The sequence below is a fragment of the Drosophila obscura genome, unplaced genomic scaffold (assembly GCF_018151105.1).
Source record: "Drosophila obscura isolate BZ-5 IFL unplaced genomic scaffold, ASM1815110v1 contig_24, whole genome shotgun sequence".
Taxonomy (NCBI): Eukaryota; Metazoa; Arthropoda; class Insecta; order Diptera; family Drosophilidae; genus Drosophila; species Drosophila obscura.
This window is the reverse complement of record NW_024542811.1, coordinates 1,607-145,785: the sequence shown is the minus strand read 5'-3', so window position 1 is coordinate 145,785 and position 144,179 is coordinate 1,607. Positions and strand designations below refer to the sequence as shown.

The 144,179-nt window shown below is 42.7% G+C and overlaps 5 protein-coding genes, 1 long non-coding RNA gene and 1 pseudogene across 11 annotated transcripts; 5 read left to right on the top strand and 2 right to left on the bottom strand.

Moving 5' to 3' along the window:
* The first annotated feature begins 12,553 nt into the window (after positions 1 to 12,553).
* On the top strand, positions 12,554 to 14,942 carry LOC121404578. The gene is made up of 2 exons (XM_041594239.1): positions 12,554 to 12,955; positions 13,080 to 14,942. The coding sequence occupies exons 1-2, from the start codon at positions 12,554 to 12,556 to the stop codon at positions 14,940 to 14,942; spliced, it is 2,265 nt and encodes a 754-aa protein (XP_041450173.1).
* A 236-nt stretch (positions 14,943 to 15,178) lies between these two features.
* LOC121404577 lies at positions 15,179 to 16,342 on the top strand. The gene has a single exon (XM_041594238.1). It carries the CDS (start codon positions 15,179 to 15,181, stop codon positions 16,340 to 16,342), a length of 1,164 nt encoding a protein of 387 aa, XP_041450172.1.
* Positions 16,343 to 36,347: 20,005 nt separating this feature from the next.
* LOC121404576 lies at positions 36,348 to 37,850 on the bottom strand (annotated as a pseudogene).
* Positions 37,851 to 38,168: 318 nt separating this feature from the next.
* LOC121404575 lies at positions 38,169 to 39,634 on the top strand. The gene is made up of 2 exons (XM_041594237.1): positions 38,169 to 38,266; positions 39,262 to 39,634. Exons 1-2 carry the CDS (start codon positions 38,169 to 38,171, stop codon positions 39,632 to 39,634), a joined length of 471 nt encoding a protein of 156 aa, XP_041450171.1.
* A 21,776-nt stretch (positions 39,635 to 61,410) lies between these two features.
* Positions 61,411 to 132,405, top strand: LOC111077067. 5 transcript variants are annotated; one of them, XM_041594233.1, is made up of 8 exons: positions 61,414 to 61,540; positions 61,905 to 62,263; positions 82,414 to 83,420; positions 83,513 to 83,838; positions 108,681 to 108,812; positions 108,889 to 109,076; positions 130,280 to 130,466; positions 131,945 to 132,405. In XM_041594233.1, exons 2-8 carry the CDS (start codon positions 61,953 to 61,955, stop codon positions 132,134 to 132,136), a joined length of 2,343 nt encoding a protein of 780 aa, XP_041450167.1. In that variant the 5' UTR covers positions 61,414 to 61,540; positions 61,905 to 61,952; the 3' UTR covers positions 132,137 to 132,405. The 5 variants fall into 5 exon arrangements, with proteins under 5 accessions (XP_041450168.1, XP_041450167.1, XP_041450164.1 ...); XM_041594230.1 differs by having other exon boundaries at positions 82,414 to 83,424; positions 83,484 to 83,838; XM_041594231.1 differs by having other exon boundaries at positions 61,414 to 61,714; positions 82,414 to 83,424; positions 83,484 to 83,838.
* Positions 61,853 to 63,132, bottom strand: LOC111080788. 2 transcript variants are annotated; one of them, XR_002608533.2, is made up of 3 exons: positions 63,027 to 63,132; positions 62,336 to 62,434; positions 61,853 to 62,252 (listed from the first exon to the last, which is right to left on the bottom strand). It is a non-coding gene; the product is annotated as an uncharacterized LOC111080788 (long non-coding RNA). The 2 variants fall into 2 exon arrangements; XR_005968079.1 differs by lacking the exon at positions 63,027 to 63,132 and having other exon boundaries at positions 62,336 to 63,008.
* On the top strand, positions 93,822 to 95,967 carry LOC111077068 (protein O-glucosyltransferase 2-like). The gene is made up of 4 exons (XM_022371201.2): positions 93,822 to 94,063; positions 94,117 to 95,029; positions 95,080 to 95,506; positions 95,566 to 95,967. The coding sequence occupies exons 1-3, from the start codon at positions 93,840 to 93,842 to the stop codon at positions 95,488 to 95,490; spliced, it is 1,548 nt and encodes a 515-aa protein (XP_022226893.2). The 5' UTR covers positions 93,822 to 93,839; the 3' UTR covers positions 95,491 to 95,506; positions 95,566 to 95,967.
* Positions 132,406 to 144,179: the final 11,774 nt, after the last annotated feature.

Here is a 144,179-nt window from a genome sequence, read left to right as displayed (position 1 = left end):
TGGAGAGCGTGCGAGATGTACAAGCAATTCAGGAGCACAATCTAAGCAAGCTTGTGCCATTTGCTACACGAGTCAGCAATCTCGCAGCGTTCCTACGGTCAACCACGGACGGAGTCCAGCACTTGAGTAATCCTACCCTGATGGTGGAGTTGATTGCTAAGTTGCCCCTGAGCAAAAGGTTGGACTGGGCTAGGTATGCTGCAGCAATAGGATCGTACCCAACGGTCTTGCACTTGAGCGAGTGGCTTAATGATCTCGCTAAACTGGTGTGTACGATCACGGATGCCGGGAGCAAGGATCCCAAACGGCGGGTACTGCATGCTAGCACAAGTCACATGGATCAGCAACGGCACAGCGACCGCACCAAGTGTTGCCCAATATGTGAAGAGGAGCACATGATCCAAGACTGCAAGGATTTCATCCATGCTTCTCCAGCATCCCGAGTTGAGTTGGTGAGGGAGCATCGGGTCTGTTTCTCGTGCCTGGAAAGTGGACATATGGTCAGGTTCTGCAAAAGGGATAAGAAATGCACTGTCTACGGATGCCAGAGAAGGCATCATTACCTACTGCACGACGGATTGGACAATCCCAGACGGCCACTACAGTCATACAGTCATACAGTTACCAACAAGGTAATCGCAAGCGATCACTGCATAACGGCGGTGATCAACGGAGGGATGACCCACAACATCGCAGCCATCAGATCCGACCCCGAGGAGGTCCCTAGACGAAAGGCAGGTGCCAAAGGACGGCCCTGAAGTCGCACACCGGAACCTAAGCTGTGTCGATTCGGACGGAGGTCATCTACTCTTCCGCATCTTGCCCGTGACTCTGTACGGGGAAAACAAGCAAGTGGTCACCTACGCCCTGTTCGACGAAGGCTCGTCCGTAACAATGATGGATGACGAGCTCGCGCATAGCCTAGACCTGACGGGCAAGAGTCGACAGCTTAACATTCAATGGTTTGGCGGGAAGTCCTCGAGCGAGAACGCGAAGATGGTGAGCTTGCAGATTAGCGGAACTGGGAAGCCGAAACGCCATGGGCTAAGGAATGTGTACGCGGTCTCGGATTTGAATCTACCGATGCAAAGCCTGCGTCGAGAAGATGTCAAAATCGGTGGCACTCGAAGACGACATGATGTGCGTCCTCCACTATGCCAGGAGTGAGCCGCTTTACTGTCCTGCGTGGCGTCGAACATCTCCTTCCTCTCCCGAGAGGAATTTGCCCGGCTATGACCAGCGCTGCTTCGTCCGAGATGGTCCGGAACGAGCACGCGATCCTAATGGCGCAAGTCTCCGGCTGAGACTTTGTATGCCCTGGAACCCAGACTCGTTTCCTACGTCAGCACCCTGTCACTAAAATAGCTGTAAGCTATTTAGGAGATAGCCTGGGATGCTGAAGTTTTTCCGGGCCTCTAACGTTCGGCCCCAGTCGGCCGAGTTGAAAGCGTTCCTAATATACAGTGTCACCACCAGACAGTAGGACTTGGTCCCTTTCCACCTGGTACCTGCGGATGTCTCCTTCGCCAACGACCCTCGAGATGGCGTACAGCGTTGATCATCCCTTCCTGAAGCCGTATTGGGCCGGGGAAAGCCTGCAGCTTCGATGGCTGCACTCATCCTCGTTGCGATCACCCTCTCGAAGACCTTCCCAATTGTGTCCAGGAGGCAGATGGGCCTGTAGGAGAAGGCCTCTCCTCCAGCAGTAGCACCCGTTGCCTTTTCCACCTCTCGGGGAACGTGCCCTCCTGTAGGCACTGGTCGAAAAGGCCAGCAGCTCTAGCGCCAGCTTCAGCACTCTGTTGGGGATCGCATCGGGGCCCGGTGCCTTCTTTTGCTTGAGGTGTCTGCCAGCCTGACGTACCTCGTCTTCCGTGACCTCGGAGATCTCGGCTATGCCAACCTCGGGCCGTGGGAAGCTCGCGACCTGGTGTCCTCGCGGGAACAGGGCGCTGACTATCCCCTCCAGTGCTACGTAGTCGTTGTCGTTGAAGTAGCCTTCTGCCGCGGTCTCCTCGCTCGCGATCTCCTCGCTCCACCAGAACACCGGGACATGGTGCTTCTGGAATGACCGCCTCTGGAGCATGCTTTGGTCGCATGCACCTTCCACTGCGGCGGCAAGTCTGTTCGCCCTCTCGTTGGCTCCGTCCGTCTCGATTGCCGTAAAGCTCTAAAGTGCGTCTGCAATGGGCTGCGTCCTCAGGGTGTCCTGGCGGTACGCTTTCCTCTGCCGGGGTGGTGTCCCTCGCCCTCGCCTAGGCATGCATACGGAACACTCTATAGAATGAGTGAACGGCAGTGATGGTACTGTTTCTGATACTGATTTTATTCAACAAACTTAAATTCTATTTATAGGTAACAAAAGGTACAGAAAGTGCTGAGTCTAGTAAGAATATGGTAAAAGGGAATTGGAATTAATATTCAATTAATTTGGATTTAATATGATATTGTATTATTGGGCAATTGTGATAGTCAGCAATTGCACCAGTGTTATTGTCCTCTGAAGAGCGATGGCATCGCTGTCAGAAATTGCTGCAGATGCGGTTATTGTTGACTCAGCTACAATGCTTTGTCGTTTGTTATTATGTCTCCCGTTACATGGGTCGACCTGACTTATTCGATAAGTGTACATTATGTAATATATATGCATAAATATGTGACTGAACATATCATACGTCTGTGGCAAGAATTGAAAGCGAGGTGCAATTTTTGCAGCACAACACAATTTATATATGTTTTTTTGTATGTCTTCGGCTCTAGCTTTCAAATTTTTGCACAAATACCTCAGGCTCTGCGTTTGGATCTTTAACTCAAGCTGGCACTTTCCTCTTGCAGTCCGTGGTATCACAAGGGCCATTCGTCTTCAGGGTTGCAGCAACGGTGTCTGATGGGAAGGCAACAGGTAACCAGCAGGGTAGCAGCAACGGTGAATCAGCAGGTATGGCGGCAGGGTAGCAGACACGATCAGCAACAAGCAGGTGAGGGTATTGCGCGGCCGACACGATGGTTTTGGCAGGCTTTAGATTAGATACTAGTTATTGATTATAATTAGCTGTATGTTGTATTTTTAGTTACACAATTTATGCTAACTGTATCACTGTCACTTTATTTGTTGCCTTTTAATTCTTTATCGCCACCCGGGGGCGCCATGAAAAATTCGAATAGCTTTTATACCCGTACTCAAAAACGAGTTAAGGGGTATATTGTACTTGTGGTAAAAGTGGATGTGTGTAACGCAGCGAAGGAAACGTTTCCGATCCCATAAAGTATATATATTCTTCATCAGCATCAATAGCCGAGTCGATATAGCCATGTCTGTCTGTCTCGATGAGCGCCTAGATCTCAGAGACTATAACAGCTAGAGAAACCAAATTTGGTTTCCAGACTCATGTGATACATACGCCCCCTTTCGCCCCCACAAAGGACGAAAATATGTGGCAGGTACAATTTTAAATATACGATAAAACTAAAAACGCAGTAACGTAGATAACTCCTAGCGGAGGAGATGTAGAATATGAATGGTACATCTATAATCTAAATGTTAGATGTAAAATATACATTGTAGATGTAGATAACAGATGTAGAAAAAAAAATTTAAAATGCACAATTTAAATTCTAAAAAATCATGCTCAAAAATGTCAACCGTCAACGACTTCAGACGTATTTTTGTATCGCTCCGCCGTGAAAATCAATTAATCGCGATTAATCATAAATTAATTCGCGAAAAAGCGCTCGGTGTAGGCATGGGTACTAGTGATAGTGCTGCCCATGAATACCATCCAATCGTGTAATAAAGATTAATAGAAATAATAGAAAAGAACAAATGTCAACGTTTAAGAGCACCAGCTCGGTAAAGAGCACAAGCACTGTAACCAAAGCCAAAATGAGCCAAGCCCGGTGATTTGAGCGTAGAGGCGTCTCAGGGTGTCCACCAGAGAGTCCCAAGATAAGTTCCCAAAGATAAAAGGCGTTAAGGTCCGGGTTCTTCTAATATATATTTCGGGGGTGTGTTCTGTCTGTGTATATGTATATGCGCGAGCAAAAACGTCCGTTTTGCGTTGAAGCGAATTGCGAATTGAAGCTCGATCGGTTGTACTCCAGCTGCCGAGGGCTGTCGGCGGCGAGAGCGGGAGCGTGATCGTGAGCGTGGGCGGGAGCGGGAGCGCAAGCGTGGTGAATATGCGCTCGAGAGCGCGTCACCGGGGGAAAAAAGCTCCTAAGCGTGAGAGCGAGGGCAACAGCTTGCGTAGCTGGATTGCTAACAGTGGTGTGGCTGGAATGCCCACAGAGCTGTTGCCCCGCCAGCGCCGCCCTCACTCTAAACATTCTCCCCCCCCTTGCAGGATTGCAAAGACTCTATATGCTCCGATCTGGAAGCAAGGAGGTTGCTGCTGGATTCGGAATTCCTATGCCGGGGCGGCTCATAGGAAGACGAGGGCGCACATCGACGCTGTCCGCTGAAGATGAAGGCGGCGGTGCCGCAGAGGAGCCAGATGGGCGCCGAGACTCGGGAAAGTGGAGTAACGTGTGGTGGCTCCGGTTACACACCTTACACCGATCACCGCTTCGGCAATCGTGGCCGGAGTGTCGGTGAGCCAGGCAATTGGTGCAGTAGCTGAAGTGGAGGACAGCTTGGAGCCTCCTTTCGGAATCCAGGCGGAGAAAGCGGCGGCATTTCCGTAGAGGATGGGTTTCAGAGCAGACTCGGCATTGGTAGGACTTAGTACCTCGGGAACGTCTGCTCTCCACGGTGCGATCGAAACGGGATCGAGCAGCCATGTCTGTATGTGGAAGGCTAGGGCGAAATGAAAAAGTCGAAAAGGCATTAGAAGTGAGCTTGGAACGGATTACGGGCACATTTGGGACATTGGAAGCTTCTCTGGAAATTTGACAAGAAAAGGATGCGACTTGATGGCTCGCCGTATCGGACACGGGACCAGTGAGCACCCATCCGAAAATGGTTTCTTGGCCGAGAAGAGAGCCACATATGTTGGGATGTAAGCCGCTCAGCATGACCGATGGTAGGATATCGGCTCCAATCAGGACATCGATTGGTGAGCTCTCGAAGAATGTAGGATCCGACAATGGAAGACTCGGCAGATCTTTCAATAAACTTGGCGAGATAGGATGCAACGGAAGATTCTTTGCCAATTCCGGGATAACATAGGCCGAAGCGTTTAATCGTAAACCCGGCCTTGTTGGGGAGCGAATGGAAACTTGACAGAGCTTATCGGAATGAGCGGATACTGTCTGATTGAGGCTGGAGATCTGTGTCTGAATACGTTGGAATGGCAATTGAATCGTGTTGAAAAGGCGTTCCGTAATGAACGTTGCCTCGGAGCCCGAGTCGATCAGAGCGCGGGCGCGGAAATTTTTCCCAAGGTGGCAAATATTAATAATTGCCGTGCCTAGAAGGACAGAGCTTGTGCCGGATGCGAAATACGTCTGAACGTTAGGATGAGGTTCGGAAGAACTTGAATTTTCTGCGGAAGGTACTGGTCGATTGACGTCTGGCCAAGCTGTCGAATTGGGTACGGATGTGGAATTGGGTACGGATGTGGAATGTGACTCGCTGGAAGCTGGATTGCCACGATGCAGAAGCGTGTGGTGTCGTCCTCCACAAGTGTTGCAATTGTGGGAGCTTGAGCAGTCGCGAAGCTGATGGCCTCTTGCGAAGCAATTTAAGCAGAGCTGCTTTTGCTTTATGCAGTTGGAGCGGATATCCACGGTCATTTGTAGGAAATTAGGACATAGTCGGATTGGGTGATTCTCCTTGGAACAGAGATCACACGTGCTCTTGCTCGGATTCACGTGGCTTTGGAACGAGTGCGCTGTCCTTGGAACAGGACTGCCTTGGGAACGGAACGGATTGGACTGTCTTTGGGAGGATGGCGGATTCTGATTGCCTTTGCCTGGTGCCGGATTCGGAGCGCCTTGGGAAGTGGAGGGGTCGTTCTCGATAGCCTCTAGCGTTAGGTATCGCTGAGTCAGGAAAGAGTCGATTTCCTTCCAGGGCGGCACCTCCTTTTTGTCCGTTACGGACGCTTCCCATAACGCCCGGCTTAACTTTGGCAATTTGGAAGCGCAGATGGTCACTAGGAGACTATCCCAATTGTCGGTACAGACGTTGGAGACAGCTAGTGCATTTAAGACCCCCTGCATAGTACTTTGTAGATCCTTCAAAGCCCGACTGCACTCGGAAGTTACGCGGGGCAAGAAGAGGAGGATGTTTATCTGGTTGGTAACCAGAAGCCGATTATTTTCATATCGGCTGCGGAGAGCCGACCATGCGGACTCGAAACCGTCATTAGTGAGGGGGGATTTCTCTACGATGGCCTTCGGATCGCCCCGGGTCTTCTCGGTGAGGTAATACAGCCTCTCTACCGGAGACAATCTAGGATTGTTGATCACGACCGCAGTGAACAGATCCCGGAATGTGGGACACCGGACGTAGTCCCCTGTGAATGCCTCAATATTGACGGGAGGCAGTCGACAGCCGCCCTGTTGGACTGGCTGTGAAGGAGGAAGAACTGTGGATGTGGCCAGTTGGGCATTGAGGTCACTGAGGCACTGCTCAAATACCCCATAGCATTCACCGTATGTGTCACGGATGTCCGCTTGGATTTCTGGCTCCTCGTCAGTCATCACTGCGGAGCAGGCCTTATATTCGGCCTCGACGTCCGTCCACATGCTGAGGATTTGGCCTCGACGGACCTCGGACAAAGAGGCGGATGGGGCGGCGGTGATGCGCTCTGCCAGGTGCGACAGTCGGCCAATAGCGGCAGCCAATTTGGTCCGAGCGACTGAGGTGGCGGATTGAGCCATTGTGATGCAGTGGCGGGAGCTGACGGGGCTGCTAACGAAGGAGCCCTTCGGATCTTGTTTGGTCACAGCTGGAACCTTAAGAGTGACAGGAGACGGGAACAGAACCGATTTGGTCCTTGCCGCAGGGCTGCTACTGGCTGCTCTCGGAGTGAGGGGTGCCTTGATTCTCTTGGTAGGCGTAGTTCCGGAGGCGGACGAGGTGCGTAGCCGGTTGGAAGAGGTCGCAGGCAGAAGCTGGTTGCCGTCCTTGTGACCTGTTGGCATATTCCGAACTCACACACGCACAGAAAATCGGATTTGGAAGTCCTGGAGGGACAGAAGACTGATCTGAGTGGAATTCCAACAGAAAGACGCCAGGAAACAAATATAACCCACTTATGGAAGGCTGTCAGGAAAAAGGCCTCGAGCTTGTTGGAAAACAATAGTCGGGTCGACTCGGATTGTTTGAGATCACGGTGAAGTGAAATTTCTCAAACAATGAGTGACTTATATTGCGCTGAGCCGAGGAGAGGACCGGTTGCACTGATTTTGGCAATATTTTGCAAATATTGTTAGTGCGGGCTCCTCCGTTTACCTCTTTGACGCAGTCGTGATCAGAACTGGGTTATTTGCGGATGGACGGCGGACGGAATGGCATTTATATCCTCGATAGGTGATTGGAATGGGCGATAGTTTGCTCTTGATGTCGGTTTGGATCGACAAAGTGCAGATAAACCTAGTCGCCGTAAGCGTTACCGGAAGCTACAGTCAAGAATATGACTGCGGAGTGGGCGCTGGAGAACTATCGGGAGAAATACCGAAGGAAAACAGAAAATATCGGAAAAAGGAGGACGAAACGGTTTAAATAAGAAATCGTGGATCGTTTAATATATTTCTTGTAGTGTCGGTGTGTTTGTTTGGAAATTCTATTTTTATTTTTTATAAATTTATTTTCGGTCGAACGCAAGACTCGGTTACGATACCGATATTTTTGGATTGCGCCACCTCTGATGCACGGAACAAAAAAAACAACAACAAAGGACCGAAACACCAATTTGCCAATTGGCAGTGGAAATTGCCAAATAATTACTATAAGTGCGCCGTGCCTTGGTCGCGAGTAATTTATTTGGAAAGTGGAGGATGTTGGAGTTGGGGTAGCGATCGTGAAAAGTGGCTAGAGTGCACGAATTGTACGGAATCGCGAATTTTATATTAAAATTGGCACTTGCGCGGAGTATGTATGTAGTGTATGGAGCGCGGTATTTTTCTACGGGGAGTGGTATTTTTATGGTATGGAATTATGTATGTTATATAGTTGGGAGCCAACTATGCAAGTAAATGTAATAAATAAATAAATAAAATAAATAATAAATTTAATTAAGAAAACACAGGTAGCTGGATGGATACTTTTAATGCTGCTGTAATGTGTATATGTTGGTATGTGTGTGTGTTCACTGGCACTTGGAGTGTGCCAGTGTATATTGTATTAGGGTAGGGCGCGGATGGAATGCTCTTGGAGACCTGTATATCAATGTAGGTGTGTGGGAATTCACTTGCACTTGGCTCGTGCCAATGTATATATTATTGGGGTAGGCCGCGAATGGAACGCACTGAAGAAATATTAGTGTATGTGTGTGTGAATTCACTTGCACTTGGAGCGTGCCATGGTATATTTGATTGGGGTGGGTCGTGCTGGAATGCACCTGTTGAGACACGGATGTAGATGTGTGTGTATGTACGCAAGCCGCTCTTATGGGCTTGAATGTGCGTACATACATATGCGCGGAATGCACTTATTTTGGTTTTAATTTTTTTTTTTTTATTTAATTTGTCCGCAAATCATGGACAGACACAAGTAATCGGAAAAAACTACCGTATCACTGGTAGTTGAAGGGGAATGACGGGAGAACGGCAGGAATCGCCGATAATATGGCGGTGTCGAAAAAAGAAGAGACACGGATAACGGAGATGGCGAGAGTACATATATAAGACTATATATATGTACTTCGGTCGCGGCACTTTGAACTCGCGGAATTTTCTCTGGACCACAAACCGCTAAATGGAGGCGGTTTATGGTAAAGAAGGCAAGCGTACTTATCTTGTGATTCCCTGGTGCGGTGAAGGCGATGCCGTGCTCGAAGGCTGGAGAAGCTTTTGGGGAAGCAGTAGTATCCGGCTCGAAGGACCAATGATTTGAGCGTAGAGGCGTCTCAGGGTGTCCACCAGAGAGTCCCAAGATAAGTTCCCAAAGATAAAAGGCGTTAAGGTCCGGGTTCTTCTAATATATATTTCGGGGGTGTGTTCTGTCTGTGTATATGTATATGCGCGAGCAAAAACGTCCGTTTTGCGTTGAAGCGAATTGCGAATTGAAGCTCGATCGGTTGTACTCCAGCTGCCGAGGGCTGTCGGCGGCGAGAGCGGGAGCGTGATCGTGAGCGTGGGCGGGAGCGGGAGCGCAAGCGTGGTGAATATGCGCTCGAGAGCGCGTCACCGGGGGAAAAAAGCTCCTAAGCGTGAGAGCGAGGGCAACAGCTTGCGTAGCTGGATTGCTAACAGTGGTGTGGCTGGAATGCCCACAGAGCTGTTGCCCCGCCAGCGCCGCCCTCACTCTAAACACCCGGCAACAACAACAAGACGAGCGTCGGCTCTCGCGGGCAAAAAACAACGCGTACTTCTTTATACGCTCGCCAAAAGCAGCAGTACCAACAAAAACTGCATCACTGCAAGTGAACGAGGAGAGAGCACGCTCTCTCTCCCCTGCATTGCAAAGTGGGTCATGGAGTGCTCAGTGCCCATCCCCCGACTCGTACTGCCTAACCAGCGATTTGCTAATATCGACAACAACTAGTACAATGCCCTCGCTCAAAACTGTGTCTTCGACCACAACAACGACAACAACCACAACAACAACCACTGCAATTGCTCAGCGCCCGATACTGTCGACCCACTGCGACAAGCCCCGCCTCTCCCAACCAATAAGTTCAAAAAATGCTAACGGAGCGTTAATTCAGACTGGGCTCGATCGCTATGTGCAACTCAAAAGAAAATTGAGCCCACAAAATGTGAAGAACAACAATGCAGCTAAAATAACTAAAAAAAAAACCGAGAACACTGTGCCACAGAAGGCACTAGCAAACAATCGATTTTGCGATACTAAGTGTCCCAAATGAAGATGAGATCGCCCAAACACCCAAGGCCAAAAAATTAAGACCGCCACCTATTTATGTTCGACAGGCAAATTGTGCTGAACTGGTCAAAAAAATAGCTGATACAATTTGCGTAAACACATTCTATGTCACGCCCATAAAAAGGGGTAACATAAATGAAACAAAAATACAAGTCAATGACGAACAAAACTATCGATCAGTTGCGAAATACCTCGAAAATGAAAAAATGAATTACTACACCTACCAACTTAAAAGTAGCAAAGGATTACAAGTGGTGTCGCGGAACGGATTAACTCTAACGATCGATAGTATTCGCATCTAGTATTTTTGAAGAGATTAGGTATTTGGGTGACCTGCGGTCACATTAAAGTTAAGAAGTCAAGCCATGTTTCCCGCTTCGGTTTATTCCGATTGACGAGACCAAGAGAGTAGGAGGAAAGACTGCGGTATGTGATAACTAAATAGTTGAGGTTAGACCTAAGCCAATGTATTTCACCCCTACAGAATAAAACACACCACACATCATATGGTGCACACGCACATATCATTTACGCTACGAGATCTGGTATTCTTGTTTCGGTGTCGATATATTGAAGTGTTGAAGGCAAATCCTACGCGGTCATCGTCGGTCGGCGTCATTTCTTTTATTCGCACTTCCATCGCACTCCTTTATTTGCGTGCTTCTTGTGATCGCACATTGGCATGTCGACCACACACTCGCCCCGGCGCAGCCCTCGAATTGGAAAGAGCGGGGCTACCGCAGCTACGACGACCACAGCCGCATCAACTGACAGCCGGATCGACATCGTGAGTACGGCTGGTGGATCCAAGCAGCGGCCACAGACTCCTAAGGAGAGTGGGACACAAGGAAGGAATCCGAGTGGTGCTGTACAGCCTGACGGATCAGGCCAGAGCACAAATCCCACCAACGTCCAAGTTGCTGCGCTGACGCAGAGGATCGCCATCTTGGAGAAGGAGCTGGAAAAGGCAAGGGCAAGTAAAGTGCAAGAGGCAGCCGCAAGGAAACCCGTTGGAAACGGAGTTAGCGGTTCTGGAGTGAGCGGTGCGGCGAATACACCGCCATGTTTGAGTGAAGAGCGGCAGATACTGAGTGCAAATCTACCGCAATGTTCGAGTGAGAATCTGATGCCCGATTTATCCGAGAGAGTGACGCCATCTTTAGATGCACAGTTGCCGTTCCAATTGAGTGGAAGTTTGCCGCCACAATTGAGTGGAAATTTGGCAATAGGGCGACAGTCACACTGAGCGCAAACTGTACAACGATGAGCTACTCCACGCCATATTGTGTTACGGCCACGGTGCTGCCAGAACAAAGTTACGTGCAGGCACTACGGGAGCCACAACACAACTTTATGATGCCCACAAATTCGCTTGGGTCATATGGAGCAGCATATGTCAAATGGATGGACGCCGCGTCGATTGCCTGATCTTCCTGAGTTTGAAGGTCAGCCAGAGGAATGGCCTATATTCCAATGCGCGTTCATGGAGACAACGGCAGCGTATCACTGTACAGCGCTGGAGAACAACCAAAGGCTAGTGAAGGCTCTGAAGGGTGAAGCGCGAGAGTCAGTTAAATCGCTGCTCATACACCCGAACAACGTTGCAGCTGTGATGGAGCAGCTGAAATTTCGATATGGACGTCCGGAGCAACTGATACGTAGCCAGCTGGAGAGCGTGCGAGATGTACAAGCAATTCAGGAGCACAATCTAAGCAAGCTTGTGCCATTTGCTACACGAGTCAGCAATCTCGCAGCGTTCCTACGGTCAACCACGGACGGAGTCCAGCACTTGAGTAATCCTACCCTGATGGTGGAGTTGATTGCTAAGTTGCCCCTGAGCAAAAGGTTGGACTGGGCTAGGTATGCTGCAGCAATAGGATCGTACCCAACGGTCTTGCACTTGAGCGAGTGGCTGAATGATCTCGCTAAACTGGTGTGTACGATCACGGATGCCGGGAGCAAGGATCCCAAACGGCGGGTACTGCATGCTAGCACAAGTCACATGGATCAGCAACGGCACAGCGACCGCACCAAGTGTTGCCCAATATGTGAAGAGGAGCACATGATCCAAGACTGCAAGGATTTCATCCATGCTTCTCCAGCATCCCGAGTTGAGTTGGTGAGGGAGCATCGGGTCTGTTTCTCGTGCCTGGAAAGTGGACATATGGTCAGGTTCTGCAAAAGGGATAAGAAATGCACTGTCTACGGATGCCAGAGAAGGCATCATTACCTACTGCACGACGGATTGGACAATCCCAGACGGCCACTACAGTCATACAGTCATACAGTTACCAACAAGGTAATCGCAAGCGATCACTGCATAACGGCGGTGATCAACGGAGGGATGACCCACAACATCGCAGCCATCAGATCCGACCCCGAGGAGGTCCCTAAGACGAAAGGCAGGTGCCAAAGGACGGCCCTGAAGTCGCACACCGGAACCTAAGCTGTGTCGATTCGGACGGAGGTCATCTACTCTTCCGCATCTTGCCCGTGACTCTGTACGGGGAAAACAAGCAAGTGGTCACCTACGCCCTGTTCGACGAAGGCTCGTCCGTAACAATGATGGATGACGAGCTCGCGCATAGCCTAGACCTGAAGGGCAAGAGTCGACAGCTTAACATTCAATGGTTTGGCGGGAAGTCCTCGAGCGAGAACGCGAAGATGGTGAGCTTGCAGATTAGCGGAACTGGGAAGCCGAAACGCCATGGGCTAAGGAATGTGTACGCGGTCTCGGATTTGAATCTACCGATGCAAAGCCTGCGTCGAGAAGATGTCAAAACGACGAGGACCAGTGCACGTTTGCCAATCAAGCCTTACTGTAACGCAGTGCCGAAGATCCTGATTGGATTGGATCATGCGCACTTGGGAATACCTATGCAAAGTAGGAGCTTTGGAGCAGGAGGACCATATGCAGCTGCCACCAAGCTCGGATGGGTAGTGTTTGGTCCGGTGAAACGTCAAGTAGGTTCACCAAACTCGAAATCGTGTCTCTTAGCATTCCCACATGATAGTTTTCTGGAAAAGATGGTCAGCGACTACTTCGAAATAGAGAATTTCGGGGTGAAGCCAGCGCCGCCCGTCGCAGCTAGCGGTGATGAAGATTCTACAGGAGACGACCAAACGAACGGGTCAACGATTCCAAACTGGTCTGCTATGGAAGGAGGACGACACGAGTTTGCCAAACAGCTACAACATGGCACTCAAGAGACTGGTCAAAATCGAGAGGAAAATGCGGCGTGATGCGAACTTCGCGCAGGCATACAATGGAATCATGGATGACTACGTCAAGAAGGGATACGCACGACGGCTAGAGCAGCAGGAAGTCACTTCAGTCAACAGTGACAAGGTCTGGTACCTGCCGCACTTCGGGGTCGAGAACCCAAACAAGCCCGGGAAGATTCGTCTGGTGTTTGATGCGGCCGCCAACGTTGGTGGAGTGTCCCTGAATTCAGCTCTGCTTAAAGGTCCACAGCAGTACAAATCGCTCCCAGCCGTGCTCTTCCACTTTCGGGAAGGAGCAGTGGGAGTATGCGCAGACATCAAGGAGATGTTTCATCAGGTGTTGATACAGCCACAGGACAGATGTGCCCAGAGATTCCTGTGGAGGAACGGAGACGACCGGCGGGTTCCAGACTTGTACGAGATGGAGGTGATGACGTTCGGAGCCGCATGTTCGCCGTGCTCAGCGCACTACGTCAAAACCCTGAATGCCTCAGGGTACCTCCACACAGATCCCCGCGCGGTGCTGGCCACCAATGAGTACCACTATGTGGACGACTACGTGGATAGCTTTGCAGACCAGAAAGAAGCTATCGCTGTATCAACACGGGTAAGAGAAATTCATGCTAACGCTGGTTTCGATTTGTGCCGGTTCTCTTCCAGTTCGGAAAGTGTGGTCAAGGCTTTGAACCCACAAGGATCCAATATGAATGTCGAATGGGCCGAAGCTGAGGAGAAGATACTGGGCATGTTCTGGCAGCCGGCTGCAGATGACTTCAAATTCAGCGTCAAGTACCATCGGGTGGCCAGCAGCGTTATGACCGGGGAACGTGTCCCCACCAAAAGGGAGTTCCTAAGCCTCGTCATGTCTACCTTTGACCCGATTGGATTCTTGAGCTGCTACCTGGTGACCGCCAAAGTTCTGATGAGAGAGATTTGGCGGAGAGGAGTGGACTGGGACGAGCCGCTGCCAGCAGAATTGGCCACAGCGTTTGAGATCTGGCGGCTAGACATGAACTACGTGAGAGGATTCCGATGTCCGCGCCACTACTTTGGCGTCGGATGCGTGCGGGATCTGCAGTTGCACGTCTTCGTGGACTCAAGCCTATCGGCGTTCGCTGCGGTGGCTTACTGGAGAGCCACATATGATGACGGCAATGTGCCGTCATGTGCCCCGATGAAGACCATGTCGATACCACGACTGGAACTTCAAGCAGCCGTACTGGGAACGAGACTGATGGACACCGTAAAAAGGGAGCACGGTGTATCGATCAGCAGCTGCGTACTCTGGACCGACTCCAAAACGGTTCTGCACTGGATAAGCAGCACCCACCGGCGCTACAAGCAGTTCGTTGGAAACCGGGTTGCGGAGATCTTGGAGTCCACAGAAGCACCCCAATGGAGATGGATACCGTCTGCCGAAAACGTGGCAGACGATGCGACGCGGCCGCAAATCCACGTGGATCTGGATCAAGGATCACGTTGGCTAAGTGGGCCTCCCTTTCTACGGGAACCTGAGGACGAGTGGCCGAAATCTTCTTCGGGTGATGGTGGCTACCCGCGAACCGCGGATGAAGAAGAGACGCCATGTGAGTTTGCGCTGGTTATAGCAAACTCCTTTATATCTTTCCAGAGGTTCTCAAGCTACAACCGATTGGTCAGGGCCACTGCCTGGGTACTCCGGTTTATCCGACGGTGTCGCGGACACCGTGAGAAGAGTACGGGCTAACTGCGGCTGATTGCGCCGAGGCAGAGCGCACGCTGATCCGGCTGGCGCAAAGTGAGGCGTTCGCTGAGGAGACGCAACGGAAGACTGTCACAAAGGACAGCCAATTACGAGGGCTGTCGCCATACGTCGACGAAGACGGAGTCATACGTGCGTGTGGAAGGATCGATGCGGCCGCGTGCACGCCATATAGTGCGCGGCGCCCAATCATACTGTCGCACAAACACGCACAGGCAGAGATGATCGTCGGTCATTACCACGATAAGATGCGGCATCAAAACCTGGATGCGACCATATGCGAGATCCGGAAGAGGTTCTGGATAACCAACTTGCGGAGGTTACTACGGAGGGTGGTAACCAATTGCCACATCTGCAAACTGCGAAGAGCACGACCCAGACAGCCAAGGATGGGTCCCTTGCCAGAGGACCGGCTCGAGGCCAATGGATGGCCATTTAAGTATACCGGCCTGGACTATTTGGGGCCGCTGATGGTGACGATTGGACGTCGAACGGAGAAGAGGTGGGTCGCACTGTTCACCTGCCTAACTACAAGGGCCATCCACTTGGAAATGGCACATGATTTGTCGACAGATTCGTGCATCATCGCGATGAGGAACTTCATGTGCCGCCGTGCACCTGTGGTCAGGATGAGAAGCGACAACGGAAAGAACTTCGTCGGTGCTGACAGAGAGGCCAGGAAATTCAACGAAGTCTTCGAACCGGAGAAGATCCAGGGCGAACTGTCGTCCAGAGGAGTCGAATGGATCTTCAACTGTCCGGAAAACCTAGCTGAGGGAGGCGTCTGGGAGAGAATGGTGCAGTGTGTGAAGAAGGTGCTGGCGCATACTGTGAAGGAGGTGGCGCCTAAGGAGCATGTGCTGGCAAGCTTCCTGATTGAGGCGGAAAACATCGTCAACTCGCGTCCGCTCACACACTTGCCAGTCACGGTTGATCAGGAAGCCCCATTGACACCGAACGACCTGCTGAAAGCAGCAGCCGGCGTACCGGACCTTCCAGGAGACGAGGGTCAGTCGCCTAAGAAGTTCGCCACAAGGAAACAGTGGCGGATTGCCCGGATGATGAGAGATCGGTTCTGGAAACGCTGGGTACATGAGTACCTACCAAAGCTTGTACGCAGGGAGAAGTGGTGCGAGCACGTCGAGCCAATGCGTCGTGGAGATCTCGTGTACGTATGCGATCCTGCCATACCAAGGAGAGAATGGAGGCGAGGCATCGTTGAGGAGGTGTATGCTGGAGTGGACGGAGTACCACGACGAGCGGCCGTGCGCGTGGCCAGCGACGATCGATCCAAGCTTATGATGCGTCCCGTCTCCAAGTTATCTGTACTGGATGTGGTGAATGCAGCTGCTTCACGGGGGTCGGGATGTCGCGGAACGGATTAGCTCTAACGATCGATAGTATTCGCATCTAGTATTTTTGAAGAGATTAGGTATGCGGTCACATTAAAGTTAAGAAGTCAAGCCATGTTTCCCGCTTCGGTTTATTCCGATTGACGAGACCAAGAGAGTAGGAGGAAAGACTGCGGTATGTGATAACTAAATAGTTGAGGTTAGACCTAAGCCAATGTATTTCACCCCTACAGAATAAAACACACCACACATCATATGGTGCATACGCACATATCATTTACGCTACGAGATCTGGTATTCTTGTTTCGGTGTCGATATATTGAAGTGTTGAAGGCAAATCCTACGCGGTCATCGTCGGTCGGCGTCAAGTGGTTATCAATGGAATCGAATGATAAGGGATTCGAAGTCAAAATGGCTATGAACATAAGAAATAGAAATAAAATTCCCTAGCCAATGTTCAAAGTAGAACTGACACCTGAAAGTATGCATATAAGTAAAAATTAAGTTCACCCAATATACAAGCTTCAATATCTACTGCACCGTAGGATCACCGTTGAGGAACCACACAAACGAAATGGACCTGTCCAATGCATAAATTGCCAGGAATATGGACATACGAAAACCTATTGCACTCTACGGGCATTCTGCGTTGCCTGTGTTGATGTTAATCTCACTGAGGCCTGCCCCGTAAATAAGGAGGACCCATCTGCCAAAAAATGTAGCAACTGTGGGGAAACCATACTGCAAACTATAGAGGTTGTCCTGTCTATAAAGAATTGAAAACTCGCCTAAACCAACAAATAACTGCAGCTCGAAACCCGGTCGTCCGACAAAACTTAACATATATACCATCAACTACGACTCCAAGAGTTTCTTTTGTTCAGGCGTTAAGTTACAACAACGGGTCGTACGCCTCAGTCTCTAAGCCTACACTTCAACCAACCACAGCTGAAATAATGCAGCATCAGGCATCAACTCAGATCTCAGAAATCTCTGCCCAACATACCTCTGCTAATCAATCCCAATTGCCTACTGGTATTGAGTCAATGCGGGTAACTATAACTAACACAATGGTAGCAATACAACAAACGATGCAGGAGCTTATGCGCAACCAAAATCTCCTCCTCGAGCTCCTAATCAAACAGAAATCTGTCTAAATGGCCTGTCTAAATATATGTTTCTGGAATGCAAATGGCATTTCGCAGCACAAATGCGAGCTCTTACAGTTCCTCGCTCAACACGACATTGACGCCATGCTCATATCAGAGACTCACCTAACAAACTATTTTCACCTCGATGGCTATAACTTCTATGCGACGAATCATCCCGATTTAAAGGCACATGGAGGTACTGGCGTTATCCATTGCCTTCATTTGCTACACCTTATCTACAGGCAACAGCAATTCATAGTGAAATTCAGAGCGGCTACCTAAACCTAGCCGCAGTATACTGCCCACCCCGCTTCTGCATTTCCGAAACAGAATTTGTAACATTCTTCGACCTACTAGGTGACCGATTTATAGCAGCTGGTGACTACAATGACAAGCACACCCATTGGGGATCTAGACTTACCAACCCGAAAGGAAGACAACTATATAACGCTATAATAACCCCACGAAACAAGCTAGACTTTATATCTCCGGGCAAGCCCACATATTGGCCCACAGATCCAAACAAGCAACCCGACTTGATTGATTTTGCAGTTACACGAAGGGTGCTGCAAGCTCAGATTAATGTAGATCACTTAACATCATCGGATCATCGGATCTATCATCGGATCACTCGCCCATTCTACTTCAGATTTACGACCATCCACAGCATCGGAACGCCCACACTTTCTAACTTCTGGCAAAACAGATTGGGTAAAATACAGGAAGTACATAAGCTCTCATATTGATAGCTGCCCAAACATTAATTGTATAGATGACATTGATAGGTCAGTCGAAGCATTGGTATCCTCAATGTCACTGGCAGCAAAACACTCAACATCAATATTAGCATCTAATAAACTTTCAAACAGCAGTCGTATTTCTAGGCACATTGAAGTGCTGCTACGCGATTAAAGAAGGCTTCGCCGAGATTGGCAAGCACACAGACCACCTTCTTCGATAGTGCGGCTAAAAATAGCCAAGTCTTCAAACCCCACCACCAACAAATAACTTTGGTGGGAGCCACAACAATCCCGGAGCTACTCCGCCTATCATATTCCAATCAGGAGAAGTCACAAGGGTCATTAACCCGTTAAGCGCCGAGTGTCTTTAAAAACAGAAATGTTGAAATCGATTGTTTTTATATATTAATAGGAACATAATGAACACAAAAATAGAATATCATTAAAATAAAATGAATTAAGTTTTTAAAATTTTATTTTTTATTCGGGTACAATGGCAAAATATGGGAGCCATACCGTCATGTGATAAATAACACTACTCAACAAAATTGAACTTTTTATTTAGGCTGTGAACCAAAATTACTTTTTCTGATAGATGTCGGGATTTAAAACTTGTTGTAGTAATTTATTTTTTTGTATGGTGTCATTTTTTTTAAAGAATTTTTAAAATCTGGTATTTTTTTCATGGTTTTTTTCAGAGGTAGTGCTTCTATTTTTCACATAACTTAAGTATCTTATATCTGTTGCACTTCTGAAAAGCTGACAAATGCAGCTATAAATCGGGCCCAGACACTTTTTATCTGCAGCTTAATGCCTGAAAGATATTAAGCTTTCAAAGTCAAATTGAATCATTTTTTGCGGTTTTTTTTTCTTCGAAATTTTGACTTTTAAATTTCGGAAAAAGTCGAAAAAAAATAATTCTCCTCCAACATTTTTAGTTTTAGATAGACGCATTAATTAGGCGTCGTTTAAGGTATTGTTAATTAAAATATATGGATAAACGGTCAACTGGCAGCCGCTTGACCGAAACGACTCAAAACTAATTTTACCTGAAAAATACCGTTGCTGGTCCAATGCCAAAGGAACACGTTCAGGTACGCAAAAAAATTAGGAAATTTGAATTTGAAAGCTTAATATTTCAGGCGTTAAGCTGCAGATATAAAAGTTCTGGGTCCGATTTATGGTTGCATTTGCCAGTTTTTCAGAACTTAAAAGTTCTATGCAACCAAATATAAGATACTTAAGTTATGTGAAAACTAGGCTACGCGAAAATCCTCCAGCTTAACCCTCCCAGAGGGTGCCAGTCGGGCAATGGGCACTGCATTATCCCGGATCGGGTAATGCATTGCCGCTTGCTCTGTCCGAGGAAATGCAGTGTCTAGCTAAGGCCAGGTCCAGGTCTTCCCGATATAAAATTAGGGGGAACTGAACCATGGCCAAGGCTGGAGGTGCCTGGCGGTCAGGTATAAAACGCTAGGGGGTGGTCCCCCCGATAAATATTAACCACATGGACCGGAGCAAGGATCGAACAGGGACTGGGATGTCAGTCCAAACGTCGGTGGAAAGCGTGACTGCTACCACCGGCGGGCACGGGGAGGAGCAATCCTCTCTGCGTGTCGCCAGCGGTCACAACTCTATTATGGCGGGAGCAGGTCATATTAGTTTCAAAGCTACTGCCACCAAAACGCCTCTCTGCAAGCTGAGCCGCACGGGTGCCGTGGTCGAAACAGACTCGGACCTGGAGAGCGTGCTCAGCGTAAGCAGAACGGAGGAAGAGAGCCTTCTCCGCTCAGCTCCCTGCGTAGGGAAGGGCCGAAGAGTTCTAGGGAGGGGATGAAGGCTAAGGCCCAATACAAGGCGGCGCTCAAGATCCGAAGCCGGCTCCAAGGCAGAGAAGATATCTCCCAAGAGGAGAAGTCCAAGCTAGCCTGGGCCGAGCAGAAGGTAGAGGAGGGCCGCCTACACTTTGCACAAATGCCGCAAATGAAAGCGACGAAGGGGGAATTTGCCAACAAGGTGGAGGAGATTCTCGCCACCAAAAGGCAACGCTCGACCGAGAGCGTCAGTAAGGACACTCCGGCGAGCAAGCGGCAACGCGGGCCCAAAGGGGTGGGACCTCCACCCAAAACGGCAAAGAAGCCCAAATCCAAGGCGAAGGTCAATGAGGTGACCAAACGACACCTGATCGTGGCACTCATTGACCGGAGCGATGAGAATGGCAAGATGACGGAGGCGCGGTGGAAGATGGTGCACGCGCAGCTCGTAAAGTCGCTGTTCGGAAGAATGGAGGAGGACCCAACAGCCCCCGTTCGATGGTGCTGGGTGGCTTAACGGGGTCCCCACACTCAAGTGGCTGATGCAAACGGTCTGCCAAATGGAGGCGATGTGGGAGGGGGCCAGACTGGAGGTTGTGGACAGGGAGCTAATCCCGTCCATACCAAAGGCGAAGGTACTCTTCCCCATCGCAATCCAAGGAAGGGGACCGTGCGCTGAGGCTGCTACAGCGGCAGAACCCAGACGTGCCAACGGCTGACTGGAAAATCTTGCATGCTGGTAGCCTATTACCCAATGAGGGGGGCCAGCACATGATCCTCCAGATCAATAAGGAGGCAGAGGACATCCTCTACCCGAAATTCGGGAAGATGGCATAGGGCGTAGGCTAGACACTGCCTACGTCTCAAAAAGCGCCACCCCGAAGATAAGGACGCGCACACCCTGCAGGCAGGCGAGGTGGAGAAGGACCTAGGTCTGGAGTCCATCGTGGAGGCCGCCCAGGATCTTGCGCTGGACGACTCTGATGCCGCAAGGGACGAGGACGGTGACCTGACTATAATAGTCAACCCGTCGTGTGCAGTTGAGCCAGCCTCATATGACATTGAGAGTGCTGCAGCTCAACTTGCATAAAAGCAAGGTCGCGTCTGCGGAGCTCCTCATTGCCTTGGAGCAAGGGCCCGGCGACATAGCTTTGGTCCAGGAGCCATGGCTTGCCCCCGGCAATGCTGTGGCCGTCCTGCTACATGGCACACGACAGACCAGCTCCACCGGAGGAGCTAAGGAGTCTGGTGGCGGAAGCCAGTCCGAAAGACCAGCAACTTCTAGTTGGTACGGACGCCAATGCCCACCATAGCGTGTGGGGAAGCCCTGATATCAACGAAAGAGGAGCACACCTTCGTAGGTCGTCTAACGTACTAGATCTAACACTCGTAATGGGAACAGTACTTTGGTATCTGGCTGGAGAGTCCTTGAAAGACCATCCTTCTCAGACCACAAGTACATTCAGTTTAAGTGCGAATTTAAACACTCTCCGAAGATAACTGTCTATAGAAACCCCCTGGAACACAAACTGGGAAAAGTTTAAAAAGTCAGTTACTTCGAAGCTCGCGACTCGTCCGGGCACAGTGAAATCCCGGAAGACATAGAAACGTCCCTAGAGACCCTCTCCAAGGAGCTACTGGATGCGTCCCACGCAGCATGCCCACCCTCGAGAACGAAAAAGAGAACCAGACCACTCTGGTGGAACCGGAGCCTATCGCTTCAAAGAAACAACCTCAAAGAATTCTTCAAAATCGCCAAACTGGCGAAAGACGAGATAATCAATGAGGAATACAAGACCCTATCAGGGAATACAAGAAGGAAATACGCAAGGCACAAAGAAACTCGTGGAGGAACTTCTGTTCCAATATCGACAAAGTCCCAGAAACGGCCAGACTCCGGAAGTTGCTATCAAAGCAACCTACCATACAGAGTCAGATCAAACGAAACGATGGGCAGTGGACTGAGGGCAGTGAAGAAGCCCTAACAGCACTAATGGAAGCTCACTTCCCAGGATGCACCGAGGTTGCTGACGCTACAACGCATCAGGACCTAGCAGCTGAGGAACAACATCCCCCCAACGGGTCTCATATCGTCTAGGAGAATCCACTGGGCCATAGACTCCTTTGCGGGTACAAAAGCACCTGGACGAGACGGTATATTTCCAGCCATGCTACAGGCGACCAAAGACCTGATCACCCTATGGCTTACGCAATATACTCAGCTTGCCTGAGCACGGGCTATATCCCTATTCAATGGAGGAACTCGAGGATTGTCTTCCTTCCAAAGGCAGGAAAGTGCAGTCATATGAGCCCCAATGACTATAGACCGATAAGCCTCACCTCTTTTCTACTCAAAACTCTAAAAAAGCTGCTGGATCTACACATCAGAAACGATGTGGGTGGGCGGATGTCAACCAACCAGCATGCCTATACCAAAGGGAAATCGGTAGAGACGGCACTGCATTCGCTAGTAGCCACCATCGAAAATGCCCTCCAAAATAAGAAGTATGCTCTAGGAGTGTTCGTAGACATATCCGGAGCATTCAACAACGTGAATACGAGCGCGATAATGGACCGCCTAGAAGCGATCAACACACGTCCCGCGATCAACCTCTGGATAAAGAACCTTCTAAGTTGTAGACGGGTGTACTCAGAGTGGGGCACCGCTTCCATGGTGAAAGGGGCACACAGAGGCACACCTCAGGGTGGGGTCCTGTCGCCCCTCCTATGGAATCTGGTGGTCGACGACCTAATAAAAAGATTCGAGAGGAGAGACCCAAAAATAACAGCTTATGCGGACGAGTATGCCCATCGAGCCTCAGCTCAATAATGGAATCAACACTCAGGGAGATATGTGAGTGGGCGAGAAAAGTAGGACTCAGTATCAACGCGGACAAGACGGACCTCATCCTCTTCACCAAGAGGTACAAGGTACCGGCATGAATCCCCCCGAAAATCGACAGAACCAGGCTTACCCCAAAAACACAAGTCAAATACCTCGGCATAGTACTGGCTGGATAGCTGACATGGAGACCCAATTTATTAGAAAGGTGAAGAAGGCCACAATTGCGCTATATGCATCCAAGAAGATGCTTAGCAGCACATGGGGCCTATCACCTACACTAATGCACTGGATCTACATTTCGGTAGTGCGACCGACTCTGCTGTATGGAGTCTTAGTGTGGTGGCAGGCTACAGAAAAGAAAACCTACAACAAGCTAATGGATAGAACTCAGCGGCAGGCACTGCTCTGCATCACTGGGGCGCTGAGGTCAACCCCAACAAAAGCACTCGAATCAATACTCGGAATTGACCCCCCGGACATCCACGCTCAACTGACTGCAGGTAAGGCAGCACAACGCCTAGTCGCATCAGGCAATATGTCGCTGCAAGGATTCGGGCACAGTTCAATAGGCCGAGACATGATCACTTTATCTGACTACATGATCCCCCGAACTTGCCTGGACGTCAAAACAGCGATACACATGGGACCCGACGACTGGAAAGAAAGTTGGGATCAGAATGAACACCTAAACATATACACGGATGGATCCAAGATGGAGGAAGGAGTAGGTGCGGGCATATACTGTACAGACCCTGAAATAAGGCTGTCCTATAAGCGACCAATGCAGCATATTCCAGGCAGAAGTCTTTGCCATACGGAAAGCGGCGGAGGTTGCTCGATGTACGGAACGCCCACATAATGTGGTCAACCTGTTCGTGGACAGCCAGGCGGCGATAAAAAAAAATTCCAAAAATTTCCTGGCAAGCAGGGAGGCATTAGATTTCCTAAGCACGACAAAGTCAGTGCGGATATATTGGGTTCCCAGCCACCAGGGCATCGAAGGCAACGAGACAGCAGACGTGATGGCTAAGGAAGGCGTCGGGCTGGCGAACGACAGGACTGAGAACGTGCCTGTCTCCCTCAGAACGCTTCAAAGCGATCTAGAGAGGCGGGCACACATACAGGCCAGTAGCAGGTGGAGGAGAACCACCACGAGCAAGATCGCGAAAACCATGTGCAAGGAGAGCAATGGTAAACTCAGCCACTACCTACTGCACCTACCACGGAAGGACTGTAGGACGCTAATGGGTATACTCACAGGTCATTGCCTGGCTGCAGCACATGCAGTCAAACTAGGCATCACAAACAGTGGCAAGTGCAGGAAATGTGATGAGTCTGGGGCTATCGAAACCCTGGAACATCTAATCTGCCAATGCCCGGCCCTCTCAAGGGCAAGAAACAAACATCTTGGCAGCCCGGTACTGGCATCGCTGGAAGATGCATCCAAGAGGACGCCAGCGGAACTCCTTGCCTTTGCAAAACTCTCTTCGATCCTCACGGATTTCGAAACCGCGTAAAAACACTCAGAAGGTCCATACGCACCAATCCGGACAACTAAGGGCCATATTGGCCTATGCGTGGCCCCGTGAGGGCCGTCCGGGACAACCTAACCTAACCTATGTGAAAACTAGAAGCACTACCTCTGAAAAAAATATTCAAAAAATAAAAAAATTTTAAGTGATAAATAAATAAACCGTATAAACTCTGAGATACGAAATGCATTTTTCTTGATGTCGCCCAGGCTTTGGTTAGATGGCATAATGCACAAAATCAATATATTACTTCCACAGAACATCTATTGAATATTTGAGTTATACCTACAGCAATGAAGTTTCGCAGTACGATGCATATATTTGCTCTCTGAATATCATCCAATTGAAGCTGTTGTACCCCAAGGCAGCGTAGTTGGACCGACACTGTATTTCATCTTCACAGCAGATCTACCGACAATATGCCTAACAACTTCGACATTTGCTGATGGTACTGCCATACTAAGTCGCTCCAATTGGCCAACAAGAGCAACAGAGCACTTATCATATCATCTCGTGGCTTTAGAAAATGGTTAGCAGACTGGCGCATACACGTAAATGAGCAAAAGTGCAAGAATGTCACCTTTACGTTAAACAGACAAACTTGCCCTCCATTATGTCTGAACAATATCAACATTCCACAAACCACCGAAGTAACATAACTTGGTGTTCATCTGGATAGAAGGCTTACTTGGCGTAAACACATCTAAGCGAAGAGAAATCTACTTAAATTTAAAGCTAGTAATCTACATTGGCTAATAAACACCCGTTCACCACTAAAACTGGAGTACAAAGTACTTTTGTACAATGCAGTTCTCAAACCCATCTGGACATACGGCTTCGAGCTATGGGGAAATTCTTGAGTTAGTAATTTAGAAATAATCCAGAGAGCTCAATCGAAGATACTGAGAACTATCACTGGGGCACCATGGTACATACGGAATGAAAATATCCATAAAGACGTAAATGTAGGATCAGTTATAGATGAAATTGCCAAAGTGAAAGCAAAGTACCACTTACTTGTAAGTCTCTAATAGGGAAGATTCGATAAATAAAAGCCCTTAATAATAATAATAAAAAAAAAAAAATATGTATATACTGACTGAGTACGGGTATAAGTAGAGTCGCGTCCCCAGAAGCGACTTACACGTTCCTTCTCGTTCTAACTAAAAAAGACAGAAAAAACTGTTGGTGGCGTTTAAAGATTTATTAAAAGCCGGGACGCTCGATCGAATTCCAATTTTACGATTATATTCTAGTACTTCATACAATTCGTTCTAAGCCTAGCTAACCTGTGGTGGCAAAGCGGAGCGAATTCGCGTTGAGCGAAAGAGCGAGCTTTTATTGCGCTCCCGCCTTGCCCTAACCTACTTACACTAAACAATTCAAACTAATCTTAACATAAAACATTTACTACGACGATGACATGACGAAACAGTTGACTATTTCTGTTGCTCCGAACGATGTCATTTGGAAACATGAATTGAATTTGCGAATGGAATTCAGGAAGATTTTTGAATCTAGAACCGTGCCGATGAGCAAGCTGTTCAATGGTTCCGGTGGTGTCTCAATTTCAAGTAGTTGCACTTTTCCCGATGCGCAGCCCATACCATTTAACCATACATAAACATGTTTGAGCGCATGACAAAGGGACATTCCTTGTCCATAGCACCAATTAACACTTTCTGATGTGCAGAATTTTCAATATCTGGCTCGTATGCGAATGTCAGACGAAGGAACGAAGCGAATGTAAATGCCATAAAGTATATATATTCTTGATCAGCATCAATAGCCGAGTCGATAGAGCCATGTCTGTCTGTCCGTCTGTCCGTCTGACCGTCTGACCGTCTGTCCGTCTGTCCGTCTGACCGTCTGTCCGTCCGTCTTGTTTGACGCCTGGATCTCAGAGACTATAAGAGCTAGGGCAACCAAATTTGGTTTCCAGACTCATGTGATATCACACTGCTACAAGTGTATTTCACCCCGCCCCCTTCCGCCCCCACAAAAGACGAAAATCTGTGGCAGGCACAATTTTAAAGATACGATAAAACTAAAAAAGCATTATCGTAGAGAATGACCATATCTACCAGACTGCCGAATCTAAATCAGATCGGATCAGAATTATAGCCAGAATGAAGAAATTAGTTTTCAGTTGCTTCCCCTGCCCCATCCTGCCAACGACCACGCAACTCATTTTCCTTCTCGCTCGCACACTCTGCCGCGTTCAGTGCACGAGCAACCCCTAGCGGAGGAGATGTAGAATATGAATAGTACATCTATAATCTACATGTTAGATGTAGAATATACATAATATATGTAGATGTAGATAACAGATGTAGCAAAAAAAAGTAAAATGTACTTTTTTTTTTTTTAATTCTAAAATTCTAAAAAATCATATGCTCAAAAATGTATATACTGACTGAGTACGGGTATAAGTAGAGTCGCGTCCCCAGAAGCGATTCGCACGTTCCTTCTCGTTTTCGTTGTGTCAAGCAGATGATTTTGCGAAAACATTGCTATTCTCCGAAGTACCCGAATATTATACGTGGAATAATTCGTCAAAAGTTTCTCAAAGGCGAAGACGCGGAAAAGCCGTTCATGGTCAGCCAGTATTGTTTCACTCAGATGCAATAGGACGAATTTATACAGTTCATCCTAACAATCAAGAGTGTTATTATTTGCGATTGTTGCTAATAAATGTTCGTGGACCAACATCATTTGAATCTTTGCGAACTGTTTTTTTTTTTTTTTTATTATTACGGGATTTTATTTATCGAATCTTCCCTATTAGAGACTTACGACAAGTATACAAATCTTAGCCTAATATATTAATTTAATTAGTTACACTTAATTACTTAGAGTACGTCCCTAGCTAAGTATTATTGCTGGGTGGGAAGGTCTCTTCGCCGGAGTCGTGTATGGTGGCTAGTGTGCCAAGTTAAGACTGCGCAAGTCTATTAGGATGGGCTTGAAGCTTGGCCTGGTACTTTGCTTTCACTTGGGCAATTTCATCTTTAACTGATCCTACATTTAAGTCTTTATGGATATTTTCATTCCGTATGTACCATGGTGCCCCAGTGATAGTTCTTAGTATCTTCGATTGAGCGCTCTGGATTATTTCTAAATTACTAACGCAAGCATTTCCCCATAGCTCGGAGCCGTATGTCCAGATGGGTTTGAGAACTGCATTGTACAAAAGTACTTTGTACTCCAGTTTTAGTGGTGAACGGGTGTTTATTAGCCAATGTAGATTACTAGCTTTAAATTTAAGTAGATTTCTCTTCGCTTCGATGTGCTTACGCCAAGTAAGCCTTCTATCCAGATGAACACCAAGGTATGTTACTTCGGTGGTTTGTGGAATGTTGATATTGTTCAGACATAATGGAGGGCAAGTTTGTCTGTTTAACGTGAAGGTGACATGCTTGCACTTTTGCTCATTTACATATATCCTCCAGTCTGCTAGCCATTTTTCTAAGGCCACGAGATGAGATGATAAGTGATCCGTGGCCCTTCTTGGGCACTTGGAGCGACTTAATATGGCAATATCATCAGCAAATGTCGAAGTTGTTGTTAGGCTGTTTGTCGGTAGATCTGCTGTGAATATGATATACAGTGTCGGTCCAAGCACGCTGCCTTGCGGTACACCAGCTTCAATTGGATGATATTCAGAGAGGAAATCTTTGCATCGTACTGCGAAACTTCTTTGCTGTAGGTATGACTCCATTATTCCATGGATGTTCTGTGGAAGTAATATTTTGATTTTGTGGATTAAGCCATCTAACCAAACGCGGTGGAAAGCCTGTGCGACATCCAGAAAAACAGCGGAGCAATACTCCCGTCTTTCAAATGCATTTCGTATCTCAGAGGTTATACGGTTTACTTGTTCAATGGTTCCGTGTTTTTCGCGAAATCCAAATTGGTGAGTCGGGATGGCACCGTTGATGTGTAGGTGTTGTTTGATACGATTCAGGAGCAGCTTTTCAAATATCTTTGATAGGCAAGGCAGTAGGCTGATAGGTCTATATGATGATGGCTTGGACTTGTCTTTTCCGGCTTTATGGATCATTGTGATGACTGATTTCCTCCATTCTTGAGGATAATAGCCCCATTTCATCATGCTGTTGAATATCATAGTAAGGAAATACACTGCACCGCTCGGCAATTCTATGATCATTTTAGGAGAGATGAAATCGTGGCCCGGAGCTTTCTTTTGCTTTGAGATTTGGTCTTTAATGACCCTTGTGACTTCTCCTGATTGGAATATGATAGGCGGAGTAGCTTCGGGATTGTTGGTTGGTGGGAGCACAAAGCTATTCGTTGCTGGGTGTGGTTTGAAGACGTTTTCTAGATGGACGGCAAATGTATTTGCCTTCTCTTTGTTGCTGCGAGCCCACTCTCCTGTTTGTGTACGCAAAGGTGATTCACTCTCGATTGGTGGGCATACGCCTGATTTTGCTTTCCACAGTGGGAATCGTTTGCTAGTTGGGGAGAGTTGCTCCATATAGGATATTTGAGCTCGGTTTTTTTTCATCTTCTAGGGCTCTGCGTAGTAGGTGGTTGGCTATTTTTAGCCGCTCTTTCGATGCAGGTGATCTGTGTGCTTGCCACTCTCGGCGAAGCCTTCTTTTATCGCGTAGCAGCACTTCAATGTGCCTAGAAATACGACTGGAAAGTTTGGAAAGTTTATTAGATGCTAATATTGGTGTTGAGTGTTTTGCCGCCAGTGACATTGAGGAAACCAAAGCTTCGACTGACCTATCAATGTCATCTTTACAATTAATGTTTGGGCAGCTATCAATATGAGAGCTTATGTACTTCCTGTATTTTAGCCAATCTGTTTTGCTAGAAGTTAGAAAGTGTGGGCGTTCCGAAAGCTGTGGATGGTCGTAAAGGTGAAGTAGAATGGGCGAGTGATCCGATGATAGATCTGTTAAGTGATCTACATTAATCTGAGCTTGCAGCACCCTTCGTGTAACTGCAAAATCAATCAAGTCGGGTTGCTTGTTTGGATCTGTGGGCCAATATGTGGGCTTGCCCGGAGATATAAAGTCTAGCTTGTTTCGTGGGGTTATTATAGCGTTATATAGTTGTCTTCCTTTCGGGTTGGTAAGTCTAGATCCCCAATGGGTGTGCTTGTCATTGTAGTCACCAGCTGCTATAAATCGGTCACCTAGTAGGTCGAAGAATGTTACAAATTCTGTTTCGGAAATGCAGAAGCGGGGTGGGCAGTATACTGCGGCTAGGTTTAGGTAGCCGCTCTGAATTTCGATATGAATTGCTGTTGCCTGTAGATAAGGTGTAGCAAATGAAGGCAATGGATAATGCCTAATGCGATTCTTGATCAGAACGCCAGTACCACCATGTGCCTTACCATCGGGATGATTTGTCGCATAGAAGTTATAGCCATCGAGGTGAAAATAGTTTTTATTTGTTAGGTGAGTCTCTGATATGAGCATGGCGTCAATATCGTGTTGAGCGAGGAACTGTAAGAGCTCGCATTTGTTCTGCGAAATGCCATTTGCATTCCAGAAACATATATTTAAACAGGACATTTAAACAGATTTCTGTTTGATTAGGAGCTCCAGGAGGAGATTTTGGTTGCGCATAAGCTCCTGCATCGTTTGTTGTATTGCTACCATTGTGTTAGTTATAATTACCAGCATTGACTCAATTCCACTAGGCAATTGGGATGGATTAGCAGGGGTATGTTGGGCAGAGACTTCTGGGATCTGATTTGATGCCTGATGCTGCATTATTCCAGCTGTGGTTGGTTGAAGTGTAGGCTTAGAGACTGAGGCGTACGACCCGTTGTTGTAACTTAACGCCTGAACAAAAGAAACTCTTGGAGTCGTAGTTGATGGTATATATGATAAGTTTTGTCGGACGACCGGGTTTCGAGCTGCAGTTATTTGTTGGTTTAGGCGATTTTTCAATTCTTTATAGACAGGACAACCTCTATAGTTGGCAGTATGGTTTCCCCCACAGCTGCTGTATTTTTTGGCAGATGGGTCCTCCTTATTTACGGGGCAGGCCTCAATGAGATGAACATCACCACAGGCAACGCAGACTGCCCGTAGAGTGCAATAGGTTTTCGTGTGTCCATATTCCTGGCAATTTGTGCATTGGACAGGTCCATTTCGTTTGTGTGGTTCCTCAACGGTGATCCTACGGTGCAGTAGGTATTGAAGCTTGTATATTGGGCGAACTTAATTTTTACTTATATGCATACTTGCAGGTGTCAGTTCTACTTTGAACATTGGCTGGGGAATTTTATTTCTATTTATTATGTTCATAGCCATTTTGACTTCGAAGCCCTTATCGTTAAGTCCATCTATTATCTCATTGATTGGGACTGTTGGTTCGATTCCTTTGATAACCACTTGTAATCCTTTGCTACTTTTAAGTTGGTAGGTGTAGTAATTCATTTTTTTCATTTTCGAGGTATTTCGCAACTGATCGATAGTTTTGTTCGTCATTGACTTGTATTTTTGTTTCATTTATATTACCCCTTTTTATGTACGTGACATAGAATGTGTTTGCGCCAATTGTATCAGTTATTTTTTTGACCAGTTCAGCACAATTTGCCTGTCGAACATAAATAGGTGGCGGTGTTAATTTTTTGGCCTTGGGTGTTTGGGTGATCTCATCTTCATTTGGGACACTTAGTATCGCAAACCTATTGTTTGCTAGTGCCTTATGTGGCACAGTGTTCTCGGTTATTTTAGTTATTTTAGCTGCATTGTTGTTCTTCACATTTTGTGGGCTCAATTTTCTTTTGATTTGCACATAGCGATCGAGCCCAGTCTGAATTAACGCTCCGTTAGCATTTTTTGAACTTATTGGTTGGGAGAGTTGGGGCTTGTCGCAGTGGGTCGACAGTATCGGGCGCTGAGCAATTTCAGTGGTTGTTGTTGTTGTCGTTGTTGTGGTCGAAGACACAGTTTTGAGCGAGGGCATTGTACTAGTTGTTGTCGATATTAGCAAATCGCTGGTTAGGCAGTACGAGTCGGGGGATGGGCAATGAGCACTCCATGACCCACTTTGCAATGCAGGGGAGAGAGAGCGTGCTCTCTCCTCGTTCACTTGCAGTGATGCAGTTTTTGTTGGTACTGCTGCCTTTGGCGAGCGTATAGAGAAGTACGCGTTGTTTTTTGCTTGCGAGAGCCGACGCTCGTCTTGTTGTTGTTGCCGGGCTTGGCTCATTTTGGCTTTGGTTACAGTGCTTGTGCTCTTTTCCGAGCTGGTGCTCTTAAACGTTGACATTTATTCTTTTCTATTAATCTTTATTACTCGATTGGATGGTATTCGAGCGCTTTTTCGCGAATTAATTTATGATTAATCGCGATTAATAAATTTAATTGATTTTCACCGCGGAGCGATTCAAAAATACGTCTGTAGTCGTTGACGGTTGACGGGTGACTGTTGATGAAGAATTATGTGGGACGTATCGCGAAGCATGCGAACGATTGAATATGCTTGAGAATGACATGCATTGGGATCTTACACTTGAAGATGCAGCATTGTCATCAAGTTCGGACACTTTTCGCAATTATTATAGCCACATGCAGTCCAGCAAAGCCAATTGAATTGTGGCAAAAACATCAAAATCATTTGTCAGAGGAGTTTTTACATCGATTGCGCCGTCAAACATTGACTATACGCCGGAAATTTACAACGAAGCATTAATTGCTATGGAAGACCTTTGCTTGATGATGGCAAGCAAAGCAATAGCTCAATTAGGTATGACTGCGCCTAATCGTGATATACACGATTACACGATCTTTTCAACAAAGAACTGGAGCGTGAACAGCAGTATGATCGTGCCGACCTTAGTGCGTTTGTGCAAAACAATGAGCCGCGGTTAAATATCAACCAAAGAACGGTTTATGACCATCGAAGAACAACATGGTGGACTGTTCTTTTTCGATGCAGCTGGAGGTACCGGAAAAACGTTTGTCATTTCGATTAGTTTGGCTACCATTCGAGCACAAGGCAGAATTGCATTGGCTTTGGCTTCGTCTGGCATCGTCTGCCACATCATTGGATGGTGGTCGCACGGCGCACTCTGCCCTTAAGTTTCCCTTGAATATGAAGGCTGACGATAAGCCTACATGCAATATTTCAAAAATATCTGCAATGGCGAGAGTGCTGCAGCAATGCTCTCTTGTTGTATGGGATGAGTGTACTATGGCCAACAAGAAGTCACTGGAAGCACTTAGTCGTACGTTGAAAGATATTCGTGGAGATAATCGATTGTTTGGTGGTGCATTGATATTGTTAGCAGGTAATTTCAGACAAACATTGCATGTAGTCAAACTAGGAACTTCTGCTGATGAAATTAATGCGTGTTTGAAAACATCTAATTTGTGGCGCTCTGTGAAAACACTTAGATTGACTACAAATGTACGTGTTCAATTGCAAAACGATGATTCAGCAGATTTGTTTTCCAGACAACTGTTAGACATTGGTAATGGCATACTTCCCGTTGACAATTCTGGCTTCATAACGCTTCAAATAATTTTTGATTCAGAGCGTGTTTCCAAATATTGTAAAAAAATATAGAAACCATGACTGGTTGAGGGAAAGAGCAATTTTGGCCGGAACAAATAAAGATGTCAATGAGATCAACGCATCTATTTTGAATACCATCCCAGGAGAATTGGTTGCGTATAGGTCGGTTGATACAATTATCAATCAAGATGATGTTGTAAATTATCCAGTCGAATTTCTAAATTCATTGGACTTACCTGGATTCCCGCCATACTATTTATAAGTAAAAGTTGGAGCCACCATAATTATGCTGCGGAATCTTAATCCACCACGACTTTGCAATGGTACAAGACTTGCTGTGAAAAAAGTTTTGACTAATTTACTTGAAGCAACTATTTTAACTGGGAAATTTTGTGGTGAACACATTTTAATTCCGAGAATTCCGATGATTCCGACTGACATGCCATTTGATTTCAGACGACTTCAATTTCCGATTCGTCTTGCTTTTGCTATGACTATTAATAAATCACAAGGACAGTCGTTGCAAATTTGTGGTTTAAATTTGGAGCATCCGGTATTTTCACATGGTCAACTGTACGTAGCGTGCTCACGAGTAGGCAAACCTTCGGCATTAATTATTCATTGTACCGACGGCAAAACAAAGAATATTGTTTATCACAAAGCATTGCAATAAATAAAATATGTCATTACATCAAAATTATCATTTTTTAATTTCGATGAATTCCTAAACATTAAATTCATTTAGTAAGCAGCGAAGCGCGCGGGTCTGCTAGTAAAATATATAAAAATAAAGCATGTTATCTCTGCTCATATCTCCTAAACTAATATTATCTTGAAAATTAGATTCGCTAAAGCTCTGGAAAATGATCTACTAGATGTGGACATTTATTTTATTCAAAGCGTTCATTAAATATTTTTTAATTTTGCCACCTCGATTCGGCTCCCCATTGTAAATATAAACAAATAACAACATTAAATTTTAAAGATTAAAACCAAAATCGACCTATTCAGGGGCAGATCAACCTTCAACCGGGCCCTGGGCAACCGTCAATCTGGGGCCCTCCATATTTTCTCGCCAGCTCCCTTCTTATTTTATACCCGTACTCAAAAAAGAGTTAAGGGGTATTTTAGATTTGTGGTAAAAGTGGATGTGTGTAACGCAGAGAAGGAAACGTTTCCGACCCCATAAAGTATATATATTCTTGATCAACATCAATAGCCGAGTCGATATAGCCATGTCTGTCTGTCCGTCCGTCTTGTTGAGCGCCTGGATCTCAGAGACTATAAGAGTTAGGGTAACCAAATTTGGTTTCCAGACTCATGTGATATCACACTGCTACAAGTGTATTTCAAAATTTCGCCCCGCCCCCTTCCGCCACCACAAAGGACGAAAATCTGTGGCAGGCACAATTTTAGAGATACGATAAAACTAAAAAAGCAGTATCGTAGAGAATGCCCATATATCATATTGCCGAATCTGAATCTAATCTAATCTAATTTATTAGATTATGTCAAATAAGAAACTGACAGCTAAATCTAAGTACTACTTGATCTCAAAAAAACTAAAATCGCGATATTACTTTACGACCTATGCGCAGACCTACTCAATATACGAAAAAAAATTTCATGAAAATCGGTCGAGCCGTTTGGGAGGATATATATAGATATTAGGATATTATTTGTATGGGACAAAAAAAAAACGTGATAAGCGTTCCCCAGAATCAGAACTTAAAAAGATTTCTTAGAATCTTTCACCAAGAAACTATGTATCTAAAATTAATTCCTAAATCCCGCTGAGAAGCATTAATATTTCAGGCTGCAGTATTTTTTTTTATTATTTTAAGGAATTTAAGGTATTAACAAAAAAGTAAAACATTTTCCGATCATTTTGAGCTCAATTCGGATGAATCTTTTCACAAAAAATTTTTTGTATATTTTTTTGTTGTAATTAACCAAATTTTTTTTTTTTATTTACGAAAGCAGCCGAAATGTTAAGGGCTAGGGCTAATTTGAAATAAGAACACTTTTCATCTTTGAAAGCCAAGTACTAAGTGTAGCCCAAAATGATCGGAACCGTTTCTTCCTCGTCCCCATCTCTACTACTACGACTGAAGTCGTTGTAGGGGGCACCCATCCTGTTAGCATGGGTGCCTATTAGCCAATGTCCTGTGAGGGAGCGTATGACTGAGCTGCACCTTTTTCTGCTGAGCTTGCAGAGCTCAGTGGTGCGCTTCTTTGTGATACTAGGCCATGTTAGCCGAGTTATGCGACATTGCGGTACAGTTTGTCACCTATTGTCTGCTAGTAGTTTGAAGTGCTCTTTTATAATGTGCTTACAAGTGGCCATGTGCATACGAATGTCCTCCTTGTCTTGGAGAAGGGGGATTGTAGTTCCAGTTCTGGCCAGCTCATTTGCTATGCAGTTGCCTTCAATGTCCTGGTGGCCAGGGACCCATTTTAGGCTGATAACAAACTGATGATCCATCTCATGGAGAGATTTGCGACAGTTTGCAACGGTAGCCGAGCTCGATGTTATCGCATTTAGCGATTTGATCGCAGCTTGGTTGTCACTATAGATGTTTAAATGAGATCCCGTAGTGGCAATTTCACAAAGCCACCCCAAAGCTTCGTTGATCGCTATGACTTCCGCTTGGAAGACACTGCAGTGATCTGGAAGCCTGAAAGAGTGTCTTTCCCTCCGACCTTATTGTCCAGTTTTGAACCATCTGTGAAGATTTGTATGGCTCCGACTGGGCCAGTTGGTCCCTCGAGCCAGTTGTCTCTGTGGGGGATAATTATTTCAAAAGAAGTATGTATGTACTCCCTCGGAACACAGTAGTCCGTTTTTGTTGGGACAATCACGTTTCCGTTTAGGATAGATGCGTGACCAGTGTGATGTGACACCCATTGGTCGGAGTCTCTCAGACGAATTGCTGCCTGCTCCCTGCCTGCAAGGTCTAGGCTCTGGAGGCATAGGATGGCATTTAGTGCATCGTTTGGTGGGGTGCGTAGGGCTCCACTGATGCATAGGGCGGCAGTTAGTTTTACTTTGCCCAGTTGTTTAGTGATGGTCTTTTTTGATAGGGCAGGCCACCACACTGCGACGCCGTAGAGTAGCATTGGCCTAACTATTGCTAGGTATATCCATTGGACTATGCTTGGGTTCATGCCCCATTTCAAGCAAATTGCCTTTTTGCAAGTGTAGAGGGCTATCGTGGCCTTCTTCACTCTGTCTTTGATATTCAGGTTTAAATACAGCTTCTTGTCAATTACCAACCCTAAGTATCTGGCATTGTCGCTGAAGGAGAGCCTGCATCCGTTTAGTATTGGGGGGTTGAGAGGAGGAACTTTGTATTTGGTTGTAAACAATACAAGTTCCGTTTTCGAGGGATTGACCCCAGACCTCGTGACTTTGTCCATTCAGACAGTCGCGTGAGCTTTGCAGTCATTAGATCGCAAAGTGTTTGAGGGAATTTTCCCGAGAAGATGATGGCAACATCGTCCGCATATGCCAACACTTTGCACTTTGAGCCGGAATGACCTGGTCGGGACCAGGTGATTTGAAGGAACTAAAGCTATTTATTGCCCAGCTGATGTTCCTTTTGGGTGAGGATGTGCGCCATCGATGTTGCCGGGCCATCAGTGGGGGGGTCTGCCGGCTCGATGGTTGTGCACCCTGGAAAATGTGTCTAGAGTAGAATATGTAGGGATTCCTCACTAGAGTTGGTCCACGTACCATCCATTCTTTTGAGGTATCCCACCGAGGGGGCTGTTTTTGAGACGATCTTACGGAGCCTCGCGGCCTCCGACGTCTCCTCAATGTCAGAGCAAAATTTTTGCCAAGAGGCTCTTTTTGCTCTCCTAGTTTCCCTCTTATATAGGGCTAGCTTACTCTTATAGTTTGCCCAGTGTTCCTCCTCGTTGTAGCTTTTGGCTCTATTGAAAAGAGTCCTGCAGCTTTTACGTAGGATATCTATTTGTTCTGACCACCAGGGGGGTTTCTTTTTCCCCCTAGGTTTGGTTGAGGGGCATGCTGCCGTGAAGGAATTTTTGCATGCTTCCGTGAAATTGTCCACTAGACGATTAAGATCATCTTGAGTGTCCGGGCATTTTGGTGCTAAAGGGAGAAGTAGTTCTTCCATTTTTTAACTATATATATCCCAGTTGGCTTTCCTGGGGTTTATGTAGTCAGTGGGTTTAGGGTTTTCGAGAGATAGGACTGTCTCAATATAACTATGATCAGAGAAGGAGTGGTCCTCTAGACTTTCCAACTCTTAATTATGTCTGACAGACACTAAAGTGAGGTCGATAACCTCCTGCCGGTTTTTTATAATGGAGGTGGGTTCGTTCCTGATTACAAATAACCAGATTCGAGTTGAGGATGAAGCTGAAAAGTGACTCACCCCTTACATTTGTGTCCGAGCTCCTCCATTGAGTGTGGTGAGCGTTGGCGTCGCAGCCTATTATGAGGCCTGTATTAGACCTCTCGCTGTCGCTGGCTAGCTTGCGAACGAGGTCACTTGGAGGATCGATTTCCTCGTGGGCCATGTAGGACGACACCAGTCTTAGGTGTGTCCCCTGCATCTCTAGGCTAGCCCCCGTGTTGTCGCCGTTGCTAAAATTGTGGAGCAGAAAGATGTTTAGGTGTCTTTTTGCAAGTATGCAGGTACGATTTTTACCTTCCGTTTGGGCTACATTAAGCTTTTAGTCCTTTGTCGCTAATCCACAGACCTTACCTCCTACCACCCAAGGCTCCTGGATTAGGACTACGTCGACTCCGCTTGAAACCAAGTAGAGTATAAGATCAGCAGATGCTGCTTTACAGTGGTGGGGATTGATCTGCAGAAGTCTTAGAGACATCGTTATGATCAATCTCCACCACTGTCGTGTCGGCGTCCGAGTTGTCGGTGACCTGCCCGTCCTCGCAACACATAGCCTCGAACTCCTTCATGAGGGTCGAGTCCGTTAGGTAGCCATCCTGTTCCGGCCCCAGCTCATCATGGGTGCTTCGATCTCCGAGGCCACCTCCTGTTCGACTGGCTTGTCGACAGGACGGGCCTCGGGTCTCGCTGCGTCCGACTTGTACACCTTGATGGTGACCGAGCTGAAGCCGAAGTTTAGCTCACTTTTAGCGGCCTCGATCGGGGCCAGCGAATCGTTGTTGAGGATGACCACCACTTGGTTTGTGGGGCCTTGCGTCGCCTCAACGTTCACGACCTTCCAGTCTTCGGTAGGAAGGTGTGGGTTGCATCGCTGCAACATCTTGAGGATGCGCTCCGGCTCCTTTATTGAGGTGGGCACTCAGATTCTGGCCCTCGGTCTATTGGGCACTTCGCTCCAGTCTACCGCGACGAGCTTCGATCCTGGGTAGACCTCTCCGACTTGCGCTACCGCTGCTTTGTACAGCTGTACGGAGCGCTCGTCTTCGCAGGCTACGATCTTCGTGTTGCCCTGGAACCCATGTCCTTACAGGTTGGGGGTGGTCCAAGGTCCTTTTCCAGCAGCTCGAAGCAGCGGTCGGCCAATGCCGCTTCCACCCACTTCCACTGGTTCCTTGGAATCCTTCCATCTGCACTGCCTCTATCCAGGACACCAAAAAGTGTCCTTTCTTTGGCAATCTGTGCGAAGGATATATTTGCCAGGACCCTTGAGCGTTTTGCCGTAGGTCCTGGCGGCTCCTGGGAGCGTTGCCTTTTAGGCTGAGGAACTGAAGTCGGGGAGCACCGCCGTGGCCCACTCCACCTTCTTCAACCAGTCGGCCGACGGGCTGGTCTCCGTGCTTGCGTTCTGCCGACGGAGTATGTGACCTGCACTCCTCTTTTCGGCATAGGTATATTTGGCTTGGGCACTGGTCGACGGCAAATCGTCTCCCTCCACTTTACCAGAAGGTAGCACTTGTAGCATTGTGATATCACATGAGTCTGGAAACCAGTTGGTTGCCCTAACTCTTATAGTCTCTGAGATCCAGGCGACAAACAAGATGGACGGATGGACAGACAGATAGACAGACATGGCTCTATCGACTCGGCTTTTATGCTGATCAAGAATATATATACTTTATGGGGTCGGAAACGTTTCCTTCTCTGCGTTACACACATCTACTTATACCAAAAATCGAATATACCCGTTAACTCTTATATGAGTACGGATATAAATACTGCAGAATGAAATCTTCATGCTTCTCAGCCTGAGCTAGGAATTGATTTTAGATACATAGTTTAATGGTGAAAGATTCTTAGAATTCTTCGTAGATTCAATTTCTGGTGGACGCTTCTTGCTAAAAAAATTGACATGATATATGATATACATATATGTATAATAGACTGGTCCAAAATTTGACCAAAAAATTTGCGTGAGAGGAGACGCAAGGCTGCAGGGCAACAGGAGCCGCAGCAGCCGTTGGCAACCACGCGGTCAACGGCAGAGGTGCCGCTGCAGCGGACGACGCAGCCCTCAGCGCAGCCGCCACCGACGCCAGCATCGCATCCAACGATAAGGCCGGCGACGTCGCAGGCTGCGCATCGGACGGTACTTCCGACGAGGAGGCCAGCAGACATCGAGAAGGACGGCAAAGCCGGCAGCGCAGCCAGCGACAAGCGCGACGCCTCAGTCACGAGGGGCAGCGGCCACAGGCACGACGACGGCTCCGCTAACCAAGGAGGAGCTGCAGGAGGATTAGGAATGGCAGAGGACCGACGCGAGGCGGAGCGGCGACAACGCGATGAAGAGGCCTGAAGGAAGGCAGCACTGCAGGAGGCGCGAAGAGAGGCAGCGATGTACTGGCCACCCGCATCGGCAGATGGTGGCCGCAAGGAGAACGAGGGGGAGGCTCCGCCTCCTCCGAAGTTCTTACGGGTGAAGACGGGCCTGTTCAACAGCCCGTCGGGACAGCAGCAACCGCAACAGGGTTAAGAGGCGCCCTTATGGGAACGCCGGCATCCCGAGCCACCGCAATCGCCGCCACCGTAGTCGTCAACACGACGGCAGGTGTCGTCGAAGTAGCCGCCGCGGCAACAGGGACAGCAGTCCCAGGGGGGTGGTACGGAAAACGCGGTGTGAGTTACATATGTGTTACAAAGCGTTCACACAGCTGTGAGGAATTGTATGGTGTGGCACCATCAGGCCATCCACATCACGTGGGCGTCGGGGCCCGCACCCTCAGAGGCGCAGGAAGTTATGGAGTTACGGCAGCACCGAAGGCAGGCGGAGGCCAGGGCAGCAGAGGAGACGGCAGCGGAGGCACCGGAGCATAGTGGTCGATTCTGCCAATCTGGCAGGCAATAATTAATAACTCAAAAAATAAATTAGTAATATTTTTTAAAAATATTTTTGTATTTTGGAATATAAATCAGCGGACTATTTAAATAAATTTTTTATTTTTAAGTTAAAAGATTTTAAAAATGAATTTTAAAAAAAAATAAATTTTTTGTATTTCAAAATATTATAATAAATACTATAAATTTGTAGAAAAAGATCTGTGTGGGTCCTCTGCCGCTGCGCGCCGACTTCGTTGCTGCTCCATACGGCTCCTCCATATGGCCTTGACTGCCTCCTTAAACCATTCCTAATCCTCCTGCAGCTCCTCCTTGGTTAGCGGAGCCGTCGTCGTGCCCGTGGCCGCTGCCCCTCGTGACTGAGGCGTCGCGCTTGTCGCTGGCTGCGCTGCCGGCTTTGCCGTCCGTCTCGATGTCTGCTGGCCAATTTTTGCAATTCATTTTTATCGGGAACGCGGAAGACGAAGCTTATCGTCGGTGTGCCATTATTACCAACACGCGGAGACAAATTATTTTCGATTTGCAAAATATGTTCCATGAGCACAACGAATTCGTTCAGGTTTTGAGGTGAGGTGAGTTTTCAGGTGAGCAATTTAATAATCGCGATATTGTGCTTCATCGTAGAAATGAACAACTTGAACGTGTATCCGAGACTCATCGCTGTTATGATGCACTACAATATCCCATATTGTTTTGGAGCAGACAAGCTGGCTATAATTTCAACATTAAAATGATAAATCCAGTAAACGGTCGAGAAGGAACAAAGAAAGTTAGTGCTATGAATTATTACGCATACAGGCTGAAGATACAGCAAAATCAAGACAACCACATATTGAGGTGTAGAGCACTTTTCCACCAGTAACGCTTAACGCTCGGAACGCTTAAATTTTCTTCGATTCAACAAAGCCAAATTACGTTCCGAAGAGTATGTTCATTTGCGTGATGCCATTAACAACGATGGTAATGCACAAAACGTTGGAACTATGATAATATTACCGTCATTGTATGTTGGAAGTCCACGTCATATGCTTGAGTACGCGCAAGATGCGATGTCATACGTTCGCCGTTACGGTCGACCAGACCTCTTCATCACCTTCACATGTAACACTAGTCAACACGATTTTTCCTCAAGGAACAAAACGAACTTTTTCTTAAAGATTTGGGGCTTAGAAATGGTTTGATGATATTTTTTTTTTTTCTATGGCAGAACTTTTTTTTTAAGAATTTTTGAAAACTGGTATTTTTTTTAAGCTTTTTTCAGAGGTAGCGCTTGTTTTTTTCACATAACTCTAGTATCTTACGTCTGGTTGTAAAGAACTTTGCTGTTTTGAAAATATAATTAAGCCTAAACACTTTGTGATTACAGCTTAACGTCTGGGAAATATAAAGCATTGAAATGCAAAAATGATGATTTTTGTGCGGTATTTTTTACGAAATTTTGACTTTAAAAACTCAGGAAAAGTCGAAAAAAAATTATATCTTGTGTCCTCTATTTTTTTGTGTATAGGTGCATTAATTTGGCGTCGTCAAGATATCGCTCATTAAAATCTATGGAGAGACTTTTGAGCTAAAATTCGTTAACCAAACCTAAAATATGGAAAAAATGAACAAAAAATACCTTTTCGAAGGTTGCGAGCCCAATTCCCATTGGGAATTGGGATCGCGATCAGGTACCAAATGTACAACCCTTTTTTGTTTGCTTTGTTCCCAATTGGCAGTTGGGCCCGCAACCTTCGAAAAGGTATTTTTTGTTCATTTTTTCCATATTTTAGGTTTGGTTTGGAACAAAAAATAACTTTTGGAAGGTTGCGAGCCCAATTCCCATTGGGAATTGGGATCGCGATCAGGTACCAAATGTACAACCCTTTTTTGTTTGCTTTGTTCCCAATTGGCAGTTGGGCCCGCAACCTTCGAAAAGGTATTTTTTGTTCATTTTTTCCATATTTTAGGTTTGGTTTGGAACAAAAAATAACTTTGGTTTCCTCAATGTCACTGGCGGCAAAACACTCAACACCAATATTAGCATCTAATAAACTTTCCAACAGCAGTCGTATTTCTAGGCACATTGAAGTGCTGCTACGCGATAAAAGAAGGCTTCGCCGAGAGTGGCAAGCACACAGATCACCTGCATCGAAAGAGCGGCTAAAAATAGCCAACCACCTACTACGCAGAGCCCTAGAAGATGAAAAAAAACCGAGCTCAAATATCCTATATGGAGCAACTCTCCCCAACTAGCAAACGATTCCCACTATGGAAAGCAAAATCAGGCATATGCCCACCAATCGAGAGTGAATCACCTTTGCGTACCCAAACAGGAGAGTGGGCTCGCAGCAACAAAGAGAAGGCAAATACATTTGCCGTCCATCTAGAAAACGTCTTCAAACCACACCCAGCAATTGGCAGTTGGGCCCGCAACCTTCGAAAAGGTATTTTTTGTTCATTTTTTCCATACTTTAGGTTTGGTTTGGAACAAAAAATAACTTTTGGAAGGTTGCGAGCATTTCCCCATAGCTCGGAGCCGTATGTCCAGATGGGTTTGAGAACTGCATTGTACAAAAGTACTTTGTACTCCAGTTTTAGTGGTGAACGGGTGTTTATTAGCCAATGTAGATTACTAGCTTTAAATTTAAGTAGATTTCTCTTCGCTTCGATGTGTTTACGCCAAGTAAGCCTTCTATCCAGATGAACACCAAGGTATGTTACTTCGGTGGTTTGTGGAATGTTGATATTGTTCAGACATAATGGAGGGCAAGTTTGTCTGTTTAACGTGAAGGTGACATGCTTGCACTTTTGCTCATTTACATATATCCTCCAGTCTGCTACCCATTTTTCTAAGGCCACCAGATGAGATAATAAGTGATCTGTGGCCCTTCTTGGGCACTTGGAGCGACTTAATATGGCAGTATCATCAGCAAATGTCGAAGTTGTTGTTAGGCTGTTTGTCGGTAGATCTGCTGTGTATATGATATACAGTGTCGGTCCAAGCACGCTGCCTTGCGGTACACCAGCTTCAATTGGAAAATATTCAGAGAGGAAATCTTTGCATCGTACTGCGAAACTTCTTTGCTGTAGGTATGACTCCAATATTCCATGGATGTTCTGTGGAAGTAATATTTTGATTTTGTGGATTAAGCCATCTAACCAAACGCGGTCGAAAGCCTGGGCGACATCCAGAAAACCTGCGGAGCAATACTCCCGTCTTTCAAATACATTTCGTATCTCAGAGGATATACGGTTTACTTGTTCAATGGTTCCGTGTTTTTCGCGAAGTCCAAATTGGTGAGTCGGGATGGCACCGTTTATGTGCAGGTGTTGTTTGATACGATTCAGGAGCAGCTTTTCAAATATCTTTGATAGGCAAGGTAGGCTGATAGGTCTATATGATGATGGCTTGGACTTGTCTTTTCCGGCTTTATGGATCATTGTGATGACTGATTTCCTCCATTCTTGAGGATAATAGCCCCATTTCATCATGCTGTTGAATATCACAGTAAGGAAATACACTGCACCGCTCGGCAATTCTATGATCATTTTAGGAGAGATGAAATCGTGGCCCAGAGGTTTCTTTGAGATTTGGTCTTTAATGACCCTTGTGACTTCTCCTGATTGGAATATGATAGGCGGAGTAGCTTCGGGATTGTTGGTTGGTGGGAGCACAAAGCTATTCGTTGCTGGGTGTGGTTTGAAGACGTTTTCTAGATGGACGGCAAATGTATTTGCCTTCTCTTTGTTGCTGCGAGCCCACTCTCCTGTTTGGGTACGCAAAGGTGATTCACTCTCGATTGGTGGGCATATGCCTGATTTTGCTTTCCATAGTGGGAATCGTTTGCTAGTTGGGGAGAGTTGCTCCATATAGGATATTTGAGCTCGGTTTTTTTTCATCTTCTAGGGCTCTGCGTAGTAGGTGGTTGGCTATTTTTAGCCGCTCTTTCGATGCAGGTGATCTGTGTGCTTGCCACTCTCGGCGAAGCCTTCTTTTATCGCGTAGCAGCACTTCAATGTGCCTAGAAATACGACTGCTGTTGGAAAGTTTATTAGATGCTAATATTGGTGTTGAGTGTTTTGCCGCCAGTGACATTGAGGAAACCAAAGCTTCGACTGACCTATCAATGTCATCTTTACAATTAATGTTTGGGCAGCTATCAATATAAGAGCTTATGTACTTCCTGTATTTTAGCCAATCTGTTTTGCTAGAAGTTAGAAAGTGGGGGCGTTCCGAAAGCTGTGGATGGTCGTAAAGGAGAAGTAGAATGGGCGAGTGATCCGATGATAGATCTGTTAAGTGATCTACATTAATCTGAGCTTGCAGCACCCTTCGTGTAACTGCAAAATCAATCAAGTCGGGTTGCTTGTTTGGATCTGTGGGCCAATATGTGGGCTTGCCCGGAGAGATAAAGTCTAGCTTGTTTCGTGGGTGTTTCGAGCTCAATGGGTGTGCTTGTCATTGTAGTCACCAGCTGCTATAAATCGGTCACCTAGTAGGTCGAAGAATGTTACAAATTCTGTTTCGGAAATGCAGAAGCGTGGTGGGCAGTATACTGCGGCTAGGTTTAGGTAGCCGCTCTGAATTTCGATATGAATTGCTGTTGCCTGTAGATAAGGTGTAGCAAATGAAGGCAATGGATAATGCCTAATGAGATTCTTGATCAGAACGCCAGTACCACCATGTGCCTTACCATCGGGATGATTTGTCGCATAGAAGTTATAGCCATCGAGGTTAAAATAGTTTTTATTTGTTAGGTGAGTCTCTGATATGAGCATGGCGTCAATATCGTGTTGAGCGAGGAACTGTAAGAGCTCGAATTTGTGCTGCGAAATGCCATTTGCATTCCAGAAACATATATTTAAACAGGACATTTAAACAGATTTCTGTTTGATTAGGAGCTCCAGGAGGAGATTTTGGTTGCGCATAAGCTCCTGCATCGTTTGTTGTATTGCTACCATTGTGTTAGTTATAGTTACCAGCATTGACTCAATTCCACTAGGCAATTGGGATGGATTAGCAGGGGTATGTTGGGCAGAGACTTCTAGGATCTGATTTGATGCCTGATGCTGCATTATTCCAGCTGTGGTTGGTTGAAGTGTAGGCTTAGAGACTGAGGCGTACGACCCGTTGTTGTAACTTAACGCCTGAACAAAAGAAACTCTTGGAGTCGTAGTTGATGGTATATATGATAAGTTTTGTCGGACGACCGGGTTTCGAGCTGCAGTTATTTGTTGGTTTAGGCGATTTTTCAATTCTTTATAGAAAGGACAACCTCTATAGTTGGCAGTATGGTTTCCCCCACAGCTGCTACATTTTTTGGCAGATGGGTCCTCCTTATTTACGGGGCAGGCCTCAGTGAGATGAACATCACCACAGGCAACGCAGACTGCCCGTAGAGTGCAATAGGTTTTCGTGTGTCCATATTCCTGGCAATTTGTGCATTGGACAGGTCCATTTCGTTTGTGTGGTTCCTCAACGGTGATCCTACGGTGCAGTAGGTATTGAAGCTTGTATATTGGGTGAACTTAATTTTTACTTATATGCATACTTGCAGGTGTCAGTTCTACTTTGAACATTGGCTGGGGAATTTTATTTCTATTTATTATGTTCATAGCCATTTTGACTTCGAAGCCCTTATCGTTAAGTCCATCTATTATCTCATTGATTGGGACTGTTGGTTCGATTCCTTTGATAACCACTTGTAATCCTTTGCTACTTTTAAGTTGGTAGGTGTAGTAATTCATTTTTTCATTTTCGAGGTATTTCGCAACTGATCGATAGTTTTGTTCGTCATTGACTTGTATTTTTGTTTCATTTATATTACCCCTTTTTATGTACGTGATATAGAATGTGTTTGCGCCAATTGTATCAGTTATTTTTTTGACCAGTTCAGCACAATTTGCCTGTCGAACATAAATAGGTGGCGGTGTTAATTTTTTGGCCTTGGGTGTTTGGGTGATCTCATCTTCATTTGGGACACTTAGTATCGCAAATCTTTTGTTTGCTAGTGCCTTATGTGGCACAGTGTTCTCGGTTATTTTAGTTATTTTAGCTGCATTGTTGTTCTTCACATTTTGTGGGCTCAATTTTCTTTTGATTTGCACATAGCGATCGAGCCTAGTCTGAATTAACGCTCCGTTAGCATTTAAGTTAAGAAGTTAAGCCTAAACACTTTGTGATTACAGCTTAACGTCTTGGAAATATAAAGCATTGAAATGCAAAAATGATGATTTTTGTGCGGTATTTTTTACGAAATTTTGACTTAAAAAACTCGGGAAAAGTCGAAAAAAAATTATATCTTGTGTCCTCTATTTTCCCATTGGGAATTGGGATCGCGATCAGGTACCAAATGTACAACCCTTTTTTTTTTGCTTTGTTCCCAATTGGCAGTTGGGCCCGCAACCTTCGAAAAGGTATTTTTTGTTCATTTTTTCCATATTTTAGGTTTGGTTTGGAACAAAAAATAACTTTTGGAAGGTTGCGAGCCCAATTCCCATTGGGAATTGGGATCGCGATCAGGTACCAAATGTACAACCCTTTTTTGTTTGCTTTGTTCCCAATTGGCAGTTGGGCCCGCAACCTTCGAAAAGGTATTTTTTGTTCATTTTTTCCATATTTTAGGTTTGGTTTGGAACAAAAAATAACTTTTGGAAGGTTGCGAGCCCAATTCCCATTGGGATCGCGATCAGGTACCAAATGTACAACCCTTTTTTGTTTGCTTTGTTCCCAATTGGCAGTTGGGCCCGCAACCTTCCAAAAGTTATTTTTTGTTCATTTTTTCCATATTTTAGGTTTGGTTAACGAATTTTAGCTCAAAAGATTTTAATGAGCGATACCTTGAACGACGCCAAATTAATGCACCTATACACAAAAAAAATGGAGGACACAATATATAATTTTTTTTCGAGTTTTCCCGAGATTTTAAAGTCAAAATTTCGTAAAAAATACCGCACAAAAATCATCATTTTTGCATTTCAATGCTTTATATTTCCCAGACGTTAAGCTGTAATCACAAAGTGTTTAGGCTTAACTTCTAGCGGTTTTAATTATCTTTTTAAAACAGCAAAGTTCTTTACAACCAGACGTAAGATACTAGAGTTATGTGAAAAAAACAAGCGCTTCCTCTGAAAAAATCTTTAAAAAAAAATACCAGACTTCAAAAATGTTTCAAAAAAAAGTTCTGCCATAGAAAAAAAACCATAATTCTTTAAAAAATTTTAAATCTCCATATCTATCAGAAAAAGTCGGTTTGGATCCTTGAGGAAAAAAAAAGTTCGATTTTGTCGAGTAGTGTTATCATTCCCGATCCATGATAGGCATCCAACTGTAGTTTATTTAGCTGTTCATCTTGAAAACGGTCAACGCATTTTTTTCACACCCGGAAATGCAATGCGAAGAGCTGCGCAACCACCAGCAACAATTCTAACTGCATTTTTTTCGTTGTGTCAAGCAGATGATTTTGCGAAAACATTGCTATACGCCGAAGTACCCGAATATTATACGTGGAATAATTCGTCAAAAGTTTTTCAAAGGCGAAGACGCGGAAAAGCCGTTCATGGTCAGCCAGTATTGTTTCACTCAGATGCGATAGGACGAATTTATACAGTTCATCCTAACAATCAAGAGTGTTATTATTTGCGATTGTTGCTAATAAATGTTCGTGGACCAACATCATTTGAATCTTTGCGAACTGATTTTTTTTTTTTTATTATTACGGGATTTTATTTATCGAATCTTCCCTATTAGAGACTTACGACAAGTATACAAATCTTAGCCTAATATATTAATTTAATTAGTTACACTTAATTAATTAGAGTACGTCCCTAGCTAAGTATTATTGCTGGGTGGGAAGGTCTCTTCGCCGGAGTCGTGTATGGCTAGTGTGCCAAGTTAAGACTGCGCAAGTCTATTAGGATGGGCTTGAAGCTTGGCCTGGTACTTTGCTTTCACTTTGGCAATTTCATCTTTAACTGATCCTACATTTAAGTCTTTGCCCCCCCCCCCGGATGGATATTTTCATTCCGTATGTACCATGGTGCCCCAGTGATAGTTCTTAGTATCTTCGATTGAGCTCTCTGGATTATTTCTAAATTACTAACGCAAGCATTTCCCCATAGCTCGGAGCCGTATGTCCAGATGGGTTTGAGAACTGCATTGTACAAAAGTACTTTGTACTCCAGTTTTAGTGGTGAACGGGTGTTTATTAGCCAATGTAGATTACTAGCTTTAAATTTAAGTAGATTTCTCTTCGCTTCGATGTGTTTACGCCAAGTAAGCCTTCTATCCAGATGAACACCAAGGTATGTTACTTCGGTGGTTTGTGGAATGTTGATATTGTTCAGACATAATGGAGGGCAAGTTTGTCTGTTTAACGTGAAGGTGACATGCTTGCACTTTTGCTCATTTACATATATCCTCCAGTCTGCTACCCATTTTTCTAAGGCCACCAGATGAGATAATAAGTGATCTGTGGCCCTTCTTGGGCACTTGGAGCGACTTAATATGGCAGTATCATCAGCAAATGTCGAAGTTGTTGTTAGGCTGTTTGTCGGTAGATCTGCTGTGTATATGATATACAGTGTCGGTCCAAGCACGCTGCCTTGCGGTACACCAGCTTCAATTGGAAAATATTCAGAGAGGAAATCTTTGCATCGTACTGCGAAACTTCTTTGCTGTAGGTATGACTCCAATATTCCATGGATGTTCTGTGGAAGTAATATTTTGATTTTGTGGATTAAGCCATCTAACCAAACGCGGTCGAAAGCCTGGGCGACATCCAGAAAAACTGCGGAGCAATACTCCCGTCTTTCAAATACATTTCGTATCTCAGAGGATATACGGTTTACTTGTTCAATGGTTCCGTGTTTTTCGCGAAATCCAAATTGGTGAGTCGGGATGGCACCGTTTATGTGCAGGTGTTGTTTGATACGATTCAGGAGCAGCTTTTCAAATATCTTTGATAGGCAAGGTAGGCTGATAGGTCTATATGATGATGGCTTGGACTTGTCTTTTCCGGCTTTATGGATCATTGTGATGACTGATTTCCTCCATTCTTGAGGATAATAGCCCCATTTCATCATGCTGTTGAATGTCACAGTAAGGAAATACACTGCACCGCTCGGCAATTCTATGATCATTTTAGGAGAGATGAAATCGTGGCCCAGAGGTTTCTTTGAGATTTGGTCTTTAATGACCCTTGTGACTTCTCCTGATTGGAATATGATAGGCGGAGTAGCTTCGGGATTGTTGGTTGGTGGGAGCACAAAGCTATTCGTTGCTGGGTGTGGTTTGAAGACGTTTTCTAGATGGACGGCAAATGTATTTGCCTTCTCTTTGTTGCTGCGAGCCCACTCTCCTGTTTGGGTACGCAAAGGTGATTCACTCTCGATTGGTGGGCATATGCCTGATTTTGCTTTCCATAGTGGGAATCGTTTGCTAGTTGGGGAGAGTTGCTCCATATAGGATATTTGAGCTCGGTTTTTTTTCATCTTCTAGGGCTCTGCGTAGTAGGTGGTTGGCTATTTTTAGCCGCTCTTTCGATGCAGGTGATCTGTGTGCTTGCCACTCTCGGCGAAGCCTTCTTTTATCGCGTAGCAGCACTTCAATGTGCCTAGAAATACGACTGCTGTTGGAAAGTTTATTAGATGCTAATATTGGTGTTGAGTGTTTTGCCGCCAGTGACATTGAGGAAACCAAAGCTTCGACTGACCTATCAATGTCATCTTTACAATTAATGTTTGGGCAGCTATCAATATGAGAGCTTATGTACTTCCTGTATTTTAGCCAATCTGTTTTGCTAGAAGTTAGAAAGTGGGGGCGTTCCGAAAGCTGTGGATGGTCGTAAAGGAGAAGTAGAATGGGCGAGTGATCCGATGATAGATCTGTTAAGTGATCTACATTAATCTGAGCTTGCAGCACCCTTCGTGTAACTGCAAAATCAATCAAGTCGGGTTGCTTGTTTGGATCTGTGGGCCAATATGTGGGCTTGCCCGGAGAGATAAAGTCTAGCTTGTTTCGTGGGTGTTTCGAGCTCAATGGGTGTGCTTGTCATTGTAGTCACCAGCTGCTATAAATCGGTCACCTAGTAGGTCGAAGAATGTTACAAATTCTGTTTCGGAAATGCAGAAGCGTGGTGGGCAGTATACTGCGGCTAGGTTTAGGTAGCCGCTCTGAATTTCGATATGAATTGCTGTTGCCTGTAGATAAGGTGTAGCAAATGAAGGCAATGGATAATGCCTAATGAGATTCTTGATCAGAACGCCAGTACCACCATGTGCCTTACCATCGGGATGATTTGTCGCATAGAAGTTATAGCCATCGAGGTGAAAATAGTTTTTATTTGTTAGGTGAGTCTCTGATATGAGCATGGCGTCAATATCGTGTTGAGCGAGGAACTGTATGAGCTCGAACTTGTGCTGCGAAATGCCATTTGCATTCCAGAAACATATATTTAAACAGGACATTTAAACAGATTTCTGTTTGATTAGGAGCTCCAGGAGGAGATTTTGGTTGCGCATAAGCTCCTGCATCGTTTGTTGTATTGCTACCATTGTGTTAGTTATAGTTACCAGCATTGACTCAATTCCACTAGGCAATTGGGATGGATTAGCAGGGGTATGTTGGGCAGAGACTTCTGGGATCTGATTTGATGCCTGATGCTGCATTATTTCAGCTGTGGTTGGTTGAAGTGTAGGCTTAGAGACTGAGGCGTACGACCCGTTGTTGTAACTTAACGCCTGAACAAAAGAAACTCTTGGAGTCGTAGTTGATGGTATATATGATAAGTTTTGTCGGACGACCGGGTTTCGAGCTGCAGTTATTTGTTGGTTTAGGCGATTTTTCAATTCTTTATAGAAAGGACAACCTCTATAGTTGGCAGTATGGTTTCCCCCACAGCTGCTACATTTTTTGGCAGATGGGTCCTCCTTATTTACGGGGCAGGCCTCAGTGAGATGAACATCACCACAGGCAACGCAGACTGCCCGTAGAGTGCAATAGGTTTTCGTGTGTCCATATTCCTGGCAATTTGTGCATTGGACAGGTCCATTTCGTTTGTGTGGTTCCTCAACGGTGATCCTACGGTGCAGTAGGTATTGAAGCTTGTATATTGGGTGAACTTAATTTTTACTTATATGCATACTTGCAGGTGTCAGTTCTACTTTGAACATTGGCTGGGGAATTTTATTTCTATTTATTATGTTCATAGCCATTTTGACTTCGAAGCCCTTATCGTTAAGTCCATCTATTATCTCATTGATTGGGACTGTTGGTTCGATTCCTTTGATAACCACTTGTAATCCTTTGCTACTTTTAAGTTGGTAGGTGTAGTAATTCATTTTTTCATTTTCGAGGTATTTCGCAACTGATCGATAGTTTTGTTCGTCATTGACTTGTATTTTTGTTTCATTTATATTACCCCTTTTTATGTACGTGACATAGAATGTGTTTGCGCCAATTGTATCAGTTATTTTTTTGACCAGTTCAGCACAATTTGCCTGTCGAACATAAATAGGTGGCGGTGTTAATTTTTTGGCCTTGGGTGTTTGGGTGATCTCATCTTCATTTGGGACACTTAGTATCGCAAATCTATTGTTTGCTAGTGCCTTATGTGGCACAGTGTTCTCGGTTATTTTAGTTATTTTAGCTGCATTGTTGTTCTTCACATTTTGTGGGCTCAATTTTCTTTTGATTTGCACATAGCGATCGAGCCCAGTCTGAATTAACGCTCCGTTAGCATTTTTTGAACTTATTGGTTGGGAGAGTTGGGGCTTGTCGCAGTGGGTCGACAGTATCGGGCGCTGAGCAATTTCAGTGGTTGTTGTTGTTGTCGTTGTTGTGGTCGAAGACACAGTTTTGAGCGAGGGCATTGTACTAGTTGTTGTCGATATTAGCAAATCGCTGGTTAGGCAGTACGAGTCGGGGGATGGGCACTGAGCACTCCATGACCCACTTTGCAATGCAGGGGAGAGAGAGCGTGCTCTCTCCTCGTTCACTTGCAGTGATGCAGTTTTTGTTGGTACTGCTGCCTTTGGCGAGCGTATAGAGAAGTACGCGTGGTTTTTTGCTTGCGAGAGCCGACGCCGCGTGTTGTTGCCGGGCTTGGCTCATTTTGGCTTTGGTTACGGGCCTTTTCGAGCTGGTGCTCTTAAACGTTGACATTTATTCTTTTCTAATAATCTTTATTACTCGATTGGATGGTATTCGAGCGCTTTTTCGCGAATTAATTTATGATTAATCGCGATTAATAGATTTAATTGATTGTCACCGCGGAGCGATTCAAAAATACGTCTGTAGTCGTTGACGGTTGACGGGTGACTGTTGATGAAGAATTGTGTGGGACGTATCGCGAAGCATGCGAACGATTGAATATGCTTGAGAATGACATGCATTGGGATCTTACACTTGAAGATGCAGCATTGTCATCAAGTTCGGACACTTTTCGCAATTATTATAGCCACGTGCAGTCCAGCAAAGCCAATTGAATTGTGGCAAAAACATCAAAATCATTTGTCAGAGGATTTTTTACATCGATTGCGCCGTCAAACATTGACTATACGCCGGAAATTTACAACGAAGCATTAATTGCTATGGAAGACCTTTGCTTGATGATGGCAAGCAAAGCAATAGCTCAATTAGGTATGACAGCGCCTAATCGTGATATACACGACCTTTTCAACAAAGAACTGGAGCGTGAACAGCAGTATGATCGTGCCGAGCTTAATGCGTTTGTACAAAACAATGAGCCGCGGTTAAATATCAACCAAAGAACGGTTTACGACCAAATATTGCGAGCTATCGAAGAACAACATGGTGGACTGTTCTTTTTGGATGCAGCTGGAGGTACCGGAAAAACGTTTGTCATTTCGATTATTTTGGCTACCATTCGAGCACAAGGTAGAATCGCATTGGCTTTGGCTTCGTCTGGCATCGCTGCCACATTATTGGATGGTGGTCGCACGGCGCACTCTGCCCTTAAGTTGCCCTTGAATATGAAGGCTGACGATAAGCCTACATGCAATATTTCAAAAATATCTGCAATGGCGAGAGTGCTGCAGCAATGCTCTCTTGTTGTATGGGATGAGTGTACTATGGCCAACAAGAAGTCACTGGAAGCACTTAGTCGTACGTTGAAAGATATTCGTGGAGATAATCGATTGTTTGGTGGTGCATTGATATTGTTAGCAGGTGATTTCAGACAAACATTGCCTGTAGTCAAACTAGGAACTTCTGCTGATGAAATTAATGCGTGTTTGAAAACATCTAATTTGTGGCGCTCTGTGAAAACACTTAGATTGACTACAAATGTACGTGTTCAATTGCAAAACGATGATTCAGCAGATTTGTTTTCCAGACAACTGTTAGACATTGGTAATGGCATACTTCCCAGTGACAATTCTGGCTTCATATCGCTTCCAAATAATTTTTGCACTTTTGTGTCATCGAAGGAATACTTGATTCAGAGCGTGTTTCCAAATATTGTACAAAATTATAGAAACCATGACTGGTTGAGGGAAAGAGCAATTTTGGCCGGAACAAATAAAGATGTCAATTAGATCAACGCATTTATTTTGAATTCCATCCCAGGAGAAATGGTTGCGTATAGGTCGGTTGATAACATTATCAATCAAGATGATGTTGTAAATTATCCAGTCGAATTTCTAAATTCATTGGACTTACCTGGATTTTTTTTTTCATTTGTTAACAATCTTTTTCGCTAAGTTTGTTTTTTTCAATTATCAATTATTTGAGTGAAAACATGGTTTCAACTCGCTTTTGCTTTTTTTTTTTTACTCATCGAAACATCCTTGCGAAACATCGCGAAAAGCATGCTTTTTGACAATGCCATTTTCCCCATAAAATCAAATAAAGTAACGTGTGGCACGTAGTCGATATTTATTTCAACACAGAAGATTCAAAAAAGACTGGTTTCATAAATAACGAGAAGGAACGTGTGAGTCGCTTCTGGAGACGCGACTCTACTTATACCCGTACTCAGTCAGTATATACATTTTTGAGCATATGATTTTGTAGAATTTTTTGAATTAAACAAAAATTTTACAATGGGCATATCCGCGGGTCGCGAACGTACGTTCGCACGCTTTTAATGCACAAAAAAGATAGAAAACGAAAACTTTCCAAGACTTTTTTTCTGCGTTTCAATAGCATTTTGTTAGCTCTATGCTTAGTGCAAATGATGGGGTTCATCGAGTTTTAGATTTTAAAATAATTTAAAAAACATGCGGTCGCGAACGTACGAAAAATAGAAGTCGACTTTGACTTAATCTAGAAAAATGCAATTATCTGCGAATTGGAACGGAATATTCTAAAACGATAAATTGACTTTAAAAGAGGATTAATGTATCTATCTATAAAGTATATTCACATAAAATTATCTCCATTGGTTTAAAAAAAATTAAATTAAGTACCGGTCGCGAACGTATGGGTCGCGAACGTACGATTTTTCCATATGTATTTTACATTTTTTCTCTTTACGTTTTCCCTTGAATCAGTTCATATTTCCCTTAAAACCAACTTATTACTCCATTTTATGTACGTAATAACATTTATAGTAAGAAGAGAAAATTTTATTTAAAATGAAAAAAATGAGCTGCTTTTTCGCGCAATTCATTTAACTTTTGTGGATCGCTTTTAATTTTATTGAGATATCGGGTCTGTTTTTCACTTGTTTTAGCCATCTACGAATATTTATATGCGTGTTAAACAATTAAAAGTAAAAGTAACAAATAAAAAAAAATACTTACGGTCGCGAACGTACGCTACTTCGAAAATCAAAATAAAAAGTTTGGTTAATAGTAACCCCAAAGTTTTTTTATATTTAAAATAGTTACACAAAACTTACTTTACACATGCAGTTTCAGCCACCTGCTTGCATTCAATGCGAAGCAATTACAATAAAATGATGTTTTCGGTCGCGAACGTACGATTAGAACATAGATAAGAAGCAAAATAAAAATTAACCATTAACTGAAGATTTTTTCGGTCTCTTTGCATTTTTCTCTTCTTAACAGATTGCAATAGAGAGATTGGGTAGAAAGAGTGCAAACATATCAGATGTTTTGCATGCAAAATAATTAAATATAAAAATGCCTTTAAAAAAAGCCAAAAGTGAAGAAATCACATTTTTCAAGTTTCAAGGTTTCAAGGTTTCTCATGAAAACCACTGAGATATGCCATAAAACCATGGCATTATGAAAATTTGGACATTTCTTTATAAGAATACACAAAAAAATACGATGATTATGAACATTTTATTTTTCGGTCCTGGTTGAACATTCGGCGGATATGCCCATATTACATTTTTTTGCTACATCTGCTATCTACATCTATAATATATATTCTACATCTAACATGTATATTGTACATGTTCCAATTAGATTCTACATCTCCTCCGCTAGGGGTTGCTCGCGCGCTGAACGCGGCAGAGTGTGCGAGCGAGAAAGAGATAGGTAGCGAGTCTCTGGCAGGGGGAGGCGGAGGAAGCGACTGAAAATTAATTTCTTCATTCTGCCTATAATTTTGATCCGATATGATTCAGATTCGGCAATCTGGTAGATATTCTTCTTTTATTCTCTACGTTACTGCGTTTTAAGTTTTATCGTATCTTTAAAATTGTGCCTGCCACAGATTTGCGTCCTTTGTGGGGGCGGGGCGAAATTTTGAAATACACTTGTAGCAGTGTGATATCACATGAGTCTGGAAACCAAATTTTGTTTCTCTAGCTCTTATAGTCTCTGAGATTCAGGCGCTCATCGAGACGGACAGACGGACGGACGAACGGACAGACGGACATAGCTATATCGACTCGGCTACGTCGGAAACGCTTCCTTCTCTGCGTTGCACACATCCACTTTTACCACAAATCTAATATACCACTTAACTCTTTTTTGAGTACGGGTATAAAAAGAGATTGAAGGCGGATAGGGACGGATGTCAAAAGATCTATTCCATGCAAGTCTCAGGTATGTTATTAATAGCACACTAAAGGAAATGTTAAGTTCTACAAAGATTTACCACTAATACATGTAAGCACAGGACCAACACATATATTTTTTATTGAATACTTACCAACTATGATCAAAATGGATGGTAACACTACTCGACACGAGTTTTCCTCAAGACAAAACTTACTTTTTCTTAAAGATTTAGGGCTTAGAAATGGTTTGATGATCATTTTTTTTCTATGGCAGAACTTTTTTTTGAAGAATTTTTGAAATATACTATTTTTTTAAAGTTTTTTTCAGAGTTAGCGCTTCTTTTTTTCACGTAACTCTAGTATCTTACGTCTGGTTATAAATAACTTTGCTATTTTGAAAAGATATTTAAAACAGCTAGAAGATAATCGCAAACACTTTGTGATTTCAGCTTACCGTCTGGGAAATATAAAGCATAAAACACCTAAAAATTAAAAAAATTAACAAAAACACCTTTTCCAAAGTTGCGGGCCCAGCTGCCAATTGGGAACAATGCAAACGAAAAAGGGTTGTACATTTGGTACCAGATCTCGACTCCAATTCACAATTGGCAGTGTGGACCGCAACCTTCCAAAAGGTATTTTTTGTTCATTTTTTAGTTTTGGTTAACGAATTTTAGCTCCAAAGTTTCTCCATAGATTTTAATAAACAATACCTTAAACGACGCCTAATTAATGCACCTATACACAAAAAAATAGAGGTCACAGGATATAATTTTTTTTCGAGTTTTCCCGAGTTTTTAAAGTCGAAATTTCGTTAAAATACCACACAAAAATCATAATTTTTGCATTTCAATGCTTTACAAAAAAATACCAGAATTGAAAAATTCTTTAAAAAAAACTTCTGCCATAGAAAAAAACCATAATTCTTTAAAACCTTTAAAACCTTTCTTTAAAAACACCTCGCGAACAGAATCAGGGTTGATATTCGTATGTTTTCTAGGCTCTGTACGAAAGGCAGTACTCAGATCAACAAACAAAGATGTCGGTATATACTAAAAAACTTATATCAATTTGATATATTTTGCCAGAAAACACGAAGCAAACATTTCAATATGACAACAAAAAACCAAATTAAATATTTAAATAATGAAGACAAATATAATCTAATTAATTATTTTTATTAATTTTCATCAATATAAAACATATATTGTTTTCAAAACATTTTGTCTTCACGGTGGTCGGCACGGGAGGCGTCTGCTGCTGATAGTCAGACACATTACCTTGCTAATAAAATATTGGGGAGTCCAGGATATACCTGGGGAAGAGAGAGCCCAGCCGAAGAAGTGCATTTTATTAACTTTAAACAAAACCAAGCAGCTGTCTGAGCAGTGTAACCGTACGGAATGCAGTGCACACCTTTGGTCACAGAACTGGCCGCTGGAAGAATATATGGCATTTGTTTGCTAGCAAACAGTTTTTTGATCTGAGTACTAGGCTTAAAGTCATTAGACGTGTCTAGAGACGGCTACGAACAATAATGTTGCATTTTGTATCTAGTCAGAGTGTCCGTTATAATCTAACTCAAGGGGAATGTGAGGAAGAAAATAAAAGGAGACTTGGCCATATTGCACAGGTTCGCGCTGCACAATTACCTCCTCAAATTCTACAAAATTTAAATGTAGACTTCAATTCCGCAATCGCCAATAAAGATCTTCGCTGCTTTGCTATCGGTCTATTGGGGGTCGTATGCCAGCATTGCAATGCATTGAAGATTCAATCGTAAACACCCATCATATGCTGCGCTGGTGGCAAGCTAAATTTGACCCTTTTGACTCAACTACCAGTGCCTTTGCATTTGTTTCGCTATGGATATACAATCCAATCAAAGCATGTCCTGGCGAATACCCAAAAATATAACGGATGCTTTCAAATGACGCCATTTGAATATAACCCTGTTACAATCTGAGTTATAAGGTAATGAAATTCGAAATTGCTTCCAAACATTCAGATCGAAGGGAAAATTCACCATCGAGCGTGCACTTTGTTACCATCACCAAAAGACGATAAGTTCCTTCAGATCTATTTCGTTGGTGATTCGGTATTTAAATTGGATAAGCGTTGTGAAATTTGTGAATTGTGAACAATTGCAAAATATTCTGCATGAGCATACTACATTGGTCAGATTGTTCAAAACCGCATTGGATACTATAGATTCGGACGACTAAAAAATTATTATCAGAGGAGACAAAAGACCCGCTGGAGGCCATCCAAGATAATGCTTCAAATATAAATGAAGTCGCAGTAGTTAATCTTGGCGAGAATTTGAAATCACGCGATATTGTTCTCAAGCGTCGGAATGGTGGACAATTGAAACGCGTGTACGAGACTCATTGGTCATATGGTCATACTCATTGATTTTCTGTTGTGGAGAGGATGGCTATCACTTCAATATAAAGATGGTTAATCCAACGAAAGGTTTGCTTACATCAGTTCTTTTTATACCCGTACTCAAAAAAGAGTTAAGGGGTATATTAGATTTGTGGTAAAAGTGAATGTGTGTAACGCAGAGAAGGAAACGTTTCCGACCCCATAAAGTATATATATTCTTGATCAGCATCAATAGCCGAGTCGATAGAGCCATGTCTGTCTGTCCGTCTGTCCGTCTTGTTTGACGCCTGGATCTCAGAGACTATAAAAGCTAGAGGAACCAAATTTTGTTTCCAGACTCATGTGATATCACACTGCTAAAAGTGTATTTCAAAATTTCGCCCCGCCCCCACAAAAACGTAGTATCGTAGAGAATGCCCATATCTACCAGATTGCCGAATCTGAATCAGATCGGATTATAACTATAGCCAAAATGAAGAAATTAATTTTCTGTTTCTTCCTCCGCCTCCCCCTGCCAGAGACCCACTACCTATCTCTTTCTCGCTCGCACACTCTGCCACGTTCAGTGCGCGAGCAACCCCTAGCGGAGGAGATGTAGAATCTAATTGGAACATGTACAATCTACATTTTAGATGTAGAATATACATTGTAGATGTAGATAGCAGATGTAGCAAAAAAATGTAATATGTAAAATTTTTTTTTAATTCAAAAAATTCTACAAAATTATATGCTCAAATATGTATATACTGACTGAGTACGGGTATAAGTAGAGTCGAGTCCCCAGAAGCGACTCGCACGTTCCTTCTCGTGCATTCTAAATATAAGTTTAAATTCATTATTCAGCAGAAGAAACGAATAAGGTCAGCTCAATGAATTCAGCTCATTCGTTTTAATCAGTCAATGTTACGATCAGACGAGAATATCCTCTTTCGTGACGCCAGGCCAATCGTTGGAAGACTGTGGGATTAACTCGAATTTCCCTGTTTTTCTTACAGTTAGCTATTCGTTGCCTGTTCGCGTGATGGCAAACCGTCTACGTTGTTTTTTGTTGCGCCGGAAAACATATCGGAAAACATTTTTTTTCTTATCGCATTCAACAGATTTCGAATATATTCAAATAAATTATGTTGAAATTTTAACAATCTGTGCTTCACGTAGGTTGCTACTGAAATATCTGTCCTAACTATTAAAAACACAACTAAAGCGGCTGAAAATGGTTTTATTGCTTTGAACAATATCTTATCCCATTTTCGCAGTACTTTAGGCCCTCAGAAGAAAGTATCTCTACAACAGGTCTTATTCTGCCTGTCGATCCATACCGTCGATTATAATTATTGATTTTGCTTCGATTTTATATTTATACATCCACACACGTTTTTTGTAAAATTTTCGATTTTTTAATTAATTGGGCTCGCACGAGGTGATCATGAAAATTCGTATAAATGGTCGTCATACTAATGCTCTAGAATACCTCAATCTCACGGTATATAACATGACGATTTTGCTCTATCATTTCGCGCACAGCATCGATATTTTGTGGCACAAAAATTCATTTTAGACCACCTTCACGAAATTCGTCCTGTAACGACGTCCACGGTGTAATTCGCGACACCAGTTTTTTACATTGGCACTATGCATTGCATTCATCAACAAAAGTTGAACTAAGCTGATCTAAGCATTCTTGGCTTAAAAATCCCCCCAAATGAGGTTGAAAATCACGACACAGACATTTTCATATGTTGATTTCAATTTTTGTCTGAGATCAATTTTTCGTTTGTAGTTAATCGATTTTAAACGTGGCCGTACAATAAAATGTTTTATAGAGGCTTATCCCAAAAAAATACAAAAATATTTTAATGCAAATGACCATTGGGTCCTAATCAGGCTGAAATGACCTAGGACATAAACTAAAATAACACATCTCGTATTATCACTCTGGAGTATATCTGAAGGCGTTAAATTGGGGAGAGACGAAGTTTACCGGGTCCGCTAGTATTAAATAAAAATTGCTTTTTTCGTTGGTGTACCTCTAAAATTTCTTGATTTATATGTGTACTCTGAACATAAAAAACACTGCTTTAAGTAAGTAAGTAAGTTTGAATAGAGCTTTGAAAAAAAAAATGGCCATTGGTGGAAACAGAAGACTAATAAACAAATAAACTGCCAGGACCGACTGCCTTGTACAAATGAGCAATCTGGTAGCTGTGCTAATTTTCTATTAATCTGCGTTTTCGGTTTTTTCATATTTCTAGATTTTCTTCGTTTGTGTGTCGTGGCGAAATTTTTAAATACATTTGTATGCCTACTTGTTTCAGTGTGATATCACAGATGATCCAGACGGATCAACTGTTGCTCTAGGTCTTATAGAGTCTGAGATCTAGGCGCTCATCGGAGCGGACATACGAACAGAAAAACGCAGCTATATTATCTCGGCTATTGCTGATCGATGCTGATCGAGAAATAATTACTTTATAAGGTCGGAATGCTTTCTTCTGGATATTACACACATCGAAATCAGCCACAAATCTCATATAATCCTATACTCAACCTGGTATAAATAAAGCTGATGATATATCTAAAAACTATTAAAGTTCTAAAACATGTTAGGCGACTGGATGTTATCCTATATCTAAAGATTTGGGTAATATTAAAATGAACAAATACTTACAGAAATCGTACTAAACCAGATCGTTTGTATGTATGTACATATATATTACAATAGCATATTGTATATACAATACATACTAACATACAACTGTAAGAGTTTACTTATGTTTCTTATATTAAACTGTAAAGCAACTCTCACTTTCGGATAGAGTAAACGAGTTCCACAATATCTATCTTTGTGGTGAGTTTCTGGGCATGTTGTAAAGCTGTGATTTGTGGTTGCTTAGGCAGCTGTATAGCTACTGAGATCTATAACAGAAACAGAAAAGTTTCACCCAAGGCTTTAATCGGTTGTGAATTGTTGAATGTGGAAGATATAAGCTTTTTATTTAATGTACATTCACGTTTTTTTTAACGTATATAAAATGGATTTATAACTTAATAGTGGTTGTGTATGTCTATTTAATTTCGAAAACATTGAAAATCACCGGATAATGTCTAATGAGTTAAATATTTAAATTCATTATTAATGCAAAAGTGGTCAAAAAACGAAACAAAAAACACAAAAGTTTGACTTCATGTTTACTGCGAACATTTATAATCCATAACTTATTTAATTTACATATGTATGTATGCACATATACAATACAAATATTGAATTAAAGAAATATATATATAATATTAACCATTTTTTGTTCATATTTCACATGAATAAACTATATAATTGTATTTTTTGTAAACCGAACCAGTCTGAACATTTTTTGTTGGTCGTTATACAATCCAAACATTCATTTACAAAGATATAAACTATTACAGGTAATAACGGCTCTATCGTGTGCAATATACATATATGAAAGTCTAGAGATGATACGGTTCGCAGTCATGGTAGCCTTTCTGGTTTATACAAGACGGTGTAAATTCATTAGCCGGTCGGCGCTAACATTAATGCTACTGTGCATGGGAATCATCATGCACCTTGATATGTTACCGGGAGCACTTGCCGTCAGCAATAGTGCTGGTAGTGCTGCGCGCCCGTTTACAGGAAATGGAAATATTAATCCGCGATTACCTCGTACAAGTGCCAGTCAACTTAATAGTGGCAGCAGCGCCACCACAAGTTTCAAGCTTGCCACAAAATCATTAAATACGACTCGAAATGGAAACCTGCGAACAAGGTAAGGGTCTGTGATTTTGCATTTTCAAATACGTTTGTTGTTACAGATTTTAGGTGTATACAAGGTACATACATATCTGTGAATCCGCTGGTCAAAACAAAAGATTGCGCTAACAAACCGGTTTTTTGCACAGTGGTTAACTGTAAACCTCTCAGACACACACACCAGGACCTAAATGCATGCATGTGAATGTATAGACAAGTATTCAAACATGTGTGCATGTACATAAATGCACACTCGCCCATGACGTTCACGAATATATAAATATAAATATATATATGCATATATATGTAGCTTATAAACACATACAATAATATGAGTAACAAAAAGTGATAGGAAACAGATTTTTACAAATTTCGTTGACCAAGTCACACAAATATAATATTTTCCAAAAAAGATATAAAAAATGATACACATTTCAAAGAAGTATAATCCCAATCTCAACAAAAGTTAAGAGTAGGGAGATGAAAGAGTTTTTGGTTTAGTTGCACGCTGCTTGGTGGAAAACCGGTCTGTTGAATGGTGTGGGAAATGGTCAACCCAGCTCAGTTGACTATGTTCACTTTGTTGAAAGTGAATGTGATGCAAATACTAGATTTAATTGATTTACTATACGTAGCCTGGGAAAAGCTTAAAACGTGCTCAATTATTTAATATAATAATTGTGGATTGACCAAGAACTATACAGGCCGAAAAAATCCAACTTTGTGTTTCCTACAGGCCTACACCATCTGTACCAAACACTTAAAAGGAGTTTTTATACCTGGTACTCAAAGAGTTAAGCGCTATTATAGATTTGTGGTCGAATTGTGTGTAACGCACGTTCCCAAAATTTGTATCCAGACTGGTGTGATATCACACTGTTACAAGTACATCTCAAAATTTAGCCCCGCCCCCTTCCGCCACCACAAACGATGCAAATATGTGGCATCCACAATTTTGAATAAACGAGAAAAGCGAAAACGCAGTGAAGAACGACGATATCTACTGAATTGCGGAATCTGTTTTAGATGAGATCATTATTATAGACAGAAAGAACCAATTAATTTGCATTAAATTAAATTAAAATTAAATGGGCTAAGCTTCCCCAACCCCCGCGGCAGCGCTACTTATTCTCTCTCTCTCTCTCTCGATTACACACTCTGCTATGTGCAGTATGCGCCCTCTGGCGGAGGAGAAAAAGAAAGAATGGCGTGTTAGCGTGAAAAGAGAGATGGATTTAGCAACAAAAAAAAAATGGAAAGAGATAATTTATTTTAAAATTCTACATAAATCATAAGCACACATATTTATATACTGACTAAGTACCGGGTATCAAAGTAGTGGCGCGGCTAATGGGTCTCACAACGTTCGCCTTCGGGGTTTTTTTTCTTTTTAAACTTTTTATACTCAAAGACTATACTAAATTCTCTTAGATGTATGTACTTTAAGGAAAGCACACGGCGTACTTGCTTAGCTCGAGCGCCAACCGCCGCGCCGGTTCACTCGCCTTATTCACACATTATAAATTTGTAAAGTTGATACCATTGATGCCATTAATACTGTCATCCGTGTAATGTTATTAGAAGTATTTATTATACTAACTATATAATAATTACTATAATCTATACTATAAATTGCATGCTGTTTTTTTTTAATGATAGCCAGAGAATGTGGCTTGTTTGCACAAACAAATTAGTACTTTTCTATAAATAGGTTCAACAAGAATTCAAAATTAATCAACAAAATCTTAGATTTGGTCCAAAAGTGTGTGTTTGAGCTCCTATTTCATTTAATTCCTCCGCAACGCGTACACCAAATTGCATAAGGTTATTTTTAAATGATAGCCAGAGTATGCGGCATTCTTTCTTTACAAAAGTTTTCACTTTTCTATAAATAGGTTCCACAAAAATTAAAAATTAATCAAACAAAAATCTCAAATTTGGTCTAAAAATGTGTGTTTGATCGCCTATTTCATTTCATTTTGTGTCATTCTGTAGAACAGAACATTTTGTGATAGATTTGGTTTTTATACCTTTTTGTATGAAAAATTGTTTTCTGAAAATTTAAAATTTCTTTAAGTATATTTGTTGCTTCTAATTACACTAGTCAACATGATTTTTCCTCAAGGAACAAAACGAACTTTTTCTTAAAGATTTGGGGCTTAGAAATGGTTTGATGATATTTTTTTTTTTTTCTATGGCAGAACTTTTTTTTAAAGAATTTTTGAAAACTGGTATTTTTTTAAAGCTTTTTTCAAAGGTAGCGCTTGTTTTTTTCACATAACTCTAGTATCTTACGTCTGGTTGTTAAGAACTTTGCTATTTTGAAAAGATAACACTAGTCAACACGATTTTTCCTCAAGGAACAAAACGAACTTTTTCTTAAAGATTTGGGGCTTAGAAATGGTTTGATGATATTTTTTTTTTTTTCTATGGCAGAACTTTTGGAAGGCGGCGGGCCCAACTGCCAATTGGGAACAAAGCAAACGAACAAGGGTTGTACATTTGGTACCTGATCGCGATCCCAATTCCCAATGGGCAGTTGAGCTCGCCGCCTTCCAAAAGGTATTTTTTGTTCATTTTTTCCATATTTTAGGTTTGGTTAACGAATTTTAGCTCCAAAGTCTCTCCATAGATTTTAATGAGCGATACCTTAAACGACGCCAAATTAACGCACCTATACACAAAAAAAATAGAGGACACAAGATATAATTTTTTTTCGACTTTTCCTGGGTTTTTAAAGTCAAAATTTCGTAAAAAATACCGCACAAAAATCATCATTTTTGCATTTCAATGCTTTATATTTCCCAGACGGTAAGCTGTAATCACAAAGTGTTTGGGCTTAACTTCTAGCTATTTTAATTATCTTTACAAAATAGCAAAGTTCTTTACAACCAGACGTAAGATACTAGAGTTATGTGAAAAAAAACAAGAGCTACCTCTGAAAAAAGCTTTAAAAAAAATACCAGTTTTCAAAAATTCTTCAAAAAAAAGTTCTGCCATAGAAAAAAAACCATAATTCTTTAAAAAATTTTAAATCCCCATATCTATCAGAAAAAGTCGGTTTGGATCCTTGAGGAAAAAAAAGTTCGATTTTGTCGAGTAGTGTAATTAAAACAGCTAGAAGTTAAGCCTAAACACTTTGTGATTACAGCTTACCGTCTGGGAAATATAAAGCATTGAAATGCAAAAATTATGATTTTTGTGCAGTATTTTTTACGAAATTTTGACTTTAAAAACTCAGGAAAAGTCGAAAATCCTAATTAAACCAAATGTGCAAAGTTTCAGTCTGTATATTTTAGAGTTTATGGCAAAAAAAAAAACGCCATGTGCAGTGGTTGATTGATTTTATGTGTGCCGACCACTGTTTTAGAGCGATGATACTTATGTCGCTGCTACGCCGCTGGCTACTAATAGACAGAATTTGCAAGCTCCGATCCTGACCTTAATGGCCGGCGCTGCTGGGCATCCGGTGGTCGCGACGGCCTCGTTCCCACGATCGACAGAACTTCTTACAGGGCAGAAAATGTAGAAGTTTCTCTGCCCAGTGGACAATTTGGTTAACATTCGGTCACTCGGTCCTTCCTCGGTCACACCAATGTTCATCAATATTTGTTGTATAGCAACGCATGTTCCCTTTTGCTGCCTGTGCCGCAACCACCAGAAAACTCCAATCATGGTGGCGCATATGGCCACGCCTATGGTGATGGCCACAATGGGCCTAATAGCAAGGCTTGTCTTAACTTTAGCTAGATGTTGAAGGTTCTCCTCGCTGAGTCGATAGAGATACGGCAGGCTTAGCAGTGTTTGGTGCCGGGTGATGTTGATCCTCTCTGAGGTCGTTACGCCAAGGATCTTTTTCGGACCATTACTGTGGTTTACATATTCGTATTCGTTCCCGTTGACGCGGGCGACTTGGTCAAAGCAAAGCAATGTTTTTGCAAGTGACGAATTTCGCTCCTTTCACTCGCACAGATTTGAGAGCGTACAAATCTAAAAATAGGATACGCTTGCATGTGTGAGTACACTTAGAACCTTAAAGTGCATATATGTGCGTACTTTTGCAAAGCAAACAATTTTCATTTTCATTCATATTTAAACTCTTAATAAATTGTTTTTATTTAAATATTAAATTAAATGAAATATTAAAAAAACCAAAAAGGATTTTCGTCCCCCAACCCCTATTTCGGTAAATCAATTTTAGGCAGATCAGAAATTTTGATAAAACTATTTGCTGTGCACATGCACTTATGCATGCACGCATTCGGGCTTCACGAAAATTTTCTTATTGACACGACGAACGCTGAATACCCGATTGACAATTACTTGTATGTGAAGTCATGTATGAAATATTTTATGTATGTGTCGGAGAATAAAAAATTGTATTTCATAAACAATTAATATTAATAAACAGCTGGTTCGGTTCATTTGGTATAGACTCAATGTTGCTGATAGCATAGTCGGAGAGCGGGAGTTGCTCCCAGATGTGCATGGCGCAAGTGTTGGAAAACGAAGAGTGGATTCAGTCCAGTTCTAGAGGCAAAAGAAGGACTACGTGCGACTTGCTGTGCTGCAGAATTTTCATTGAGATATGGCGGACGAAAGAGAGGCGCTTGACAACAACGAACATGGCCCGACATCAGAAGTGGGATCGGCCTCACCACCAAATCATCCCGACAACCATTGGAGCGCACTTTTCGAGGCCCAGAACAAACATTTCATGGAAGTCCTAAAATCGATGCAGGCATAAAAAATGGCGGACCACACAAGCAAAATTGTAACTCTTCGAAAGTAAAGTCCCGACGCTGTGGGTGCGGATACTGCAGCATGGTGCAAACCCGTGGATATAATCATGGCTGAAACCCCTTTGGAAGACAGCGCACTCGTGATGGCACTCAGCGACTCTTTGGATGGTGGAGTATCACAATTGTTATCACAGATCTGCTACACGGGTATCAAATGGCCTGAGTTTCGTGAATTGTGTATTCAGCGTTACGAGGCAATAGAGACGCCAGCAGCCATTTTACTAAACATTTTCAACGGGAGTCCCAAGTCGAGCGAATATCTGTCGGTATATGCCAGCCGCTTATTGACGTCTCTGCTATCAAAATGGAAAACTGTGAATATGGAGGAAATAGCAGTGTCTGTTGTGCTGGCTCACACCTCTCAAATAGACCACCAATATCAGAACACGTAGTGAATTGGAACAGCAGTTACGAGCGTATTCGTTTGGTAAACGAAGTGACCATTCTACGACAGATCACGGCCCCAGCACAGGACGGAAGAAGCAAAAATTGATGTCCCATATAAAGGGCCATTTCTGTGGCAAAATGGGACATAAGATTGCAGAATGCCGAAACCGAAAAACTGGAGAATGGAATGCGTTCAAGGGCAAACAAGCGCATAGCAACAAAACACAAAGCAAAGAACGAGCAACCGTGACATGTTTTAAGTGTGGCAACCCTGGGCATATTGCGTCTGCGTGTACAAAGGGGACCTCAACATCGAATAGAAGCAGCACATACGAGAAGCGGGTAGATGTTTGTACCGTGGTGGAGCCAAGAGGAACCCTATATCAGTTTGGTGAGCCCGTTCCATTTTTCTTTGACTCGGGTGCCGAGTGTTCATTATTGAAAGAAAAGTTGGCTGATAAATTTGCTGGCAAGAGACTCAAAAAATGGTAGATTTAAGAGGCATAGGTGAAAATTCTAGAGTTATGTGATTCAGACAAGTTCAGACTAGTCCAATTATTGGAGCGTTATGCACACAGATTCATAAAGGGTATCCCAAGTAGTCGAGCTGGAAATCCGTTTGATGGATGTAAATAAAACAGTAATGAGGCGTCCGTACAGGCTTAGCATAGAAGAGAAAACGTTAGTGAGAACCAAAATGCAAGAGTTCCTAGCGAACAACGTTATCCGTCCGAGCTTCTCCCCATTCGCGAGTCCAATGCTGCTAGTAAAAAAGAAAGACGGTAGCGACCAAATAGTGTGTAGACTACAGAGAATTGAATGCGAATACAGTTTCGGATAAGTATCCACTAAAATTGATATCTGATCAGATCAGACTGCGTGGCAGCAAATACTTTTCGAGTTTGGATATGGCAGCGGTTTTTACCAGATACCCATACACTCGGACTCGATAGACCGCACGGCATTTGTAACACCTGAGGGTCAGTTTGAATTTGTATCCATGCCATTTGGTTTGAAAAACGCGTCTTCTATCTTTCAACTCGAGCTTTGGGTGAACTGGCCTATTCATATGCCATTGCTTACGTCGAATGGGAGACTAGAAAAGGTGTTGCAGTATTGACTGAGGCTGGATTCACATTTAATAGAACCAAGTGCACATTTTTGTAACCTTGCGAAAAATATCTGGGATTCAAGATTGAAAACGGCGAGATTAGGCCAAATCCGCATAAGATAGAAGCATTGGCTTCACTGCCGCCGCCGCAATCGATAACTCAACTGAGACAGTTCATAGGGATTACATCATACTTTTGGCAATTTGCTCCACGATTTTCTGAGCAAATAAAACCATTGTATCCTCTTACCACCAAGAAAAGTAAATTTTAATGGGAACAGAAACACGAGCAGGCGCTAAAGGAAATTATATCAGCACAAGTTGGAGACGCTGTTTTGATCATCTATGACATCTATGAATACCCCGTTGAGCTACACACAGATGCTAGTTCGATTGGATATGGCGCCATACCTATGCACAGAGTAGATGGCAGGCCAAGAGTGATTGAGTATTGCAGTAAATGCACCATAATGGCAGAATCAAAATACCACTCGTACGAGCTGGAAACGCTAGCAGTTTTTAATTCCATTAAATACTTTCGCCATTACCTGCATGGCCGCCCTTTTATAGTGTATACCGATTGCAATTCTAAAAGCTAGTCGCCACAAGATTGATTTATTGTCAAGGCTACTGCTGAGCTAACGAGCTTTTTCACTAGCTGTTGAATTTAGATAAAATAAGAAGTCGAACGGATTCGATATAGTTTATGTGTGTACAGTTTATTTTTTAAGAAGGCGAAATATGGGGTGTGTATGTGTAACGAAAGAAAAAAGCGAGATGTGCCGGTTAAAGACTCAAAGAGGGCAGGCAAACCGAACTGCCCGTGCCCTAATGAAAGCGAGAGAGAGAACGAAAGAAGCGATAGAAGCGATAGAAGCTTGGCTGCTGCTGAGCCGAGCACGAGCGATAGATAGAGATACAGAAAATGCGAGAGAACAGCAGAGATGCTGCAGTAGCAAAATGAAAAAGGAGATATAAAGAGGCGAAAAAACGGCCGCTGCCGTGAGTAATTATAAACGGTTACAATATTTATATGCAGTGGGCAATGCAAATAGCAAAAAAAGGTGAAATTACTTTAGTTTGCTCCACTGGCTATTTTAGAGGAATTTGTTGGGGAATTTCAGGCTGGGAAACAGACATACTCCCCCGTTGAAAGCCTGACTTTCAACAGATGCTGAAGGGTTTCACAGACGTTGCTTGTGGCTGATTCGATATAGCAATCCTGACGCCGTCCTTAGCACAGCATCTCGAGACACGCCAAAAAATCCGGGAATGCATTTGACCAATGTCGATATTGGCCAGTTGGTGTGCGTCTGACAGCGTCTTTGAACGCTGCTGCAGCGACGAGGTGTAGTATTCCTTCCATCGCGGCCAGAAGATATGGAGCACGTAGGCAAGCATTGCCTGACATCCAATTAAAGAAAGATCAGGCATGTAATGCCATGCTCAGGAAACGCAGAGGGAGGGCCGCTAACTGGTACATCCAGATCGGCAGGGCTCTCTGTAATTGGTGCTAAAGCTGTAGGATTAATAATGGCCACGATGTGGCCTAAAAGCTTCCTTAGATCAATCGACGAACTGAGTGGTCAGTGGCACGATAATTGTTGTAGCTTTACGTCTTCAGTGCAGCTCCACTCCCCCCAATATACAAATATTGGAATGGAATAAGTCCAAGAACAGCTCGAAGTCCAGTGCAGAGATTCTGCGGAGGAGCGATGATCATTGTTGAATTGGTGGTGCGCTGAAGTGGATGCTTCCTGCCAAAGGTGATTTTATGATGGCAAGCAAAATACAAGATGATCGATATTGAGGTCCACATGCCAAACGACGGGGCTTCTTAAATCATTCAAAAGAATCCCACGCTAAGAAATCTCAGTCAGACCTTTATGCCAAGACAACTTATATTTGCCCAGCCCAGCCATGTAGCTGCAGGTCCAGCCAGTCCGAAAACGTCAAAGAGCTGCGCTTCTGTTGGCACAACTGAACTTCTGCAGGGACGCGACAATGATGAATAGTTGGAAATCTAGAGAGAAGGCTGATCAGTAGCCAATGGGAACATCGGTGTCAATATCCAACTTGCAACGGGAATTCACGTAATCTGCCGGACCTGCATAAAAAGCAGGCACGCTAGTACGACTCAATTGGAATTGACCTCTTGATGGAAGTGTAATTGGGTTCTCCGAAATCATATTGGAATCCAGCTGCTAATGAGATACGAAGTCAGCTATGTGCACGTCTTGGAGATTGATTTCAGCATCAGCAGACAACGCTGCCTGTTCATCTATCGCCAAATGCTGCATTAGCCCTTCAGAGAAGCGTAAGCAGACTTCTTCGTATCCGCAGATGACAATTGCATAGGGCGTACCCACGGGGCGGATTACTCCGTGGTGGAAGCTGCCTGCCAAAAATATTAGCTATAATTGTTCCTGCAGAAACCGTAGAAGGAGGAGACAGCTGAGTGAATCGAATAGCGATTTCGCGCCGAATCAAAGTATCCAGCGTCATTGTCTGGACGTTGATATGCAATGACTACACCATCAAGGGTCCCATGCGACACCAAGCCGAAGCCTGTTACTCGCGGAACCCAGGCAGAAACGCACCCCTCCTCAGACCCAACCGACCGAGGGCGCAGAAGCATGACGCGCGACGCGTGTTACAGAACTGATCACGAGCATTCAGGATAGGTGTTAGACTAAAATTCGAAGAAAGTTAGAGCTAAAAAAAACTCAAAGAGCTTAACAGAAGCTAAGAGTTAAGAAAAGGAAGGGAATTAGTGGTGCATATTATATGGTAGAGGGAATTGAAGTCCGAGCATAGGACCCTAAATGGTTCGTGCAAGGAATAATTTGAACTACAAAGCAGAAGGAACAAAGGAATAAAGTTTCTAGTAGATCTAACATGAATCGTAAAGTTTATGCGGCTTAACAAGTCAGGGCAAGATCAACTTGTGCATAAAAATCACCTCAAGCATTTTTCTACGACTAACTAAGGTTGGAATGTTTATTAAAAGAATCTTCAATGGTAAGATGGCAGTCCCACAACTGCATCCCAGTTAAGGCCACGCAGAGCAAAAAGTAAAAAGTTTTTCTGGACTAATTCTATACGGTCCTGGTGTACTTTGTACTGGGGGCACCATACACAAGAGCCGTACTCTAAAATCGGACGAACAAGCGAGATATAGAGAGTCTTCGTTATATAGGGGTCGTCAAATTCCTTTGACCACCTCTTTATAAACCCAAGCACGCCCATGGCCTTATTTACCATGGTAGAAATGTGTTCAGAAAACTTTAACTTTGGTTTAAACAGTCTAGTTTAACACCAAGATCATCAACCAAGGTAATTCTCTCAAGAGAACCACCGCAGAGGCTATATGGAGCCAAAAAGGGCCTAGAGCGATGAACTTTCAATACTTTGCATTTCGAGGCATTTAGGTGTAACATATTTGCACAACACCATGACTGAAAGTCATTGAGATCGGATTGCAAGCGAGAGTGAAATGAAATGTCCTTATACTGGACACAGAACCACACACATCATCCTCATACATGAGTACTCGAGTGTGTTAATACTGAAGGCAGAACATTTATAAAGAGTGTGAATAGTAGGGGGCCTAGATGGCTACCCTGTGGTACTCCAGAAGTAACCTTAACAGGTGAAGAGAAGGAGTTTTTGAAGAGGACCCTTTGAGACCTAGAACGAAGGTAGCTAGAAATCCATCTCAAAAGATTAGGCGGAAACCCTAAAAAGTCAAGTTTTTGTGCTAAAAGGGAATGGTTTACAGAATCGAATGCTTTACTAAAATCAGTGTAAATGACATCCGTCTGCAAGTTACCTTGAAAGCCTTTAATGATAAAAGAGGTAAACTCTAATAAATTTGTGGTTGTTGATCGTCGCCTTATAAATCCGTGCTGAGACGGAGATATAAGTGATTTGCAGAGATGTTGCAAATGAGGAGTTAACATTTTTTCAAACATTTTAGTAATAGCGGATAACTCAGATATACCTCTATATTTATTTGCATCAGACTTGTTACTTTTCATATGGAGCGGAATAATAAAAGATTCCTTCCAGATGGGGGGAATCATGAAGAGTTAGTGGATAGGGTGAATAGTTTAAGCAGGGGTCCACACAGAGTGTCGTCACAGTACCTGAGTACACAGCTGGGAACTCCGTCGGGACCTGGTGAAAAAACCGAAGTCGAAGATCATGAAGCAGTGAGCTTTCATTTAACAAGGGGCTGAAAATGCCATTCGACCTTGGTAAACTGTATGTATACGACTGACCAGAGTAGCTTTCATGAGAATAGGTTGTTTGGAAAAATTTGGCAAAAACATCGGCAATTGCCTGATCATTGTTTGCTGACATATTGAGAAATGATAGCGAGAATGGATGTGCGGACGTTCTACGCTTACTATTTACGAAGCTGTAAAACTCTTTAGGGTCCTGTGAAAATGAACCTGGACCATGAAATGTTCCGACATGAAGTTTGAGTCCACTGCAATGAAGACCCCACCTCCACGTCGAGACGAACAGTCATTTCTAAAAATTGTGTACCGACCTGCTAAAACTTTGGAACTAAGGATGTCCGACTTTAACCAGGTCTCGGTAAACACAATAACATGGGACGAGAATGCGAGACTCTCAAGAAAAAGAGTGCTGAGCTTACTACGCAAGCCTCTAGCATTCTGGTAGGTAACAAAAAGAGAGGAAGTTCGTTTTTTGGATGAGTAGAAATTGAGGTGGAAGATGAGGATGGAGATGGAGCACTGGTCTGACTACTAGAAAGAGTTATGGTGGGCCTATTCTTTTTCTTAGCCCTAAACTCTTTGACGACCAAATACTCCGGCCAAAACTTGGCGGTACAAATGGTGTCAAATTGAGTCGGGGAGACGCTAATCTTAAAGGAAGATATCTCCCTGGCGTAAGAAAAGTTAAATTTTTCCACCTTTAAGCCGACGGCTTTTATTTTGCTTTGTATAAAAGCGGTTACATCATTGGATGTGAGGTCAGGGGCTAGCCGCGAGACAAAAACTTGTCGCTTTGGTGGGACTCCCACCAGTGGTTTTGGCACCACAGGCCTAGTACCTGTGATGCCAGTATCCGGTGGTCCTGGACACCTATTAGCTGGTGGGAGCGAAACTGATGGGATAGTTAAGGAGTTGGGTGCGGACACGACGGACACGGACGCTACAGACATGTCTACCTGCATACTCTCCGAAGTGACGCATTCGGCTCCCGAATCTGCATCACCAGCAGCGATCGTTGCCCTTGGAGTAGCAAACGTAATCTACTGCTGCACTAAGGGAGTGGTCGAAGTAAGTTTTTCGGCTGCCGGCGGACATGAGGCAGTCGGCCCTTGCAAAACCCGCGGAGTAGACTTCTTGCGCCTCGGAAACTCAGCCAGCAGCTGCAAATTGCTGTTTAAAGCCTACGATCAGCTCTTTAAAGCCTTTCCGCGTCTGCCTCATGAACAAACGCATGTCGTTTTCTACAGCACGGCATTCCTCACAAATATAATGCAGGCAGTTATTTTGGAAAATGGCATCACCTACACGGCCCGAGATCCCTACACATTTTGCTTGCACTACGCTTTCGCAAAGCCAGCAAGGGATATTGGGCTGGTCATGGGTAATCTGCTTCTTGCAGGTTTTTTTTGGCGCAGACGACAGATAACAGTTTATTTGTTAAGTAGGCGAAATATAGGGTGTGTAGGTGTAACGAAAGAAAAAGCTAGATGTGACGGTTGATCAAATCAAAGCGATGAAATTAAGATGCAGGGTCTGTTCAATATGCAAGAGAAGTGGGTGATAGATCAAGGCGAAAGAAAAATGAATGCGATAATGATGACGATCAATTAACGACTCAAAGAGGGCAGGCGGACCGAATTTCCCGTGTCCTAATGCAAGCGAGAGAGAGAAGGAAAGAAGCGATAGAAGCTCGGCTGCTGCTGAGCCGAGCACGAGCGATAAATATAGAGAGAGAATGCGAGAGAACAGCATAGATGAAAATGAAGAAGGAGATATAAAGAGGCGAAAGAACGGCCGCTGCCGTGAGTAATTATAAACGGTTACAATATTTATATGCAGTGGGCAATGCAAATAGCAAATAAAAGTGGAATTTCGTTTTTTTGCTCCACTGGCTGTTTTAGAGGAATTTGTTGAGGAATTTCAGGCTGGGAAACCAGACAGGTACATCGCTGGTGGGCATATCTGCAATCATTTGTCTTCAGTGTAAAGTATAAAAAGGGGAAGCAATTGGTACATGCAGACTTTCTTTCACGGAACCCATTATCGGTCGATAAATATCCAGGCGCTGCGAAAATACAGGAATTTCGTGTAGAATTAGTGGAAATAACGAATAACACATTTAGGATGTGGCCCAAAATGGCTTTTTCTTATAGATTTCGGGGTTTAACATTTTTTAATGAATAATTGTTTATTTTTTATGTTTTAGTTTTATGTTTTATGTTTTTAAAATCTGCTATTTTTGTAATGTTTTTTTTTCAGAGGTAGTGCTTTTATTTTTTACATAACTTAAGTATCTTATATCTGGTTGCATAGAACTTTGAAGTTCTTAAAAGCTGTCAAATTTAGCTATTAATCCGACCCAGACAATTTGTAGCTGCAGCTTAACGCCTGGAAGATATTGGCCACAAATTATTTTTTTTCCACTTTTCCCGATTTTTAAAAATTTGGAAAACAAATATCTTCCAGGCGTTTAGCGGCAGATACAGTAGAAGTTACGATCAGAAAAGCCGCCAACAAAGGTTTTTTGACCATTCTCCCAGCTACTTATGAGCCAGATGTGGTGACGTACTTGCGGAATTACGGACGTCCTGATTTATTCATCACATTCACTTGCAATCCGAAATGGTTGAAATACCAGATTTAGAAACTCATCCGGAGTTGCATTCCATTGTGACAACGAACAGGATCCATGGCCCTTGCGGAGTCCACAACCCAGACTCACCGTGTATGGAAAACGAAAATTTAACAGAGCGTTTTCCCCGTCCGTTGGTGAACGACACAATCGCGTGTGTAGTTTACGGACGAAATTGCAGCGCAAAGAGCAGAACGACCAGCAGCGACAACATTGACAATCGAAAGCGATCTGTTTGGATCAACGCCGGAAGAAAGGTGACGCTGTTGCTGGCTTCGCTGATGTCTATTCGACTGAATGACAAATTATAAACGTTTTATTATATTGGACGGCAAGCGTTTATGAAAAGTATCATATCACTATACAAAAATTCTTAAGTATAGGGTATATTTCGACAACGCTGTAAAAAATCGTATACATGCAGACAGATCTAGAATGCTTGAGCAGACGTGTGCACACATACAGTCGTTGGCTGCCGCTGTATGCAGATTTGATGTAGATCAGCCTGGTTTTTTCAATTTTCGGGAGGATCCATGCCGGTACCTTGTATCTCTTGGTAAAGAGGATGAGGTCCGTCTTGTCCGCGTCCTACTTTTCCCGCCCACTCACATATCTCCCTGAGTGTTGATTCCATTATGTCATCTGCATAGGCTGTTATTTTTGGGGCCCTCCTCTCGAATCTCTTTATTAAGTCGTCGACCACCAGGTTCCACAGGAGGGGCGACAGGACCCCACCTTGTGGTGTGCCTCTATGCGCCCCCCTCCTTAGAAGGTTCTTTATCCAGAGGTTGATTGCGGGATGTGTGTTGGTCGCTTCTAGGCGGTCCATAATAGCGTTCGTAGTGACGTTGTTGAATGCTCCGGATATGTCTACGAACACTCCTAGGGCATACTTTTTATTATGGAGGGCTCTCTCGATGGTGGCTACTAGTGAGTGCAGTGCCGTCTCTACCGATTTCCCTTTGGTGTAGGCATGCTGGTTGGTTGACATCAGTCTCCCTACATCATTCCTGATGTGTAGATCCAGCAGCTTTTCTAGTGTTTTGAGTAGAAAGGATGTAAGGCTTATCGGTCTTTAATCCTTGGGGCTCATATGGCTGCACTTTCCTGCCTTTGGAAGGAAGACAATCCTCGAGGTCCTCCATTGGATAGGGATATAGCCTGTGCTCAGGCAAGCTGAGTATATTGCAGAGAGCCATGGGGTGATCACGTCTTTGGTCACCTGTAGCATGGCTGGGAATATACCGTCTAGTCCAGGTGCTTTTGTACCCGCAAAGGAGTCTATAGCCCAGTGGATTTTCTTAGACGATATGAGACCTGTTGGGGGATGCACTTCCTCAGTTACTAGGTCCTGATGCGTTGTAGCGTCAGCAACCTCGGTGCATCCTGGGAAGTGAGCTTCCATTAGTGCTGTTAGGGCTTCTTCACTGCCCTCAGTCCACTGTCCATCTTCTCGCTTCAGCTGACTCAGTATGGTAGGTTGCTTTGATAGCAGCTTCCGAAGTCTAGCCGTTTCTGGGACTTTCTCGATATTGGAGCAGAAGTTTCTCCACGAGTTTCTTTGTGCCCTGCGTATTTCCTTCTTGTACTCTCTGAGTAGGATTTTGTATTCCTCATTGATTATCTCCTCGTTCGCCTGTTTGGCGATTTTGAAGAATTCTTTGAGGTTGTTTCTTTGAAGCGATAAGTCCCGGTTCCACAGGGTCTCTAGGGACGTTTCTATGTCTTCCGGGGATTTCACTGTGGCCGGGCGAGTCGCGAAAGAGTGTTAGATCTAGTACGTTGGACGAGGTGGGACCTACGAAGGTGTGTTCCTCCCCTACGTTTGCTACATCTAGGTTAGTTGATAGTATGAAGTCTAGAAGTGACTCACCTCTGTCGTTGATGTCGGGGCTTCCCCACACGCTGTGGTGGGCATTGGCGTCCGTACCAACCAGAAGTTGCTGGTCTTTCGGGCTGGCATCCGCCACCAGACTCCTTAGCTCTTCCGGTGGAGCTGGCCTGTCGTGTGCCATATAGCAGGAAGCTACCATAAGGTGCTTTTCCTCGCTTTCTAGCATCACAGCAGTCAGGTCATCAGTGCTGTAATGAGACAAAAGGTAAGCATGGATGCCCTTCCGTACGAGTACGGCGGTTCTGGTCCTGCTTACCGATGGTGAGTGGAAAAGGTTGTAGTTAGCGGACTTTAGTCCGGCCACAGCGTTGCCAGAGGCAATCCATGGCTCCTGGACCAGAGCTATGTCGACGGGCCCTTGCTCCATGGCGATGAGGAGCTCCGTCGACGCGAGTTTGCTTTTATGTAGGTTGAGCTGCAGCACCCTCACTGACATGGGAGGCTGGCTGAACTACACTCGACGGGTTGACTATTACTGTGAGGTCTCCGTCCTCCTCCTCTTCGGAGTCGTCCAGCGCCATACCCTGAGCGACCTCCACGATGGATTCCAGACCGAGGTCCTTCTCCACCTCGCCTGCCTGCAGGGTGTGCGTGTCCTTGTCTTCGGTGTGGCGCTTTTTGAGGCGGAGGTATACGCTACCCATGCCCCACGCCATCTTCCCGAATCTGGGAGGATCTGATTTGGAGGATCGCACTCTGGGCCCCGTTGGGTAGTGGGCTCCCAATGTGCAAGATCCTCCAGTTCGCCGTTGGCACGTCTGGGTTCTGCCGCTGTAGCAGCCTCAGCGCACGGTCTCCTTGGATTGCGATGGGGAAGAGTACCTTCGCCTTTGGTATGGACGGGATTAGCTCCCTGTCCACAACCTCCAGTCTGGCCCCCTCCCACATCGCCTCCATTTGGCAGACCGTTTGCGTCAGCCACTTGAGTGTGGGGTCGTCCATACATTTCAGTATTTTGACCCCGTTAAGCCACGCAGCACCATCGAACGGGGGCTGTTGGGTCCTCCTCCATTCTTCCGAACAGCGACTCTACGAGCTGCGCGTGCACCATCGTCCACCGCGCCTCCGTCATCTTGCCATTCTCATCGCTCCGGTCAATGAGTGCCACGATCAGGTGTCGTTTGGTCACCTCATTGACCTTCGCCTTGGATTTGGGCTTCTTTGCCGTTTTGGGTGGAGGTCCCACCCCTTTGGGCCCGAGTTGCCGCTTGCTCGCCGGAGTGTCCTTACTGACGCTCTCGGTCGAGCGTTGCCTTTTGGTGGCGAGAATCTCCTCCACCTTGTTGGCAACTTCCCCCTTCGTCGCTTTCATTTGCGGCATTTGTGCAAAGTGTAGGCGGCCCTCCTCTACCTTCTGCTCGGCCCAGGCTAGTTTGGACTTCTCCTCTTGGGAGATGTCTTCTCTGCCTTGGAGCCGGCTTCGGATCTTGAGCGCCGCCTTGTATTGGGCCTTAGCCTTCATCCCCTTCCTAGAACTCTTCGGCCCTTCCCTACACAGGGAGCTGGTACCTGGTTCAGGCGAGCGGAGAAGGCTCTCTTCCTCCGTTCTGCTTACGCTGAGCACGCTCTCCAGGTCCGAGTCTGTTTCGACCACGGCACCCGTGCGGCTCAGCTTGCAGAGAGGCGTTTTGGTGGCAGTAGCTTTAAAACTAATATGACCTGCTCCCGCCATATCAGAGTTGTGACCGCTGGCGACACGCAGAGAGGATTGCTCCTCCCCGTGCCCGCCGGTGGTAGCAGTCACGCTTTCCACCGACGTTTGGACTGACATCCCAGTCCCTGCTTGATCCTTACTCCGGTCCATGTGGTTAATATTTATCGGGGGGACCACCCCCTAGTGTTTTATGCCTGTCCGCCAGGCACCTCCAGCCATGGCCATGGTTCAGTTCCCCCAATTTTATATCGGGAAGACCTGGACCCGGCCTTAGCTAGACGCTGCATTACCTCGGACAGAGCAAACGGCAATGCATTACCCGATCCGGGGTAATGCAGTGCCCATTGCCCGGCCGGCTCCCTCTGGGAGGGTTCAGCTGGAGGATTTTCGCCTGGCCATATTGACCTAAAACTAAGCGACTAATTTCTCAACAGCCGTATTTGACAAGTAAAAAAGGCACGCCTTCATAACATACGGAACGATTTTACAACCTCCCAACCTCTGATGTATTTTTCGCAATAGCAGCCACGTGTTCACCTGAAATTCTTATATACTGCTTTAGAGGCTTGCCTTTTGTTTAATACAATTTGTTTCTCTGTTAGAACTTTTTCAGAAGAATTAGAAAAAATTCGTATTTTTTAAATTTAGACGCAGCTATAAATTGAAATGAAAAAATTGTGACGGTACTACTCGTCCTACCCGTACTCCCTACAAAGTGTCGTCATTACACTTACTTTCCCTTTTTGCCTTTTATAGTCTCTTCACTATCCTCGTAAAAAAAATTGTTATACCCGGTACTCGAAGAGTTTAGAAATATACTAGTTTTGTGGTCGAAGTGGATGTGGCCGAGTCAATATAGCTGTCTGTCTGTCTGTCTATCTGTCCGCATGTCCGCTCCAATGCATCGTAGCGTGAAACGACCGATCTAGCTTATATAAACTAATATTGTCAAAAGTATACAAGATATCGTCATGCTGTTTTTCCCTTGGGTACTGTGTTAGTTATAGAATTTTTGTTGAATGGCATTTGTTTAGGCAGCAGCGCTAACAGGGCAGCAGCGCCATTAAAAGTCCAGTGTAACAGCCTGTGTCCGCTCTCCACTGACAGCCTGTAGCCGCTTCCGTCTACAGCTCTTTTATCGCTCTCTGACAGTGCTCTCATGATCCACACGGCCTTAACTTGTAAGCTAGACGACTTGACGCTCACGCCTTCGCTGATGCTCGCGCTCCCGCTTTCCCGAAACCCGGCGACAAGCAGCATTAGCTTAAGCTAAATTTATTAACAATCTACCATCTGTAAAACGGCCGACTTTTTCGCACCGCGAATGTTAAAAAACATATACATATTGAAGAACCCTGGAATTACTACTTCCTTTGGAAATAATACTTTCTTTGCGCTTACCATCTGGGGGATCACCATCTGATATTTTTTTTAAATTTTATATATATTTAAAAGTTTTTTTTTGATATAATAATACATGACACCATTTTTCCGGGTCGTACCAAACCAACTTTTTATAACAATTTTTTGTTTTCTATGGCAGAACTGTTTATACCCGTACACCAAAAGTTAAGGGGTATATTGTATTTGTGGTAAACGTAGGTGTGTGTGCAACGCAGGGAAGGAAACGTTTCCGACATCCGAAAATACGAAAAACGGAAATTAACTATTTCTACCAGATCGTTCACATCGGATCATTATTATAGCCAGAACGAAGAAATTAATTTTTAGTTGCTAACCCCATCCCCTTCAGAGCTGCACTACTCATTCTCTTTCTCGCTCGCACACTCTGGCTCGACCTCTGGCGGTGGTGTAGAATCTAAATTTTAATGTAAATTTAAACCGATAAAATATTTAAAAGTTCCACATAAGTCATAAGCTCAAATACATAAAAAGCAAATGTTATATACTGCCTGAGTACGGGTATAAAAGTAGAGTCGCGTCCACAGAAGCGACTCACAAAGTTCCTTCTCATTAGATATTTATATTCGTTTATTATATTCGTACATTCTATATTGACAAAAAATGCATATAAAGGATATAACAGCAATATTCGAGTTTCTTATGTTGGGCGGAATGCGTCTGTAAAAAGTGTCATAGTAAATACAAATACTCTAAAGTATAGGGTATATTTTGACAGCGCTGAAAAAAAACATACACATGCAGCAGAGAACGACATCGTGTGATTGCAAAACGTTTACACATACAAATCACCCAAATAAAATCGCTCAGCGTCACATACTTGCATGAGCACATATGTTCGCTGTTTATTTTAAATCACTCAAGCTGTGCCTTCGTTTATTCTGGCTGAGTTTTTTATTTATTTATGCTCGCTCATGTTTCTGGTGTTTGTTAATTTAGCTTAGCAATGATCGTATTGATTATGAGTAAACTCAGCTCGTATGATTTTATTTAAGTGAAGGAGTCTGTTACCAGTAGCTCACGTTAGGCTCTCAAGTCAGTCGAGTGCGCTTTTGCAAAACTGCGCTTTTGTAAAAATAAGCGTAAACTGGTTCTTACACATGTTAGATATGATTGTATTGTATATAAAGGTGCGATTTGGATGTGTACAAGAATTAATCCGAACGAAACTTTTGCCAGCACGAGCTAAGTTTGTTCAACGATGAGCATTTTTGAGTGGTTATATATGAGTAAAGCAAGAAAGTTACCGGAACGAAGCGTTTGCCAGCGCGATTGCATGTGTGTAAGTACTTAAGATCATGAGTAAATCAAGAAAAATGTGATTTTTGCAGGTCTCTGACATGCAGGCAGATCTATAATGCTTAAAAACATAATGCAATTACATTAGATGGACCATCAGCTGCGCTGATGCTTTGCTTGCTTTGCACTGATAAAAAATGAATTCAGATAAAGCAAAATGTTTTGCGCCAAAGAAAAGAAAAACGAGAAGTAACGTGTGAGTCGCTTGACAGACAGACATGGCTATATCGACTAGTCTTTTGATGCTGATCAAGAATAGGCTTGATCTATCAAACAATTCTGAACTGATTTGGGCGAGCTTTCAGCACAGCTGAGCAGCACTTGCACTAATGCTGTGTATTTTGTTTGGAACTTTTAAATGAGTTTTCAGCTCCGCTTCCAGCTATAATGTTTTGTTCTGAATGCTTCTAGCTACACGTTAATTGATGCACAATCAATTTGGAAGAAACAAAACCAAGAGACATAGAGTGAAAAAGTCCAGGTTCTCAGTGCTGTTGACTGAACTAAATATTAGCTAATACTCTCTCAGCTTCGCTGAGATTCTCACCTGTGATGCCTGCGAGCTGCGAAATTTAATTTAAGAAAACAAAAAAAATATAGAGACGTGTCAGAATAAGCGATCAACTTGTGTTTTTCGCCGTCTACGTATTATAATACGCTTTTTACATGTACAAATAATTTTGAAGTTCTAATCCATTAACTTTCACTTTTTTTCTAGAGAGCAACAATTACTGAATATATTTGAAATTATTATAACCACACTTGAAGGAAAGTTAAAACGTATTGATAACTTAGATAAAACAGTGGAACTTATGATGAATCACATGGATACGTTGGATAGTAGAGTGGCTGATAATATCGGAAAAAGTGAATTGATTATATCTAAGCTTCACAGCTTGGAGGCCCACATTGTTCAAGATGCTCCCGCAATACAAGTTACTCGTTCGGATAGTGACAAACAAAAAACACAACCTATAAATTCTTCAAATAATATCCTTGAGAATCGATTAGTACAGTTGGACCAAAAAGTAACTAATATTGATATAAAACTAGAGGTTCTAAAATCACAAATAGATAATAACTTTTTACAAGGAGAAGATTTTAACGCCGAGGCTAGTGAGAAAAAGCCTATATCAATGAATGTAATTGATATAACAAAGGCTTTAAACCCAGAAGCGATGATTCATGTATCAGAAGAATTAAGCGAGCTTCGTGATTCAACAGACAGTATTGACAAGAAGTTACAATTTCACATAAACATTGTGTCAGAAAATATTGGTCGAATGGTTCGAATGATACACGATATTCACTATGCTGTGGTAGATCATCACGATCAAGTAAATTCATTTAATAGCACCACAACTGCGCCACCACCCATCAAGTCAAGTAAAATTGATGCGTTAGTTAAGCAAATACGGCCTATGGTCTCAGTATCTGAAAAAATGGACGAAGTTTGGGACGTCGTGGTAGGCACAAAATCTACAGTTGATCATCTTTTACCAAAGTCTGATGCCCTTTTGACACAAACACAACGACAAGAACGGGCCATTGATGAAATTCACCAAGATCTAAAAACTAAAACAAATTTAATTATTAACAACTTAGATATGGTCGAAAAGCGTTTAAAAAAACAAGAGAATGACGTGCAAATACTGGCAACACGTCCAGGTCCAACAGAACTTTTAATGGACCCAACCATTAATCGATTGGTGGAATATGACTCAAGCAAGTAATTTAATTTATTTTCTATTTTAAGTACCTATTTTCTCACTTTTATATTTTTTAAAGATATTCAATAATAGATGACAATTTTACAGAGGTTAACACGCCATTGCCTCCAATATTGTCTTCTATACCACTGTCTGTAACGACATCTCCATCATCTTCCCAATCACCAACAACTACATCTACTGGGGATGTAGTAACAAGTGATGTACCAATATTGTCAACGAGTACCAACATAAGCAATATTATTGGTTCTATGATTAATGGAACACTTTCCGCTTCGACAAGTTCCTTTAGCCCAGTTCCTACGAAATCAACTATTCGAAAAGGGGGCATTATTTTTCCCAGCGTTAAAAATAAGCCAGCTGTTATAAACAACACATTTACCAATGATATTTTAACACTTAAGGATATCAGAGTAAGTAAAAAAAGTTACTAATATATATTAAGTTAATAAATTAAGCTTAGCCTCAAACATCAGCATTTAGTAGTTATCTACTAAATATATTTATATATCGCATCCTGCAGTAAGATAAGTAATTCCTTTAGTATTGAGCGTTAAGAAAAATTTTTCTGAGCCTTTACATACATAGCGAGAGAGCGATGAAGCTGAGCCAACTTGAAATGTGTTATTAAGTCTTGATATTAAGATTTTTAGACAAAACAACTCTTTGGTGAAAGAAGGTTGTTTCCCAAATTTAATCGGACAACATAGCAATTTAAAACCCAGTTTACATTGGAAAACAGGAGCCTGCCTGGATACACTATTCCAAAAAATTTAACGTTTTATTTACGCTTCGCACAAAACTGACTTTTTCTGATAGGACTTTACTTTTTTTATACCCGTACTCAAAAAGAGTTGAGCGATATATTGTATTTGTGGTAAAAGTGGATGCGTGCAACGCAGAGAAGGACACGTTTCCAACCCTACGGCACAATTTTAAAGATACGATAAAACTAAAAACACAGTATCGTAGAGAATGACCATATCTACCAGAATGCCGAATCTGAATCAGATCGGATCATAATTATAGCCAGAATGAAGAAATTAATTTTCAGTTGCTTTCCCCACCTCCTCCGGCAAGAGACCACGCCACTCGTTCTCTTTCTTGCTCGCACTCCCTCTGTCCTGTGCAGTGCGTGACCTTTGCGGAGAATCCAAATTGTACATGTGAATATACATGTAGCAAAAAATGTAAAATGTACAATTTTTTTGAATTCTACATAAATTATAAGCTCAAAAATTTATATTTTTTTGTATGTGTCTGGACGTTGATATGCAATGACTGCACCATCAAGTGGCCCATGCGACAACAAGCCGAAGCCTGTTACTCGCGGAACCCAGGCAGAAACGCAGCCCCTCCTCCCACCCAACCGACCGAGGGCGCAGCAGCATGACGCGCTACGCGTGTTACCGAACCGATCACGAACATGCAGGATAGGTGTTAGACTAAAATTCAAAGAAAGTTAGAGCTAAAAAAAACTCAAAGAGCTAAACAGAAGCTAAGATTTAAGAAAAGGAAGGGAATTAGTGGTGCATATTATATGGTAGAGGGAATTGAAGTCCGAGCATAGGATCCTAAATGGTTCGTGCAAGGAATAATTTGATCTACAAAGCAGAAGGAACAAAGGAATAAAGTTTCTAGTAGATCTAACAGATCATTAATAAAGAGTGTGAATAGTAGGGGGCCTAGATGGCTGCCCTGTGGTACTCCAGAAGTAACCTTAACAGGTGAAGAAAAGGAGTTTTTGAAGAGGACTCTTTGAGACCTAGAACGAAGGTAGCTAGAAATCCATCTCAAAAGATTAGGCGGAAACCCTAAAACGTCAAGTTTTTGTGCTAGGAGGGAATGGTTTACAGAATCGAATGCTTTGCTGAAATCAGTGTAAATGACATCCGTCTGCAAGTTACTTTGAAAGCCTTTAATGATAAAAGAGGTAAACTCTAATAAATTTGTGGTTGTTGATCGTCGCCTTATAAATCCGTGCTGAGACGGAGATATAAGTGATTTGCAGAGATGTTGCAAATGCGGAGTTAAAATTTTTTCAAACATTTTAGTAATAGCGGATAACTCAGATATACCTCTATAATTATTTGCATCAGACTTGTTACCTTTCATATGGAGCGGAATAATAAAAGATTCCTTCCAGATGGGGGGAATCATGAAGAGTTAGTGGATAGGGTGAATAGTTTAAGCAGGGGTCCACACAGAGTGTCGTCACAGTACCTGAGTACACAGCTGGGAACTCCGTCGGGACCTGGTGAAAAAACCGAAGTCGAAGATCATGAAGCAGTGAGCTTTCATTTAACAAGGGGCTTCGACCTTGGTAAACTGTATGTATACGACTGACCAGAGTAGCTTTCATGAGAATAGGTTGTTTGGAAAAATTTGGCAAAAACATCGGCAATTGCCTGATCATTGTTTGCTGACATATTGAAAAATGATAGCGAGGGTGGATGTGCGAACGTTCTACGCTTACTATTTACGAAGCTGTAAAACTCTTTAGGGTCCTGTGAAAATGAACATGGACCATGAAATGTTCCGACATGAAGTTTGAGTCCACTGCAATGAAAACCCCACCTCCACGTCGAGACGAACAGTCATTTCTAAAAATTGTGTACCGACCTGCTAAAACTTCGGAACTAAGGATGTCCGGCTTTAACCAGGTCTCGGTAAACACAATAACATGGGACGAGAATGCGAGTTTCTCAAGAAAAAGAGTGCTAAGCTTACTACGCAAGCCTCTAGCATTCTGGTAGGTAACTTAAAGAAGAGGAAGTTTTTGAATGAGTAGAAATTGAGGTGGAAGATGAGGATGGAGATGGAGATGGAGCACTGGTCTGACTACTAGAAAGAGTTATGGGGGGCCTATTCTTTTTCTTAGCCCTAAACTCTTTGACGACCAAATACTCCGGCCAAAACTTGGCGGTACAAATGGTGTCAAATTGAGTCGGGGAGACGCTAATCTTAAAGGAAGATATCTCCCTGGCGTAAGAAAAGTTAAATTTTTCCACCTTTAAGCCGACGGCTTTTATTTTGCTTTGTATAAAAGCGGTTACATCATTGGATGAGAGGTCAGGGGCTAGCCGCGAGACAAAAACTTGTCGCTTTGGTGGGACTCCCACCAGTGGTTTTGGCACCACAGGCCTAGTACCTGTGATGCCAGTATCCGGTGGTCTTTGACACCTATTAGCTGGTGGGAGCGAAACTTATGCGATAGTTAAGAAGTTGGGTGCGGACTCGACGGACACGGACGCTACATACATGTCTACCTGCATACTCTCCGATGTGACGCATTCGGCTCCCGAATCTGCATCACCAGCAGCGATCGTGGCCCTTGGAGTAGCAAACGTAATCAACTGCTGCACTAAGGGAGTGGTCGGAGTAAGTTTTTCGGCTGCCGGCGGACATGAGGCAGTCGGCACTTGCAAGTCCCGTGGAGTAGACTTCTTGCGCCTCGGAGACTCAGCCAGCAGCTGTAAACTGCTGAACTGACTGTCCATGGCCAAGAGCCGATCATATTGCTGTTTATAGCCTGCGATCAGCTCTTTGAAGCCTTTCCGCGTCTGCCTCATGAACAAACGCATGTCGTTTTCCACAGCACGGCATTCCTCACAACTATAATGCAGGCAGTTATTTTGGGAAATGGCATCACCTACACGGCCCGAGATCCCTACACATTTTGGGCTGGTCATGGGTGATCTGCTTCTTGCCGGTTTTTTCGGCGCAGACGGCAGCAAATTCCATGTCTTTTATTTTTTTAATTCGAGAAAAAAAAAAGTTCAAAACAAATAGATGCAAAGCAGATGCTTAAAGCAATGCTTAAAGCGAAATCAGTAAAAATAAGATGAGAGAGGAGAGTGGTTGCAGCAACAGCTTATTAGTGAGTGCGTTACTGCACAGAAAGTTACAAGAGGGAGGGAGAAAAAACAGTTATTGAAAGTTAGGTGATAGAGAGAGAGAGTGATAGACCGCAAAAGCTACGACAAAGAGCGGGTAAATGTAATGAAAGGGCGTACTTACGAAAAGCAACAACACAAACACACGACTAACCGACGCAAAAAATTAATCATGTAAGTTGTGGTTTTACAGAATTATTAGGCATGCACCCGCGGTAAAGATTGATTTTAATTTTAGTTAGTAGGAGAGTTAATTTAAAGATAAAAAAAAGATGAAAACACCGGCTGTTTAAGCAAAATAAAAGGAAATTTCGGAGCGCAAAACAAAAACACGTCTGGTCACTACGAAAGAGAACGAACATATACTGACTGAGTACGGGTATAAAAGTAGAGTCGCGTCCCCAGAAGCGACTTACACGTTCCTTCTCGTTTATTTTAAGAATTATTATGGTTTTTTTCTATTAGAAGAACTTTTTTTAAACAATTTAAAATAAAAACAATGTGAGACAGTCATTTTGTACTTTGCACGAGAAAAAAAACGAGAAGGAACGTGTGAGTCGCTTCTGGGGACGCGACTCTACTATACCCGACTGGTATAACCATTATGGTAGATTTTTTTATTTAAAATTTACATTTACTTTTTGCTGATACAACAACAAGTATATTACACAACAGTAGATTGTACAGTTCATTGTCTATCTCCTCCGCTAGGGTTGCCGCGCACTGAACGCGGCGGGGCGGGGGGGGGGGGGGGGGGGGGCGGCCACGGCAAACCGACGATCGGCACGGAGGCCGACGGGGGGGGGGGCGAAATTTTAAAATACACTTGTAGCAGTGTGATATCACATGAGTCTGGAAACAAAATTTGGTTCCTCTAGCTTTTATAGTCTCTGAGATCCAGGCGTCAAACAAGACGGACAGACGGACAGACAGACGGACATGGCTCTATCGACTCGGCTATTGATGCTGATCAAGAATATATATACTTTATGGGGTCGGAAAATTTTCCTTCTCTGCGTTACACACATCCACTTTTACCACAAATCTAATATACTCCTTAACTCTTTTTTGAGTACGGGTATAATTAGGTTGTATACCGAGATGAGTATATCACTTCCTCATACTTAGAATTATCAATACACTCCCAAAAATTTTGTTAAATTTAAAAACCGCAATTTGGTAACTGCTTGCACTCTCATAATTTTTACTCAAAACCTGCAGCGCAGATATCCACAAAAAGTATTAGGCTGGGAACAAAATTGTATTACCTTTTACGAATTTTGATTCGAGGTAATAGAATTGATATATCTGAAGATAAAAACTCAAATTTGAAGTTTTCTACCATTTTTAATGTTTCTTTAAGTGGATTTTTTTTTCGGTCCCTGTTCTGAATAGATAATATGTGCAGCTATAAATTGGACCTGAGGTATTTGTGGTTCCTGCTTATATTATATCATCTGCACACTGAGCCCATCCCAGGGGAAGGGTGGGAGTTTTTGAAAGGTGTGAAACACCGATTCGCACTAGGACCATCCACCATCCATGAAAATCAGCTGATGCACACAATTTGGTGCTGCGGAAATTTTGATTACTTTTATAATTTAAATAAATATTAATAATATTGCAATGGTTGTGAATGTGATCCAGCGCCAAAATATATTCAAGCAGAATCTAATCATGTTGGTGGACATGAAAATGATGATAACATTGAAGAAGAGAATTTATTGGAAAAGATATCTATTTTGAAAACACTGAAGCGTGGTCATTTGTGACTGCTTCTACTAAATCAAATCAATGTTTTAAATACAAATATACATATATTCTATTTTTGTTGAGAAGCGGTTTGGGAAATTTGGGGAGAAAGATGTACCCGAAAACAACGAGGCGTTTTTAAAGCTATGTTTTAGCCGTATACTTTGTGCTCTTTTTCTGAGTACAGAATAGTCGGAAGACTGTCAACCCATAGCGTGTGCAATATCCTACATGAGTTTTGCAGAGCATTCATAAATTAGAGGATCACAGAGGATAGTCCACAAACCGAGTTTTGTGACTGAGAAAATTCTGAAATATCAGATGTTTTGTTGTTGTTTTTTACCATTTTCCTGTCTGTCATTGTTTACATTTTCGTAGTGAATTCCGATTTTTTGTTTTGAATGTCAAATATTTATGTTTGCATTTGAAATTTATCAAATACATATCGCATAGAATCGTGCGAACGGCTCATCCCCGAAATGGATGGTCGCCAGTGTGAAAAGGCTAGAAACCTATAAAAGACAGAGATTTGCCCAAAACGCAAAACTTTAACCATAGTGTAAACGGGCTAAAAGATACGATTTTTCTTAAAGCCTAGTACTCAGATCAAAAAAAAACACCTCGCGAACACAATCAGGGTTGATATTCGTATGAAGCCGATAAGAAATTTTTTACGACAAAAACTGTTTTCTAGGCTCTATACGGAAGGCAGTACTCAGATCAACAAAAAAAAAAGGTCGGTATATACTGGTAAAATATCCGAAGTATTTGCTTGTTTTTTTGGTATGTTTAGACCCACATCGAAAATTATATCAATTTGATATATTTTTCCAGCCAACACGAAGCAAACATTGCAATAAGAGTACAAAAAACCAAATGAAATATTTTATTAATATTAAGACAAATAGTCTGGACGTTTATATGCAATGACTGCACCATCAAGTGGCCCATGCGGCACCAAGCCGAAGACTGTTACGCGCGGGACCCAGGCAGAAACGCAGCACTCCTCCCGCCCAACCGACCGAGGGGCGCTGCCGCATGACACGCGACGCGTGTTACCGAACCGATCGCGAGCATGCAGGAAAGATAGGTGTTAGACTAAAATTCGAGGAAAATTAGAGCTAAACACAACTCAAAGAGCTAAACATGCAAAGATAGCTAAAAAATATAACTAATTACGGGAAAGGTATGTTAGTATTAGAGATTTAAGAAGAGGAAGGGAATTAGTAGTTTATATTATGTGGTAGAGGGAATTGAAGTCCGAGCAAAGTACCCTAAATGGTTCGTGCAAGGAATAATTCGATCTACAAAGCGGAAGGAACAAAGGAATGAAGTTGCTAGTAGATCTAATAGGAATCGTAAAGTTTATGCGGCTCAACAAGTCAGGGCTATCTACGTCACCCTTGATCAGGTTGTGCATAAAAATCACACCAAGCATTTTTCTACGACTAACTAAGGTTGGAAGGTTTATTAAAAGCAATCTACGAGGATAAGATGGCAGTCGCACACCTGCATCCCAGTTAAGGCCACGCAGAGCAAAAAGTAAAAAGTTTTTCTGGACTGATTCTATACGGTCCTGGTGTACTTTGTACTGGGGGCACCATACACAAGAGCCGTACTCTAAAATCGGACGAACAAGCGAGATATAGAGAGTCTTCGTTATATAGGGGTCGTCAAATTCCTTTGACCACCTCTTTATAAACCCAAGCACGCCCATGGCCTTATTTACCATGGTAGAAATGTGTTCAGAAAACTTTAACTTTGGGTTAAACAGTCTAGTTTAATACCAAGATCATCAACCAAGGTAATTCTCTCAAGAGAACCACTGCAGAGGCTATATGGAGCCAAAAAGGGCCTAGAGCGATGAAATGTCATTACTTTGCATTTCAAGGCATTTAGGTGTAACATATTTGCACAACACCATGATTGAAAGTTATTGAGATCGGATTGCAAGCGAGAGTAAAATGAAATGTCCTTATACTGGACACAGAACCACACACATCATCCTCATACATGAGTACTCGAGTGTGTTAATACTGAAGGCAGAACATTTATAAAGAGTGTGAATAGTAGGGGGCCTAGATGGCTACCCTGGGTACTCCGAAGTAACCTTAACAGGTGAGGGGTTGAGGACCCTTTGAGACCTAGAACGAAGGTAGCTAGAAACCACTCAAAAGATTAGGCGGAAACCCTAAAAAGCAAGTTTTGTGCTAACAGGGAATGGTTTACAGAATCGAATGCTTTACTAAAATCAGTGTAAATGACATCCGTCTGCAAGTTACCTTGAAAGCCTTTAATGATAAAAGAGGTAAACTCTAATAAATTTGTGGTTGTTGATCGTCGCCTATAAATCCGTGGTGAGCGGATATAAGTGATTTGCAGAGATGTTGCAAATGAGGAGTTAACATTTTTTCAAACATTTTAGTAATAGCGGATAACCAGATATACCCATATTTATTTGCATCAGACTTGTTACTTTCATATGGAGCGGAATAATAAAAGATCCTTCAGATGGGGGAACCATGAAGAGTTAGTGGATAGGGTGAATAGTTTAAGCAGGGGTCCACACAGAGTGGCACAGTACCTGGTACACAGCTGGGAACCGCGGGACCTGGTGAAAAAACCGAAGTCGAAGATCATGAAGCAGTGAGCTTTCATTTAACAGGGCTGAAATGCCACGACCTTGGTAAACTGTATGTATACGACTGACCAGAGTAGCTTTCATGAGAATAGGTTGTTTGGAAAAATTTGGCAAAAACATCGGCAATTGCCTGATCATTGTTTGCTGACATATTGAGAAATGATAGCGAGAATGGATGTGCGGACGTTCTACGCTTACTATTTACGAAGCTGTAAAACTCTTTAGGGTCCTGTGAAAATGAACCTGGACCATGAAATGTTCCGACATGAAGTTTGAGTCCACTGCAATGAAGACCCCACCTCCACGTCGAGACGAACAGTCATTTCTAAAAATTGTGTACCGACCTGCTAAAACTTCGGAACTAAGGATGTCCGGCTTTAACCAGGTCTCGGTAAACACAATAACATGGGACGAGAATGCGAGACTCTCAAGAAAAAGAGTGCTCTTTGACGACCAAATACTCCGGCCAAAACTTGGCGGTACAAATGGTGTCAAATTGAGTCGGGGAGACGCTAATCTTAAAGGAAGATATCTCCCTGGCGTAAGAAAAGTTAAATTTTTCCACCTTTAAGCCGACGGCTTTTATTTTGCTTTGTATAAAAGCGGTTACATCATTGGATGTGAGGTCAGGGGCTAGCCGCGAGACAAAAACTTGTCGCTTTGGTGGGACTCCCACCAGTGGTTTTGGCACCACAGGCCTAGTACCTGTGATGCCAGTATCCGGTGGTCTTTGACACCTATTAGCTGGTGGGAGCGAAACTTATGCGATAGTTAAGAAGTTGTGTGCGGACTCGACGGACACGGTCGCTACATACATGTCTACCTGCATACTCTCCGATGTGACGCATTCGGCTCCCGAATCTGCATCGCCAGCAGCGATCGTGGCCCTTGGAGTAGCAAACGTAATCAACTGCTGAACTAAGGGAGTGGTCGGAGTAAGTTTTTCGGCTGCCGGCGGACATGAGGCAGTCGGCACTTGCAAGTCCCGTGGAGTAGACTTCTTGCGCCTCGGAGACTCAGCCAGCAGCTGTAAGCTGCTGAACTGACTGTCCATGGCCAAGAGCCGATCATATTGCTGTTTAAAGCCTACGATCAGCTCTTTGAAGCCACTCCGCGTCTGCCTCATGAACGAACGCATGTCGTTTTCCACAGCACGGCATTCCTCACAACTATAAAGCAGGCCGTTATTTTGGGAAATGGCATCTCCTACACGGCCCGAGATCCCTACACATTTTTCGTGCACTACGCTTTCGCAAAGCCAGCAGGGGATATTGGGCTGGTCATGGGTGATCTGCTTCTTGCAGGTTTTTTTGGCACAGACGACAGAAAATTCAATATTTATGTCTTTTATTTTTTTTTACTTCGGGAAAAAAAAGTTCAAAACAAATAGCAATCAGACCACTGTGCAGAGCAAATGCTTAGAGCAATGCTTAAAGCGAAATCAGTAAAAGATGAGAGGGGAGAGTGGTTGCAGCAACAGCTTATAGGTGAGAGCGTTACTGCACAAAAAGTTACAAGAGCGAGAGCGAAAGAACAGTTATTGAGAGTTAGGTGATAGAGAGAGTGATAGACGGCAATAACTACGACAAAGAGCGGCTTAATGTAATGAGAGGGCGTATTTACGAAAAGCAACAACACAAACACACGACTAACCGACGCACAAAATTTATTAAATAAGTTGTTTTTTTACACAATTATCAGGCATGCACCCGCGGTAAAAGTATGATTTTAATGTAAGTTAGTTAGAGAGTTAAATTATAGATAAAAACACCGGCTGTTTAAGTTAAACAAAAGGAAAATGCGGAGCGCAAAACAAAAACACGTAGTTCTTGGCCAAAATTTTTAGTTTTAGATAGACGAATTAGGCGTCGTTTAAGGTATTGCTCAATAAAATCTATGGATAAACGGTCAACTTGCAGCCGTTTGACCAAAAAGACTCAAAACTAATTTTACCTGAAATTAGTGCTATATGCTGTTTGCTGGCAAACAGTTTTTCAATCTGAGTACTAGGCTTAAGCTGTAGCAGAATGCGACCATACATCGCATCGACTAGAACTTATTTATTATTTAAATCTATCGATATTATCTCACATCTCTAGCCAGATAATTCATCAGTTATTGTACAATGTACATCGCTTATGCAAATTCTATGTTTGTTTTGCGAAATAAAAAACAAATGTTTTCGGTTCAATACTGCGTAATATCAACTTGTTTGTTACTATCAAGTTGTCAAAAGCAAATTATAGATGTTGCAAAATCTCAGGTGTGGGGACCTGGACTCAACCCTGACGATATTGTTTTGCCAGCAAGATATTTTTTTATTCATGCCATCGACAGTAGTGGTAAAAAGTACGTAAGTCTAAAATGTATATCCAGAAAGTATTAAAGTAAATTATTCACAGAATGTCCATGCCACATACAAATTTTCAAGTCAGCATCGACGGCTATTCCAAGGATGGAAAATGCAGATCCAATATAAATTATATTGACCGCGAAGATGGATCTATTATTGTTCGCTACACGATTGTGGATTGGTGCGAGCAAGTGGAAATTAATGTCAAACACAATTCTTCGCACGTGGCACAGTCTCCGTATTATATACAGAATAAAGTATATTCAGAGCGATGCTACTGTCCTCAGGACTTAGATCTTTGGTTATTGAATAATAGATGTTCGGATTTTTCAAAAGACAAACAGATATCTTGGGACTTACATTTATTTAAACGCGTAAACTTTAGCGCCATTAGAGAGAATTTATTAAAACGGTATAACGCTCCAGAAAGTATTTCTTTATGCCACTATGTAGTCAAACAACAACAAATTTGGAGAAAATGTTTTGGTAAATATACTGGCTTTAAGATGTTTATGGACGCAACGTTATCAGCGCTTGCACGTGTAGTTTTATTACCTGAAATGGAATTTTATTTAAATCTTGGTGACTGGCCTCTATCAAGAAAAGGTGGCCAACAAAGAACTTCAGGACCTTATCCCATATTTTCTTGGTGTGGAAGTGACGATAGTTATGACATTACGTTACCGACGTACGATATAACTGAGTCGACGTTGGAGAACATGGGACGAGTTATGTTGGATATGCTTTCAGTTCAGCAAACTGATATTCCATGGGACAACAAAGAAGAGAAAGGGTTTTTTCGCGGTCGAGATTCCAGGCGAGAAAGACTAAAATTAATCGAGTTAGGGAGGAAATTTCCTGACTTGATAAATGCATCCATTACAAACTTTTTCTTTTTTCGCAATGAAGAACAAAAATATGGTCCCAGAGTGCCTCATATATCATTTATGGAGTTTTTCAGGGTATGTAAAAAAAGCTCCGCTTTACATCACACTCATATATATATTTTTAGTATAAATATCAGCTAAATATTGATGGAGCAGTGGCAGCATATCGGCTCCCCTACCTCCTTGCTGGTGGTTCTTTAGTGTTTAAACAAGAATCGCACTACTATGAGCATTTTTATAACAAACTGCTTCCATACAAACATTATGTGCCAATTAAGAGAGATCTTAGCGATATCATAGACAAAATCAGATGGGCAAAAGACAACGACATACGTGCAAAGGAAATCACTTTGGCTGCGCGGAAATTTGTTGACGAAAACCTTCTACCTCAGCACATTTATTGTTATCACATGACATTATTTAAAGAATGGAGCAATCGCCTTATATCGCCAGTCAAAGTTCTGCCAGGAATGGAAAATCTAAGTTTAAGTTACTCATGTTCATGTACAAAAGGCCAGACTAGGGATGAACTATAAGCTGAGCATTTTTTAGGTACTTAAAAAAACAAACATTTCTTTTATTCACGACTAAAATTTTCGAATCTTTTTCAGGATGTTGTCCCAAGATTAAATTATAGTTTAAGTTAACACAAACATAAACTCCCGTCAATTGTAGATCAACATTATCAAATATTTTGTAGCCCATATAAATATCTATCGGAGTTTATTATTACAATTATAATTATTACACTACTCGACAAAACTCTGATTTCAGCTTACCGTATGGGCATAGTTTTAAAATGCAAAAATAATGATTTTTGTGCGGTAATTATCACTATGCACGTTTAAAGCCGCAAATCTTTCAAAAAAAAAGTTGTCTTGTTCGAAGCGGCGAGATCGTGTCGGGTAGTGTTATCAGAATCATTTTCATTTACCGAAAACGCAAAATAGAGATAGCAACAGTAACTTTTTTACATTAATTTAGGCATTAAAGATTATTGTTTATTGCATAAATGTGTATATCATTCGTTGTTTTCTATCATCTCTGGAACTTAAACATTTTTTACAATAACTTTAAAAGAGCTCACACATTTATGCTCGGGCCTTATTGACCAGCCAAATCTGTTACAATTCTTAATTTCACATAATTTTTTTAATCCGACGCACGCTTCTAATAATGATAAAGTCGAGGAGCAATCTTTTTTTTTTTAAATAGAGTCGAAACAAATTTTAGCTTTACCAAATTTTTATAATGTTATCAATTTTCTTATTGATCAGATGGACTTATCACATTGATACTTTTTTATAATATTATAATATTCTTATTAGTTTTATTATTTATTATGTTAGTTTTAACATGTTTTGAGCCTTTATTCAGAAGGAATTTATATAATTTGTTTAAAAATTTTAAATCTCGAAATCTATCAGAAAAAGTAATTTTGGGCCACAGCGGAAATGTCGTGTCGACTAGTGTTATTGAATGAGAAGTACCTACATACAGCTGTGTTCAATGAAATAGTAGTGACGCACCTCATCACTTTCAAAACTCTTTTTGTGTATTTGTGTATTTGGTATTCTCCCATAAGATTTCGATGAGATTAATATCCAGTTGGACAGTTGCCCATGGCAAAACGTCGATCTTTTCCGATAACAATTAATTCCTAGCGAGCTTTTATGGGTGTTTCAAGTCATTATCCGGTTAAAATATCCTTTTAGCAGGAATTTTTCAACTGTAATATGAATGTAATATATTCTAAAGTATGCCTACATACACAGTTTCGCTCAAAACCATACAATACTCAAACGCCAGGCTAGAAAGTACTAGCTCATATGAGCTGGGTCCCATAAGGCTCAGCCACTAACCATACAACATATAGATGTGCCAGTTCATACAACGAAAGGGGCGCAGCTGAGGTTTCTCTGCCAGCACCCCCAGGTCTTCGGCTAGGGTGCTGGGACCATTCGGCTGTGGTGCTGAGACGTTCGGGTCGTGGGCCTGAGACGTTCGGCATTTTTTCGACATGTTCGATTCATGACGAGATGCGAAAGCAAGCTGTGAATTGCAAATGTATGTGTGTAAACAGACACAAAATTTTGTATCAATTCTTATTTTCCGAAACAGTTTTGAGTTTGTTTTTGAGTTTCGTTTCCAGGTTACGTAAATGTGTGTGTGCCATGTATTCACACATAGTGTGCTTGTGTGTGAGCTCTACAATTGTTGGCCGCTTGAATTGGTTTTTCGTTTTGTTTTGAGGGCTGATGTGATGTAGCGACCTATTCAGGGCCGGATCAACCCTCAACCGGGCCCTGGGCAACCATCAATCTGGGGCCCTCCTTTATTTTGTATTTTTTTCAGTATTTCAAGACCTGGGGGTGCTGGGAGAGAAACCTCAGCTGCGCCCCTTTCGTTGTATGAACTGGCACATCTATATACTGTATGGTTAGTGGCTCAGCCTAGCATGCCCAACGATATTTTTTCATGATTTTGGGTGGTAATCGTATTTCTGTGAATGCCAAACATATTATTTTGAGTCTATCTTACCAAATAATACAACTTTACTATCATTAGTCAAAAGTATTTTTGTCACTGTGACACAGGCCATTCCACATGCGTTTTTCCAAACTGAAGTCGTGCACCTATGTACTCTCAGATCCAAACGCGGAGCTTTTTGGGACTTCTTGCCTTCGACCATTGCCGACCAACCTCTAAAAAATAAGTTTTTCGCATACAAAATCGATTTCCAGTCTACTTCTTTTAGTTAATTGGGTTAAATACAATAGTGAGAGTGCTTACAACTTAGTTTTCAATCCCATTATACCTCCTGCCTTAAGTTTTTAGTCTAACTCTTAGGCCTCCTCTTCTGGACCGAGCAATGATTTCTTCAACGCTTCAAAATCAAAAGTACCGCTATGTCCAAAACTTTCTTTCATCAAATTATTCAATAACCAAATTGAGCTTACGGGTGGTGACTTATTTAAATTATTTTGCTTTGTTTATTCATTTTTAAAAATTAATTTAGCCCAGCACTACTCTTTCATTAAACAGCAGATATCATGGGTAGTTGTCTAATGTCATGAAAAACAAGAAGATGGAATGCAAATGTAACGTGATTTCTAATGCTTACATTAGAGGCTTTCCGTAAAGGTATCACTTGTTCAATTTGAAGGACTAGAAATATCTCAAAAAGAGTTTTGAAAGTAGTGAGGTGCGGCACTAATATTTCATTGAACACAACTGTATGTCTAAAGCTAGCACACATCTTCCCTTCTTTTTGCCTCAGGTGAAAAAATTCCTAAACAAGAGTAACTCGAACGAAGATAGTTTCGAGTCCATTCAATATAAGTGATAAGTTCCGCTTCCGGAATTCAGCGCCATTTTCTCACCTTATATCCGGATTACTGAATCTTGGTTTCTTGTCATTCGATAACTTACGCCTGTATAGTATGCGTTTTTGGCGATTGACGAAAAAGCATTGCAGGTCAATATCTGTTTGACTGCTTCTTCGAACGTTTTTCTCTGCATCAAAACCATTACGAAGCGCGTTATATATGATACCTCTCCAGAAAATCGACTGTCGCAACATTGTAAGCTATGATAGGAACACGATTTTCGAGTCCATTTTACACCTGCCTGATCCCATTGTCAATATGATTTTCCACTTTAATTCTTCTGTCGATACGAATACGTCAAGACGCTTAACTGATGAGAAGTTTTTCTGTAGTTTCTTGTCCACTCCACTCCAGCCCTATTCCCTTCCGTCTGTTGCTATATCGTCCAATTTTTGTTATTCGACCTTGTGATCCTCTATTCCTCACTTGCACTATCATCTATTGCTGTTAGTCACCTTGACCCTTAATCTGCTCTGCTTGACCGTCCACATAATCTGTTACAAAATAAATATCTCCATAAAATATCTCCGAAAAAATATATTTTTCTTAATATACATATTAGGGGCTCAAAAAATCTGTAGTGAACCCGTACTCGAAGAGTTAAGGTAAAGACAATATAAGATACATAACGCCATACGAAATTGTTGCACACGAATTTTGCAGGCTGGCTTTAGAGCTGGCTCCAGGCTATTTTGCAATTTTTTAGAGAGAGAGAGAGCGCTTTAGAACCAGCCGCTCTTTTGTATGCATACAACATACGAAGGCACACGAAGTTGTTTCTCTGCCGCTGAGACAGCCGAGCCGAGTCGTTGTCAGCTACAGCGCTGTCGAAATATACCCTTCACTTTATAAGTGTAAAATGCCGTTTACATTGGCAGACGTGCGTCTTGAATTTTGATTTGGGTGCTGGATGACAAGGAAAGAAAAACAAATTTTGGAAAAGCAACAGAATTATGCAAGACGACAAGAAAATGGACGAAAGAGAATTGATTCTCATATTTATTTATTATTTTCAGACATTTCTTTGTAGAGTTTGTGGGAGTTCCTCTTCAAATTATGAAAACCATCGAAGTTCGTCTCCAGCAGTGTCTTAATGTCATCAGGAGGTCACAAAAATGTCGTATGATAATATAACAATCAGTTTCAAATATTTTATTTAATGATTTTATGTATATTTGCACCTTTTTGCACAATCATAAATTTTTAGCGACAAAATTTAATTTTTGATCTACAATTTTTTGTTGTTGCGCAAAAGCAATCGAATATATCGAATAGATCCACATGAATCAGAGACTGACGCAACTTTTTGCCACCACTAGGGCCCTATGTTTAACCTATGTAAAGAAACTGCGATGCAAAGAAGCATGACGCAGGTCCAATGTTAACAGCCTATAAGTTAATTTTGCAACCGGCTTACCACCCCAATATTAAAAAACTCTTATATTGTGTATATCCCTCCAATGATAATTTCTTTAAAGATAATAATGATCGAATATACTTATATAAAAATAAAAAATATATTTAATACATGACTTAACATTGGAATAATTGTCATTAGGGTATTCAGCGTGCGACGTATTCAACGCCGGTAAATAAATTCGTTTCTCAACTCATAAAAAGGTTTTCGTCTCGAAAATCGTCCGCTTGCAAAAGTACGCACATGCTCGTATTGTCTTTGGTTAAGGGGTATATTGTATTTGTGGTAAAAGTGGATGTGTGCAACGAAGAGAAGGAAACGTTTTCGACCTCATAAAGTATATATAGTCTTGATCAGCATCAATAGCCGATATAGCCATGTCTGTCTTGAGCTTGAGCAACCAAATTTTGTTTCCAGACTCATGTGATATCACACTGTTACAAGTGAATTTCAAAATTTCTCCCCGTCCCAGCAAAGACCGAAAATTTGGGACATCCACAATTCTGAAGATAGTTGTTAACCCACCCCATTCCAGGATTGCAGCGCTACTCTTTCTCTCTCGCAAACCCTCTGCCTTGTGCTCCCTTTGATGACGGATGTAGCTAAAAAATGTAAACAGATAAAATAATTAAAAATTTCACATAAATAAATAAGCTCACGTATGTATTGTATATGCATTGTATATGCTGATTGATTACGGGTATAAAAGTAGAGTCGCGACCACAGCAGCGACTCACAACGTTCCCTCTCGTTTAAATGGTATTTATGAAAGTTTTTTCAGTAGTTCTCGTCTCGTGGCATACATACATTATTACACCCAAAGAAAAGCTAATTAGTACAGCTTTTTCGTTTTTGCTCGTTCTCATTATTGTTTTTTTTTTGCAGTCCAAATTGTTCCATGATTTCAAAATAAACTTTTACAAAATCTATTCTAGCCGAGCCTGCATGCTTATTAAACGCATAATTTATCTATTTATTTTGTGCGTCGTGTGTTTGTGCTGTTGAGTAAGTACGCCCTCAAATTATATTTATCCCGTCGCACAGTGGTCGATTCGGCCAATATGGCAGACAATAATTAAACTATTCAACAAAACTGAACTTTTTTTTCCGCTTCAAACCAAACCGACTTTTTCTGATAGATTGGGAGCTTTAAATTTTGTTTTACTTTCTATGGCAGAACTTTTTTTTTAAGAATTTTTGAAGTCTTGTATTTTTTAAAGCTTTTTTCAGAGGTAGCGCTCCTTTTCACATATCTTAAGTAGCTTACATTTGGTTGTAATACACTTTGCCATTCTGTAAAGCTAATTGATGCAGCTATAAATTAGACCCAAACTCTTGGTGATTTAATTTTACCGTTAAGCTTACAAAAATTAAGTCGAAAAAAAAATATCCTGGTGTATAGGTGCATTAATTCTGCGTCGTTTAAAATATTGCTCATTAAAATCTATGGAGAGACGGCTGATCTAAAAATGGTTGGCCAACCGACCAAAAATCACATTTTACCGTGTCACCTTTGCTGGCCCACCAAGCAATGCTTGTTTTGCCATTTTTGAATTTTACATTTAGCAAAATTGGAATTACATACCAAATACAAAAATTGCTTTGTGATATATGTGTAAGGTGGTATATATTTACTAAAAACATTGTACTGTTGGCGTTCTTTACATTTTTATTTATTAGAAGCTTATTTTGTTAAGAATAGATGCCGCCAAAAAGTTCATGTTTGAAAATAAAACCATACCCAACGAACCAATTTGTTATACCCGTACTCAAAAAAGAGTTAAGGGATACCCCTGTCAATCTGTATTTGTGGTAAAATTGGATGTGTGTAACGCAGAGAAGAAAACGTTTCCGACCCCATAAAGTATATATATTTTTGATCAGCATCAATAGCCGAGTCGATTTAGCCATGTCTGTCTGTCCGTCCGTCCGTCCGTCTTGATGAGCGCCTGGATCTCAGAGACTATAAAAGCTAGAGCAACCAAATTTGGTTTCCAGACTCATGTGATATCACACTGCTACAAGTGTATTTCAAAATTTCCACCCGCCTCTTTCCACCACCACAAAAGACGAAAATCTGTGGCAAGCACAATTTTACAGATACGATAAAACTAAAAACGTAGTATCGTAGAGAATGCCCATATCTACCGATCATAATTATAGCCAGAATGAAGAAATTAATTTCCTGTTGCTTCCCCCGCCCCCTCCTGCAAAAAAACCAACCACTCATTCTCTTTCTCGCTCGCTCATTCTCTTTCTGCCGCGTTCAGTGCGCAAGGAACCCCTAGCGGAGGAGATGTAGAATATAAATGAATGGTGAATGGTGATGGATCGGCAGCCTCTTCTAGCTCCTCAGCTCCCGCCCGGAGACTTTTAGGAGTAGCTCCACCAGCTCGCTTTTCCGGTGTTCCACTCAGCGCGGTGGTCCCCCGCAAAGCAATCTTTGTCTCTCGTCTTATTCCCGAAGCCACACCGGATGATTTCAAACTACATCTAAGCTCTTATCTTCAATCGCCGCCGGATAACTTTATTATAACTAAATTTAATTTTACACATAAGCGTAATATCTCATCTTTCAAAATTCTTCTTCCTGATTCTCTTGTATCCAAAGCTTTGGAACCGGCTGCATGGCCTGAGCACACTATTATGCATGAATTTCTGCCTAGAGACTCTGCCCAGAATCCTCGAGTTACTCTCCCTAAGATTTCAAAAAACTAAGGAACCATTTCTCCATCCAATATCAGAACGTACGCAGTCTTTTAGGTAAATTGTCTAAAATACATACGGACAGTGCCTCTTTTGAATTCGACGCTTAACTCCTCTGTCTCCGATCATGAAATTCTCGTCCACAAGTTCACCACTTATAGAATGGATCGTCCATCATTCGCTGGTGGGGTTCTTTTTGCAGTGAAAACGGCATTTGCATCCGAGCTGTTTCCATTCAATAACATCCATGGTATCGAATTCGTTGCAGTCAAAATCCGTATTGGAACAGCATATATCTTTTTGACCTGTTCTTATATCCCACCCAGATCTGATGCCGTTGTTTATTTGAACCACCTTTCTACAATTCAATCTGTAGTTTCTGCTTTAGGCTGTGCTGATCAGATACTAGTTATGGGTGACTTCAACATCCCATCTCTATCTTGGCAACAGGATGATTCAAACATGTTGCTACCTGGAAGTCAACATGATTTCGTCGAAGGGGTAACTGACGTCTCGCTTGCCCAAATTAACTCTGTCAGAAATAATATAGATAGACTGTTAGATCTCATCTTTGTCAGCGATGCCTCTCGTACAACGGTTTTAAGAGGCAATCCGATATCTTTTCCTGAAGATCCGCATCATCCTACTTTATCTATATTTTTCGAGGTCTCTATTACTAACACCATTTTACCTTCAAAAAGTCGTATAAAATGTTTTCGCAAAACTAATTTTATCGATCTTCGTCTACATCTCTCGCAAGTTGATTGGTCCTTTCTTCAGTCCTCATCTCATATAGAGCCTACTGTCAATCTGTTTTACGAAACATTATACTCTGCCCTCGATACCTACGTCCCTGAAGTCACCGTATTTGTATCCTCTAAGCCTCCGTGGTTTTCCAAGTATCTGTCTTACCTAAAAAATAAAAAATCTCGGCTCTACAAAAGGTACCAGATAACTGGTTCTTTGTCTGTCTTTGCTCAATATTCTTCGGTTCGCTCTCAATTTCTTACGGTCAATAAGAAATGTTATAACGTATATCTTTCCCAATGTGGCAAAAATTTCCGTAGTAATCCCAAAAAATTCTTTTCGTTCGTCAACTCGAAACGCAAGTCTAACGCGTTCCCTTCTTCCCTTCAGTTACAGTCTAAAACTGAAACTTCAGATGAAGGAATTGCAAATTTATTGGCCACCTTCTTTCAATCGACGTACTCCTCGGATACTTATGACTCCTCCACCCCTTATCCATATCATCTACATCATGTAAATAACGTGTTTCTTCCCTTCCTTGATGAAAGTACAGTCTTCGAAGGGTTGTCATCAATTGACATCTGTTTCTCTGCGGGTCCAGATAAAGTTCCGAGCTGTATTTTAAAATACTGCGCTCAAGCCCTAACTCATCCTTTGACCTTCTTATTTAATTTATCCCTGGAGCATTCTCGCCTCCCCATGATCTGGAATGAATCCTACCTTATTCCTCTTCACAAGAAAGGGTCCAGATCTAATATCGAAAATTATCGTGGTATTGCTAAACTGTCTGCCATTCCGAAGTTGCTCGAGCACCTTGTTACTCGTCAATTGCAACACGCATGTTCTAGCATTATATCCCCGACGCAACATGGTTTTTTTAGACATCGATCAACATCTACTAACCTTTTAGAATTCTCGTCTCTAATCAACCGAGGATTTCAAAGTGGCTTGCAGACTGACGTCATTTTTACAGATTTCAGTAAAGCTTTTGATTCTGTTAATCATACTTTACTGATCCATAAACTCTCTTTATTAGGTTTTCCCACAAATCTTGTAAATTGGATATCATCGTACCTGTCGAATCGCACACAGCGTGTGTTGTTTAACAATGTCTTGTCGATTGTTGTCAAAGTAACCTCTGGAGTTCCTCAAGGAAGTCATTTAGGTCCGCTTCTTTTCAATTTGTTTGTGAACGACCTGACCCAAGTTATTTTGCACTCAGTTACTTTAATGTATGCTGATGACGTTAAAATTTGTTTTTCCTTCTCCGACTGGTACTTGCATACTCGCCTACAACCGTGCACCACATTTGGTCTCCTATTCTCTAGCACACCATGTCCTGGATCGAATCTCCACATCAAATGACTTAGGAGTCCTTTTCGATCACAAGCTATGTTTTAATAGCCATATTGCTTCAACTGTTAACAAAGCTAAGGGAGTTCTAGCGTTTATTAAGCGTTGGTCAAAAGAGTTTGACGATCCGTATATAACTAAAGCACTGTACGTCTCGTTGGTTCGCCCGATATTGGAGTATTGTTCTTGTGTGTGGAGTCCACAATACAAGGAGCAACAAATTATTATTGAATCCGTTCAAAAACAATTTTTAATATTCGCCCTTAGACATCTAAACTGGGACTCTGACAGACTCCTTCCACCATACCTATCTAGGCTAAAACTACTGAATCTACCCTCTTTACACCATCGCAGAATTTGCAATGGCGTGGTATTCATGCATAAGCTCATTCTCGGGATTGTGAACTCCCAAACGCTTTTGGGACGAATCGATTTTTCGGTTCCCTCCAGACCAACCCGTACCTTCCGCCCCATCCGATTATCCATATGTAGATCTAATTACTCCCAGCATGAACCTTTCCGGGTTTTATGCAATAATTATAATTACTTGTACCATTTAATATCCCCCGAATTATCCCTTGAAAAAATTATATTTAACATTTATCATTACCTTAGTTTAGAAAATGTGTAAATTGTATCTTTCCTTTCTGTCTAGTACATATATAATTAGTTTGTTTTTTTTTTTCCTTTTTATTCCTATTCCATAATTAGCAGATAATTGTTAATTGAAATAAATAAATAAATAAAAAATGGTACATGTATAATATACATTTTAGATGAATAATATACATAGTATATGTAGATAACTGATGTAGAAAAAAAATGAAAAATGTAAATTTTATATTTTTTTATTTTAAAATTCTAAAATATTATAAGCTCAAAAATTTATATACTGACTGAGTACGGGTATAAGTAGAGTCGCGTCCCCAGAAGCGACTCACACGTTCCTTCTCGTTTTAAAAGTCCATACTTGCAGAAACTCTAAAAATTTAAACTTTGATTCGCTATATTTTCATGTATATCTATTCTATCACCACGATACGTTGTATTGTATTGTATTGTTTGTTTATTGTATTTCCTAGTGCTACAAGCAAGGGGCTTATAACACTACTCAACACGATTTTTCCTCAAGGAACAAAACGAACTTTTTCTTAAAGATTTGGGGCTTAGAAATGGTTTGATGATATTTTTTTTTTTCTATGGCAGAACTTTTTTTTGAAGAATTTTTGAAAACTGGTATTTTTTTTTAAGCTTTTTTCAGAGGTAGCGCTAATTGGATGAACAAAGCGCAACATGAAATGCAAAAAAGGGTTGTACATTTGGTACCTGATCGCGTTCCTTTGTTCCAAATGGGAATTGGGCTCACAACCTTCCAAAAGGTATTTTTTGTTCATTTTTTCCATATTTTAGATTTGGTTAACATTTGCCCAAGTCTCTCCATAGATTTTAATGAGCGATACCTTGAACGACGCCAAATTAATGCACCTATAAACAAAAAAATAGAGGACACAGGACATAATTTTTTTTCGACTTTTCCTGAGTTTTTATATTTGCTTTATATTTCCCAGACGGTAAGCTGTAATCACAAAGTGTTTAGGATTAACTTCTAGCGGTTTTAATTATATTTTTAAAATAGCAAAGTTCTTTACAACCAGACGTAAGATACTAGAGTTATGTGAAAAAAACAAGAGCTTCCTCTGAAAAAAAGCTTAAAAAAAAATACCAGACTTCAAAAATTTTTCAAAAAAAAGTTCTGTCATAGAAACAAAACCATAATTCTTTAAAAAATTTTAAATCTCCATATCTATCAGAACGAGAAGGAATGTGTGAGTCGTTTCTGGGGACACGACTCTACTTATACCCGTACTCAGTCAGTATATACATTTTTGAGCTTATGATTTTTTAGAATTTTAGAAAAAAAAAAATTTTTACATTTTCCTTTTTTTTTCTACATCTGCTATCTACATCTACATATACAATGTCTATTCTACATCTAACATGTAGATTGTACATGTTCCATTTAGATTCTACATCTCCTCCGCTAGGGGTTGCTCGCGCACTGAACGCGGCAGAGTGTGCGAGCGAGAAGGAAAATGAGTTGCGTTGTCGTTGGAAGGAGGGGGCAGGGGAAGCAACTGAAAATTAATTTCGTCATTCTGGCTATAAGTATGATCCGATCTGATTCAAATTTGGCAGTCTGGTAGATATGGGCATTCTCTACGATAATGCGTTTTTAGTTTTATCGTATCTTTGAAAATGTGCCTGCCACAGATTTTCGTCCTTTGTGTGGGCGGAAGTGGGCGGGGCGAAATTTTGAAATACACTTGTAGCAGTGGGATATCACATGAGTCTGGAAACCAAATTTTGTTGCCCTAGCTTTTATAGCTCAGACGGACAGACAGACATTGCTATATCGACTCGGCTATTGATGCAAATCAATAATATATATACTTTATGGGGTCGGAAACGTTTCCTTCTCTGCGTTACACACATCCACTTTTACCACAAATCTAACATAACCCTTAACTCTTTTTTGCTTCCTCTGCCCCCTCCTGCCAACGACCGTGCAACTCATTTTCCTTCTCGCTCGCACACTCTGCCGCGTTCAGTGCGCGAGCAACCCCTAGCGGAGGAGATGTAGAATCTAAATGGTACATGTACAATCTACATGTTAGATGTAGAAGATACATAATATATGTAGATGTAGATAACAGATGTAGCAAAAAAATGTAAAATGTAAAATTTTTTTTTTTAATTCTAATATTCTAAAAAATCATGCTCAAAAATGTAAATACTGACTGAGTACGGGTATAAGTACAGTCGCGTCTTTAGAAGCGACTACACGTTCCTTCTCGTTAATTTTAAATTTCTAAATAATCATAAGCTCAAAAATGTATTTACTGACTGAGTACGGGTATAAGTAGAGTCGCGTCCCCAGAAGCGACTCATACGTTCCTTCTCGTTTCAATTTACAATGTTTAGAGGCCGAGGCCGTGAACTTCTTGTAGAGCTTTAAACTGTATGTATATAAGGCAAACCGAAGTGATGGTGCGCTCTCTATGACAATTCTTACTACGATGCGATGCTGGGCGTTCGACGGTTATTTGGGCTGCGACCAAGAAACGGGTGAAGTACTGATATATAATCTGTTAGATGGGTACATATGTATGTGCGTTTATGCTCTGAGAGTTTAATCTACATGAGCGTGACAACAGATACATTCAGAGCATTCGGATAAGAAATATTAGATGAGATGATACGAAATATTTTAAAAGCATTAATGGCTTCTGCTCTGAACAACCATCATAGGTATTATTGCGGTATCAAGGTTGTGGCGCCGCTTCATGTTTTGAATGCAGAAAGGAACGTTTGAAGCAGTCAATCTATCTGTCCTTGACCTGTGAAAGATCACTTTTGATATGTTTTAAATTCCAACATGAGTCAGATGAAATTTTTTGCGCACTACAGGAAATTGCGACACCAACAGAACCCGTAAACGGGTTGTTCATCGGCACGGATATAGATTCAAACCTGTTCCTGAAGTTTATTCGCACTTCCAATTCCTGACCCAAAGGAAATCGGTCGAAGCAACAGAAATCTTCGGAAAATGGTCAATTCAATTCATCATGGGCCCATTGGTGCCAATGCCCGAAGCACATAAATTTTTAAAAATTCACTTCATGTACGGTGAGGACATTAAATGGCAGAGCAACACCATTACGGCCATGCTTCCGCCTTTTCTGCCTCAAACTTTACATTGCCACAATTCTCACAAACTACGCGCGTTCTATTAATCCGATCGAAAGGATGCAAAGCGTAATAAATTTAGCAATCATATTTAAATTAATACAATTTCAAACGATAAGCACAACGGTATACTGTGATAGCTGATACGTTGTAGCTGACAGCTGAAAATATAAAAATACTAAAAAAAATTTCCGAGCCTCGGTCGCCTTTCCGATTTTATATATGCGCTTTGCGAAGACTAACCCAACAGATTAAATATGTATCATTAAAATCAGCCCAGGCGTTAATGACTTACTAAAATCGTAACTTACCCAACTTTCTTTTATTTATATAAATATATTGAACTTATCCAATTGTATGATTATAGGGATTCTCCTGTGTGGACTTATTGAATGCCGGAATGAAAAGTTCTGGAGTTTTTTACCTACAAATTCGAGGCACAACATATTGGTTTTTGAAAGTTTACTGTGAACAGGACATTTCTGATGGAGGCTGGACGGTAAAAATGTTCATCTCATCAAATTTACTTTCAATTAAGTTTAAAAAAAAATTTCCATTAATTATTTTAATTTTAGGTAATTCAAAGACGTGATGACTTTGGAGAGCCACGGGAAAATTTTAATAGAGATTGGGCAGATTACAAAAATGGATTTGGTGAACCAGCAAAGGAGTTTTGGTTGGGAAATGAAAATATTTATATGTTGACAAACAATGAGGAGTACACTCTTAGAGTAGAGTTAGAAGACTTTGAAGGTAACAAACGGTAAGTGTTTAAATCGGTACTTTTTTAAAACATTGTATATGTAACCTGATTGAATCGTCCAATACATTCTTGTTTCGAATCATGACCGTTTTTGGATCTTTCTAACTAAATTAAGATTTTCCCTTCATAAACGGTTAAACTTAACTAGCTTTTGACGTTGATATGCAATGACTGCGACATTTAGTGGCCCATGCGACACCAAGCCGAAGCTTGTTACTCTCGGATCCTAAACAAAAAAGCAGCCCTCCTCCCGCCCAACCGAGTGAAGGTCGCGAACATGCTGGAAAGATAGATGTTAGACTAATATTCGAGGAAAATTTTAACTAAAGACAACAAATAGAGCTAAACATGCATTCAAAATAAAAATAAAAAATACTAATTACGGGTAAGGTACGTTAGTTCTAGTGATTTTAGAAGAGGGAGGGAAATAGTAGTAGATATAATATAATAGATATATATATGAATTAATGTCGGAGCATAAGCGGAAGGAACAAAAAAATATAATTTCTGGTGAATCTAATAGGAGTCTTGACGTTTCTACGTCTCAACAAGTTAGGGCTATCTACGTCACCACCCTTGATCAAGTTGTGCATACAAATTACACCAAGCATTTTTCTACGATTAAGTAAGGATGGAAAGTTTTTTAAGACAATCTATTAGGGTAAGGTGGCAATCTCACACTTGCATCCCAGTTGAGGCCACGCAGAGCTAAAAGTAAACAGTTTTTCTGTACTTATTCTATACAGTCCTGGTTTATTTTGTACCCAGGGTACCATACATAAAAGCCGTATTCTAAAATCGGACGAACAAGCGAGATATAGAGAGTATTCGTTATAATCCTTTCACAACCTGTTTGTAAACCCAAGCACGGCCATGGCCTTAAATACCATGGTAGAAATGTGCTCATGTGCTTGACATGGGGTCTAATTTAACACCAGAATCATCAACAAAAGTAATTATCTCAAGAGCATCACCGAAGAGTCGTTAAGGAGCCAACAAAGTGCTGGTACGATGAAATATCATTACTTTGCATTTCGAGGCATTAAGGTGTAAAATATTTACACCACACCATGACTGAAAGTTATTGAGATAAGATTGCAATCGAGAGTGAAAGGAAATGTCCTTACATGAGTACTTGAGAGTTTGTTAATACTGTAACAAAATTGTGCTACGCGGCGGGCCGAGCGGATTTTCCTTTCAGGTTGGGGGGCTGAACTTTAACAAAGGCAGCAGCCTAAACTCGGTAGCCGTCCTATTCCGTGAAATTATAACACACCTTCTCCTTATTTCTTCAGTTTATTCTTAGCGCATAACCTTTACGCTTGATCTTTTCTTCATACATGTGCTTTTTCTTCTTCTTTTCTGCCCTACGTCTGCCCGTTCGAGATGACCGCTAACTATCGATAGCCCGGGTAAATGGCTCTAAGGGCGCTACAATTTGAATTCGATATTTCGTTACATTGCCCCCCTCTTGGAGTTGAGACTCCTGGACGACTTATTCGGGAACAGGTGCGTTGTAGCTCACTAGTCGGTTTACGTGTACCGTCTTGGTGGTGCGTTTTCCGGGAAGGCGTATCTCGTAGACTAGGTCGGACGAACTGCGGATCACAGTGGCGGGGCCAATCCAGTCTGATTGGAGCTTCGGACATCGTCCCACTTTCCGAACGGGTGCATACAGCCATACGAGATCACCCGGCTCGAACTGGACGGTGTGGGAGCGTGGGTCGTAACGGTCCTTTTGCTGGCCTGCCGCGGCCTTCAGGTGTTCCCTTGCGGCATGATGTGTTTCTCGCAAATGAGATTGTAGTTTACCTACAAAGGCCGGGTAGCTCTCTGCGTCGGGTGTTGGTCGGCCATACAGCAGCTCACACGGCAATCGCATCTCCCGGCCTCGTGAACTGCTGCTCGGTAGGCCCACAGCGCCCACGGCAACCGTTCATCCCAGTTCCGTTGATGGTCATCTACGAATTTAGCCAGATAGCTGAGCAGCGTGCGGTTGAAACGTTCAACCATCCCGTCTGATTGTGGGTGGAGGGGGGTGGTGCGGGTTTTTTCGATGTCCATTAATCGTAGGCAGGCTCGAAAAACTTCCGATTCAAAGTTCCTTCCTTGATCCGAATGAAGCGCAAAGGGGACTCCATACCGGCAGAACACCTCTTCCGTTAGGGCGCACGCCACCTTCTCTGCTGTCTGGTCCGGTAGAGCTAAGCATTCCGGCCACTTGGTAAAGTAGCACATGACGACAGCTATGTATCGGTTGCCCCGGGTGGTGGTGGGTAAGGGGCCCAGTATGTCTATGGCGATTCGTTCGAATGGGGCACCTATGGCGCTGGGCTGGAGCCTGCCGACCGTTCGTCTGGCCGGACCGCTTCTGGCTTGACACGCCAAACAACGAGCGCAGTATATTGCTACGTCCGCGCTTAGCCCGATCCAGTAAAACCGTTTCTTAGCCTTGGCCAGAGTTTTCCTTATACCGAAGTGGCCTCCGGTGGAAGATTGGTGGACGGCTTGCAGGATTTGCGGCTGTACTGCGATCGGGATGACAGGGACCTGTTCGCCATCTCGGTTGGTGACCATAAGCACTAGCTCCTTCAGCTGTAAACGAGAGAATAGGTGCCAATAAGCTTTCACGTCTGGACTCTCACCCCAAATTGTACTCTTCGGTGGCCTCTCTCCTCGCACCACCCATTCATAGACGACTGCTAGCTCCGTGTCTTTCTTCTGGTGTTCGCTTAGAGGTTCTGGTACTGCTTCTAGGAAAAGTACTCGTCCCGCCTTTTCTTCTGCTTTTTCGCAAACTCGACAATCGTTGCAGGGACGGCGAGATAGTCCGTCTGCATTACCGTGGCGTTTCCCAGGGCGGTGCTGTATGTCCATATCGTACTGTTGCAGTCTCTCGATCCATCTTGCTACTTGGCCTTCCGGCTCCCGGAACGTGAGGAGCCATTTAAGTGACGCGTGGTCCGTCCGTACGACAAATTTCTGTCCGTAGAGATAATGGTGAAAATGTTTGGTGGCCTTAACTACGGCCAACAGTTCTCTTCGAGTTACGCAATAATTGCGCTCTGCAGGACTGAAAGTTTTGCTGTAATATTCGATGACCACCTCTTGACCGTTCTGCATCTGGCTCAGTACGGCGCCTACCCCATGGTCAGAGGCATCCGTGTCCAACACGAAAAGCTCTTTTGGTTCTGGAAAGGCTAGGATCGGAGCTGTAGTTAGCTTAGTCTTCAGCGTGTCGAAAGATTGCTCCGTAGCTGTGGTCCAGGTAAAGGTGCGCCGAGCCTCCGTCAATTCGTGGAGGGGTTTGGCGATCGTTGCGAAGTCGTTGAAAAATTTCCGGTAATAAGAGCAGAGCCCTACAAATGAGCGCACCTCCTTTTGGTTTTGCGGTCTTGGCCAGTCAGTGACCTTAGTTATCTTTTCCGGGCAAGCCCGCAGACCCTGACTGCCCACCACGTGTCCTAGAAAGTTGACCTCGTTCTTCAAAAATTGACATTTCTTTGGGCTCAGTCTTAATCCCGCTGCTGCCAGTCGTTCGAACACCTTTTCCAAATGCTCTAAATGCTCCTCTGCCGTGCTCGAATGCACGATGATGTCGTCTAAGTATACCAGCGTTGATCTCCAGGTGGGGCCAGCAAACAATCCGTCCATCAGCCTCTCGAACGTTGCCGCGGCATTGGTCAATCCGAACGGCATTACGTTGAACTCGAACAATCTGGCGCCACAGGCAAAAGCAGTCTTTGGCCTGGAAAGTTCGTCCATTTCCACCTGCCAGTAGCCGCTCTGCAGATCCATTGTAGAGAACCAATTGGAACCATGCAGGGTCGTCAGAATGTCCTCCGTTCTCGGCAGGGGATACGGGTCTTTAATCGTGACATCATTGAGCCGTCGGTAGTCTACGCAGAACCTGGTCGCACCATCCTTCTTACGGACTAATACTACAGGTGAGGACCAGTGGCTGTTGGAAGGACGTATCACTCCGTTGGCGCGCATCTCCGCTAGCAGGAGCTCCACTTCTTCTCTCTTCGCTAGCGCCAACCGCTGGGGTGGTTGCTTGTGGGGCCGTGCTTGCCCCGTGTTAATGACATGGTGCGTGATGTCGGTCTTGTCTTGTCGTCTCGTCGTCGTTTCTGGCAAATGATTTGCGATAACGACAGAGTAACTTCACCAGCGGCTTCCGGACGCCAAGCTCGACGTAATCCAGCAGAGGATTCCAATCTATGGGATCCTCCTCCGACTCCGCCCTCTTATGCACTTCGTCTACCGCTTTCAATTCGCCCAACACCGCTAGCGGTGGCAGGCTCACTTCTTGGTCGTTGAAATTCAGGATCCGTACCATTAGGGTGTCACCGGTAGCGTCTACGATGGCGCTACCCAGAGCCGTGCCCGAGGGTAGATCCGATACTTCTCCACGTTCTAGGACCACTTGTTTCTGCGGCGTCACCGGGGCGCAGCTCAGGTTAAATTGCGTGTCGCTCCGGGGTGGTATGCACGCTCTTTCCGTTAAGTAGAGCACGTTCCCTTGTATAGAACTCGTAACGTGCAATGGCACCGTACCCCAGGCAAACTTAAGGAGCATCGCGCTTAGGTCCACCGTCGCTTCGTTCTGGAGGAGAAAGTCGACTCCCAGCAGGCTGGGCGGGGCGCCGTCCACCAGCAGAAAGTCTTGCAGCACTGCGCGGTGGCCGATCCGTATAGTTGCGGAGACGCGCTGCGTCGCAGCAAACGTCTCGGAGGATGGTCCCCGCAGAACCACATGGCAAGCGGTGGTACGCAGTGCGTCCCTCACGTCCCGCCTGTTGAGCAGGGATACTGAGGCCCCTGTATCTACCACCATCCGTACCGGGCGTTTCTGAAATAGAATTACACAATGTAAGCTTTTGTCACTTAATGTGTTACGGGAGTACGTAGCTGTCGGTGCATCGCTGGGGTTGTTGAGCTCCCATATCCGAAGTACTTCTTCCTCTTCTGGCACCCTTCGCTCGTCGTTGGCGGCTTCTGCTGTCCGCGACACCTGTTGTGGCGGCACCTGGACGTCTATTTTTTTTTGGGGGGCTATGTAGGTGGCAGTGAACTCTCGCCCCGCGGAGCTGAGTTGCGGTTGCGCAACTGTAGGTAGCTGGCCTGGCAGTCCAGAGCAAACTGTGTTCGCATCGATACCACTAGTTGCTGATAGTTGCGAGTTGTGCTGACTGGTAGTGTGCTGAAGTACTTTTGGGCTTGCCCTTGAACATTCAGGGCTATTCCCAGGCAGCGCTCAGCGTCGCTCCACTGTTGATTCTCCGCCACCATTTCCAGAATTCGCTCGTAGTCAGACCAAGATGTCGAGCCGTCGTACGAAGGCAGTGTTCCAGGTTGAAAGGCAGTTACTCGGCCGCTTGAAGGTCGCAGGGTAGAGGCGGCCTGTGGGCTCTCTGGGCACACAGTCACCGCGTCGTTTTCCCTTGCATCTGCTGCGAACGTCCATGCGGCGGGAGGTCTGGCCAGTGTTTCTGGGGAAGGGACCGACGAATTTCGTGGGGGGGCCTCCATTACACGTTGCATCGTTCGTTGAAACGAATCGAACATCTTCTCTATTTTGAGATCCATCTGGTGCTGGGAAGCGGTTAAAATCGCCGTCAATGAAGCTGGCGTCACTACCTCGGACTCCGGATTCACGGAACGGTCACGTTGTTTTCCTCCTCGTTTTGGCATTATGGCTTGAGATCGTTGCGGATCTGATCGCTACCCCACACCTGACACCAATGTAACAAAATTGTGCTACGCGGCGGGCCGAGCGGATTTTCCTTTCAGGTTGGGGGGCTGAACTTTAACAAAGGCAGCGGCCTAAACTCGGTAGCCGTCCTATTCCGTGAAATTATAACACACCTTCACCTTATTTCTTCAGTTTATTCTTAGCGCATAACCTTCACGCTTGATCTTTTCTTCATACATGTGCTTTTTCTTCTTCTTTTCTGCCCTACGTCTGCCCGTTCGAGATGACCGCTAACTATCGATAGCCCGGGTCAAGGGCTCTAAGGGCGCTACAATTTGAATTTGATATTTCGTTACAATACTAAAGGCAGGTAACACTACTCGAAAAAATTGAACTTTTGATTTAGGCTGTGAACCAAAATGACTTTTTCTGATAGATTTCGGGATTTAAAAATTTTTGTAGTACCACTAATATAGATGTGCCAGTTCATACAACAAAAGGGGCGCAGCTGAGTTTGCAGCGTGCGTTCCCAGATCTTCGGCTTTGGGAATGGCCGCGTTCGGCTCGTCACACGAGCCGACTGCAGCAAGCATGCATGTGTTGTGTACGCGTACACTCCAAAATATATGATTGCATGCATAGAATAATTTTTAGCTGCCGAAACCGACTTTGTTCGAGATTTCAGTTTACGTAAACGTGTGTGTGCCATGTATTCACACATACTGTACTTGTGTGTGGGCTCTACAATTTTTTGCCGCTTGAATTGGTTTTTCATTTTGTTTTGAGGGCTGATGTGATGTAGCAACCTGAGCTGGCCTGCCGCAACATAACTGTGGAATGGGCAGAGTGGGTGGGGGTGGGAAATAAATACAATATATAAAAATAAATTATGTTATCTATGCTTATAGCTCCTAAACTAAAATTATCTTGAAAATTAGATTCGCTAAAGCTCTGGAAAATGTTCTACTGGATGTGTACATTTATTTTATTCAAAGCGTTTATAAATAAACACAATTTTTCGCCTGGATCCCCAATGTAATACTACACAGTAAAAATAAATAACAACTTTAAATTTTAAAGTTTAAAACCAAAATCAACCTATTCAGGGCCGGATCAACCCTCAACCATCAATCTGGGGCCGTCAATTTTTTCACCCCAGTTCCTTCTTTTTTCATTTGAAATAAAAACTTATAAATTTAAAGTTTGTTTAATTAATTTGTATGTTTATCAGTGGCTATTATATTTTTTGCCATTATTTGGAGTTTTGTTTTTTCAACAAATTTTTCTGTTAGCCCTGGGGAAGTTAGCAACTCTTCATTCTGGCTATAACTTCATTTTTATACCCGAACTAAAAAGAGATAAGGTATTAGGGGCAATCTGTGGTAAAAGTGAATGTGTGCAACGCAGAGAAGGAAACGTTTCCGACCCCATAAGTATATATTTTTGATCAGCATCAATAGCCGGTCGATAGCCATGTCCGTCTGCCCGTTCGTCCGTCTGTCTGTCTGTCCGACGGGGGATGAGCGCCTAATCTGAGACTATAAAAGCTAGAGAAACCAAATTTGGTTTCCAGACTCATGTGATATCACACTGCTACAAGTTAATATTTCCAAATTTCGCCCCCCCCCCTTCCGCCTCCACAAAGAACGAAAATCTGTGGCAGGCACATTTTCAAAGATACGGACGGACGGACAGACAGTACAGAAGGACCATATCTACCAGATTGCCGAATTTGAATCAGATCCGATCATAATTATAGCCAGAATGAAGAAATTAATTTTCAGTTGCTTCACCCGTCTCCCCCTGAATGAAACACGCTACTGATTCTCTTTCTGCGTTGCACACACTCCCGCGTTCAGTGCGCGAGCAACCCCCAGCGGAGTGTAGAATATAAATGGTACACGTATAATCTACATGTTAGATGTAGGTATAAAAAAATAAATGTATGTAGATAACAGATGCAGCAAAAAAATGTAAAAGGTAAAATTTTTTTTTTTTTATTCTGAAATTCTAAAAAATCATATGCTCAAAAATGTATATAATGAGTCGCGTCCCCATTTACTTTCCTTCACGTTTATAAATTGTTTTTTAATTTTGCCCACCCCCTCTCGCCTGGATCCCCATTATGTATGCACAGTAAAAATAAATAACAACTTTAAATCTTAAAGCCCTCAAAACCAAAATCAACCTATTCAGGGCCGGCAACCATTCAACCAAAAATTGTGGGGCCACATTTTCACCCCAGTCCTTTTTTTTTCATTTGAAATACTTATGAAACTAAAGTCGGTTTCGGCAACTAAAATTATGTTTATCAGTGGCAATCATATTTTTTGCATTGTTCGCGTACACAACAAATGCATGCTTGCATGTTCCGTCTCGTGTATATATCGTACCTATCATTCCAAAGCCCAAGATCTGGGAACCCAATCCTCATTTATGCCCCTTTCGTTGTATGAACTGGCACATCTATATACTGTATGGTTAGTGGTAGTACTTTATTTTTTTTTTTATGGTGTGATTTTTTTTTTTAAGAATTTTTAAAATCTGGTATTTTTTTCTTGGTTTTTTTCAGAGGTAGTGCTTCTAATTTTCACATAACTTTAGTATCTTATATCTTGTTGCATAGAACTTTGCAGTTCTGAAAAGCTGACAAACGCCAGATTTTTTTTTAAAGATTTTTTTAAAATCTGATATTTTTTGTTTTGTTTTTTTCAGAGGTAGTGCTTCTATTTTTCACATAACTTAAGTTGTTTATATCTGGTTGCATAGAACTTTGCAGTTCGCCAGGCATCCGTTTGTCCTGTTCGCTGCTCGTTGGCCGCTGACTGAAGGTGTGGGCTTCGTAGCCCCCTTCCGCATTAGAAAAAGCTGACAAACGCAGCTATAAATCCGACCCAGACCTTTTGTATCTGCAGCTTAACGCCTGGAAGATATTAAGCTTTCAAATTCAAATTTCATAATTTTTTGCGGTTTTTTTTCTCGAAATTTTGATTTTAAAAACTCGGGAAAAGTCGAAAGAAAAATAATTCTTGGCATGCATTTTAAAAAATTTTTAAAAAAAACTACACCATAAAAAAAAACCATAATTCGTTAAAAATTTTTAAACCCCGAAATCTATAAGAATTTAAATTTTGGGCCACAGCCTAATTCTAGTGTTAACTAGTGTAATTATTAACGAATGCTAATAGTAAGTAAGTAAGGTGCCTAGATGGCTGCGCTATGGTACTCTAGAAGTAACATTAACAGGCGAAGAGAAGGGGTTTTTTGACGTCTCTTCAAGACCTAGAACAAAAAATTGGGCGGAAACCCTAAAAGGTCAAGTTTAAAGATTTTTCCAGATCGGAGGAAGCATAAAGATAGGGCAAAAAGTTTAATCAAGGGTCCACACAGAGCTTCAGAGCCTGAGTACACAGCCGGGAACGTCGTAAGGACCTGGTGAAAACACCGGCTTTACTAGTCGAAGATCATTAACACGGGGCTGAAAATGCCGTTTGACCTTGGTAAACTGTATGAGAATAGGCTGTTTAGCAGAATTGGAAAAACAAATAATTGCTGATGGCGGGAATGGATGTGCGAACGTTCTACGCTTCGAAGAGTCGGTCGATATTGGACCTACTGTATTGGATCGGACGGATCCTTCTAGAAGAAGGAGAACCAACTTCTTGAGTATATAAATTTGTGAACTTATGATTTATGTAGAACTAGCAGAACCGCGCGCTTTGCACTCTGCAGTTCTGAAAAGCTGACCATTGCAGCTATATCCGACCCAGACAATTTTTATCTGTAGCTTAACGCCTGGAAGATATTAAGCTTTCAAATTCAAATTTCATCATATTTGGCGGTATTTTTTTAAAGTCGAAATTTTGACTAGTACTCAGATCGAAAAAAACACCTAGCGAACAGAATCAGGGTTGATATTCGTATGAAACCGATAAGAAATGTTTTACGGCAAAAACTGTTTTCTACGCTCTATACGGAAGGCAATTTGATACAATACGTTACATCGCCTATCAACACACGCTCTGGAGAGCATAAGTGCAAGCTCTCTTCTGCATCTGCATCTTCTTGAATTGCTGTTTCGTGAGCTTCACCGTTTGTTTTCTTCACTTCGCTGGATCGTCTGCTGCTGCTGCTGATCGTCGCTCGCTCTGCTGCCTGCACTCTTATATCGCTTGCGATCCCACTTTGCGTTTTTCTTCGAGCACAGTGACTCAACTGCTGTCAAAAATGGTTCTTGTCTGCAGTGCAAAGAAATGCGAATTCGGAGGCAACATAGTTGGCGATACATTCCTCTTCTGCTGGCTGTGCGACAATATCGCCCATATAAAATGTGCTGGTGGGGGCAATTTTGGACGTCTACACGATCTCATACCAAAACGCATGGGTCTGACTTGGTCATGTTTGGCCTGCCGTGAGATTGAGGCCGAAATGCGCACTTTTATGAGACAGACTCGTACTGGTTTTCAGGATGTCAGTGAGACACATTACCTTGCCAATAAAATATTGGGGAGCCCAGGATATGCCTGGGGAAGAGCGGCCCCAGCCGAAGAAGTGCATTTTATTAACTTTAAACAAAACCAAGCAGCTGTCTGAGCAGAGTAACCGTTCGGAATGCTGTGCACACCTCTGGTCACACACTGGCTGCTCGAAGAATATATGACATTCGTTTGCTGGCAAACAGTTTTTCGATCTGAGTACTAGGCTTAAAGAATTTTTTTAAATCTGGTATTTTTTCATGTTTTTTTTCAGAGGTGCTTTTATTTATTTTTTTTTTCCACTTTTCCCGAGTTTTTAAAGTCGAAAATTTAAAAAAAAAAAACCCAAAAATATATGAAATTTGAATTTGAAAGCTTAAGCAAAAAACAAAGCGGGGGGACTTGCATATATTTCATCCATTAGAAATGTGAGATCTCACTTTTTTTTTATTATTGTGCTACCCATCGATTGTCAATACCGCCATTATCAAAATTGTACCTTCAATATGGTGGATATATTTTAAATCTTTTGGAAAACGCTTTTGAATGTTTCATCTTATATGCAAGGCGATAAGCGATTCAAATCACTGCATGGGCCATGAATCATGTTTGTGGTAATTATATCGAACAGTAGTTAATCAGCAGACGGATGTTATATTTCCGCAGAAATTACACTATCTTTTTCCTCAGGGCGTATTTTGTATCTGGATAAGCATCAATAGCCGAGTATATATCTGTCTGTCCGTCTTGTTTTTCGCCTAGGTTTCAGAGACTATAAAAGCTCGAGCAATCAAATTTTGTTTCCAGACTCGTGATATCATGTGCTACAAAAGTATTTCAAAATACACAGAAGCGACTCACACGTTCCTTCTCGTTTTGTATTTTTGTTTGATGAATTATTTCAATAATTCATTGTGCTGCTTAAGTAGTTCGTCCACCTCTCCAACTATGCGCCTGGCTTTTGCCGAACTGAGTTTATGGTAACCGCAACGAACATCTACGCGATTTGCGGGTGCGCGATTTATGCCTTCACTCACATGAAGTATATTTGTAAAGACTTATGTGCTTCGTTTGGCATTGGCAGCAATAAGACTACTTTGTGATCTTGTCCTTTGATTTTAAATGAGGAATTGTATTGTAGACCATTCTCCGCAGTATTGTTGACTATTTCTGTTGCTCCGAACGATGTCATTCGGAAGCATGAATTTTCGAATGAACCTCCGGAAGATGTTTGAATCTGGATCCGTGCCGATGAGCAGGAACGATGTTGATGTAAATGCTCTACGCACTTGTTGGCGTTGTCGGTCATATTCTCTAATATTGTCAATTATGTAGCGGCGCCCACGTCTCCGCTCCAATTGTCTTTGTTCATTTCGTACCTCTTGTGATTGAGAATCAGGTTGACGCACATTTTCGTTAACTTCTTCGACTTGTTCGACTATTCTTTCTGATCTATTATGTCGCATTGATGTTGCATGATTTGTTCGACGGTGCAACTGGGCCCCCCTGCGTCTTGATGGCATTTTTCACTTTAGCACAATTAGAAAATAACCTAATTCAAACACCAAGAAACATCAGTCGGAATCAAACCTTCAAGGTGAACAGTTTAGTGCGGAAATAAAAAAAAAATAAATAAATAAATAATTAAACTTCAAAAAGAAACAAGTCAAATAAAACAAACAGAGCTCAAGAAAAAAATGTGAATATATTTTACCATGACAAACACAAGGGACCCTACATAGGGTATGTAGACAAAATTACTGGCAAAGAAAATGAATCAAAAAGATTTCCTATTAACCCCATTGATCTTAGTTGTATATTAATGAAACTGAAAGTTGACGGTGTTCTGACTGTGTCAAAGATAGGCTTTGGCAAAAAAAAAAAAAAAAAAAAAAAAAAAAGAGTACCAAAAAAAAAAAGAATCATGGTTATGAACCTAAAATTTTTAATCATTTCGTATATAGGGCAGGTTGAGGTTATACCGCATATTACGTTCCCTTCTCCCTCGTGAGACCATTATCCATTATCCCATCCGGATGCCCTTATGAAGCCTGCGATCCGTCTGGGACTGATTGTAGACATGTCCGAAATGTCAGTCTCCAGGGCCCCCAGCCTGCTTGCATGTGTGCCTCCCAAAACTCATCGGTGCGCTTCTTATTAATATTAGGCCATGTTTGCCGAGTTATCGACATAGTGACACGGTTTGCCATCTGTCATTTATTAATCGCTTAAAGTGTTCTTTTATTTTGAGCTTAGGTGGCCATTGGCATACGAATATCCTCCTTATCATGGAGAAGGGGGATTGTTGTGCCAGCTCTGGCCAGCTCGTCCGCTATGCAGTTGCCTTCAATGTCCTGATGACCCGGGACCCATATTAGGCTGATGACGAACTGATAAGCCATCTCATGAAGAGATTTGCGACAGTTTGCCACGGTGGCCGAGCTTGATGTTATCGCATTCAGCGATTTAATCGCAGCTTGGCTATCACTATAGATGTTTATATGAGTTGCCGCAGGGGCTATTTCCTGAAGACAGCTCAAAGCCTCCTTGATCGCTATGACTTCTGCTTGGAAGACACTGCAGTGATCCGGGAGCCTGAGGACTGTCTTATGTTCAGCTGTTCGGAGTAGATTCCTCCTCCGACCTTGTTGTCCAGCTTTGAGCCATCAGTAAAGATTCGAATGGCTCCCTTTGGACCAGGTGGTCCCTCAAGCCAGATGTTTCTGTGAGGGATGATTGTCTCGAAGGGGGTATCTGTATACTCCTCGGAACGCAGTAGTCCGTTTTTGTAGGGACGATTTTGTTTCCATTTAGGATGGACGCATGACCGGTGTGATGTGACACCCATTGGTCAGAGTCTCTAAGACGGATTGCTGCCATTTCTGCCTGCTCCTTACCTGCAAGGTCAAGGCTCTGCAAGCATAGGATAGCATTTAGCGCATCCGTTGGTGTTGTGCTGAGAGCTCCACTGATGCATAGGGCTGCAGTGCGCTGCACCTTGCCCAGTTGTTTAGTGATGGTCCCCTTCGATAGGGCTGGCCACCACACTGCGACTCCGTAGAGTAGTATTGGTCTGACTATTAGCGGTAAATCCATTGGACTGTTCTTGGGTTCATTTAGCCCAATGGCTTTCTTGCAAGTGTAGAGTGCTATCGTAGCCTTCTTCACTCTGTCTTTGATGCTCAGGTTCCAGCTAAGTTTTTGTCAATTACCAACCCTAAGTAACTGGCACTGTCGCTGAATGAGAGCCTACATCCGTTTAGTGTTGGGGGGTTGAGGGACGGGATTTTGTATTTGGTTGTAAACAATGTTCCGTTTTAGAGGGATTGATTCCCAGTCCACGCGACTTTGTCCATTCTGAGAGTCGCGCGAGCTTTGCAGTCATTAGATCGCAGAGTGGTGGAGAGGGAATTTTCCCAGAAAATAATGGCAACGTCGTCCGCGTATGCTACCACCTTGCAGCCCCCCCTTCCAGGTCACACATCATCTTATTGACTGCTATGTTCCATAGAAGGGGAGACAGGACACCACCTTGCGGGTGCCTCTGTTGACATACCTAGACTGAGTGGACGATCCCATTGATGATGTCACTGTCCTGCATATGAGCAATTGATCTATGAGCATCATCAAGTGACGATCCACTCCCAGGTCAGTCAGGGCCTCTGTGATGGCTCCCGGTATGACGTTGTTAAAAGCTCCCTCAATGTCTAGGAAAGCGATTAAGGAGTATTCGTTGACTTGTAGAGATTTCTCTACCGCCGAGATTACTTCATGGAGTGCCGTTTCCGTGGATTTTCCTTTTCGGTAGGCATGTTGAGCGCCTGACAGCCACTGAGGATTTATAGTTGTCCTAGCTGCAGCCCTACTAGTCTCTCAAAGGTTTTGAGAAGGAAGGACGATGACTTATTGGTCTGAAGTCTTTTGGGGTTGTGTGTGAGGGTTTCCCTGCTTGGGGATAAAGACTATTTTAGCCTTTAGCCAAGCTCGGGGGATTTTTCCCACTGTCAGTATCTTCCTGAAGATACTTTGCAGCCAGTTGATGGCCATACCCGGCTTTTTGCAACTGAGCCGGAATGACTTGGTCCGGGCCAGGCGATTTGTAGGATTTGAAGCTGTTTACTGCCCAGCTAATATTCCGTTTTGTGAGATGTGCCCCATCGAGGTTTCCGGGCCTTCACTTGGGGTGTCTGCCGGCTCGATGGTCGTACACCCAGGAAAATGAGTATCGAGTAGAATGTGTAGGAGTCCTCACTAGAGTTAGTCCACGTACCATCCGTTCTCTTGAGGTATCCCACCGAGGGGATGTTTTTGACAGGACTTGCGTAGCCTTGAAGCTTCTGACGTGTCCTCCATTCGGAGCAAAATTTGTGCCAGAGGCCCTTTTTGCTCTCCTTGTTTCTTTTTTGTATAGGGTTAGCTTACTTTTGTAATTTTCCCAGTGCGCTTCCTCGCTGCTGCTTTTGGCTCTGTTAAAGGAGTCCTGCAGTCTTTCGGGGTATCTATATGTTTAGACCACCAGGGGGGTTTCTTTTTCCCTCTTGGTTTGGTTGGGGAGCAAGCTGCCATGAAGGCCTTGTTGCAAGCTTCCGTGAAATTGTCCACAGCGATTGAGATCGTCTTGAGTGTAGGGCATTTTGGGGCTAGGGGGAGAAGTTCCTCCATTTTGCACTATACATATCCCAGTTCGCTTTCCTTGGGTTAGTATAGCTAGTGGGTATGGTGCTTTTGAGCGATAGGATTGTCTCGATGTACCTGTGGTCGGAGAGGAGTGGTCCTCTAGGACTCTCCAACTTTTCAATATGTCTGACAGTTTGTGAGACAGTAGATGAGGTCAATAACCTCTTGACGGTTTTTTATGATAAAAGTGGGGTCATTACCCCATTACCGATAATTAGGTTGGAGTTCAGGATGAAGCTGAAAAGTGACTCACCCCTTGCATTTGTATCCGAGCTCCCCCATTGGGTGTGATGAGCGTTGGCATCGCAGCCTATTAGTAGGCTTGTATCCGACCTCTCGCTGTCTCTGGCAACTTGCGAACGAGGTCACTGGGAGGATCGCTTTCCTCGTGAGCCATGTAGGACGACACCAGGTTTAGGCGTGTCCCTTGTAGCTCTAGGCTAGCTGCCGTATTGTCGCCATTGCTAAAATTGTGGAGCAGAAAGATATTTAGGTGCTTCCTTGCTAATATGCAGGTTCTAATTTTACCTTCAGTTTGGGCTACAATCAGCTTGTAGTCCTTCGTTGCTAATCCACAGACCCTGCCCCCTACCACCCAGGGCTCTTGGATTAGGACTATGTCCCCTCCGCTTGCGACCAAGCGGATTACAGGGCAGCGGATGCTGCTTACAGTGGTGGAGATTTACCTGCAGAAGCCTCAGAGACTTAATTAGAAACGTTCTCCACCACTGTTATGTCGGCGTCAGAGTCGTCGAGTATCTCGTCCCGACACAACGCCTCAAAATCGAGCATCAGCTCCGTCTCCGAGGAGTAGCTCTCCAGGGCCGGCTCCGGCTCCGGGTCTACTTCGGGTGCCTCGATCTCCAAGGCAACGTCCTGCTCAACTGGGTTGTTGACAGAACGCGCCTCGGTCGCTGCGTCCGACTTGTAGACCTTCATGGTCACCGAGCTGAACCCGAAGTTAAGCTCTCCTCTGGCTGCCTCGATCGGGGCTAGCGATTCCTTATTTAGGACTACCACTGCCTGATTTGTGGGGCCCTTTGATGCCTCCACTTTGACCACCCTCCAGTCTGAGGTTGGCAGTGTGGGGTTGCATCTCTGCAGCATCGTGAGGATCCGCTCGGGCTCCTTGAAAGTGGCCGGTACCCATATACGGGCCCTTGGCTACTGGGCACCTCGCTCCAGTCCACAGCGACGAGCTTTGCCCCGGCGGAGACCTCACCGATTTGCGCCACCGCAGCTTTGTATAGCTTTACGGAGCGCTCATCCTCGCAGGCTACTACCTTGATGCTCCCCTGGAACCATCCCATGTCTTTGCAGACTGGGGGTGGCCCGGATCCTTTTCAGAAGCTCGAAGCAGCGGTCGGCCAGTGCCGCTTCCACCCACTTCCACTGGCTTCTGGGTATTTTCCCCTCCGCGCTGCCTTTGTCGAGAACGCCTATCAGAGTCCTCTCCTTGGCAATCTGCGCGAAGGATACGTTTGGTAGCACTCTGGAGCGCTTCGCGGCAGGTCCGGGCGTCTCTTGAGAGCCTGCCTCTTCGGTTGTGCTGCCACCTTCTGTGGCTCCACACTGAAGTTGGGCAATACCGCCGAGGCCCTTTCCGGCGTTCTGCCGATGATATGTGGCCAGCACTCCTTTTCGGCATAGCTATATTTCCTGGTTTGGACACTGGTTGAGGGTGAGCCATCACCCGCCGCTTCACCGGAAGGTTGAGCAGCCGCAATATTGCTTAGCTGCCCTACCATGGTATCAGTTTTGGGTGTTGTCTTCCACCCATCCCAGGTTTGGGATGGGACCCACCCGGATTCATACCCGCGTCCTTCACCGTGCAGGTCTTTCCTGCGTCTGAGCGGATCGGGCCAGGCCTTTGGGCCGCTGCCTCTCCGCTTGGATTTCTCCCTGCAGGCATTTGGGGAGTGCCTCTCTCGTTTTTGTTTTTGTTGTTGTTTATGTTTTCGTTTTTATCCATATAGTTCCCACGAGCTGCAGAGAAGGGGAACGGTCCACCCCGGCAGAGCTCCCCGGGTTAAGGCATAATTAGAACATGAATCAAAAAGATTTCCTATTAACCCCATTGATCTTAGTTGTATATTAATGAAACTGAAAGTTGACGGTGTTCTGACTGTGTCAAAGATAGGCTTTGGCAGATGCAAAATTGAATTTAAAAACTCAATGAGTGCCAATAAATTAAAGAATCATGGTTATGAACCTAAAATTTTTAATCATTTCGTATATAAAACGAGTCTAATTTTTAATATACCAACATCCAGTTCTGACGAATTATTAGCTGAATACATCGACTCTCCGGTTCCTATTGAGAAATTGATTAGAATTAAAACAAGAGATAAGAATAACAAAGATTTATTTGTTCCATCTTCAAGAGTTAAACTCTTGTTTAAAGGTGCACAAATTCCTTCAGAAGTTGCATTTCTTTATAGAAAAGTACCAGTGATACATTATGTTCCCTTTAGTCAATGTTATAGATGCTATAGATTTGGACATTTTGCTCAACATTGCAAACAAGCAGAAAAAAAATGTTATAAAATTTCATGCTCGCATTCATTAGAAGCTATCTGTACTGATGTGATCTGTGCAAATTGCAAAGAAAATCACATTTCTTGTCCTGCTAGAAAGCGAGCGTATGCGTATACAAAAATGTATGACGATGGAAAATTTATCTAGATTGGAGGTCAAAACTAGATATCCGGCGCTGTTTTGCAAAACCTTAAACGACGCTTAGTTAATGCGTCTATCTAAAACTAAACATGGATGCCAAGAATTATTTTTCTTTCGACTTTTCTCGTTAAATTTATCTTGTTAATTCGTTAAAAATTTGTAAACCCCGAAAGCTATAAGAATCTAAATTTTGGGCCACAGCCTAGTTCTAGTGTTGACTAGTGTTATTAAACGAAATTTTCTTCAGTGAAATTATTCCGAATAGTTGGCGAATAATAAAGGTTATTCCTGTAAAAAAAAAATGTAGACGCCTCCATCGTCTCAAACAACAGACCTATCTGCCTCCTAAGCGTTTTATTTAAAAGCTTGGAGGGTATGATAAAGATTCGTATGGAATCTTTTATAAATAGGCACAATCTACTGCCCAATAGATCTTATGCCTTTAGAAAAAACCACTCCACTGCACACTGCATAAATGATGTAATAAATAATGCACCCAATCTCAAAGCCAAAGGCTTTCAGGTTGTTGCAGTGGTTTTGGATATAAGCAAGGCATTTGACGCAGTCAACATACCTCTGCTGTGTCGGAAGCTAATAGATTTGGAGTTTGACATAGACTATATTAGGTTTATAGCTAGTTTTTTGGAGAAAAGGGTTTTAAAATGCGGCAAACAGAAAAAAACTGTTATCAAGGGTGTGTGTCAAGGTAGCTGCCTTAGCCCAATACTTTTTAATATCTATACATCAGATTTTCATTCTATAAATTATGAAAATTGTATTCTATTTCAGTATGCAGATGACTTTTTTATTTTATGCTTTCACAAAATTTTTGATTTTAAAAGAAAAAATAAATAAATTCAATATGGTATGCAGCAGTAAAAACTTAAGATTCAATTCGACAAAATCTACCGTAAATCATTTTAGTAATAGAAAACGTCCATTAAATATAGTACATAACAATGAAACACTAAAAGAGGTAGGTAAAGTAAATAATCTTGGTAGAATAATTGCTGCCAATAACTCCTCAGTACTTCACATTGATGAAATAATTTCAAAATCAAATAAGAATAACATGTTTTTACAAATGCTCAGTGGATGTCACTTGGGAGTTAGTCCAAGCAAATCTTTAAATTTTTACAAAGCCTTTGAACGCTCCAAATTAGAATACTCTTGTTCCTAATTTGCAAACATTTCTAAGGTGGTATCTAACAAAATTAAAGTTCATATAAATTTTCATCTTAGGCGAGCACTAGGCCTAATAAAGTCCACCCCGGTAAATATAATTTACAATCTAGCTGCCGAACTTCCACCTGAATACAGACTAAAATTGATTACAGCTAAGGAGCTGGCTAAGATTTTTGCGTATGGTCTTCCGGCGTCATCGCTTTTGGTCAGTTATTTTGAGGCACAGAATACCAGCTACGCCAAAGTCTACGACGAGTTTAAAGACATTTTGAATGCAATTGTACCGATCACAGATGTACGTAGTTTTAACAGCAAAATTTCAACCGACACAGATTTTTTCAAGGGCTCATGTCCAAACAAAAGATCTGCAAGTAATGTTCTTATAAATTCGTTAGCTCAAGAAAAATTAACTCATTTAAAATCTAAACACTTCAATTTAATTTTCACGGATGGCTCAGTCACAGGCAATCACGTGGATTTTGCCTTTATCCATAAAGAATCAGGATCCGTTAAAAGTTTCTTTACCAACAAAAAGTTATCGTCACTCACAGCTGAGCTTATAGCCATTAATAGGGCCATTGACTTTGCCATTTCCGAAAACTTTCTTAAAACTGCAAACTGCACTGATAGGCTCAATGGGGTTTTAAATTTAACGAGAAGGAACGTGTGAGTCGCTTCTGTGTACGCGACTCTACTTATACCCGTACTCAGTCAGTATATACATTTTTGTGCTTATGATTTTTTAGAATTTTAGAATTAAAAAAAAAATTTACATTTTTCATTTTTTTGCTACATCTGTTATCAACATCTACAATGTATATCTTACATCTAACATGTAGATTATACATGTACCATTTAGATTCTACATCAACTCCGGTAGAGAGCGCTCGCGTACATACGCGGCAGAGTGTGAGAGCGAGAAAGAGAATTAGTAGCAGGAGGGGGCAGAGGAAGCAACAGAAAATTAATTTCTTCATTTTGGCTATAATTTTGATCCGATCTGATTCAGATTCTGGTAGATATGGATATTCTCTACGATACTGCGTTTTTAGTTTTATCGTATCTTTAAAAATGTGCCTGCCACAGATTTTCGTCCTTTGTGGAGGCGGAAGGGGGCGGGGCGAAATTTTGAAATACACTTGTAGCTGTGTGATATCACATGAGTCTGGAAACCAAATTTGGTTACCCTAACTCTTATAGTCTCTGAGATCCGGACGCTCAACAAGACGGACGGACGGACGGATGGACAGACAGACATGGCTATATCGACTCGGCTATTGATGCTGATCAAGAATATATATACTTTATGGGGTCGGAAACGTTTCCTTCTCTGCGTTACACACATCCACTTTTACCACAAATCTAATATACCCCTTAACTCTTTTTTGAGTACGGGTATAAAAAAAAGAAGAAAAAAACACCAAGAAAAGATATTCAATCGAGATTATTTCACAAAACACACTGACAACTGAATCAGAGAACTACTCGATCGAAAAACATTAAAATCGATATTAAAAGGATATGGGTCGAAATATAGAGATCAAAAATAATTTAGGACTTATTCACAGAGCTACTTAATTTACGATGTCGTATTAATGTTACATGATTTTTTCGACGGTGCAACTGGCATTTTTTCCTTTAACAAAATTGATTAGATTATGTCACAAAACAGACTGACAACTAAATCAAAGCACTTCTTGATACAAAAACAAAAAATCGCTATTAAAAGTTGATGGGTGGTAATAAAAATTAAAAATTATCTTACATCCTATGAGCGGTCTTCTTAATATACGAAAAAAATTGGATGAAAATCGGTCGAGCCGTTTGTGAGGAGATAAATAAAACACCGAAAAGAAATTTTTATGTATATATATTATAATGTACAGTTATAATGTGTAGCGATGACCATTAAACTTTCTTTATTGATCCCAAAAATCAAAGTTTAGCTTTTTATTCACCACAAAAAGGCAAATATGCAACGGAGTCAAATTTCAACTTTGACTATTTATTGTAACGCTTCTAGACATTGTGCTGGCAACTAAATTTTAGATCTACTTTCAATGAGAGCGACAACAATCAATTTGGGGGCCCTCCGTTTTTTCATAGCCGTTTCTTTCAATTTTCAAGTGAAATAAAAACTTATAACGTTTTCATAAAATTGATTGTCAAAGCGTCATTGTATAAATACAATTACCATCGTTACCAAATTCGTCAATTAAATCAATCAAAGTATTGACTAGGGCCCCGTTGAGGGTTGATCCGGCCCAGCAAGTGACCATTTAATACATAATAAATAGTTTATGCATGTTGTTGGTGCTAAAACTGCACATGAAATTAGTCCTTGTTGCGGGCTTTTAATAGTCGTTTTTTTCATAGTAGTATGTATAATATTAATAAAAAATATCGTAATATAACGATTCCGGCATCGACTGATTCCTTCATAGATCTGTAGTGTTTTTGAGTTAAGTCATTTAATTGTTTGATTACAGATATGCCCAGTATTCTCACTTTAAAATACACTCAGAGGCGGATTACTATAAGCTTGAAATCGATGGATATGAAGGAAACGCAGGGGACTCGCTTAACGATCCATGGTATGGATCAAATAATAGTCCGTTTTCCACATACAATAAAGACAATGATCGAAGCTCGCTCAACTGCGCAAGCATGTTAAAGGTAAGGAAAATGTATTATTTATGTTAAGTGTTGTAACATATGGTCATATGATAAATGGTGAAGCCTTATTAGCTGGTAATGATAGAGAACTGGTGTTCTGTTCGGCTTGCTAATGTAAACAAACGCGGTGGGTAAGATGAAGGGAGCAGAAGCATTTTTATTGAATTATTACCAAAATAATGATTTATAGCCTATTCCCACAGGCCACCATCCATTTCGTGGATGGTTCGTGCGTTAATTTGGCGTCGTTTAAGGTATCGCTCATTAAAATCTATGGAGAGACTTTGGAGCTAAAATTCGTTAACCAAACCTAAAATATGAAAAAAATGAACAAAAAATACCTTTTGGAAGGTTGCGGGCCCAACTGCCAAGTTCTTTACAACCAGAAATCTGAGCGTGAAAAAACTAAAGCGCTATGTGAAAAAAACAAGCGCTACCTCTAAAAAAAAGCTTTAAAAAAAAATACCAGACTTCAAAAATTCTTAAAAAAAAAGTTCTGCCATAGAAAAAAAACCATAATTCTTTAAAAAATTTTAAATCCCCATATCTATCAGAAAAAGTCGGTTTGGATCCTTGAGGAAAAAAAAAGTTCGATTTTGTCGAGTAGTGTAATTGGCAACGGATCGTGTTATCAGCTCAGCAGAAAAATACGGCACCGATGTTCGCCTCTGTATTTGTCAACAAAATAAACAAAAATATCTCATAATATGCGTTCAATGAGAATTGTGCAGAAATAGTTGGGAAATTTAATGCAGCTAGTTTTTCATGGACATCAAATTCTCCAGTAAAAATGGTGTCAAAGTCGTATCCACGGATTGATGTCCCGATTGATGTTTTCACCACCCATGAAGTATATTTTGTAAAAATGTATGTTCTGCGTTTGGCATTAATAGCAATGATCACACTTTGTGGTATACATACTGAACTATTTTTGTGGCTCCGAAAGATGACATTTGGAATACTGTATTGTGCGAAATTATCAGGTTTGAATTTGGATCAATTCCGTTGAGCAACTGATGGTGTCTGAATTTCAGTGAGATTCACATACCATCCGACTCATGTTTGAATATAACCTCATGACAGTAGCGACTGTCTTTATTTATGTAAACAATAATTTCTCTCGGATGAGCGATATATTGAACATTTCATCAGTAAATTGTGTGTGTGGTTACAGTAAAGAATGTAACTTTCGTTACGAAAGAAGAAGGAGAATATAGATACATATGGAGATAAAGAAGACAAAGTTGGAAATTGAGATGAGAAGTAGAACGTAAACATAAAGATGGAGGTAAAGATGAATAAGATAAAGAAGATTACCAAGAATAAAAAGATAAGACAAAGAAGATTGGGATGAAGTTTAAGATGATGGAATTGAAAATAAAGATGAAGTTTAAGAATTAATTTTTTTTGGGATGTGTAGCGATCAAATCTTTTTAAATAATAAATATTAAATCGAATTGTCTGCATTTATCTTCTAGGGTGGCTGGTGGTGGAAGTCCTGTGGCCGTGGATTAAATGGACTATACCTTCATGATCCGCAAGACTTAACTGCTCGTCAGGGAATAGTATGGTTTCGTTGGCGAGGCTGGGATTACACACTAAAAAAGGCAACGATGATGATTCGTCCCCGGGCACCGCAACCACAGTCAATTCTGGTAACTTCTGTTTAAGTAATTGAAGAATTTACTCTCCAAATTGTTGTGTTAAAAATATTTTAACTTATTTTTAATTCTTTACTGTAGATTAATTAGTTGAAGTAATTTATCTATTAGATAATTTTCATATGTACAGCTCATGTTCTAAATTGGACATCTACTATCATAGAACATTCTAGCTAGCTAAAAAAAGGAAATGTATACAGATATACTCGTATATTTACAATATAATAACCATCACGCACAAATCTAAAATGAAATTATAGAAAAATAAATAAAAATAAAGCTCAAAAGAATTAAATATTTTTTTAATTTAAGTATATGAATGCATAAATACATATATGGGCAGTTCCATTTCGTACGACAAAATGTGAAAAAAAAATTATAAAAAGTCAAAATTTTGACAAAAGATTACACTACTCGACAAAATTGAACTTTTTCCCCCGCTGTGGCCCAAAATGACTCTTTCTGATACATTTAAAAAGTTTTAAAGAACTATGTTCTTTTTTATGGTTTAGTTTTTTTTTTTTTTTGAGAACTTTTGAAATTTGTTATTTTTTGTGTGTGTTTTTTAGAGGTAGTGCTTCTATTTTTATCATAACTATTTTATATCTGGTTGCATAGAACTTTCCAGTTCTGAAAAGAAGACAAATGCAGCTTAAATTCCGGCCCAGACAATTTGTAGCTGCAGCTTAACGTCTGGAAGATATTAAACTCTCAAATTTTCCCCTGAATTTTGACTAAAAAAACTAAGGAAAAGTAAAAAAATAAATATTTCTTGACTTTTTGGTTTTAGATAGTCACATTAACTAGTCGTCGTTTAATGTATCGTTTGAAAGAATCGATAGATAAACGACCAAAACGACTAAAAACTCATTTTACCTGAAAAAATACCGTATGTTGTTGGTCCAACTTCCCATAAGTAGCTAATTTATAGAATGCTTTAACCCAAACAAGCATCAGTAATTTTCAGTAAGTTTTAATAAAATAAAGAATTTTTTATTCAAGTGTTATGTCACTACAATATTTTTGAGATTAGTGATGAATTGGGTTGGTTACTGCTTTTTACTATTTCTAACGCTAAATCAGAGCCAGCGAGGCGGAGTATGGCACTAGGCACTAGGCTGGGCCAAAATAGGACCAAACTAATTTTTTTTTGTTTTTTTTTCAAGGGGACACCCCCCAATTCTGTTCTTTGTTATTTAATAAAAGTAAAGTTTCAATGTTATTTGAAAAAACCGACGAAATCAATTTTTTTTAATGTATATTTACTAAATTACATGTTCATATTGACTACTAGTTCGTAACATAAGGTGTTTTTATTTTATTTTTATAGTTACTGTTAAAAAATTAATAATTGGTGAAAATCTGGAAGTTCAGCTGAGGTTGATATATTTAGTTCGCAAAAACTTTTGCAGGTTTTTTACTGCCAATAACTGATTAATGAAGATATGAATGGTATTAATATATAAGCAATAGATTTCACCAATTATCCAACTCATTCAGAAAACATTTCTTTTTTATTTGCTTGATTAAAATTTGTTGTAAAATTCGGTAGCAACCTCTAAAAAATAAAAAAATTAAAAATAATAACATGTAAATTACTATTAAATCCAAGGTAAAAAATCTAGGGGGTGTCCCGTTTCCATTTCGAAAAAAAAAAATTGTTTGGCCCAGCCTTATGTTATACCCAAAGTACTAATAAAAAAAAAAATCAGGAGAGTTAACACGACATTTACGCTCTAGCCCAAAATCACATTTTTGAACTTTGCAGTTCGATACAATAAAACGTCACGAACAGATTATTATACAAATATGTTTATTCATTGTCGATTAGGTCGATAAGGCGACGGTTAGTCAGGTGCTACTTCCAGACTCACCTAAGGGCAGGCGGACCGAATTGCCCGTGCCCTAAGCCAAGTGAGAGAAAGATTAATGAAGAAAACGAAAGCGAAAGAAAGAAGAAAGTTAGATGCATATATAGACCGCGATTCGTGTTTATATATGCAGCGAGAGAAAAGTGCGTGAGACTGCAAAGGCATGCAAGTGCTAGACCAGATCATGACCATTGCGAGGGCATGTGAGGGCAGACGGACCGAATTGCCCGTGCCCTACGCGATGCTACGAAATAGAGAGCGAGAGTGTTCGAGAGAACGAGAGAGCGTCAGAGCGAGAGTGATAGAAAAGTAAAGGAGAAAGGCGCGAGACGAAGAGACGAAAGAAGGGTGAAACGGCTAATACAGTGAGGGGGCGAGTGTAGATGCATGTCGATTACAATTAGGTACAGTGGGCAGTGCAAGTAACGAACAAATAACAGGAATAACTTTAAGGCTGCACCACTGACTAAAAATATTAAATAACACTACTCGACATAATCCAACTTTTTTTTTCCTCAAGGATCCAAACCAACTTTTTCTGATAGATATGGGACTTTAAAATTTTTAAAAGAATTACGGTTTTTTTCTATGGCAGAACTTTTTTTTTAAGAATTTTTGAATTCTGGTATTTTTATACCCGTACTCAATAAAGAGTTAAAGAGTTAGATTTGTGGTAAAAGTGGATGTGTGTAACGCAGAGAAGGAAACGTTTCCGACCCTATAAAGTATATATATTTTTGATCAGCATCAATAGCCGAGTCGATATAGCCATGTCCGTCTCGATGAGCACCTGGATCTCAGAGACTATAAGAGCTGGGGAAACCAAATTTAGTTTCCAGACTCATGTAATGTCCCACTGCTATAAGTGCATGTCAAAATTTGCTCCGCCGCCTTCCGCTTCCACAAAGGACGAAAATGTGGCAGGCAGAATTTTAAAGATACGATAAAACTAAAAAGGCAGTATCGTAGAGAATGACCATATATACCAGATTGCAGAATCTGAATCAGATCGGATCATAATTATAGCCAGAATGAAGAAATTGAATTTTGAGTTGCTTCCCCCACCTGCACAGCCAAAGAAACGCAGTGCGCGAGCAACCCCTAGCGGAGGAGATGTAGAATATAAATGTTACATGTATAATCTACATGTTAGATGTGAAATATACATAATATATGTAGATGTAGATACCAGATGTAGCAAAAAAATTTAAAGTGTAAATTTTTTTTTTTTTAATGCTAAAATTCTAAAAAATCATATGTTTAAAAATATAAATACTGACTGAGTACGGGTATAAGTAGAGTCGCGTCTTTAGAAGTGACTCACACGTTCCTTCTCGTTTTGCGGTATTTTTAACGAAATTTTGACTTTAATAACTCGAGAAAAGTCGAAAAAAAATTATATTCTGTGTTCTTTTTTTTTTGTGTATAGGTGCATTAATTGGCGTCGTTTAAGGTATTGTTTTTAAAATCTATGGAGAGACGGTGAAGCTAAAATTCGTTAACCAAACCTAAAAAATTAACAAAAAATACCTTTTGGAAGGTTGCGGACCCAACTGCCAATTGGGAACAAAGCAAACGAAAAAGGGTTGTACATTTGGTACCTGATCGCGATCCCAATTCCCGAGTTTTTAAAGTCAAAATTTCGGAAAAAAATTCCGCAAAAAATGATCAAATTTGAATTTGAAAGCTAAATAAAAGCACTACCTCTAAAAAAGCATAAAAAATACCAGATTTTAAAAACTCTTGAAAAACACTAAACCATATATTTATATTATATTAAACCATTATAATATTTCGGGTAACGGGATTAAATCGGACAGGCGAGGAAGAGTTCTCAGCTCCAATGAAAACGAATGAAGTGCAAAGTTTTTTTTAGAGCTATGTCCATACTTCATACGGTTTGTGAAGTATTTTTCGAGAAAAGCTAAGCCTCTTTGTGATCTGGTCAGAAAAGACAGAAAATTTGAGTTCGGAGCCACAGAATTAGCGTTTCAAGCAGCTAAAGAGTAACTTGTTGGAAGCGCCAATATTGGCACTATATAATCCCAAAGATCCAACAGAGTTACATTGCTACGCGAGTGTTATAGTTACAAAATTATGACTGAAAGTTAGACCACAGACTAGCCGTCAGCCATACGGGTGATACAGGGGGACACAGATGAAGGGCCATCTCGCCATAAGTGGACCCTTGGACTAGGGGTAGGAGCGTTTCGTTTGCCCTGATCTGATGCGGCCTTGCTTCTGGTTTCTATGATGCGGGGGGATCATGAGCGACCCGTCACCCGCCGTAATTGTACACACCAGTGGAAGTGCGACTATACTCTTCTCGTGAGGGCGGCTGGAAACAGGTCCTGGTACGGTCGTCTCTGCCACGGATGCTGGCTAATTGTAGTCGGGCGGAGAGAAGAAAACTCTCGTAGTGAAATTACCCCAATCCACGGTGAAACAGGATATGCTAATGGATGCGTGGCCGAGGGGGAGCTCGGTGCTGTATATGCGAACTCTGGATACCTGCCGACCTCCAGTTTAAATTAGGCTTCCCGGGGAAAGCGGGCCTTGCCTTGGGTGCCTATCCCCATCCCGCCTACTCGTTGGAACTACATGCCTAAATCAATAACAACGAGAAGGAACGTGCGAGTCGCTTCTGGGGACTCTATATACATATATATATACATATATACATATTTGAGCAAAAAAAAAAATTTTACATTTTACATTTGCTTGCTACATCCTTTAGCTACATCTACATATACTATGTATATTCTACATCTAACATGTAGATTGTACATGTTCCATTTAGATTCTACATCTCCTCCGCTAGGGGTTGTGTAGTGAACCCATGCATGTACATATGTAACACTCAGTTATATATATAAATACATATATAAGCGCGTACATACCATCCTACCATCCTACATTCAAAGTGTCAGTCGATATTGGCCCTACTGTATTGGATCGAATGGGTAGGCTATCTGAACGTGTCCGCTGATTTCGTAAAGCCGAGTTTACGAAGCTTAATAACCTTATTAGGGATTTTGATTGGTCCGCTCTATACTTGTGCACTGACGTTATAAAAGGCACAAACATTTTTTACAATGTACTTGACACACTTTTTGATTCTCGTGTCCCACTTTCTTGTCCGGTTAGATCTGGAAAGCCTCCTTGGTTTACCAAATAGTTATCCAGTCTAAAAAATTTAAAATCAAGACTTTATAAAAAATTTCGAGAAGTTGGTTCTCTCTCTTCTCTTTCTCACTATGTAATAGCTCGGTCAAATTTCTCCGTTCTTAACGCTCAATGCTATAAAAACTACCTATCTCGATGCAGGATACGATTTTCACAGGACCCTAAACAGTTTTACAGCTTCGTAAATAGTAAGCGTAGAACGTCCGCACATCCATACTCGTTATCTTTTCTCAATATGTCAGCAAACAATGATCAGGCAATTGCCGATCTTTTTGCCAAATTTTTCCAAACAACCTATTCTCATGAAAGCTACTCTGGTCAGCCGTATCCATACAGTTTACCAAGGTCGAATGGCATCTTCAGCCCCTTGTTAAATAAAAGCTCACTGCTTCATGATCTTCGACTAGTTAAGCCGGTGTTTTCACCAGGTCCCGACGGAGTTCCCGGCTGTGTACTTAGGTACTGTGCCGACGCTCTGTGTGGACCCTTGCTTAAACTATTCACCCTAATCACCCTAATCTTTTATTATTCCGCTCCATAAGAAAGGTAGCAAGTCTGATGCAAATAATCTATATATATAAAAGAAAGTCGTGTCTGTTACAACACTTATAACTCGAGAACGGCTGGACCGATTGCCATGGTTTTTGATTTGTTGGATTTGTTTCCGTCCCGAATAGCAGAATACAAAAAAAAAAACTCGATATGCGCAATGAATAGATGCATTTCAATAGATTTTGATTTTTTTATTACAAATATCGAGTTTTCATTGATTTTCTTTCTCCATGTCAAACATTTGTTGTCCAATCCTGTCAAATAGATTTATTCTACAGTATTCTACATAAAATCATCGGAAAGGAACGGAATTTAGGGAATAAAAAATCAGTTTATCTGGCGATTTCCGACAAACACTACCAGTCATTCCAAGATCTACTGCTGCCGACGAAATAAACGCTTGCCTCAAAGCATCAAATCTGTGGCGATATGTAAAGAAACTTCAACTGTCTGTAAATATGAGAGTTGCATTGTTGAACGATCTATCTGCTGATGATTTCTCGAAGCAATTGCTGACTATCGGTAATGGCCGTGTTCCTGTTGACAAATCGAGCGGTTTGATTTCATTTCCTCCAAATTTTTGCAATTTCGTATCATCAAAAGACGAGCTTATCAACAAAGTATTCCCGGATATCATTGCTAACCACAAAAATACTAAATGGTTAAGTGAGCGAGCAATTTTGGCCGCTAAAAATAAAGATGTATATGACCTCAATATTATAATTCAAAATCAAATCGTAGGTACTCCTATATAAATATATTATTTTGTATCATTGTTTTACGTTCATCAAAGCCTAAATTAGTTCAGCTAAAAAGTAACACGACTTTCATTGACTGTTAGGCGGTACGAAGTTTGCCGGGTTAGCTAGTTATAGAGATATATCTAAGTTATCCGCTATTCCTAAAATGTTTGAAAAAATTTTAACTCTGCACTTGCAACATCTCTGCAAATCACTTATATCTCCGTGCCAGCACGGACTTATAAGGCGACGATCAACAACCACAAATTTATTAGAGTTTACCTCTTTTATCATTAAAGGCTTTCAAGGTAACTTGCAGACGGATGTCATTTACACTGATTTTAGTAAAGCATTCGATTAGGCCCCCTACTATTCACACTCTTTATTAATGATCTGCCTTCAGTATTAACAAACTCTCGAGTACTCATGTATGCGGATGATGTTAAACTTTGTGTCCAGTATAAGGACATTTCATTTCACTCTCGCTTGCAATCCGATCTCAATAACTTTCAATCATGGTGTTGTGCAAATATGTTACACCTAAATGCCTCGAAATGCAAAGTAATGACATTTCATCGCTCCAGCCCCCTTTTGGCTCCTTATAGCCTCTGCGTTAGTTCTCTTGAGAGAATTACCTTGGTTGATGATCTTGGTGTTAAATTATAACCTAAGTTAAAGTTTTCTGAACACATTTCTACCATGGTAAATAAGGCCATGGGTGTGCTTGGGTTTATAAAGAGGTGGTCAAAGGAATTTGACGACCCCTATATAACGAAGACTCTCTACATCTCGCTTGTTCGTCCGATTTTAGAGTACGGCTCTTGTGTATGGTGCCCCCAGTACAAAGTACACCAGGACCTTCCAACCTTAGTTAGTCGTAGAAAAATGCTTGGGTGTGATTTTTATGCACAACCTGATCAAGGGTGATGTAGATAGCCCTGACTTGTTGAGCCGCATAAACTTTACGATTCCTATTAGATCTACTAGAAACTTCATTCCTTTGTTCCTTCCGCTTTGTAGATCGAATTATCTGTTAGATATGATAATTCTCTACGATATTGCGTTTTTAGTTTTATCGTATCTTTAAAATTGTGCTTGCCACAGATTTTCGTCCTTTGTGGGGGCGGAAGATGGCGGGGCGAAATCTTGAAATACACTTGTAGTAGTGTGATATCACATGCGTCTGGAAACAAAATTTGGTTGCCCTAGCTCTCTGAGATCTAGGCGCTCAACAAGATGGACAGACAGACAGACGGACAGACAGACATGGCTATATCGACTCGGCTATTGATGCTGATCAAGAATATACATACTTTATGGGGTCGGAAACGTTTCCTTCTCTGCGTTACACACATCTACTTTTACCACAAATCTAATATACCCCTTAACTCTTTTTTGAGTACGGGTATAAAAACATCAAAGCAGCTCGGTACTCCTCCTAAAATACCGCAGGGACAAGCCAATCCCTCTACATCAACGCCTGGGAAACCAGGTCCTAAGAAGACGGAGAAGGAGACTCAGTCGGTCCGCCGTCTTCTAGCAGCTACCGATGCGAGGAGGGCTCCGATAAGCGAATCGGGCCCATCCACGTCGGGGGGCACCGGGGGCAAACCGGTTATCGGGGTGGCAGCCAAGCAGAGCGTAATCGCGGCTGGAAAGCGCCCTGTGACCGGGGAACCCCCGTCAACCTCGGCAGACGAAGGTACTGCACCACAGGGGAAGAAGCCGTCCTACCAAGACAGGAGGCGCGCTGCTTTCATCCTGTCAAACGATGATCCGGATTTCAAGTCGTCGGAAAAGGGGTTGGAGCAGAGGCTATGGGCCAGCTCGATAATCCCAGATTTCCAGCCAGCCAAAGCCGGAAAGGGTGCAGCCAAGGCCCCGACCAAGCGGCAATGCTCAGCGGACGATCCCGCTATACAGCCAGGCCAAGCCCAGCAAGCCAAGCGAGCGAAAACCAACCCAGCGAACAGACCGATTGCTGAGGTGGCGAGGGGCAAGACCCTTCTGGACAGGGTCGCCAAGGATGGTAATGTCCCTCGGTACAAATGCTTGCGGAGAATGGCGGGCCACCGCCTAAATGTGAGGACGACGGGTGGCACCAAGGCACGGTGAAAGCAATCATCTTCCAAGATGCTCGCTCGGCGGCCCTCTACACGAAAGCAGTTTCGGCACTCCAATAGGTCTACCCAGGGGCCAAACTGGAGGCCGTCAAATGGGAAGACATCCCCAGCAGACCGAGGGCCAGAGCGGGGGTATCGGTGAAGCCTTCAGAAACGGAGAAGATCCTAAAGGTTCTGCAAGGTCTGAAACTCCCACCTTCCTACAGCCGATTGGAAGGTGGCCAAGCAGGATGAAGTTACTGGACACAGGTCCCAGATAATCCTCGTCCTCAATGAAGAGTCTCTCGTACTCCTGAAAAAGTCGGACGGAGTAGTGGACTATGGCTACCGGAGGGTGACCATAGCCCCCTACAAATCCGACTCGTAGGGCATGCAAGCAGAGATCCAGCTAAATCTCGAGCAGCCAGAGGTCCCGGAAAGCCAAACCGCGGCGTCGGACGAGGCATCTGAGATGTCGGAAGACATCCTGGACCGCTACGAGTCGGATGCAAGCGACCTAGCCAGGGGTCTTGGACGCATCGCTGTCGGAGAGGACACGGAGTCCACCGAGAGCGATGCCGACGACACAGTGGTGGAGGTCAGTCTCAGGAATGTCCCTGAAACTCCTGCAGATATAAAAAAAAAAATTCCGAAACCTCAGGCGGACAAACTGGACTCGGACCACCTGAGCCGTACTCTCCCTAAGCAGAACTGGTCCGAATACAAGGTCAGTCTGTTAACCTATAACAAGGAACTTAGGAAAGCCAAACGCGCCTCATAGCGTAAGTTCTGCGGTGAAATCGAAAGTAACTCCGAAGCTTCACGCTTGCGCAAAGTACTATCGAGACGACCCCAACCTTGGGTTCCCTGAAGAAAGCCGATCAGTCATGGAGGACTCCAGCAATGAATCGCCTAACCTTCTCCTCAACAGGCACTTCGCAAGCTGCGTTGTAAACAGACTAAACTACAGCGCACTTCCTTCTGTTGCCTCAAGATCCTTTTTAAACCTGCTGAGTCAGGAGAACATATACTGGGCATTTAAAAGCTTTAAGCCATACAAGTCTACATACAGATGGCATCATCCCAGCTCAACTGATCCACGCCGGACAAAGAGCCATAAATTGGCTAAGACGGATTTACGAGGGAATTTGCTCTCACGGACAAATCCCGGACACATGGCTTCAGAGCAAAGTCGTTTTAATACCCAAGGCAGGCAAGCCCGCACACACAGCCCCCAAAGATTTCAGACCCATGAGCCTTTCGTCCTTTCTTTTTAAGACGATGGAACGGCTTTTAGGGCTGCATCTCAGGGCACGCCTATCGGAAAGGAAGATCCACCGAGACGGCACGCGATCACATCGATCATTGAAACGTCCCTTAACTGTAAAGAGTACACACTGGTGGCCTTTCTTGACATAGAAGGCGCTTTTAACAACATCATTCCGACCGCCATCACGGGTGCACTGACGGACCTGGGGACTGACTCCCGGACGGTGAGTCTCATCGATCAGATGCTTCGATGCAGGACCGTTGAGGCCTCACTGGGACGTCAACTTCCACCAGGTTTGTCAGCAGAGGTACGCCGCAGGGCGGAGTCCTCTCGCCCTCCTATGGAACGTAGCAGTAAATGAACTGCTGCGAGAGAAAGTTGGGGGTGGATGTCACGTGGTGGCGTACGCTGATGATGTTGCCATAGCATTCTCTGGGAAATTTCCACAGACGCTATGCGAGTGCATGACAAGCACTCTCGTAAAACTCTTAATCCGTCCAAAACGGAACTAGTACACCAGGAAGTACAAGATTCCGACACTGATTACCCCAAAACTCTGTGGGAAAGCGCTAGTTTTTAGCAATAATGCCAAGTATCTTGGTCTGATCCTCGATAGGAAGCTCGATTGGAAACTGAGCATAGAGGATAGGGTAAAGAAGGCCACTGTGACCTTCTATACATGCAGAAAAACCATGGGAATCAAATGGGGAATGACACATAGTCCGGTGGCTATATACCGCCATCATACGACCAATCTTAATGTACGGAGGGGTTGTATGGTGACCAGCACTGGACAAGAAAACTTGTCTTAGCAAACTCAGCCGTGTCCAACGCATGGCAGAGCTATGAATAACGGGCGGTCTACGCACAAACCCAAGCGAAGCCTTCGATACCATGTTGTACCTACTTCCTTTAGAACTCATGAGGAAAAGGGTGGAAACTCTTTCCGCTCTCAGAATGAGAGAATCCAAAATCTGGAAAGCATCCACGTTGGGACACTCGGGAATCTTGACGAGACTCCCGCAACTATCGGAGGGGACAGATTACTATATACCGTGTGATCACCTCTCGACGCCCTTCCAGGTATCAATCCCACTCAGGGAGGACTGGGAGAGGGGCGAACCTGGACCCATAAATGCGATCCACATATACACTGATGGCTCAAAGTTAGACGTCCGTGTGGGTGGTGGCGTCTACTGTAACGAGCTCAACATTAGTCATTGTTTCAGACTCCCGGATCACTGGGCCATTTCTATCGTATCCAAACTTTCTTTAGACAGACACTCAGTCTGCGTCTTCTCAGACAGCCAAGCAGCTCTCAGAGCACTAGGCTTAATATCGACGAACTCAACGACTGTCAACATATGCCGCAGGTCTCTTAATGAGACCGCAGAGAGATATCCGCAGAGATATCCACGGGAATGATGCTGCCGACGAACTAGCCAGGCAAAGTACTACCACAGCTCTCCTACCGGAGAAGAAGCAGGTAGCAATGCCTTTGGGTACGTGTAGGCTACTAACGCACGAAGCCTTCGAGCTAATTGCCGACAGACGATGGCAGCAAACCATCACCTGTAAAACTTCCAGGTTGATCTGGCCAAGTCGATCGAAGAAACGCTCGAAAGAGCTCCCCAAACTCAGTAGAGTACAGTGCTCTACCGTCATCAGAGCCATCACGGGACACTAGCAGATCGGCGCATACGCTGCCAGACTGTCAATCCCTCATAGCAACTTTTGTAGAAGCTGCAGGGACGAGGAGGAGGAGGAGTCGGTCCCCCACTTCTTCTGTTACTGTCCGGCTTCTTGGGGCTCCCTTCCTCACCGACATTTCGGACCTGTCCGAAATCAGACCAGGGATATTTTCCAAATACATCCAAGCCACCGGATGGGACTGCCCTTGACACCGCAATCAGATTGCTCACCAAGGTGTAAGGGAAAAGGGGTACACACCCATGCGGCATCACAACGGTCCTGTAGCAGGACCAAGTGAGTTAGGGTTGGGGGGTTTTCCCCCTCTACCCAACTACCACCTTAGCCTAACCTAACGTAGACCACAGGGCTGGAAGTAGAATGCAACACGTTGATGCTCTTAGTAGAGTCACACAGATACTGACGATAGACACGAACTTCTTTGAAGAAAATCTAATAAAGACAAAGAGCCATAAATTGGCTAAGACGGATTTACGAGGGAATTTGCTCTCACGGACAAATCCCGGACACATGGCTTCAGAGCAAAGTCGTTTTAATACCCAAGGCAGCCCCCCCCCCAAAGATTTCAGACCCATGAGCCTTTCGTCCTTTCTTTTTAAGACGATGGAACGGCTTTTAGGG

What these genes read in the sequence shown, in the direction of transcription:
- LOC121404578 (XM_041594239.1), top strand. Translation starts at nt 12,554, where the DNA reads ATGATGGATGACGAGCTCGCGCATAGCCTAGACCTGAAGGGCAAGAGT. An exon ending in TTGGTCCGGTGAAACGTCAA is followed by an intron (nt 12,956 to 13,079) that starts GTAGGTTCACCA and finishes CGCCCGTCGCAG; the next exon opens with CTAGCGGTGATGAAGATTCT.
- LOC121404577 (XM_041594238.1), top strand. Translation starts at nt 15,179, where the DNA reads ATGATCGTCGGTCATTACCACGATAAGATGCGGCATCAAAACCTGGAT.
- LOC121404575 (XM_041594237.1), top strand. Translation starts at nt 38,169, where the DNA reads ATGCGCTCCGGCTCCTTTATTGAGGTGGGCACTCAGATTCTGGCCCTC. An exon ending in GCGACGAGCTTCGATCCTGG is followed by an intron (nt 38,267 to 39,261) that starts GTAGACCTCTCC and finishes GCGTGAGAGGAG; the next exon opens with ACGCAAGGCTGCAGGGCAAC.
- LOC111077067 (XM_041594230.1), top strand. Translation starts at nt 61,953, where the DNA reads ATGATACGGTTCGCAGTCATGGTAGCCTTTCTGGTTTATACAAGACGG. An exon ending in GTGGAATATGACTCAAGCAA is followed by an intron (nt 83,425 to 83,483) that starts GTAATTTAATTT and finishes TATTTTTTAAAG; the next exon opens with ATATTCAATAATAGATGACA. An exon ending in TTTCTGATGGAGGCTGGACG is followed by an intron (nt 108,813 to 108,888) that starts GTAAAAATGTTC and finishes TTTTAATTTTAG; the next exon opens with GTAATTCAAAGACGTGATGA.
- LOC111077068 (XM_022371201.2), top strand. Translation starts at nt 93,840, where the DNA reads ATGTACATCGCTTATGCAAATTCTATGTTTGTTTTGCGAAATAAAAAA. An exon ending in ATCGACAGTAGTGGTAAAAA is followed by an intron (nt 94,064 to 94,116) that starts GTACGTAAGTCT and finishes AATTATTCACAG; the next exon opens with AATGTCCATGCCACATACAA. An exon ending in CATTTATGGAGTTTTTCAGG is followed by an intron (nt 95,030 to 95,079) that starts GTATGTAAAAAA and finishes ATATATTTTTAG; the next exon opens with TATAAATATCAGCTAAATAT.